This window comes from Copadichromis virginalis, linkage group LG11 (assembly GCF_057382275.1).
Source record: "Copadichromis virginalis isolate Kocher_CV1m ecotype Utaka linkage group LG11, C_Virginalis_male_GT1.1, whole genome shotgun sequence".
Lineage (NCBI taxonomy): Eukaryota > Metazoa > Chordata > Actinopteri > Cichliformes > Cichlidae > Copadichromis > Copadichromis virginalis.
Genome location: NC_140628.1, coordinates 27,333,543 through 27,472,557, shown reverse-complemented (window position 1 = coordinate 27,472,557; position 139,015 = coordinate 27,333,543). Strand labels below are relative to the sequence as shown.

General features: G+C 40.8%; 11 protein-coding genes across 15 annotated transcripts; 3 read left to right on the top strand and 8 right to left on the bottom strand.

Moving 5' to 3' along the window:
• Positions 1 to 31,323: 31,323 nt before the first annotated feature.
• LOC146698909 (uncharacterized) lies at positions 31,324 to 34,366 on the bottom strand. Its single transcript, XM_085471784.1, has 3 exons — positions 34,198 to 34,366; positions 33,486 to 33,946; positions 31,324 to 32,880 (listed from the first exon to the last, which is right to left on the bottom strand). Exons 2-3 carry the CDS (start codon positions 33,907 to 33,909, stop codon positions 31,496 to 31,498), a joined length of 1,809 nt encoding a protein of 602 aa, XP_085327910.1. The 5' UTR covers positions 33,910 to 33,946; positions 34,198 to 34,366; the 3' UTR covers positions 31,324 to 31,495.
• Positions 34,367 to 36,579: 2,213 nt separating this feature from the next.
• On the bottom strand, positions 36,580 to 61,781 carry megf8 (multiple EGF-like-domains 8). Its single transcript, XM_085471783.1, has 44 exons — positions 61,346 to 61,781; positions 60,468 to 60,657; positions 60,219 to 60,382; positions 59,904 to 60,113; positions 59,577 to 59,757; positions 59,221 to 59,309; positions 57,703 to 57,916; positions 57,421 to 57,604; positions 56,815 to 56,960; positions 56,627 to 56,731; positions 55,994 to 56,145; positions 55,757 to 55,858; positions 55,451 to 55,598; positions 54,899 to 55,062; positions 54,365 to 54,568; positions 53,897 to 54,094; positions 53,513 to 53,773; positions 53,292 to 53,410; positions 53,064 to 53,195; positions 47,288 to 47,401; positions 47,050 to 47,133; positions 46,699 to 46,938; positions 46,410 to 46,594; positions 46,055 to 46,268; positions 45,713 to 45,953; positions 45,496 to 45,628; positions 45,143 to 45,390; positions 44,722 to 44,832; positions 44,505 to 44,623; positions 43,489 to 43,714; positions 43,231 to 43,402; positions 42,899 to 43,062; positions 42,668 to 42,803; positions 42,354 to 42,585; positions 42,129 to 42,255; positions 41,828 to 42,038; positions 41,501 to 41,715; positions 40,271 to 40,466; positions 39,982 to 40,150; positions 39,703 to 39,895; positions 39,431 to 39,601; positions 39,189 to 39,319; positions 38,862 to 38,994; positions 36,580 to 38,733 (listed from the first exon to the last, which is right to left on the bottom strand). The coding sequence occupies exons 1-44, from the start codon at positions 61,367 to 61,369 to the stop codon at positions 37,243 to 37,245; spliced, it is 8,643 nt and encodes a 2,880-aa protein (XP_085327909.1). The 5' UTR covers positions 61,370 to 61,781; the 3' UTR covers positions 36,580 to 37,242.
• A 1,205-nt stretch (positions 61,782 to 62,986) lies between these two features.
• Positions 62,987 to 67,471, bottom strand: trim35-28 (tripartite motif containing 35-28). Its single transcript, XM_085471782.1, has 6 exons — positions 66,829 to 67,471; positions 65,909 to 66,004; positions 65,022 to 65,252; positions 64,892 to 64,914; positions 64,554 to 64,672; positions 62,987 to 64,018 (listed from the first exon to the last, which is right to left on the bottom strand). The coding sequence occupies exons 1-6, from the start codon at positions 67,240 to 67,242 to the stop codon at positions 63,447 to 63,449; spliced, it is 1,455 nt and encodes a 484-aa protein (XP_085327908.1). The 5' UTR covers positions 67,243 to 67,471; the 3' UTR covers positions 62,987 to 63,446.
• A 6,963-nt stretch (positions 67,472 to 74,434) lies between these two features.
• On the top strand, positions 74,435 to 82,243 carry LOC146698906 (C-X-C chemokine receptor type 3-like). Of its 2 annotated transcripts, XM_085471774.1 has the most exons (4): positions 74,435 to 74,739; positions 77,513 to 77,620; positions 80,583 to 80,969; positions 81,076 to 82,243. In XM_085471774.1, exons 2-4 carry the CDS (start codon positions 77,618 to 77,620, stop codon positions 81,808 to 81,810), a joined length of 1,125 nt encoding a protein of 374 aa, XP_085327900.1. In that variant the 5' UTR covers positions 74,435 to 74,739; positions 77,513 to 77,617; the 3' UTR covers positions 81,811 to 82,243. The 2 variants fall into 2 exon arrangements, with proteins under 2 accessions (XP_085327900.1, XP_085327901.1); XM_085471775.1 differs by lacking the exons at positions 74,435 to 74,739; positions 77,513 to 77,620 and adding an exon at positions 79,695 to 79,784.
• An 859-nt stretch (positions 82,244 to 83,102) lies between these two features.
• On the top strand, positions 83,103 to 85,833 carry LOC146698905 (C-X-C chemokine receptor type 3-like). Its single transcript, XM_085471776.1, has 3 exons — positions 83,103 to 83,184; positions 84,245 to 84,628; positions 84,720 to 85,833. The coding sequence occupies exons 2-3, from the start codon at positions 84,245 to 84,247 to the stop codon at positions 85,452 to 85,454; spliced, it is 1,119 nt and encodes a 372-aa protein (XP_085327902.1). The 5' UTR covers positions 83,103 to 83,184; the 3' UTR covers positions 85,455 to 85,833.
• Positions 85,834 to 89,638: 3,805 nt separating this feature from the next.
• On the top strand, positions 89,639 to 92,582 carry LOC146698904 (C-X-C chemokine receptor type 3-like). Its single transcript, XM_085471781.1, has 3 exons — positions 89,639 to 89,704; positions 90,669 to 91,055; positions 91,143 to 92,582. Exons 2-3 carry the CDS (start codon positions 90,669 to 90,671, stop codon positions 91,821 to 91,823), a joined length of 1,068 nt encoding a protein of 355 aa, XP_085327907.1. The 5' UTR covers positions 89,639 to 89,704; the 3' UTR covers positions 91,824 to 92,582.
• Positions 92,583 to 95,248: 2,666 nt separating this feature from the next.
• Positions 95,249 to 98,193, bottom strand: LOC146698903 (C-X-C chemokine receptor type 3-like). Of its 3 annotated transcripts, none has more exons than XM_085471778.1 (3): positions 98,135 to 98,193; positions 96,773 to 97,141; positions 95,249 to 96,442 (listed from the first exon to the last, which is right to left on the bottom strand). In XM_085471778.1, the coding sequence occupies exons 2-3, from the start codon at positions 97,130 to 97,132 to the stop codon at positions 95,696 to 95,698; spliced, it is 1,107 nt and encodes a 368-aa protein (XP_085327904.1). In that variant the 5' UTR covers positions 97,133 to 97,141; positions 98,135 to 98,193; the 3' UTR covers positions 95,249 to 95,695. The 3 variants fall into 3 exon arrangements, with proteins under 3 accessions (XP_085327904.1, XP_085327905.1, XP_085327903.1); XM_085471779.1 differs by having other exon boundaries at positions 98,029 to 98,187; XM_085471777.1 differs by lacking the exon at positions 98,135 to 98,193 and adding an exon at positions 97,664 to 98,022.
• A 3,903-nt stretch (positions 98,194 to 102,096) lies between these two features.
• Positions 102,097 to 105,872, bottom strand: LOC146698902 (C-X-C chemokine receptor type 3-like). 2 transcript variants are annotated; one of them, XM_085471773.1, is made up of 3 exons: positions 105,419 to 105,872; positions 104,398 to 104,832; positions 102,097 to 104,133 (listed from the first exon to the last, which is right to left on the bottom strand). In XM_085471773.1, exons 2-3 carry the CDS (start codon positions 104,827 to 104,829, stop codon positions 103,384 to 103,386), a joined length of 1,182 nt encoding a protein of 393 aa, XP_085327899.1. In that variant the 5' UTR covers positions 104,830 to 104,832; positions 105,419 to 105,872; the 3' UTR covers positions 102,097 to 103,383. The 2 variants fall into 2 exon arrangements, with proteins under 2 accessions (XP_085327899.1, XP_085327898.1); XM_085471772.1 differs by lacking the exon at positions 105,419 to 105,872 and having other exon boundaries at positions 104,398 to 104,902.
• Positions 105,873 to 113,489: 7,617 nt separating this feature from the next.
• LOC146698901 (C-X-C chemokine receptor type 3-like) lies at positions 113,490 to 116,752 on the bottom strand. Its single transcript, XM_085471771.1, has 3 exons — positions 116,628 to 116,752; positions 115,616 to 115,969; positions 113,490 to 115,271 (listed from the first exon to the last, which is right to left on the bottom strand). Exons 2-3 carry the CDS (start codon positions 115,964 to 115,966, stop codon positions 114,522 to 114,524), a joined length of 1,101 nt encoding a protein of 366 aa, XP_085327897.1. The 5' UTR covers positions 115,967 to 115,969; positions 116,628 to 116,752; the 3' UTR covers positions 113,490 to 114,521.
• A 3,917-nt stretch (positions 116,753 to 120,669) lies between these two features.
• On the bottom strand, positions 120,670 to 121,891 carry LOC146698900 (C-X-C chemokine receptor type 3-like). The gene is made up of 2 exons (XM_085472708.1): positions 121,718 to 121,891; positions 120,670 to 121,422 (listed from the first exon to the last, which is right to left on the bottom strand). The coding sequence occupies exons 1-2, from the start codon at positions 121,823 to 121,825 to the stop codon at positions 120,670 to 120,672; spliced, it is 861 nt and encodes a 286-aa protein (XP_085328834.1). The 5' UTR covers positions 121,826 to 121,891.
• A 6,173-nt stretch (positions 121,892 to 128,064) lies between these two features.
• cxcr3.2 (chemokine (C-X-C motif) receptor 3, tandem duplicate 2) lies at positions 128,065 to 130,044 on the bottom strand. The gene is made up of 2 exons (XM_085472707.1): positions 129,905 to 130,044; positions 128,065 to 129,722 (listed from the first exon to the last, which is right to left on the bottom strand). The coding sequence occupies exons 1-2, from the start codon at positions 129,926 to 129,928 to the stop codon at positions 128,640 to 128,642; spliced, it is 1,107 nt and encodes a 368-aa protein (XP_085328833.1). The 5' UTR covers positions 129,929 to 130,044; the 3' UTR covers positions 128,065 to 128,639.
• Positions 130,045 to 139,015: the final 8,971 nt, after the last annotated feature.

The window sequence follows — 139,015 nt, the reverse complement described above, 5'->3', positions numbered from 1 at the left end:
TCAGATTATTACCAGTAATCACGTCAGTATGTGAGTATAAACCTCTGAGGAATGTTTTCAGCACCTTGCTGTAAAGGGGGTCCAACTCAGTACCAACATTAGTACCTAGTAAAGTGTCCCATGAGTGTATATTGCACTACTTAATATTGAATGTGAAGAACTTTGCAAGACTCACAAACAAATATGATTTCTCAAACACCCCCAACAATCAATATTAAAGTATGAAATGTATCCTGTTACATGTTATCTTATCTGGTAGAGCACCAGCTGATAGTTTTAGGAGTTGATACTGCTTTTAAATCTTTGGATGGTTGAGGTGAAAAGAAAAAAATGATAGTGTCATTGTGTATAAACTTACTAAATTGCTGTGAAGGCAACACTTTGCTTTATATCACCGTCTGTTCAGCTGTAATGCTACACAGCTACATGTGCTGCAGCCTGGGCATGTTGTAAACAATGAAATCAGGAGCCTAAGTAGACAAATTATGGGATAAGACCATTTTTAAATAATTACTCCACGGGTTATTTTTCTGCATTATGTATGTGTAAGGAAAATGTTTGTATCTGTAAATAGCACTATCGCTATGTGTGTGATAATATTGTGTATTAATAAGGATTTAATACTGCCTGTTTCCTTCTGTACATGTTGTCATCTGCAGTGTTTAAATATACTAGGAGTGACACAATTTAACCAAAAGCAGCCTTTTAAGGTCTTCTGATGCTGATGATGTTTTGCGTAAAATAACAGTATTAGCACTACATGAAAATCCAAAGAATCACAAAGATTTTGCTCTTTTTTTCAGCAAAATCAGGCAAAATTCACCATTTGTGAATTTTTCCAATCTAAAATACAATTATAGCAATATTTTACATTACAGGACCTAAAGTTGGGCTTTGGATTTTTATCAACATGAAAAAGCAAAAATGCTAACCAGGCTGCTGCATTTCTTGATTCAAAAATTCAGTTTCAGACCTGTAAAATACAAATGCTGTTATACTTTCTGATACTCTATAAATCCTGTAGTTATTATAGTAATCTGTATTCACAGCACCACCTATGCACTGCAGAGAAATCACAGAGATTTCAATTTTAACCAGCTCAAGAAAACAGAAACCTATTTCAGAGCAGCTAAAAAGTTTATACCAGAAGGAGCTGTGCCTCATCCCTGGACAGGCTGACACAAGTTTCCCCACAAATACCTGCTGCGCTCCTGCAAAAGCAGCGTGGCGAAATATTCAACTCTAAAATAAATGTGTCTGTATTGGACGATTACCGGGCCACGCTTCCTGAGCCCCGCGCGTCACCTGCTCACCGTGGCATTGACACGTCAGTCTCCCGCAGCTAACGCAATGTGACAGTGTTGAGATTATAATATCTGGCCCGTATTACCGGGCATTAACGCCATTATCGCGCTCCGCCCGCTCAGGTGGGCCACTCCGGGACCAAAAGAGAGAGATCAGGAAATTGAGAGAAGGCGCTGTGGAGAAGGAGGGAGGGTAACGATGAGATAGATGAATTTGAGAAAATGGGAGAAGCAGTTTAGATTCAGTAAAGGCCTCTACAGTTGTGCAGAGGAGGTATAAACATCTGACAATCAAATGGGGAAGATGGGGCGTTTGTCTGATTTTATGGCATTTGTGCAGGATGCGTTTAAAGAGGAACTGTGGCTTATTGTGATACTGCCTGTGGCAAGTAAACCATTTACTGAATAATGATGATGAAATCTGCCATCCCCATCACCAGAGTACAAGTGTTTGGGAATGTGTGTGTGTTCGTCATGACTGAGGAGGGGCTGCCGTGTGGTATAATAACAAAGAAAAAGGGTAAGAGGGGGCAGCCCAATTGGATAAAGCTATTCTAATAATGAACAGCTGAACAAGCACCATCACTTCACATGATTTAATGTTTACACCATGCCACGCCTGGTTTCATATCGCTTTTCCAGGGCCTTCATTTGTTTCACCCAAAGAAAACACTTCTATTCCACAGCCTTGTTGTTTTAATTAGGGAAATTAATAAATAAGAATAAATTAATGTGGCCTCCTCGCCTCCTCCTGTACCCCCCAGAACAGTGGCAAGCACCATCCCTGCTCGCTCGCCTGCATGGGATGTATTTGCATGCCATAATTAACGCTTAATAAGTAAGTGATTCATTATGATTAGCGTGCGGATTCGCCGTAATGGCCCCTCTCTGTGCTAGCAATCAAACTCACTCTGTTTATCCACACATAAGCCCCCCTGATCCATCTCTGTCTGCTCTCCCCCCAATCTACATATCCGCCACTGTACTCCATTCTTCTGGTCCTGAAGCTGGGCCATTTATTGGGCTGCTGGTGGAGGTCTCTATCAATCTGAGTGTCATTAGGCAAGCTCAGAGGAGGAAGGGGCCCCACTGTCATCAGAAAGTGGGGGACTGTCAGCAGACAGGAGGATCACTCATTTTTGTGATGAGGTTTAGATGCGGAGGTCAAAGATTTGTTTATGTATGAAGGAATTAATATATTTACCAAGTGCGGCAATAAGTTGGTAGAAAGAAGACTTTGTGTGTCAAGGGATCACTCATCATCCCTCATCAAATCCACAACATAAACAAGAATGAGATTAATTCATTATGTTGTAATTTTAGGTGTGGGGTTTAATGGGGGAGCGCTCAAGGAGTGTGACTCTTGTAATGTGATGAAAACGAATTTATTTGAAGTCTCATGGGAGCAGTTTGTTTATCGTTTCGCATTCACGATGGAGGTGTTTAATACAACACTGATAGCTAAATTACATGAGCAATACTAGTGATGCCACTCTGGGCCTTTGTTAGTAAAGACATATGTATATATATGTATAGTGAAAGATCCATTTGCCATTGAGATCATTCTCACCTGAGTTCCCTTCCTAGTGCAACTCCAGGGAAAATGCAGAAAATATGAGGTAGAAGCAGCCGATGATAAAGATGTTCATAGCTTTTCCAAAAGGACCACAGTTAAAGGATCGTCAAATAAAAGGGCCACGATATGTTCAGATGGGGATAAAACTGCACACATGTGGACATGTTGGAAATAGCTTTTATGATGACTAAAAAGGGAGCAAAGTTAAAACCATGTAAGAGTCACAGCAAAAAGCTGTTGAGGTTATTGTATTTTCTTTAAAGACTAGCAAGTGCAGCATCACTGTTTGATGTCTGAAAGTAAATGGTAAGTGTACTAGTTCTTATACAGCGCTCTTCTACTCTACCTGTGCACTCAAAGAGCTAAAACATAGATAATATGGCAAATCAAAATTCATACTCCTTGGAATTTATAGAAATATAGCCTATAGTTCACCCAAAGCAAATATTTCAGCAGGGAGATTTCTCCCACATTTGCACTACATTAACAGGCATGTTTGCCCCGTCCTTCGGTGAAAAGAAGAGTTTTAACTGTTTCCACAAATTTTAACTCAGGCTTAACTTATTCTGTGCTTAAATAAACCTAAACCGCAGCAGTGTCCGTGGATTTATGTTGGGAAAAATGATCTGTAAAATTTCAGAAGGTGCTGACAATTCAGTTGTCACATGAGTAGGGATGGGTATCGAAAACCGGTTCTTGTTGAGAACCTGTTCTCACTGATTCAATTCCTTGGAGTTGTTTGCCATTTTTGCAAACGATTCCCTTATCGAGTCCAGTCGCCCCGAATGACATCACCACGTTGCAGAGCGTCATTTACCTGGCAGGAAACATGGCGGCTCAAAAGTTTGGTTATACTTGCAACAGGGCAACTTGCAAAGTAGATATTTCATTTAAGGGAGGAAACACTACGAATATGCAAAAGCATTTGCTCACAAAACACGCGATGACCTTAAATGAATGTCATGTTTTTAATTCCGCTCCGGACTCGTGAATCTCAACCCAGCAGCAGCGGTAACGTTTGCACGTCCTCTCCCGTTAATGCGGCAGGTAAATAATCAACTAACAGTGCATATTATGTTAGTGAGATCTGCCTTATTACAAAACCTGCCATTACTGTGCATTTAGGTGACCATGATGAGACAGACAGAGTCTGGCTCAGATGCTGGCAGTTCTCCCTGCAGTCTACCGGTAGCGTCTCCTTTCAGGCCAGGATAGACGAATGTCACCGAGCAGTGACTAAGTTTGTGGTAAAAGGCTTGAACCCATTTGCCACAGAAGATGCCCCCGATTTCACTTTGGTAAGTGAATGTGTTTAATTGTAGGCAGGGACATTACTGGATATTCTTGTGTAATTTCTACAGAATAATTTATGTTATACTTTGTTATTGCTACAGAAGAATATTTATTTTATTATTTTACATTTACAATTTTTTTCCCTGGGGACCCTGTGACACCCCATTGAAGAGCTGTAGGCTGATCTCTTAAGATCTCACTGTTGGGTTTGTAAGGCCATGTTACTCCTAAATTTCTATCTTGTTCAAAGAGAAGATATGAAACAAAGTTCTATGCTAATCGACCTTAGTGTTCTCCTTTTAAAAAAAAAATCGATAAGAGAATCGATAAAGAATCGAATCGTTAAACAGAATCGAAAATAGAATCGGAATCGTGAAAATCTTATCAATACCCATCCCTACACATGAGTTACAAAAGATAGATGCTATTTAATACCAAGGCTCTGCTGCAGTTTGGATGAGGTATCTAATAATAGAAGACCCCACACAGCCTTTTTAGACACCACACCACCTGGTGTGTATATGTACTGTACATACACACACTTACACACATACATGCCCTAACAACCTGAGCTTGTTGAGGATCTACCTGAAGATACACTCATTGGGCTTTCTCACCAACAACTGCACTTGACAGCAGCTTGCTTGAGCCATTTTGTACCCTTTGAGAAAGGTTTGCACTTTCCCCCAGCGCTCCCCCCACCACCACCACCACCATACCTCCTAGAATGTTCATTGCCCAGAAAATAATTTCTCTAGTCATTTTAGTGCCTTTGTGAGCGGCAATCAATTTCTCTTCTCTTCATGATGGTCCCGCGTGTGGGCACAGAAGTTTGACCTTCTCTAAAAGATCTATCAATTTATCCGTCCATCCTGCAACCTATCCATTAATGTTTTCATCTTTCCCTGTTCCCCCCCCCCCCCCCCCCCTTCTCTCTGGGTGCCGGCTGTTGGGTGGAAAAGTGGCTTTAAGCTCATGTGCTCATCAAGACACAAGGTGTGTGTTTGTGCAATTATACCACAGTCTTAGAGCTGGACCAAAATCAGCTGTTGGAGAAAATGAGGGTCATTTTGACAGAGGAGAATATGCACTTGAGACAAAGGGAAGGGAAGCCCATTTGGAACATGGTGATGATGGTGAACCCTGGGAGGGGACAGGGTCAGGCTAAGGCTAAATGACATATCACATTACCAGCTAGGGGTCACCCAATTTCTCCCAATCTAGTAGCAGCATTTCTGTGGCAACAGCTCTGTTCAAAACTAATGTCTCGTTTATATGTCTGTCTTTTAGTGTTCTTCTATTCTTCTGCCCATGAAATCATCTGATGTGCTATAAAAAAATAAAAGCAGAGCATCTTTGATCCGTAAAATGATTTATGAAAAAAAGTGTGAATATAATTGGTCTACTTTAGAGCAATTTTCTACTTTACTGTACATTTCTCTCACTAAAGACAAATCCTGCCAGTGTCAGAAATACTGAGGAAATTACCCAAAGATGGATGTAATCGATGATCACATTATGTTGTTTGAAAAGCAGCACCTTACTTTGTGTCCGTTCCACCGGGAGAGCGCTGATAACATAAGGAGCTTTTAAGATGCTCGAGGGTCATGAACCCAGGAAGTAAAACCAGACAACAACTGCTTCAAAGTCTCCTGCCTGGAACTTAAAGCCAGACAAGGCATTTTTGACAAATAAATAAATGGAAGTGCCCAAAAGTTTGTTTTCACCAAAGAAGTTTCCAAAGAGACAAAACTGTCCTAATTGTTAAAGTTTTTCCTTGTTTAAAGTAGAGATATGATCCTTTTAAAGATACAATTTCATCTGTGCATTTCCATTGAGCTGTAGGATAAATAAAACTTTTATTTTACAGAGCCTCCTCCTCTCTATGGGCCTATTCTGCTGCATCCTCTGCGTCTCACCCATCCCCCCCCCCCAACCCCCCCGATCCCATCCACCTACCCTGAACCTTTCCATTCTCATCTCTCTCCCTCACTCGTTTTTTCTTTCCCTCATTCACACTCCTCGCTCTGTCCCTTCCAATCTCTCTCCTCCCCTTGCCTCCCCCTCTCTCTAGCTCACAGGACAGTATTATATATTCCAGTCTCATGCTTTGCATGATTTGGGCAATAGATGAAGCCATATCCCTCTCTCCTCTTCGGGCTCTCCCCTCCCTCTCTCTCTCGCCTTGTTGTTTAATGTTTCAATTTGGAGGAAGCAAACATTCAATCAGACAGATTAACTGTTTAATGCATGTCATCAGTCAAACTGTCTACGAGAGGGGGGCCCCTCGGCCTGGCCTGCCTCCCCCCCCCCCAACTGCCGCTACGTCCTTCTCACTCCCCTGCTCTCCTCGCGCACACTGTCTACTCTCATATACACAGGCCCATCCAGGCTTGAGCCCAGACGCGGGGGCATCTGTGCGCACACACACATGCATGGACACAAGTACGAAAACACACAGATTTACTCCTGCATTTACACGCACAAGTTGGTAAACACAGACATATGCACGACACAATCGCATATGCACGGATGGACTCGCAGACATGCATGTATATATATATATGGAGACATACACATATGTATTCACGAAAAGCTCTCTCGCTGATATCAATATCAACTCTTTTTAAACAGAGCAGAAAATGTTTTGGGACATCTGCAAGCAAAATAAAAACGTGAGCGTGTGTGTTTCTGGGGTACATGGATTACACAAGACTTTCCATGTAATTCCAATGCCACGTCTACTGATGTGCTAAAGGACACATCCACTGATTCACTTACAATTGTGAGACTGCTTTACACAATTAAGTCTTGCTCTCTTAACACACAATACACATGCACACTCTTTCCTTCCTCTCTCTCTGACTCACTCACTCACTCACACACACACACACGCCACAGGCCAGTGGATAGGGAAATCAAAGTGACATGGAGGTAGAGCAAGGGGGAGCGAGAGATTAGAGGAAATGAAAAGAGTAAAGAGGAAAGAGGGGAAGAGGGAATGGGAGGCCGAGCGTGTTGCAGATGGAGTAGACTGTAAAACAGGGAGTGACGCCCACATAGTTTATGAACGATACTTTATGAATCTACGATGACAACCGCAAACCATGATTTGGGATACCTCATACCAGATACATGTCATTGTTTACCTCAGCGTACACCATGAATGTGTGTAGAATCAGTGTGAACAATAAATACTTATTACCAGCAATCATTATGTTTGCCTTTCACTTATTCTCAGTATTGGTTTCTTCTGTTTGGGTGTGTTTTACTTTGGTTTGTCCACCAATCACAACAGAATTTCCAAACGTTGACAAATATTTTACAGTTCTTATTCATTTTTTTCTGACTGACCTTGGACATTTGGATTGTTAGAATGTATTACTCCAAGATTTTTAGCTTAACCGAAATATATATGTTTAAATTCTTCAGATATACTTGAAGTTTAAATTACATTTAGCCAATATACCAGTACTGATTTATTTCCACGAGGCTACATCACAAAAATATATCATATTTAAGGTATTTTCATATTTAAGAAACACGAATAGGGGGGTGAGGGATTATGTGCGTCAGTGACTATGTGAAGCTAAGCTAACTGTAGTTTGTGTGAGCAAAAATACAGGCTAGCCAAAATGAATCCAATCATGTAACCAATCATTAATAAGCAATATAACAGCTGTTTGACTTGTAACAGTAATTTTAAAATAAATATTGACTAAATGCAGCTGTCTGCCCATAAACTGGCTAAGTTAATTGCCGTTTTAATTATTTTAAAAATGGTCGATGTCATATTTCTTCATTTTGTTTTTATGTGCCAGACATAATCTGCTGCAGGGTATGAAGATGTAGAGTTACAGTTTGCCACCAAAGTGTAACAGCCTTATAAGGTTGCTGACCAGCTGTTTCACACACAGCCTCACTCTGTCATTTTCTTCGCCATCGCTCTTTGTTTTACTCTCCCTCACATTCATTTTTATTTTATCTCCCGGTGCTGTGGAGCATCTCGTGTATCTCCCTCTCTCCCCGACTCTCTGACCACAGCGCAGAGGGTGGCCAAACCTGGTAAGTATTGACAGGGAGCTCCAGTGACACGGAGAGAGCCAGTCAATGCCCAGACACCCGGGGCAGGGGGTCAATGACAAAAGGTAGGCCGCCTGGAAAGAGGGAACACAGAAAGGAGAGAGAAAGCTGAGGGGATAGGAGGGGAAGAAGGTTCATAGATAGGGAGGCACAAGATATGCACTGAGATAATACAGCTGAAGAAAAAGACGTAAAAGGTGAAAGACAAAAGAAACAAATGGGAAGATGGCAGACAGAGGAAGAAAGAGAAACATGAAGTAGAGAAGGTGTCAAGACCAAACAAGACAATATTTAGTAATGGTTCAGACTGTAGTAAATGTGATTTGACTAATTTTATTGCCAAAAAGATTTGAGCAGGAGGTAACAAATGATGAAAATTTTATTTTGCCAGGTCTTTTCTTTAAATTCAAGGTGGCAATATGGAAGTTTGAATAGGAACTGAAGAGCAGGGATCAAGCAAGGCTGACATGAAGGTTCTTGAAGAGTCTGCATGGGACAGCGATGAGATAGGATGCTAGACTAGGATTAACAGACCTATACCAGCACGCACACATACAGTGTGTATTGACACAGAGAGAGAGAGTGTCAGCATGTATTGAACGGCGGGCGGTAAGTGAGCCCTCCTCTCCCGCCCATTCTCTCCTTCATGCTCCTTCTTTCTATCGGATATCAGTCCCTTCTCCTCTAATCATTTCCTTCCTTTTGGGCCTCTCTTCTTTCTAATGCAATTATCCCTCATTCATTCTTTCCTACCTCTTTCCCTCTCTTTATACGACTTCTATCCTTCTCCTCCAGGCGCTACTCAGATTCACTTTCTGAGATTTTCTTTTCTTTTCTTTTTTTAGTGTCTCTTTCCTCTTTTTCTTTGTCTCTCCAGTCATGTTCTGCTAACAACACCGTGTCTACCATTGTCAGTTGTACTTATTGTTCCTGGTTGTTTGCTCTTACCTGGCTCTCTTCTTTGTTTTGATCTTTAGTGATCAGTCTCCCGTATCCTCTGTGTGTGACAACAAGGTTCTCATTAATCAATATCACTCTCCAAATGTGTAACATTCTTCTCTGAGCCTCTGCAATCTGGCCAAGAAAAAAAAAAGAAAAAAAAAACATACATTACACTTGTGAACAAATGTAGAGGTGAGAAAAACAACCACCAATTTACTACTCAAGATTTAGCATTGAAAAGGTATGCTACTTTAGGATACATGACCATCTGCAGTGTCTGCTAGGTCTATATAAATATATTCATCGCATCCCTTTGTTGAATAAGTAATTATTTGATGCTATTTGTCCAGATTTTAAGTTGTTTCTGAAACGGGGAAATCATTTTGCAGTTTTGTTGACTGAAATGTTTTTTTTTTTTTCACAGATAGCCTGACTTTTCTGTTAGCTTCTGTTTCTTTGAAAACTCACAGATCAAAGCGTTAATTGCCAGACCTGTTTTTGGCTGAGGATACCTGCTAATTGGCATTGTACCTGCAATGATTGTTGCAGCATTTGTAATTGTGATTAAGTTATTTACAGGTTGTGTGTATTTAAAGTCTGTTTCATTATAAGTTTGCACTGTTTTATCAAAACCCTGTCATTTATAGGTTTAAAGAGAAATTAAAAAAAATCTATACAGTTTAAAACAAGAGCACTGTGTGGATTCTGTATGTGGTAATTTGAATTATTTAATTAAAAAAGCAGCAAATACAACAATGAAATCCATTCGCAGCACAGGAATGGAATAATGTGTTCTGTTGAATATACATTAATAGGCACTGCACGCTTCGACCTTAGGCTACAGACCTGTTAACACTTTCCACTCACTGTTAGTGTCTGTAGGTTACTTTGGTCTCAGGTGCCACTTCTGCAGGGCACAATCAACCCGAGTAGAAAAAAACTTGCCTCCTAAAGAGAGAACGAGCAAATTTTCCTGGATTAGCCCCAAATCCAGCAACAGAATGCAAAAGAGATGAGGGCACAAAGGCTTTATTGCTGTATGCTGAAACAAGCATGCTATTAGTCACCGTGCTGCTGACAGTACTCTCCGTATGTGAGTAAGCAGATCCGCAGAGCAGAAACATGGATCATATGTTTCTTGCATTGATGGACTGGATGTTGCAAATGAGGGGACTTCATCTGAAGTGTATTTACGCCCATGTGTAATATCGTTAGCAACCTAGGACTTGCTCTAACACCTGTTCTGTGTTTGCCTGGACCAGGCCAAACTGCCATTAACAGGTTAGTTGCTCACGACTGTATGCAGTCAACTACTCTGTAATATACTGCACTGTGCTTTCACCCTCTCTCCTCCTGCAGAGTTATTAGGCCGATGCTCTGTTCTGCAGCACTTCATTGCTCCTGTTAGGTTTATAACAAGACTGATAAGAATTCAAGGGGAGGGGTATTTCTCAACAAGCACATTGGCAGACAACCACCCTTTCCTCGCAAATTTGTGAGCCTCGCTTCCTGTATGCCTCGCGCCCGGCACTCTCCCGGAAACAGATGGTTCCCGGAATGTCCTCGAGCAGACTTCAGAGGAGCTGCGACTAGCCCCCGAGGCGCGTGAAGGAGGGAGGGAGCGCGATGTCTCTCAGACAAACTTAACTTCTCGTGTCTCTCTCTCTGTGTAGCTCTCCATCTTCCCGCTCCATTAGGATACTTAATAATAGTTCAATGTGATTATGTTGCCACGCAGTGAGCTCTTAAAGCAGATTCAGTTCACTGTTATCTTACTCACTTTACCTTATCATCTAACACCATTGTTGTTTAGACTACAAACAGTGATATGCAGAGCTGTAGTGGAAGCACCTACACAACATTTTCCCAACTCATAAAATCTGGGAAAAAGACAAACAGAGGTAGCTATATTATGTCTTAGACTGGGAATGATAAGCCACTCTGTCAGGTTAAGTTTACCAGTTTTTATTTCACCACTGCATCCCCGCTGATATGAACTGCAGCATGACAGATTTCAGCAGGAAGCATGTCTTGTTTCATGGGTCGCTGATATGACAAAGCTAGAGAAGCTTGGAGTTAAATGACGTGACCTCTTCAGGGTGAGATGTGGTTTCCGGTTACTTGGTTACAGATGGGTATTTATTGGTTGTTTCAGTCTAACCTTTTTTTTTTGTTATTAAAAAAAAAACCCTGGGAAGATAAACTGGCATTCTTAATCTGCGTCGAACTCAAGAAGTGGCTAAAAGAAGAAAAGAAGGCGAGAGTTTGAACTTGAAGAGTGTGCGCTGTGGTGGTTTCAGCACCTTGGACAGCAAACTTTATGTTCACGGTGGGGTCGGCAAATTCAGCACCGTGGACAGCGAAGCGAAAAACACCGATAAGTGCTGACCTTGGTGAGGTAATCACAGTACTGAAGTTGTGTCATTTATGGACAGAGGCGAACTAAATAGAGGAGAGCGACGATTGAATGATTGCGTGTCAGACAGAGTGATGCCACTGTAACAAGACAAATCGCAGTAAAACGAGAGAATTAAAAAACAAAATCTGTTAAAAAAAACAAACGAATCCAGGTATATTAAATATCATTTTAGATACATTTTCACTCAACAGACCATTTTACGACGTGGTAATTCCACTAAAGAGTTTCAGCACTTCGTCCACAACTGCCTGCAAATCACCAAACGCTTATGCTGCGAAATGCAGCATATTTCCGGACCCTTATTCAAAATCTTTGCAAAAGTAAAAGAAACATCAACAATTAAGGAACCCTGATCCATATAAGAGTACCAGCAAAGGGAAAGTACCCTCTCCAATTAGCCACCTATAATCCACAGCTCATCCCTGTCTTATGGCAGCCTTGTTTTACAACCAGTACTTTGATCCGAACTTTGAGGTACCTGACGATCAGGCCCTTTGTTACACAGCACGCCGGGGGTAATCTCACTGACCCGGCGCAACCTTGACCACCCACTCCCCCCAGCATTGTGCCTGGCTCATCGCCGCCCCGGACACACAAGCTTCCCAGGAGAGACAAAAGAGCCCGCTTGATCGTTTCATCAAATGCGTCCCCGCTTAAGCGCAAGTGCGCGCCGCCGACCTCCCACACGTCCCAGCAGCGGGGATTGGGGGGGGGGGGGGGGGGGGGGGGGGGTCGATGCAACATAGTCAATGATCCATAAACAGGAGCCAATAGGCGAGCGGGTAATGAGGGACTTTATATAACAATAAGAAGCTATATTTGGCTAAATATAAATATATAAATATAAAGACTAGTGTCACTGTAGACTCGCAGCTTATAAAACAAACAAAACAGGCGTACGAATGCATAAATAATAATAATAATAATAATAATAATAATAATAATAATAATAATAATAACAATTTCAGGACATATGCTTTTGCTCTAGCGATGGACAATAAAATGCACACAACACTTTAACTCAAACAGAGAGGAGAAAGAGAGGAGTGATGCACCTTTCACCCCCCCCCCTCTCCTCCTCTCCTCCGTCTCCCCTCTATCTCTCGTTTTCGCCCACCCCCCCCCCTCCACTCCCCTAACTCCCTCTCTCTTTCTCTCTGGAAAAAAAACGGCAAGGAGGCGCGACTCGCAGGGCCGCACATAGCTGATCAATATTCGATTTAGTTGCTAATTTAGGGCCTTTCTATAGCTGTCATCCCGTGATGTATGAGTCCTAACCCGAGGTCGCCGCGGAAAAGAAGAAGAAGAAAAAAAATAAGAAAAAAATCAAACACCAGTCAACTTTTCACTTAACAATAGAGGGACTTGAATATTATTTATGGGCGAAAGACCCACTTTATGGGTGAATTGCTCCTATCGCTGGTGGGATGATGAAGCGCCTTGTAAGTACATGCCACACAGGCTTTGACACCGGGGTAAACAGACATGCAGGCCGGGGAGAAACATGTAAACACGCGGGGAAGCGCGCCGCTTTTAAAACAGGCGCAAACAGGGAAATATTCATATCAGCAGACGTCAATATTTCAGTCTGGCGGAGTTCACGGCGCAATTTGAACGCACGCATTTGATTAATGGCGTTCGCGTGATAAAGAGATGCCTCCGCCCCGCACTCAGTCACCCGCATGCGTGTGCGCGTGCACGGCGCGTGGTTTCGCACGCGCACGCAGGCAAGTTTAGAATGACACAGAAGATATCCTCTTTGACACGCGGACTAATATTATATATTATGGGCCTAATTGTTTTTGCACATTGCTTTGCGCGCGCACGCAAGGACACCCATCACATCTGAATGCTGCTGCTTTATTTTGCCACTTAATGTCTTCCCGATCGATCACTGTACTAAGGATGTTATCAATAATTTGAAAGCTTGATTAACTTCAACGTTTCCATAACAATCCTACCACGTTTATTCTCTCTCTCGAATTTTTAATTAACGCTTGCTTAATTAGTTCGAGATCGTTTGAGAGTGAGATACTTTGTTTTGGGGGGGAGGGGGAGGAAATTAACATAAAAATCTCTGCTGATAAATTGATATATTATCAGGAAAGAAATGTTGTAGGAATTTCTAGGCGGAACGAGTCATAAACAGACATCCATCAAAACAAGACAGCTTGAGACAATGTATAATTCTTTGGCAGTATAATTTAATTATTTAATGACTATACCATTCTAATTTCTTCAAATAATGAGGTTGTATGTTCTTTCTGCCTGAATTACTCATAGACAAAGAGAACAATGCAGCATAAACAGGAAACTAACTTCCTCAGGTGACAAATTATTTTTAGGAAAAGCCAGCCAGTGGCTACATTCACGCTTCATGTGGTCCTGGCCTGCTACTCGCTTGAACCAGAATCTTCTCACTTAATTAAATAGTGAATTGCCAAACAAGGGTACAAACAAACAAAAAAATCTGTACAAATGCAGAGCTTTACCAAAAAAACAAAACAAAAAAAACCACCAGGCAGACAAGCAGACACTGAAATTGTTGACAGAAATTTCTGTATATCTGAGTGGCAATTGATCTTTAAATGCAAGCAGTAGGCTGGCATGTAAACCACTGAATGAATAAAAGGCATTTTAATTAGAGTGATTAGTTAAGGAATCAATGAGCTGGCACTAGCAGAGCTCAGAGGGAGACCTGGGATCAGCTAATGGAGCAGTAGAACTCCAAAGTAAGCTTTTACACCCCTGCTCTGACTACAAACTCCTTTTGTTATTGGCTCGTTTCTGCAAGCGTAACCTCCCAATCCAGAAAGCAAGGGATGTTTTAAAAAGCCACTCAAGTGCCAAATAAAACTTCCAATAAATATTAACAATAATGGATGAAGCTCTGGATGCATTTGGGTTCCCTTCTCCGGTGTGTTTGAGAAACAGAACCAGTGGCTGTTTCTGGCAGAGGAGCCACATATCATTTTTTACATAGTCTATACATAGCAGATCAAGTGTGTTTACCAATCTCTTTGCATATAAACTAGAATATGGAGAGTGGGAGTGTGCTTATTGGCTGTTGCCAGCTGCCATGCAGCCTCCTTGTTGTTTGGTGAAAGTGAGAGTGTGATTTCCCCAGACCCTGCTCCCCAGGGATGCCTGGCTCCCACTGCCATCTCCCCAGAACCCCACCGGTTAAACGGACAGGTCATTGATACACACAGGCGCACACACACCCCCTCTCTGCCTATCTTTCAATCTCCCTTCCCCTAGATAGGCCCCACTCCCACATAAAGGCCACATTTCCCTGGTCATTACTAGTGAGTCAAAGAGAATCTCTCACCTCACTGTATGCACAATAATCAGATCAAACCTGGGATTACCATCATTAGAAATATTGCAGGAGGCGAATCATAAGGAAAAGACTCTGTGAATAATAGCCAACACTGCCAATGAGAGTTGTAATTGTAAATCTGATTCTACCCCTAAACCACACGCTGTAATGAACACCCGGCATTTTTTAAATGACTCAAATTAAATTGATGCCGATTCACCAAGCATGAATGACAGCTCATATGAAGATGTGTGCTGGGAATGAGATATGATGGGGGATCTGAGAATGTGGGTGTGTGGATTTCGGTTGTGTGCGATAGCGCGTGCGGATAGTGGTGGCCCCTGAATGGGGTGTTTAACAGTGGTATTAATAATCTCCATGATCTATGAGCTCGTCTGATGTCAGTCAGCCATTAGAGAGACAGACTCTCTGTGTTCTCCACACCTCGTTTCCTCCCCCTCGCCCGTGTCCCCCACCCCCCCCCCCCCCCACCCCGAGATAATTGTGTGTTAATGGGGGAGAAGGGTGGGCGTGAGGGGGATTAGAGCCTGGGGAGGGAGGAATAGAAGGATTATCAGGGAGATGGGTCATTGTTAACAGACAAGATGATTAGGTGCAATGAGTGGCCCTTCCTGGTCACAGAAACAGTGGAAGAGTTGTTTGGCAATAATTAGAGGTCAAACTCTGCACCAGAACTGGAAAAAAATGACAAAGGTGAGTACAAGGCATATCTGAGGCTGTGATAATGAGGGAGTGAAAGGTAATAGTTTGCTTGTGTTCCTGTGAAATGGGGAAATCCAAAGCCAGGTGAGGTAGTCTAAAGCCATTTACAGGTCCTAATCTGGGTGGAATGAGCCGTGAGAGGAAGAAGGAACTAAAGTACACCGACTAACAGGTCTCCCCTGACCCTTCTCCAACTCCCGCTCTCCCAACTCTACTTTTCCTCTTCCTCTCTCCTTCCAAGCCTCCTTTCCACCAATAACATCTACAAAACAAAGTTGCCTGGCATTGACGGGACCCGAGAGGCTGTCAGCAGGAAAGAGAGGGACTCACCCCCAGCCAAGAGAAAGGGGTAAGAAAGGAAATGAGTGTGTGTGTGTGAGAGAGAGAGGGGGGAGAGATGGGAAAGGGGGATGAGGAGACTGAAGCGTTTCTAATTTAAATAAACCCTTTGGCAGACTGAAACTGGCAGCGAGCTTCCCCTTTGCTTGCAAGGAAAAGATGGAGAAGAAAGCAAAAAGGGAAAAAAGGGAGGGCAAAAGGAAAGGAGCGATAGATAGATGGATATTGAGATGTCTCTGTGCTGGTTTGCTTATCCGCATGGGATCGTTAGAGGCCAGAGGAGAGGAAAGGAGAGTGGAGGAATATATAGACTGAAGTGGAATAAGATAGGGAGCTAGAAGAAGCAGAGATAGGACACAAATAATGGGGAAAAACACTGACAAGATACACGGGTTAAGGGAGAGGAGAATAGGAAAGAGCGGTGAAAGTTAGGTAATAGAGGTGTGTGTGTGTGAATAGATGGAGGTACGATCCATCTGTTGGGAAGAGTTCATCCATCCTCCCCCTATTGAAGAAACAGTGAGAAACAAAGAGAATGAAAGAAAGTAAAACAGGGTTTCTCAGCAGTGGGTCCCATCAGTCTCATCTCATCAAAACTTGGCTGAAGTTTTTTGGATGGCTTCCAGCTCCAATCTACTCAAGGCGCCACACTCTTCTCCGTTACACTGTCTCCCCCTGTCTGTCCCTTTGGCTCGTCACAGCAGTGGCCTGCTTACTGGGCTATACGCTCCTAATCGGCTGCCACAGAGAGAGGAGCTGCAGCAATACAGGCTATAATCTAAAGTCTCACTTCTGAACAGCAGAGGATCCCCGTGTTAGTTTGTCTGCTGTTTGTTGTGTTGGACGAGAAATATGTGGCAATAGGAAAACTGCACAGGCAGTGGATGAGAAGGAGAAATGAAAGATCTGAAAAAACCAAAAAGCAGCAAATCAAGTGTTGGCAACATTTTCTGTTCTGATCTAAGGGGATAAGAAAAACACACTTATCCACAATACAGATTTTTCTTAAATAAAGAAAATGTGGTCGTTTTTTTTCTAATGCCCGACTTACTGTTTATAGTTTACCTTACATCATCTGAAGGTCATCTAGATCCCTTTTTTATTTCCCACCACATCACTTAACATAATGTTTGATTAAGGAGCATGCTCATATGCATATAGACTGGCTATTACAGGTATATTACTTGACATGAATGACTTGACATGAATGTTGACAATATATGACAAGATGCGATTACACAGTCCCTGGATTAAAGATGCAGTGTGTGTGTGTGTGTGTGTGTGTGTAGGCCCACAGGTAGGGGCAAAGTCTACAGGATAGATGGAAAGGAAGGAGAGAGAAAGAAGGGGAGAAAGACTCCCGACCCCCTCCTTCAAACATACACACCGAGAACTGGCTCCAGCTCCAGCTTCGCTGGAGTGGAGAACCATAAATCTTCATATAGCGGCTGTTTTGATTAATGCAGCCGAGTCGAGCTAGGGGGCTGGACCTATCCCATTACGGCCTAATGGAAGATGGAGCGGCGCTGTCTCCACCACTAGGCCCCTGTCATTTGTTCCACTTTGCAGTCCATTTGGCCGAGAGACTACAAGCCACTCCATCAAAAATATTTTCAGAGTTAATTTCCGCCCGCTTAATTCGCCTTGATTCGGATTGCGTATCGAATGGCAGGATCGATTTTCGCCTGGCGTCTAAATTAAATAAAAGAGAGGGGGGTATACTTTAAGTCTGCATTTTCTTTCTTTTCTCTTTTCCATTCCATTCTTCCACCTCTTTTCCAGCCATCCTTTACCGTCCGCCCGCTCATTCCTTTTTTACGATGCATCTCATTTCCTCTTTTCTCTTAGATTTTGATAGACCCGCGTTTGCGAAGCTGGTGGCGGCGTGGATCTGACTGTAGTTACAGATGAAGGTAGGATGAGTTAGGTTGGATGGATTTACAGGTTTTCCATTCATGGGAAATTCGTTTAAGAAAGAAAGAAAAAGGAACGAACAAAAGAAAGACTCAATGATGTCTCCACAATGTGTAGATCCTGAAGAAGATTAGGAAAACATGAAGTGAAGAAGAATTGGACAGGCCTGCATGAGAAAAGTGGGGTAAATTAGGGGCATCGGGGTATAGAGGGGGTGAAAAATAATAGGGGGGCAAAGTATCAAAAAAGAAATGAAAAGAGGCAAAAAGCACAGTGACAAATTGGTCGAGTGTGTCGTGAATTCCCTTTTAGATTTAAAGCCGCGTGTAGCCTATCGTCATATCTTTCCAGAGTAATTTATTTTCTCATTTCTCTCTCTCTCCCCTCACTACCCTTCTCCCTCTCTGTGTGAATTTATCTGGTAGTCACGTGGCCAGAGGAGGGGGGAAAAAGTCAATAAAAGTCTCTGGCGACAACTGTTTCCCCCCTTGGTCTCTCGTCTCCTTCTTGCATTATCTCTCTTGCTTTGCTTTCTATTTGTTTATTCACTGAAGGTGCTTTGCTCCTCCCTATTTCCTCATCCTTTGCCTGTGTTTCCTGTTTCGGATCCTCTCTCATATCATAGGACTACAAGCCTATACCTATTCCTCTCAAGAGAGGCCTATTGATTTTATTCTTCCACTAACAGCAAGCTCCACACTTTGAAATTACAAAATCAGGAAGCTGTAGAATCCATCTCTCGTATCCACCTCAGAAATATTTCGATAATCATCAGAAAGTTCTCAAAGGCTTACAGGTTGGAGACGAAGGCCGGTGAGTTTTGTCTCAGAGAAATGAATCCACTTTCAGATCCAACTTTAGATCAGCAAAGTAATTAATGTTGAACTAATTTGATTTTATTTTACACTGATAAATTTAGGAGTTCATTTATAGCCCTGAAAGGCAATCTATGGCCAGGCAAAGGGACCACAGTTACCAGTACTTTGATATATCGCAAAATAATTGTCATTCAGCTAAAACATCATCAATCCTTGATTAAAGATCCAAAATCATGTATAAACAGCATATTCATTCATTTATATTTATAGACAGATTTTTATGGTTTTTAAGTCATTTAAAAACTGTGACACAATTAAACTTCACTCACTTTATATTATCTTTAAAATGTGTTAAAGCTCAACTCTTATTAAAAGGTGTGTTTCTCTTTATAAAAGGTGCACTGGCAGATACATTTGTATGAGAATATTTTAAATTCAAATACCAACTTCAAAAAATCTGCTCCATATCAGTCTTGCTTCATAGTTATTGTGTTAAAATACATTTGATCTTTTGCTCAGACTCTTAATATAATATATTATTGACTATAACTGCCAAATACATGTATTAAAAGTCCAATATGTGGCTATGAAGGGAGTAAATCAGTCTATAACAGAAAATTAAATAATTGTAAAACATGCAGGTTCTATGTTATAATGATACACTGCTACATTAAGTTCAAACTAAAGCATTTATGCATGGAAACTACTGTAGGACAAGCTTAAGGCTCGTGCTACTGATGAGCTGAAAGGCTTGATAAGATGGAAAGGTCTCTGTACTCTGGATATCCTTGGGGGGTTTGCACTTCCACAGCAAACAGGACTGATGGCCGACCCACCCAATATGACTTGCTCACTCAGCCCCTCCAATATCGCTGTCTCTATTTCAGTCGCCACATCTGTTATTGTCTGATTCTTAAGAAAAAAGTGGCTGAGCAGAGGATAATGAAATCAAAGCCCAACACACACAGTCAACAAGCCCCAAGAAACACAATGTGTCAATATTAATCTCCCTGACAGAAAGTCGAAATATGGCATCTGTCACACATCATCTTCCCTCTCTCCTGTCTTTCTTTGGAGTGGAAAAAGATGGAAAGGAGGTGGTGCTGGTGAGAGTGAAGACGGGGAAGTTGTTGGAAATTGCAGACATGGACCGGAAAGGGCAAAGGACTATATGGGGTTTCCAAGAAATATTTTGTTTGAGGCATATAAAGTACTGGGAGTGCTTTATGCATGACTTACTGACAAAAATAAAACCTGGAGCATTGTTAGCCTTAAACTTTAAAAACATGAAATTTAGATATAGACAGCTAGTACATTCTCCTGACTGAGTCCTAACTGGAAATATACTCATAATATGGATGAAAAAAAAATCATTGTTTCCAGTGATGAAATATGACCTAATATCCAAACGCATACACAATGTTTGTCAACCCTTTAATATTTTCTATATTTCTGCAGAGATATGACCTAAAGCATCCTTAAAGTACAACAAACGAGAAAACCAGAATGTCAGTGATGTAGTGGCTCACCCTGCTCATGATCCATCACAATTCACAGGTTTGTAATTTGTGGACTACAGAAAGAAAGTTCTAAGTTTAGTTATCACTAGTTTGCTGAATTGTTCAAAATGATGAGAATTAAAATCCACTGAGAAGTGAAGGAGGCTCACAAACAGTCATTTCTGTAGCAGGAGTAGCAATTCTTGTGAAACTCCAAATGTGACTTTCCCCTTTAAGTGCAGTTTGGGTGAAGACCCAAACTATGTGAGAAGAAGTGAGTCCTGTGAATTGTAGAGATAATGGCAGATGGATACATTGTCATTACATAATCAAAATATCTGTGTGTGTGTGTGGGGGGGGGGGGGGGGGGGGTATATTTCAGTACCTTTGTGAAGCAATAAATGCATTTAAATATCTGTCAGTCAGCCCTGGATATAAGATAGCCTTTATGGTTGGTGTGCTCTCATGGACTGCTTATTTCAAATATTTTCAAAAGTCCAAATCTTTCAGCTAGATTACAGGCAGGACTTTGATTTTACATTTCCAAAGCATTATCTTCATTAAAAGCATTAAGGTAAAACACTGTCTTTCTACATGACCAACTTTATTCTTTTTAGTTAAAAGACATTTTCCATTAAAAGGTGCTGGCATATTTCACAATTCATTGCTCCACCATGATACTACAACCACCCCATTTCACAGATGAGCTATTTAAGGTATTTACCTTCCTCCCAACAGAATGTTTCTTATTGGTCTCATTCATTAACATAGTTAAAACAACCTTCCAATTTATTCCTGTGATATTTAGCAAGATGCAGATGGCCAATGATGTTCTTTGCTGCTCAGACTGACTTTATCTTTGAAGCTCATTGTTGTTTAGGGTTCTCCTGATGGGCCACCATAAGCATGATCAAATATGACAGAGGACTTCGGTGGCTTGAATTAGCCTTGTTCCTTTAGTTACCTCTAAAACTATTACACAAGGATCACATACTTCATCCACGCACAGATATGTGATACTGGCTTATTTCCCACATTAAATAAATCAAGACATTTATTTTTTTTCTCTTTAAAAAAAAGCAAACTAGGTACTCTTAATGTAATGTTAATACTTTTTTGAAAACCTAATAACTTCTTTTTTTTGGGGGGGGGGGGGGGGTATGTTTATGCAGGAATTAATACACTCACTGTGTAGTACAACTACATATTTAAGGTTAAAAAAAAAGGCTAAAAACACCAAGTCTGTGTGAGACGCAAGCTTTCTGACTGCAGGGCAGAAAAACTAATATTTCTGTTGTAACAAGATGCTTAAGGGCACCGATCACAACACAAGATCTCTTGGTGATGAGATATAAAATGTCCTCCTATATTTCATCAGTTTTCCCATGCTTGAGGTTTCTCCTCCCTTGCACATCCTTTCTTCCATCCTTTATTTATCCTTCAATCATCCAAGGCACTCTCTTCTTTTTCAGCCTGTTATCCCTTTCTCCCACTCACTTCTCCCAGAACACTTTCCTTTCTTTCATTCTCTCTCCATCTGCTTCCTATTCCTCCCACCTCTCCTCTTCCTCCCTCTGTCTTTCTGTCTTTTGGACACTTCTCTTGGTCCTTTCGGTATCCCTCCACCCTGCCTCTACACCCTCTTTTCCCCCTCTTTCCCCTGTGATGAATGAGTCTGTCTGCTGGGTGCAGTTCATATTTACTGAGCAGGGGAGCGCACACTGTCAGTCCCTCTTGCCCTCCACATCTCTATTCCTCCACTAAAGAGACAGAGAGAGCAAGAGGTTACAGTGGGATGAGAGGAGGAGGGAGGCCAATGCAAAGAGATCCACTTCAGCAGTCAGCACGATAGCAGCTGGCCTGGTGGGGACCACGTTAGTATGGACTAGCATAGTTTGTCAATGCTAGCATTTGGCGTCGGAGTGAGAGAGAAATCCCGCGTACCTCTCGACCAAGCTGTCAATGTGGTGATGGTAATAGGGAATAAACAGCGTCTTTCCATCCTTTTATGTGTAACTCAGCAGCCCACTCTCAGTTTTCTCTCCTTCCTTTGTGTGAGCCATGCTTTTAGGCAAAGTGGACTTGAGAGGGAGAGAAGTAAGAGCCGCTACCAGCAGCAGCTTACCAAAGGCCCACAAAATACCTGGTTTCATCTACGCCTACATGCAGCAGTGTGTTGCAGCGAGTCAAACTGTGTGTTTTGACCCGTGTGTTGACCCCTTCATGAATGAGAGGAATGGATGTGGGCCTACCAGAGCCCAAAGGGACAGGCCAAGAGCCGCCGCAAAGCCCTGCAGAGCCACCATCTCTTCCCACACACTGACCTCGGAGGCCAGCCAACACCAAAACCACTGTAGCCTGACGACATCAGTGACACGCAGCGCCAACGCGCGCAATGTGTTCCTCTGCCAAATTGACAAAAATATAGACAGTAAATACAAGGAAAATTGGATAGCTCAAATTACATCACAAAAAGAAAATCCTCTCAACTGGACTTTTATAAGATTCAATATGGGGTAATTTAATTCTCAGTCTGCAACCTAAAACACTACCAAGTGTCTGTCAAAGGTGGCTGATTGAAAATGTTTTTGGCCATTTGGCTTTCAGACGGGGAAACCTAAATAAATGTAAGGTTTTACGTTGTCAATTTGTTGATGATTTGCAGTAGATTCTTGGCCATTTTAGTGCTTCTATATCTTCCCTGATAAAATGTAATGTCACTGTAAACATTGAAATAATACAGCTGCATGTTCGAATCCAAGAAGGACAGTGAAAGAGAATGAAGGGAAAATAGAAGCAGGGGAGGAAAAGAGCAGAACGCTGAGAGGGGGGGAAGGAAAGCATCCTGCCATAATCATCTGAATATTAGGGAAAATTGGACATAGGAAAGGCGAAAATTGGATATGGGAAAGATTTCTGAAGAGCAGAGGAAAGCCTGAATGCATCAAATGTGAAAACAATGACGGATATCAAAACGGATGGAAACAAATGCGGGCCCCTGTGGATAAATCACTGCTGTAAAATCTCTTTTAGAGATCCTAAAAGCCATCTTCAGCTGACAAATGAGAAGGTCAGAGGTCTTTCACGGGGAGCACTGTAAGATGAAGCAGCACTGTTTATGATGAGGGAGGAGGTAAAATGTTACTTTACAATGGAACATAAAACATATTTTCTACATACAGTGCCAACCGCACGCTCACTCCATACGGTAGTTCAAACAAATCGCCTAAACTTCTGAGCAGGAGACATTTCCTGAGCTCACTCATTCCCCGAAGCATCCTTTCCACAGCTATCCATTTCCCCCTGGTGTCTCAAGAGAGGAACTACTGCCATTTCAAAAGGTGGTCTCTTTGGGGAGAAATCTTCAGCCAGCTCGCCCGGTCTAAGACTGGTGTAGGCCTCAAACTGTGACGCATCCAGCTGTCACTCAACTGGGGATAAGATACGCATAACACTGTATGGAAAGGGTAAAGAGTAACACCATTATTTATCAGGACCCATTCTCTCCCATCCTGTGTTTGTGTGCTCCATCGCTCCCCCCACCACTTTCTCATCCCTGGATCATATTTGTCCATCTGCCTGCCACGCCGATGGAACATTCCAAAAATGGCTGCTGTGCAATCTATCTCAATTTTCCAAATCTATTAACTTTCTTTGTGTGGCCTGCCTCTCCTCGAGCCCGATCTTTAAAAACCGTGGATGTTCAACAATTATGATAACTGCAACAGGGGGAATTAGAGAATCCACCCATTCATCTCTCTGCCCCTCCTCCACACAGACATGACGCGGCTAAATGAAAAATGGACACGCTTTAAGAAGTATTGATTCCAGCTTTAAACAAAGGTACAGTCAATATTATTTACTCCTAAATATATCTTTGTTATCTGTGCTGGAATCGTAGTTACTACTCTGTCCCTGTAATTGCGGACATAAAAATAATAGACCAATTCCCACTGAATTGACCGAGACAGGTTTGGTTGCGGCTCGTGTCCTAGTGATGCATATCCTGGGTGTAAATGAACGTGAACAAGGTTTTCCTCTGATGACTGCCTTACTAGAGGTAGATATACACACACATTTATATATAACAATCCAAATAGGAAATAAAGTGAAAAAGACACAAAGCAATGCATTTTACGCATCTGAAAGATATAAATGGAGCTTTTCTTTTCTATGCATTGTTTCAGAATATGTTTCCCTCTCACAGAGCTTTGTCATTTATTAAGTTTATCATTTATTTTTTTCCTACTAAACATTCCATTAGGCCCACTGGGTTTTTTTTTTTCTCATGTTCAAAATATACTTTTGTTTTGGGCTTTTAAATCAGATGTCTTGTGTGCCCTATAATAATCTAGCATTTCTAACTGGCAAAACAGGCCTTTATTATGCTAGTCTGTTAATCTTTTGCAGATATAATCATCATAATCAAATCCTTTGCATTCAGTGACTGTCTGAACTCGAGACCCATGGACAACATCAAGTTCTACATTTCCTACTGTGAGATGCTCAGCTGGGCCTTTAATGCAGTTACACCTTTAGGTCTGTCACCATCCGTGTGCCGTCTTACCACTGTGTCACCTCACACATAGAATAAATCCCACAGCCTGTCATGCACCTTGCAGTGATAAGGCATTTTCTCTGGTATTTTCATGCGAATATACTTTCAACTCCTGCACCTTTCTATCGTTTTTTGTAAACACACTCATGAGGTTTGTGTCACCAGGAACTATAGATATTACCTGTACAATGGGAGCAATGTAGTTACCACTATTCCCAATACCATGCTATACCTGGTGACAGCAACTCCTCAAAACAAACTGGGCATGTGTGATTTCCCAGAAACGACATGAAAACGAGAAACATTCTTCTTCTTGTTTCTTATAGCCTGTTGATCTGTTTTTACATACTGCTCAGCGCCTTTCTGGTTTCCTACACAACAAACATCAAATATCAGTGCTGGCATTTAGTCCTTTGGTATTTGCAAAAATAAAAACCCTCTTTCATTTCAGGAAACTGATTTTTTTCTCTTAGGTGTTTTTATTTTAGATGAAAGTTAAAACCTTGTGATGATGAAGTTATAAAGAACTGCTTGGAGACTGAACATTTTAATAATTCAGCTCTGCTTTTTATTGTAGTGCAACAATAGTGGCAGCATTAGGAGTTTTTTTCTCAATCTGGGTCTGAGAGGCCAGACAAATTACAGCATTCAAATCTTACTGTTCAGAAAATAATAACTTTGTGTTGACCAGCACAATACAACTACTCTGTTTGAAAAGGGATTTAGATGAGGAGTTGCATGAGTGTACATGGTTTACTTGTAATGAATGGTTTGAAAAGGTATCAAATGTGATTGTATGAGTTCTCCTGAACTTGATTGACTGTTTGCTACAGCAGGAACTATAACAAAAAATAAGCAGAAATGGCAAAACGAAAGCTGAATCTTGAAAACAACCCTGCTCTGATCTGAACAAATAAAAAAAAGATATTCCAATGAGAGTTCCAATTGTTTAAAGCTTAAAATACCTTATCATACATCTAGCTGAAAGACAAGGATCAGTAAAAGATTATGTATGAAGCAACTTACCAATGTTGCTTTCCACTGCCTCAGCTTGTGGTGTCACCTCATAGAGTCCAGTTAAGCATGCATCAGTATCTTCCTTAACAAATGCCTCCAAGCCTTTAAATTCCCAATACCCAAACTTTGTTAAAAGGTACGTTTCATGCATCTCGGTTTCTGCTGGCACCTCTTTGAATTGTTTACAGTTAACATTATTCCAGCCTGAGCTCTCTTGTTCACTCCTCAGCTCTCCTTTATATTTAGTACAGTGTGATTCTAGCTCATTTTGCAGACTTGACAAAGTTGTTATTAATGGTGTGTACTTCACTGCACTGTAAAGTATTCTTTTCAGTGCAAGATAATGTCTGTCATTCTCCCAAAGTGTGTAATGTTTTTTTAGAACTGCTTGGAGGCAATCCTGGTCAACATACCTCAGTTTTTGTGGGATTGAAAACTGTAGTTTTGGTTTTGGGTCAATAAATGATTTTGGGGAACAGAATCTCGCCAAAGATCTGCCTCATTTCCTGCAGTCTCCGGCTTATAATGGCAGTCTTGTATGTCTTTGAATTCTGCATGGTGTTTGCAATCTGACTGCAGATCTGTCTTAGCAAGCTTGGTCATCTTACCAGCTGCCTTCTCATCAGTGTAGACAAAAATAACTGCAGTGTACAGACATTTAATGTCATATATTAACCTAAAAAGGGATTTTATTATTATGTCATTACATTATTACAAAGAGTAGTACTGAGGTATATCATAAACAGGACCGACTCAAACTGAACTTCTGTGGCTTGTTACTTAATGCCTAAATCCCATGAGGTTTCAGTCTCTGAGGTTTTTGTTTGCTGAGATTATTTTCAGTGTTTCTACATCATCTGTGTAGTTCTGAAAGCAGAAGTGTGAACTAAAAACATATCAAATGAAAATATGTCACATCCCCTCGCTTCATTTTAAATACAAAGGGAAAGTTATTGATTATATGACAAACTGAAGAGGCCAATTTAAGCATATGATGCTCAACAGCACAGTCTTGGACATGTCTTGGAGGCAATCCTGGCCGGCATACCTTCTTTTCACAGCTGACAATCTGACATATCATAGCAGGAAAAGCACAGGTGTATTAACAGTGGTGCATGCCACTTAATGGGTAGCCGTGGTTTATGCATACTAGATTAAGGTCATTTTAAGGACCTAACGCAAATGCCTACTTCAAATGCCTGTACTGTGAAAAGGTCTTGAGCCATCCCTGATTTCTAGATAGTCTGCTTTCAAGGAGCCAGACTTTGTGAGTTTTTTAAAAGTGGCCTCGATTTATAGTTTTCCAGGCTTTCTACAGGTCCTTTAATGTTGGTCTTTGGATTTGATTGCTTTTTCACTCATTTTCAGTTGACTCCTTGCACCTGACCATTTTACGAGGCATGTCTTGTTTGTTAAGCCACTTAATGCTGACATATTCAAGCATATAATTGGGGCTCAACAAGGTAACCCTGGATTCTCCCTCTGCACTAGGCCAAGACTGGGGCCTTCCTACCTACCTTTTTCACTCACTATGTGCTTACACATCACTCTGCATGTAATCATTAGTCATTATTAATCTTGGGCTCTCTTCCATAGTGTGTATTTGGGCCTGTCTTTCTCCCCTAGCCCTCAACCAGTCGTGGCAAATGTCTGCCTTTCTCTGAGCCTGGTTCTGCTGAAGGTTTCTTCCTGTTAAAAGTGAGTTTTTCCCTCCCACTGTCACTACGTGCTTGCTCAAAGGGGGTCATTTGATTGTTGGGGTTGCAATATAAAGCCCCTTGATTGCTGTTGTGATTGACACTAAATAAAAAGAAAAAAGGGGGATGAACGAGTATTTTGTCTATGCATAACAGACAACCTAGCAAAGAACCAAAAAATGCCAAAGACAACACAGACTGGAAAAAAGTCGTGTTTTTTACATCAGCATGTTGATTCCCAAAGAGCTATTAGCCAACAACTTTAGGGGCTGGTCTACCTACATCAGATGAACACTTTCTATAAGTCATGCCCTTAATAGGTAAAGCTCCAGCAACACAGGACCTGAGAGATAAATCTGGCTATTCAATTGATCTGTTTTCTTGTCAGAAATGGTCTCAGTGGATGTGTAGCTGTCACAAAGCCATTCTTAAACAAGCATTTTCTCTGCTACACTGAAGAAAATGCTCCAGTATGCCAAATCACACTAGAACTGGACTGAAAATTAGGTGCAATAGGTCTTATGGAGTGGAGTTAATCCAGTTTAGAAAAATTATGGTTTAAATCATCTCAGGTCCAGAGAAAGTTGGGAGAAAAGTACAACAGCCATCTAATGTCTACAGCTATCTGCAATCCACAGTGGAGGCATCTATTACTTTACATGGACGTGTTTTCAGCTAACGTTAGCTTATAAAAGCCAGCTTGTCTATCTACCAATTTTGCAATACATAACACATTTGGTTATGAAAATATTTTTTTCTGGTTAATAATTTTTATATTTTGTTTGTATTTTAAATTAGATTATATGAATAGAAATGTGGATTAAAGGTATTAAATGCTACTTTTCTCAGCAATAAAACTGATAGACTTAACTTCACATAAAACTAAACCCACTTAACTGACCTACTGCGTCATTCACTATATTGCTTATTACTCCGGACTTGGTTTTTTGGTTTTCCTTGAACCTTTAATGATGGGTGCAGTACTTCGTACATACCTAAAATGAACTCGCATCTGGACACGGTATTCTTGAGCCTGGTTATTGAAGCTGGAATATCTCGGAAGGAGCGTCATTTCACTTGTAAGCTACACTGGCTTGTGTTATTGTTTTTTATTCAAACTCTACCTGCCGGAGCTCTCGGCTAAGCGGAAAAGGAAGCGGTCGTTTTAAATTCCCTCCAGCACCGCAGAGGCGTGGCGTTTATGTTGAACACTTGAAGGTTGGTGGAGAAAAGCACAAACTTACTTTAGTTTCACATTATATGAGAAGATTATAGAGATTAATGACAGAAAAAAAAAACATTATGACGCATAAACTTGCACATGAAAACCCTTAAATATGAATTATTTACTGAGCATTTTACTGATTGCTGTGGATCGGTCTTCCAGGCAGCTACGTTTGTGGTGGACAGATGCTATAAGATAAAAAGACAATATTAACCGAAAATAATATTATGTTATGCAATGTATTCCGGAGAAGTGCGGATTTTAATGCAGGGGTGGATTTGTGGTCTAACATTTATTCACCTGTTTTCACTTTAGTAAATAAAAATAACAAAAGTTCATCTGCACTAAATCCTGCCTCTGCCCCACTTAAAGTGCCTCTATAATGTACTTTAAAAACAGCGAGCACTGACCAAAGTGCTGAACATAAAATAAGAAAAAATATCAAAATAAATATAAATACTAAAAATAAAAATACAGTAAACAAATAGAACACTAACATCAAAAATAAAATCCAAATAAATTTAACATTTCTATACTGGGTTAAAAGACAAACTGAAAAGGTGGATCTTTGATCGCTTGAGGAGGCCTTTCTAATTTGTAATGGCAATGCGTTCCACAATTTGTCTTTTTTAGGGGCATATAAACCTGCGTATCATCTGCATATAAATGGAAAGCAATTTTTTGCCTTCTAAAAAAAAAGGGGAGAAAAGCAGAGGTCCAAGTATTGATCTCTGTGGTACCCCACATGAGACTAGAGCTGGGGAGGATCTAAAATCTGAAAGGCTGACACAAAATGTTCTCTCAGCCAGGTAAGACCTAAATCACTTCAGAGCAGTACCATGAATGCCTACACAGTGTACCAAGAATCATAGTAAAATATTGTGATCCACTGTGTCAAAGGCAACTGTTAAGTCTCGGAGAACCAAGATCACATGATCCCCTATTTGTAGCCAGGAGGACGTCGTTAACAACTGTAAGCAATGCAGATTTGGTGCTATGCAGAGATTTAAAACCAGACTGAAAAATCTCAAGGACATTATTTTCATTTAAAAAGGTTTTCAGCTGATTATATGTAATTTTCTCCAGAATTTTAGAGAAAAAGGAAGCTTGGAAATAGGCCTAAAATTTGATAAAACAGAGGGACTCAGGCTAGTTTTCTAAAGCAAAGGCTGAACTATAGCATGCTTCAAAATTTTAGGAAAAATACCAGATGAGAAACTGGTAATAACAATAACAAGAATGAATAGCCCAAGAGTAGAAACGACCTCTTTAAATAATTGAAGTAGAACAACATCAGTAGGGGAACCTGAGGGCTTCAGATGACTAACAACCTCATAGAATAAAGAGAAAGTTACAGGCTTAAACTGGTAGAAAACAGCACAGCAAGAAACAGGGACTGAAGGGTCAAGAGCAGGTGGTGTTTTCTGAGCCCTGGTGTTATTCACCTTTTCCACAAAGAAATTCAGAAATTTCTTACATACCTCAGAGGAAGCTTCAATACAGTCAGACTGAGGAACATTCAACTAAAACCAAAAAAAAAATGTCTTAAAAAACATTAGCACAACAAATTATTCTCAAAATTCTTTTAATTTTATTAAGATTGGTGGGACAAGTGGCTGCCCACACAACATTGCAGTATAAGGATAAAAGAAACTGTATTAAGGCATTAAAATGCAAGACTGATTTAATAATAATCCAACTGTACAGGAAGAATATCCAGAATTTTTGTATGTGTCCTACATGCACAATAAGTTTTCAAGAATATAATCATCTCCCAAAATAATTACACAATTCTGGCCAATTAATTAGCCAGCTACTAAAAAAAATAACAGTCTACACTCTTACTTCTACTTCTGCTTATTATTTTAAGGTGGTGAAGTAATTAGATTCCTTCTTTTTTCAGTGCAAAAAAACCAACCTAACATAACCCATTTACTGCCAAGTCGGGGGGGGAGGAGGAGGAGGCAAAAACACCAATCATAAGCTAATTCTGCATTTGTAAGATGATCTGTTCTGCATGTGTTAGGTTGATGCTAGATCTCACACGTGACTCAGTGTTAATGCATTCGTCACATAAACTGACTCAACTTCACTTTATTTACACACAAACATTCAGACAAACATGCAGCTTAAAGCGCTTCACACAGCAAAACCAAAACGACACAGAATGACATTAAAACCATTCACAACATTAATTATATAAATTATAGACAATAAAATATAATACTAAAAATAAATATATAAAAGCAATAAATACAGGGATACACCTTGCACTTCAAACTTTCATTGATGTATTACAGATAATTTAGTAATCAACAAGTGGAAGAACAAAAACAATCCATTAGCAGAATTTCATATGATTTGTTCAAGCTATCTTTATAGTGTTTTGCAAAAACAGATTATTGTTGCGACAGTGCCGTTAAAAGAAAAACTACTGGCAACCACCAGTTCTACCCAGCAGCCTCCTTGTAGATGGACCTATGCTATACATTTGAAAATACTAGATGATTTTCAGAAATGCTGACCTCTGACCTTTACATCGAGCTCACTGAGATTTGAACTTAGGTTTTTACACAAACTTGGTTCCCCAGCGTGACAACAGCCTTTTACTTTTGATGGGTAAAAAATGTCATGCATTACATTTACAGGTAAGAGTTTGCTTTAACACATTCATTTAAAAAAACCAAACAAAAACAGACTGGGTAGTGTACTTTTACTTGCAACTTAAAGTCAGCACTGTCCTATTTACAATCTTCTCTTTAAAGCTTAGCGGCATTTGGCAACGTGACCGGAAAGATGGTGAGAGCGGGCAAACCTGCGGAGGCATTTAGGGCAAGAATACGGCTTCTCGCCCGTGTGAGTTAACATGTGAGTTTTCAAATGGCCCGACAGGCGAAAGCTTTTCCCACATTCTTGACATGTGTAGGGGCGCAGGTTAGTGTGACTCCTCCTGTGCTTCCCCAGATCACCAGATGAAGTGTAACAGCGGTGGCACTCGGGACATTCAAAGGGCTTTTCCCCAGAGTGTATCCGTTTGTGTTTCACCAAGTCACCGGACTGTGTGAAACTCTTATCGCATTCAGTACATTTGTAGGGTCTCTCACCAGTGTGGGTGCGTTGGTGATTTCTTAAATGGGCAAGGCGAATGAACCTACTGCCGCAGACAGTGCAGTGGTAAGGCCTTTCACCAGTGTGTGTTCGTAAGTGTATTTTTAAAGCGCCAAGATCTCCGATCTTCAACCCGCAGTCTCCGCACTGATGAGCTTTCTCGTTGGTATGAAGTTTAGTGTGAACCCTCAGGTTTCTCTGAGTGTTAAAATTTTTCCCGCACACATTGCAGTGGAAGGGTCTTTCACTTGAATGTGTCCTCAGGTGTAGATCCAGGCTAGACTTCAATCCAAACTCCTTTCCACATTCCGAGCAGGAATATTCCTTCTTGCCAGAGTGTGTGGTTAAATGGCACTTAAGATGGTGGGACCTTAAAAAGGCTTTCTCACACACCTGACATTTGTAGGGCTTCTCCCCTGTGTGTATTTTCATGTGTTGTCGCCAGCCGCTGCGCTCTACAAACCTCCTGCCGCAATCCTTGCAGACAAACGGCCGGTCGCCTGTGTGGGTGCGCATGTGGTCTTCCAGGCTTTGAGGTGTGCGCACTTTCTTACCACATTCTGGACACTCCACACCAGTGTCCAGACAGATTGGTTTATCTTCAGGTTCCGTGCTATCTAGTTCATGACACAAATGAGGTCCTTGACCCCAGGTAGTTTTGAAACTCTTCCCACAATCAGCACAACTGAGATATCCTCCTCTAGTAACCACAGACATGTTGTGCCAGCGCTGACAGTGATTTTTTAGGTTCTTCAGGTACTGGAAGCTGCGAGCACAGGTTGGGCAAGGGTGAAGCCTGCGGGGAGGGGCAGAAGGGTGGACTTCACGTACGTGGACCCTGAGGTGTACTTTAGAGTTAAAGGTACTGCTGCATGCACCGCAGCTGTATTTGGGGATGAGATTTAGTGTGCGGCTTGAGAAGCACGTGTTGAGTTTCGCAAGGTACTGTTTCTGATGGACCCACTTAACATGCTTCTCCAGGAAGTCCAAGTCAGTAAAGGAGACAGTGCAGTGCGGACATGGAAAAAACTCAGATGACGACTCTACATAGGAGTGACAAAAAAATAGACAGGAGTCACATCAAGCAAAGGTAAGAATGTATGATTAGACTTTTCCTGTTACAGTAATAGGAAACTCTCTTGATTTATAATAAAGACATTTAAGCTGTGTCACCCAATTTGCACCCAATTTTTGTTTTTAAAGTTATTAAAGATGTATGCTGTAAGATAATTCCACTCTTGAAAAAGAGCAGTTCAAATAAATAATTTAAAGCCCTAAATTCATGCCCATGATGAGACTATGTAAACTTCTGACTATAACTATATATTCAGTGGCTGGATCTGGATTTTTTAATGTAATGTAGTTTTTGGTCAGAATCTTTCCATTTTCTTGTCTTGCTATTCCCTTCAATGAGGGTGTCTAGCTTAAGGATCACTAACAGTGCTCCTGTTATTTCTTAACTTTTTTTAAAACATATGTATTTAACCCTCAGCTGATTAAAAAAATGTAAATGCAGATACACCTCTAGAGCTTGCATTAATGTGTTTCTTATACATACTTTTCAAGCTAAAACTGGCTATTTGTAAAATTTGGAAAAGGTGAATAACAACTAAAAGCAAAAAGACCCAGACTTAAGGCCGGTCTCTACCTCTGCAAGCCTCCTCCTCTCCCTCTTCAAACCCCTCTCGGGCGCTGCTTGCATCCTCCACCTCTTCTTCACTCTCTCTCTCTTCTTTGACCCACGACTCCGGCTCCTCCTTGACAGCAGCTTCAGTGAATTCATAATGTGGTGGATGGTAGGAGTCAAACTCCTCCTTTATGTGTCCTTGTGAAATATAAGCATCTGTAATAGTGTCAGGCTTAGTGTCTTCTGTGCCTTCACTGTGCTCCTCGCTGATCTCCTGCGAATGTGGCTCCTCCTTTATCTGGATATTGAGGCCGTGCCCATTAGTGTATACTTCACTGAAGCCTTCCTCGCCATCACTCCCCTGCTCTAATTTATGCTCAGCTTTAATAGTGACCGCATCGCTTTGTGTCTCTTCTGTCTTTGCCTCCCCTTTTGTGGATTTCATCTTCACGTAATCACCATTAGGGTTTCGTCGTGGCGTGCTGTGGAGCAGAGGAAAACACCGTTATGTCGAATATCTCGATGGACACTTAGATTTAAAAAGGCAGTCCGAAAAACACAGGGAACAGAAGCAAGCGTCATCTAAATATTCCCTGACTCTGGTTATCTGATCTTTGTTAGCTCACATTAGCTAAGAAGCATTAGCCTAGCAATAGGCTAACGCCGTTTACTTTCCTACAGCTGTGCAACTGTCACCGTTTCGCTTATATTCCGCCACAAAGAAGAGACTCACAGTGTTAAATCGGGCGCTTAAGCCGCAGCAGCTTCTTCACATTTAAGCGACCATTTACTGGCAGCCTGCATCAGTTATAAATGGATAAAAACACAGGAAGAGCACCGCACACTTCCTCTGGTGCTGGCCAACCAGAGCACACCAGCCTTGTTTACCTTGAACCCGCTTTTAAAGTGACAGCTACAAAAAAACAAGCGTCACAACAAATCACGCCATCCTGCATCATAACTTATCTGTCATGCTATACGTGATGTAGATGGGTTAAGAAAGATAAAAAAGAAAAAGAAAAACTACAAAAAGAAAAATATCCTCAGTTTTAACAAATTCTCACTGGTCAATTCGTTAAGTTCACCTTGATAATACTGCGTTACAACCTCCTTTGTCCTAATTATTCATGGTATAGAATCAACAAAGTTTTGGGAACATTACATATTGACATGAGAGCATTACACAGTTGCTGTAGATTTGCCAGATACATATCCTTGATGGCAAGTGGTTATTTGATTTGCTGTTGCCTTGAATGCCAAAGCAGGGCCAGGGGAGGTAAAGATGCAGAGGCTTTGCAGGCCAGTCTCTGCAGGCACTAAAGTGTCTGGGCACTAGAGGACTCCAAAACCATAGAGCAATCAAGAACGACACAGATGCAGCAGAAAAGGTGCCAAGCAGCCTATGGATCAAGCGGACCAATCCATGGATGACAATTGCTACTTGGACAGTCAGTGCCTGGGTTGCACAGGTGAGGGTGTATGACGTTGAACGACCCGAAACACTCACTGAAACCAGATTGCATCACTGTTGATGTGTTGCATCAGAAAATGTATGCAAGAACTTGAAATACTTAGGCTTCTCAATTAGAAGCACATTAGTCTGTACCAGGTATAAATATGTTGTAGGGTTTTCCAGCTCTCCTCCAAAATATCATATTGGGCCAGGGGGGTAATTTCCAGGGGGGGGGGGGGGGGGGGGGGGGGGGGGGTGTTATGACCCCCCATAAAAAGACCCAACCAATATAACCCCCTAATAAAATTATGAATTATCTTGCATAAATAGGCTGTTTTCTTTACTCCTTTCAGGTTTTAACAGCAAATTAGTTGCATGTTTAATCATCTAGGAATTTACCCAGATTTATTTATTTAGACAGATCTTGACCCCCCAATGTTCAGCACAAAGTTACACCGATGTATTAGGCAGTACCTTCTGGGCAAGTCATTTGCAGTTTTGAACTCTTAACTGTCAGATTTAAAAATTTAAAATCACTGTAAATTACTTTTACCTCAACATTAAAATGTTACCATTACAGCACGCTTATTTTTACTAAAACTTCAGTTGTAAGCCATTGCTAGGTTTCTTGTGGTCAACGTGACAAGATTAATGTCTGAGCCACAAACACCAGAATTTTACAGCTTTTAAATATTAAAGTATTTTTACTTGTAACAGAAAAAAAAGCGCATAATCAGGTTCCACAGACTTTATTTCAGCTGACTCAAGACAGACTCCTCACACAATCCTCTGTACAACACTGTTCCCTTCTTTGAAAACGAAAATACAAACACAATAAAAGTTATGTACAAAAATAAAGCATGTTAAAAAAAATTACAGAGATACAAGACACAACAATTTTAATGCTCATTTGGGCATGGCTGCTATAAATAGTGACAGTATTCATATGAGCTTTATTTTGCTGAACTACCCAAAAAAAAAGGAAAAAAAAGAAAAGAAAAACAAAACGCCAGTAGCACCATTCTGAGTTCGTCCACGACAATGTTTGCCATCCGAGCATGGATGACACCCCGCTCTTGTGTTTCACATGAATTTTAAAGCCCCATGGCTCTGTGCAGTGCAAAAAAGTAAATCAAAATACTCCCGTTAACACAAACCAGTGAACATGTAATTCAATTAAAATAATGCTGCAAAACCTTTACAAACCTCTCACCAGGAGAACTTTCTAATGTAACACTTTCCACTGTTAATGAAATGTAACTGTTCATACTGTATTTATTTATTTTTAGTTAGACCATAGTTTGATTGGTGCATACAATCACCTAAGAAGGCAAGCTGCCATAAAAAAGGCAGCTTAATGAACCATCTCAACACCGACACACATTTAATGTGAACAAAAAATAATCATAAAAAAGGACAATTTCTTCATTTTAATGGACGAGTTCTGTTAAGTTAGTGTAGTGTCGTGAGTGCAAAAACGATACTGAAAACATTATCCTTCACAACTTCTCAATTCAAAACAACTCATGAAAGAAAACTCTAAATGTCACTTTAACATCTTCCAGGAGCTGCACCAAACACATTTCCATTAACACAAGTATTCAGTGTAAGCCATCTGACACACAGACAAGGCAAGAAGTGAAGGCAGACGAGCAAAGAGCAGGTGAATGCATATGCGGAAACATACTGAGTCTGTTTAACATAAACGTGTAGCTTAGAAGCCTGCCATATACTTAGCTACAATTAATAAATCATTCATATCGACTATGATATAAAAACCATCTCACAAGTAACTCAGACTTTTTTCCTGCGCTGACAATCAAAATGTTGCACATTATGCCGAAATCAAGTCTTTTGTTCTCAATGGCAATTCTGATTGTCACTTTTTGGGGGAGGGGGGTATAAAGCACATGTTGGTTCAAAGCAAGCACATGGTTTTACACCTCTGTTGGTCAATGAGAATAATTTTAACAAGAGTCCAGCTTCAGTCTTCAGTCGCATAATCTGTCGAGTGCACTCATACCTCTTTAGTGATCACAGACACGATGTGACGCATTTTGCTGATACGTATAGCAGTTGTAGTGTATTCTAGAGACAGCTGGCTTGGTCATGTGAAGCACTGAAATACAGTAAAGCAACACATAATAGAATAAAAGACACTTTAAATTCATTATACAGTATATGTACATCTCTTCAAAATGCTCAAGTTGCTCTTACTTCTGGATATTGTCATTGCCTTGTGGCTGTTTCTTTCAAAATTAATTTATTATATACCAAACCCTTTAAAGACTTATTCTATCTCTCATAAAAATGTTACTTGTTTCTCTACATAGCCATAGTGGTCAGGTGCTGATGCCCCAGCAGCCCCTTGCGGCCTGCACCCGCTCCTGGATGCCCGCCTCCATTGCCGTGGCCACAGTATTCCTGCAGGTTCTGTCGCAAAGTAACCAGTGCGGAGCCCAGACAGGCGCGGTTCGGAGCCAAGACACCCCCCGGCAGCTGGAAGAGGACTGTAGCCACTCCAGCCATACCATCATCTGTGGGCTCCAGGGTAATGGGCCCCACCTTGAAGGAGGAATAGGAAAAGCCCATAAGCTGAGAGAGGAAAGGGTCAGGACGGCAAAAGTGCTGGTAAGCGCTGTATGTGGATGGGTGGTGATGATGTGAGGCTGGGTTGCCAGCTGTGGTACTGGCATAATGATGGGTGTTCAAGTAGTGCAGTGGTAAATGCTGGCCGCTGTTGCCTCCTCCACCCAAGGTGAGGTGATGGTGGTGATGGGCTGTGGGTCCGGAGGATGGGTCATGTTTATAGGAGACAGGTCCTGCTCTGCCCCTCTGGCCAACCACCACTCCACTTAACTTGCTTGTGCGGGCATGAGCAAGCGACACAGTGCTGCCCCCTACCCCTCCACCAGATGAAGGCAAGTAGATGAGCTGAGGCTCCTCCGGCTCAAGGTATATAGTGAGCTTAGCAAAAGGCCTTGATGCCATCTTTGTCATCTCCTGAATGTGGCGACGCTGCTCCCGACGGAAGTCCAGGAACTGCTTAACCTTCCACAGGAGGACGCAGACAGACAGGAAGAGGAAAAAGCAGGAGAAGAAGACAGAGAAGAAGACAAAAAGGTCAATGTGGGCTTGGTCCTGTCGCAGAAACAGCAGGCCCTGGGACTCTCCTTGTCTCTCTTCAGTTCCAACACCTCTCAGAGCGATGTAAAAGCGACTAGATTTCAAGGAGTGCACCTCATGGGGGAAGGTGATCACCACACGATCTCGAACACCACGGACAATCAGCACCGTCTGGGGTTTCCACACGGTGATATAGGTGATGAGTCCTTCAGCACGTTCCTCTCTAATTTCCCTTTCCGCTCCTGGAGGTTTTGCTTGCAGGCTTTGGGAAAGCACAGAACCTGCAAAGTTGGATGAGGTGTTGGCAAACACCTTTATAGGGGATGGAGGTGAATCCTTTTCTGTCCCGGCAGTTTTCCCTGGAACTACAGATTCCTCCTCGATCTTGATGGTGTGAATCCCTGTGTATCGATCTACGTCCACAATGAAGGTGTCATGAGAGTTGGACACGTACACCTCCACCTCACCAAAAGTGACATCAATGGTGACCCGAATGTCCACATTGGTGAACTTTGGCTGGGCAGCAAAGAATACAGTGCGCCCCTTGGGCAGGTTGCGAATGGTGGGATCATGAAAGCAGTTGGTCTGCGATGTGGGGTCAAAGCAGCACTCTGTGTCCACATTAAACTGACGGTAGCACTGACGCCCATTCACTGGTGTACCATTGAAAGAATCCTTGCACTTTGCACACTAAATGAAAGAGTAAAACACAGAATTTAAGCATGTTTCATTCACTGACAAAAAAAAGAAGAAAAATGTGGATTTCAACAAGTCAAAACTGTAAAAAGTGGAAACTGTGAACTCCAGCATGCACATACCTGTTGTCTGTAGCAATCTTTGCGATCACTCTGGGGGCTGCTGAGGCAGGAGGAGGTCTCTGTGTTGTTTTGGCAGGGGCAGCCTGTGCCATCGTGTTCATTGCATGTGTCTGCGTGGCCATTACACTGACACCTGTGATGAAGAGGAGAAATTAACATTCACTACAACTGTGCATGTATAAGCATTTCTCTTAATAGTAAAAGACACATCTGCTGATTATAACTGACAGACCAGGTACTGAGTAATCAAAATCACACATTAAAACTTTATATAATAAATTTATATAATAACACTCCAGTGACAGCTCAGCAGCAGATTTTACTCACTTCTCACACTTCCCCTGCAGCAGGAAGTAGCCACTAAGGCAGCTCTCACACCGATCCCCTACGCTGTTGTTCTGACAATTTACACATACAGCATTCTCCTCTGTTGGACCCTCAGACACCCAGGACTGAATCTAATAGGAGGACAAAAAGTGACAGAACTTTAAAACTAAAGTGGTTTGTGTTTGTTTTTTTAATATAAATATATTCACATACACAAACCCTCACGGATTTCAGTTACTTACGCTGTTAGGGTCAAGAGGATATAATTGTAGAGTTTCCTGTGCCTTCTTAAGTTCATCCCGGGATAGACACACAGCGCTGTTTCCCTTGCAAAATTCCCGACATGGATGGCAAGTGCCACCCCCCTTGGCAGAGCCCACAAACAGAGGCTTACACTTCTCACAATGTTTACCCTAGATTTGGGGCATAGAGGAAACAAAGTGGATTACTGAATATGAAAAAAAAAACAAAAAACGTTTAAGGCACGTGAATGTAGATTATTATAAGCACTTACCATGGTGTTATTGTGACACTCCAAACAAACATCTGGTTTGTTAACACCAGCACAGTTGCTGTGTTTGTTGCAGCTGCACTGAGAGGAGCAGTTATCCCCTACAAAGCCAAAGTGACACTGGCAAACTCCAGGGGATGTGCATGTCCCATTCACACAGCCTTGTGCACACACTGGCTCACACTGACCAGAAATACTGCACAGAAGGACGCAAAAAGCGGAGATTTCAGTGAACTTCTTCAGTCACTACACAATAAAGTTCAAACTATCCTCTTATATTACCTGCTAAGTATGTAACCCTGTTTGCAGGTGCAGTGGTATCCTTGTGGCAGATCGTGGCAGTCCTGAGTGCTGTTACAGTTGTGATGACCGTTGGCGCATTCATCCTCCTCTGGACAATGGAGAAAAGACCAGCTGCTGTTTGTCAAAGGGCAGACACCCTCACTCACACCTGTGGAGGGGGGGGAGAGAGAAAGACACAGAGGTATGCTGATAAATAACAAAACAATCCACTCATAACATGCCAAGATGCTCAGCTTCTTCAAAACCATAAATTTAACATTGTTCTCACCATCAAGTCCTCCCTGTAGGCAGCGTCCAGCTCCATTGCCCCCGCGAGAAGAACACCAACCACACTGAGGCCTAGCAATGCACTGGGAGCACTGAGTGAGCTGGGAGCACTGGGGAGAGCAGGAGTCTCCCCTAGAAAGCAGTCGACCGCACTGGCCTGCCTCACACCGGAGGGGCAGAAAAGATCGGCTCATGCACTACAGGAAGGGGAAAAAGATTTGCTCAGTTAAATTAAAAAGAAAATAAATTAACTTAAAGTCCAACATTCCAATCAGGGGTGGGTGATACGGCCTCAAAGTTATGTCACAATATTTTCAGAAAACATATGTTTTAATGATAACACTACAACATAAAAAATATAGGAACATTTTAAAGATGGTTGCGCACAGCAACATTTATAAGTGTAAGTAAATGAACTGCATTTTCTATCCTTCCTTCCAATGAGCTACTATCACTGATGCTAACCTTAGCAATCTACTAAAACAAGGTGCCAGAGGTAGCAGCAACATAGTACAATAGTAGTGACACAGCACCACATCCAGTGAGAGTAAAGTAAAACCTAAGCACAAAAATGTAGCTTAGCTACTGTTAAATAATGCATTATCAGAGCTAATTTCAACTGCTCCCTCACTTACAAGGAGTCGCCACAGTGGCTCATCATGTTTGATCTGGTAGATTTTTTTTACATTAGACACGCTTCCTGATGCAACCATAAAACTATCCACCCAGAATTGGGATAGAGATCTGCTACTTGTTAGGAGAACATGTAAACCACTACTTTGTTACATGAGAAACTGAAAAATGTTTTCTACCTGGGATATCATTTCTTGAGTAAAGTCTTAACCAGCTGGTCAAAGCCCCTTTCACCACAATCTGTATTGCATCATATCTTTAGCCAAATAAAAGACAACTACATCCACTGTTTGGTCTTTCTGTCATGTGCAACCTGCGAGTGAAATTAGCGAGTGCTACGGCGACACTGGGTAGAGCGGGTCTTTCACACATTGACAGCACAACACCGATCGCTAATATTGCCCCCTTCACATCCTGTTTGCACTTGTTAGTGGGTTTTTTGGCTTCAACTGGTCGTTTCCACCTTCAGTTGGAACTATTTTCTTGCATATTGAGCTTTGTTAGAGGTTGTTGAAGTAGCTCTTTTTTAAGTTATTCTTTAATTGCATTGCTATAGCTGTGATATTGTGACATGATCATATGATGATGACAATCTTACCCGCTGCAGGGCCATGCTCCACACACAGTGCTGCCAGCCCCCATCAGAGCCATTGGAGCTCAGACAAAGGCTGCAGTTATGGAGACTGTGGCATGGCGGAGGGCACGGCAGAGGAGGGGATGACTCCACCTGCATGGGTGAGACGTTGAGCAGAGCGTAGCTGAAACATGTCCAGTCATAAGTGGGATTCACACTCAAGATGCGCCTCGTTTCGCCTGGAGAAGGGGAAAAAAGAAGAGAAGGGGGTCGACATTTCTTATTGGAAAATATTTATTAATCATAAAATTCATTTTCTGTAACACCAACACATCATCTGAACCTGGGTACCTGTGCGTTTGAACTGGCGAGTCCACATGCATTTTCCAGAAGCTGTACACTTGGGGCAGTCAGAAGCCTCACAGCTAGTCTCAGTGCAGTTGCTGGACAGGAAGATCTCTCTCTGGTTGATTCGACAGTCATGTACAGCTGTGCAGCTGAGAGAGCTGCTGATACAAGCCCCCTCTGGACAATTTGTGCACCACTTACACTGTAAAACAGGCTGGGAATTTATTAAGAAAAGACTTTAGTTCACAGTAACGGTCTCTCTTTGAGTGATTAACTGTGTTTGAGAAGGGGCATTACATGTTACCTGGGATTGACTGGAAAATGTTTTAGGGTGTCGTGCAAGGCATTCACTGCATGTCTTGAGTCTGCGACATTGGTCTGGCTCACGAGGGGTTGGAGAACAGGGAGACTGTCCAGTGAAGCATCCCATTCTGATGGAGAACAAGGAACAGAAGTGAATGTCATATGCATTTTATTTCATAGCTGCACATAACTTCAAGCTCAGAATTGCTGTCAAACAACGTGTTACCTCTCAGCAGTGTCAGAAGAAGCACAGCTCCCTCTACACCATATGCAGCTGCCTGTGGTGGTGTTGCAAGCCTCTGGTGTGGGAAGAAGGGCGCAGGGGTCAGAGGGCACAGACAGGGTTAGGAGTCTGCCAAGGGTGACGCCATTGAAGCCTCCTGACAGGAAGAGACGACCGCCCCAGCTCGTCATAGCAAGGGACACCGAACCATTAACTGGATCTCCAACAGCTGACACTAAAACAAAAACACGAGAAGAGATTAGCCTATGATGTTTTATGATTTACAAATTAACCTGCAGCTAGAAATGTATAGTTACCTGGTTGTATCCAGGTGTTACAGTTGATCTGGTACAGAGAGACAGAGTTACTGTAGTCTTCTGCTTCTGTCCTGCCGCCCACAATCACCATAGTGTCTTTAATCAGTGCAGCCGCATGGAAGAAACGGGACAGGGGCTACACAGGAGAGAGATGACACAGCAGGAATCCAGAAGTTATCTTTCTAAAGTGGATGGATGGATGTCAACTGCTTGGATTTTCCAACTTCTTACCTTAATACCCTGAGAGGTGGCCAGCAAAGACCAGGTGAGGTTGGGGTAATACAGGCTGTAGAGCTCAGCAGATGGCTCTACACTTTCCACGTGAAAGCGGTAGCCTCCAAAGACATAGATGGCATCAGTCTGTTCATGGTAGACTGCCGTGTGGCCATACAAACCTGATTCAAGAACAAAGCAAGTAAAATAGGTTTATGTGCAATGAAAAGAGTGTTTAGAGCTATATTTGTCTCTTTAAAAAAAAAATTTTTTCACAATGTGATTCTGTATTGTTATAACAATAAGCGGTGCATCAGTGAGTTATTGACATTATGAAAGGCTTCAAAAACCTGTAGGTGGTGTGCCAGTGTGGGGGGCAATGGTCCAGTTTCCAGACTGAGGGTTGAACTCAAGTAAATGGTGATTGAAACCATTTTCAGGAGAGTAACCGCCAATCAACAGCACAGAGCAGTCTCGCCGTACAGTTAAAGTGTGACCTGCCACTGGAGGAAGCACTGTGCTCTGTCAGCAGAAGAAAATTCATTAGTTAAAGAAAGAAAAAAGATTTTTCACATATTCTTTATTTCCATATCAAGTCAGATACCAACCTTGTGCTCTCTCCAGACTAAACTGCTGAGATTGAGAGTCCAGGTATCCATGGAAACGCCATCTTGTGTGACCCCACCTACTACCAACATAAAGTTATGATTGGCTCCAGCGCCAGACTCATGACTCAGCATTGCAGAGGCGTGATGGTAGCGAGGGTTTGGCATCGACCCTTCTTCCACAGAGCTTGTCAACATTTGTGTCCAACGACGTTCCAACACAGAATATCTAAACCAACCAGAAGGAATTATTACACACATACAGAGGCAACACTGCACTACGTGACTGTGAGATTACCTAACCAACTTGTTGCTGGATGCCTACGCCAAGCTATGTGCAAAAGGGTTATGTAAGTTTTATTGTTCCTATGCTACAGTCTCAGAATATTATTATTATTATGCCAATAAAGGTGATTGTGATAGATTAAAATGTTGAAGATTATATTTCAAAATGTTTAAGATGCTGCTGCAAAGAAAGCAATGCATTTCAAGATTCAACATTCGTGTTACCAATTCCATAAAACCAAAATCAAAATGTAACTTATTCGGAGTTACAAGTTGAACAAAGGTTTGTCCCAAATATGAACAAACTCCTTCAAGGAGTTAAACACATGACACTTTCACAGTAATAAGACAGAAGGTTTTCAGTAGTTTTCACAAATGGATGGGCTTGTTGCCTGAAATGGCATTTTTCTACTCTGAGCACTCCAAATGTATTTCTACTACCATACCCATTCACCCATTCAAACACACATGCATTTGAGTGCATATAACCTAGCATTCATACACACTCACTCTGATAGATTCATCAAGTGCAACTTGGGCTTCAGTATTTTACCCAAAGATACTTTGACATGAAGACTAGAGTAGCCAGGTATCAAACCTCTCACCTTCCAATAGACAACCTACTTTAGCTCCTGAGTCACATGTGCCCCAACCTGAAACATGAATACTACTGAAAATTGATTCTTACAAGCTCTTTGTCTAAGCATTTATAGACTGTTGTTGCACTTTCTTACCTATAGACATTTCCCAGAATTCCTTCTGTCAGAGAAAGCCCTCCATACATCCAGAGGTTGCCCTGTGGTCCAGACACCAGAGAGTGTCCCATCCTGTGGAGGAACCTGTGGGCCTGGTTCTGTTGGGGGGAAAGCACAATGTTTATTTGTGTGTGCTGCATTGTGTCAGCCATGCACACTTCAGTATTGTTCTCGTTTGTTTTTCTTTGGTCCTTACCACAGTCATCTGTGTGTCCAGTAAGGTTTCCCACACCAAGCTGTTGAAGTCTCGAGGAATAGAGCAGTCTGACCCAACCCAGCTCTCTGAGCACACGCACACTCCCAGAGACTAAGACAAACAGAGTTATGCTGGTTAATGTTCTGTGTTTTATTTTATAATTTTTTTAAAACTGACTTCCTAAACAAAAAAAAACTCAAAAACCAACCAACCAAACAAACAAAAGAAAGTTAACAAAAAAAACAAAAACACGAAAATTATCAAGTACACAACTAGAAATATGTTTTTATGAGCGTTACAAATAAAATAAAAATAAAAATGTCACAGTATATTTAATTAAGTTTTACTTTTGAAAAAAGAGACACTTGGAAATTTAAGAAAAGCAAACTTAAAAAAAAAAAAAAAAGTTCACAGCTCTTACTATATTACAAGTTCCTCTTCCTTCTGCTATTCCACAATCCTGTGGGCACACTAGCCGGTCACAATGTGGTCCCCCATATCCCTGAGGGCACTGGCAGAGCCCACCCTGGCACTGGGCTCCACCTGGACATACAGATCCATCTTCATCCTCATCAGAGCTCTGCTGACACCGTCGTACCCAGAAAGATGCATTGAAGCCTTGAGGTCTGTCTGAAGTGACGTTGGCTTCAAAGTAGACTGAGATCACACCTGGAGGTAGAAGAGACGATTATACGATGCTGAGTGATTGTGTATATGTAAACTGGTTTTGTAGTCTAAACTGTGTATTTATTAATCAATGAGTTAAGGATAAACCTGAAGTGGCCTCCACTGTGATAGGCTGAGTCCTCGTGGTGCCACAAAATGCTCCAATTAGATTGTGATCAGAATGTACGACTCCGTTACCCAGAAAACGAGGCAGGCCATCGAACACATAGACATACGAACTCTGAAAAATAAAGCATCCTGAATGTCATGAACACAGTTTCAGGTACAGTGAGCTGTTAAGTAATTTGTGTTTATTTGAACTCACTTTACAATGGGTATGAGAGTCTGGGTGTAGTGTGAGAGCTACTGGGGGACAAAACTGTCTGGGCAGACAGGGTGCCAAGTTTTCAGTCACAGAGAGGACCCACAGGCAATGAGAAAGTCCACCTTTCCCCTCTGTGCCACTCCGCCACCCCAAAGAAGAGGACAGGGGAATGGTGGTGGAGGAAGTGGAGGACAGCAGGACAGAGCGGCCCTGGCACTGGCGGTAACATGTTCCATTGTTCCTAGATGGTACAGGATAGCATAGACAAGTCACGATCACAGAATACACTGAAAATCATTCAAGGAAATTATTCCTACTCAGCAAAATAGTGAAGATCTTTACCTGGGATCTCCATAGTAGCCAGGCAGACAGGACTCGCAGTGTGGTCCCTGAGTGTTGTGGGTGCAGTAACACTGGCCTGTCTGGTTGTGACAGTATCCCTGGAGAGAGTCGCCGTGTCCGTTACACTCACAGGGAACACAGCCGCTGCCACCAGCCAGGGCTGAGCCAAAGCTACCTGGACGGCAGTGCTCACAGTGAGGCCCTGTAGTCCAGTCTGAAAGTGAAGCAAGTGAATGTTAACCAATAAACAACACGACAGCCTTTATCTATCAAACACCAAAATGCCTCCCACAGTTTCAGTTTTATGAATAGTGACTGAAATCAAATCACTATAATCCCTTTATCAAAATCTGACCTTGGCATTCATCACAGATCCCTGGAGCAGTAATACAGGTGGAGTGGAAGTTGCAGCCACAGTCAACATCACATTCTACGCCACTCAGAACCAGAGTAGCGGGATCAGATGTCCAGCCCAGGGCGCATTCACACTCAAACCGTGGGCTGCCGCTACACTGGCCCTCACGACACTCATTGTAACAGCTGTGGGACGAAGGAAGATAACTCAATGAGCAAGACGAATAAAAAGATTTTATTAAGAGATTTAAAGAAGGAATTCGTGGATTACTGTATTTTAATGCACTTACGTTTGGTTGCAGTGCAGTGTGCCATCCCCTGTGAATCCTCTCTCACAATGGCACTCATATGAAGTGGGAGTGTTGATGCAGGTAGCAGAGGGGTGACAGTTGTGGAGGCCCAGCCTGCATTCCTCTACATCAGGACATGTGGGATAGGCCCAGATTGCATCTTGCTCTTCATCACTCAAATGCTCCAACTCCATCTCCATTTCTAAGGGGCGAGGTGGGGCTGAAGTTTGGGGTTCAGGGCTAGAGAAGCAAGAAAGACAAATGTAAACTTGGACTGATATACTACACACACATCTGGCTATCAGTTTGTTCAGGATATATGTACAAGAAACATGATGAGAGATATCTCACTTTGCAGCCCGAGCTTCAGCCACAGCCACACTACAGTTATACACTGATGGATCATCCATTCCTGCCCAGTCTCCCCTCAAGCATCTGAAAAGAAGGGCAGAAAATACGAAATACACACAGAAATCACAATGAGTGTTAACTTATCAGCAACCTGATACTATAAAGATTGAATTTGCCTTATATGCAGTTCTGGGAATCTGTATACTTTTTTGTGTTGTTATGGGTTTGCTGTACTTACTTTCCAATTGTGGGATTATTGTAGTCACCACACCAGCCACACTGAAAAGTCTTCAGGCACTCTGTACATGTGTTTAAAGCTGAACACTGCTTACACTGGGGAACTGAGTGAACACTGACAAGCAAAAAAATAATATTTTATTATTGATTGCCATTAAAGGGTCAATTCAACTGTCTGGCAAAATCTAAATGTGTTGTTTCTTGTGTTTTTGCTCATCTAATGCGAGTATATTACTGCATGTGAAAGCATTTGGAAAGTTAAGAAAAAAAATTCTCTCTTCAGGGCTGACGCTTCAGTACCTTCCACTTTTAATCAAATACTGGCAACTGCTTTTGATACCAAATCCAAAATCCTTGTTTTAAATTGAGTTTACATGAATACAGCCTCTCCGTGAATCGCTACCTTATCGTGGTGGAGGGGTTTGTGTGTCCCAGGGATCCCAGGGGCTATGTTGACTGGGGGCTTTTGCCCCCTGGTAGGGTCTCCCATGGCAAATTGGCCCTGGGTGAGGGACCAGACAAAGAGCGATTCAGAAGACCCTTATGAAGAGAACATCGAGGGAACAGTTTACCCTGCCCGGGATAGGGTTACCGGGGCCCCGCCCTGGAGCCAGGCCCGGGGAGGGTGCCCGAGGGCGAGCGTCTGGGCCTTAGTCCATGGGGCCCGGCCGGGCACAGCCCGAAGAGGAGACATGGGCCCATCCTCCCGCAGGCGCCATAGGGGTCGGGTGCATTGTGTGCCGGATGGCGGCCAGGAGCGGAGGCCCTGGCGGACTGATCCCCGGCTACCAAGACTGGTAATAGGGACATGGAATGTCACCTCTCTGGTGGGGAAGGAGCCTGAGTTAGTGCGTGAGGTTGAGAGGTACCGGCTAGATATAGTCGGGCTCACCTCTTGGGCTCTGGAACCAGTCTCCTGGAGATGGGCTGGACTCTGTCTCAGTCTGGAGTTGCCCCTGGTGAGACGCGGCGGGGTGCTGGAAGGTGCTCCACCTGGAGTCTCTGTTGTCCTGCTGGGAGACTTCAATGCTCACGTGGGTAACGACAGAGAGACCTGGAGGGGTGTGATTGGGAGGAACGGCCTCCCTGATCTGAACCTGAGCGGTGTTTTGTTATTGGACTTCTGTGCAAATCACAGTTTGGCCATAACGAACACCTTGTTCGAACATAAGAGTGTCCATAAGTGCACGTGGCACCAGGACGCTCTAGGCCGTAGGCCGTTGTAATCGTATCACCAGACCTGCGACCATATGTTTTGGACACTCGGGTAAAGAGAGGGGCTGAGCTGTCAACTGATCACCACCTGGTGGTGAGTTGGATCATGTGGCGGGGGAGGATGCTGGACAGACCCGGTGCACCTAAACGCGTAGTGAGGGTGTGCTGGGAACGTCTAGCAGAGGCCCCAGTCCGCGAGATCTTCAACGCACACCTCCGGCAGAGCTTCAACAGCATTCCGAGGGAGACTGGGGACATTGAGTCCGAATGGACCATGTTCAGCGTCTCCATTGCTGAAACTGCTGCACTGAGCTGCGGCCGCAAGGTGGTTGGTGCCTGCCGTGGTGGTAATCCCCGAACCAAATGGTGGACACCAGAGGTGAAGGGAGCCACCAGGCTGAAGAAGGAGTCCTATCGGGCTTGGTTAGCCTGTGGGACTCCGGAGGCAGCCGACAGCTATCGACAAGCCAAGCGGAATGTGGCTCGGGCAGTGGCTGAAGCAAAAACTCGGGTGTGGGAGGAGCTCGGAGAGGCCATGGAAAAAGACTTTCGGACTGCCTCGAAGAGATTCTGGCAAACTGTCAGGTGTCTCAGGAGGGGAAAGCGGTGCTCTACCTGCACTGTGTATAGTGCTGGCGGAGCGCTGCTGATGTCGACTGAGAAAATTGTCAGGCGGTGGAAGGAATACTTCGAGGACCTCTTTAATCCCACTGACACGTCTTCCGAGGAGGAAGCAGAGTCTGGGGATGAGGGGAATGACCTGCCAATTTCCAGGGGCGAGGTCAGTGAGGCAGTTAAACAACTCCTTGGTGGCAGAGCCCCTGGTGTTGATGAGGTCCTCCCCGAGTTCCTGAAGGCTCTGGACGTTGTAGGGCTGTCCTGGTTGACACGCCTCTACAATGTTGCGTGGAGATCAGGGCCGTACCCCTGGACTGGCAGACCGGGGTGGTGGTCCCCATCTTTAAGAAGGGAGACCGGAGGGTGTGTTCCAACTACAGGGGGATCACACTCCTCAGCCTCCCTGGGAAAGTCTATGCCAGGGTGCTGGAAAGGAGAGTTCGTCCGCTAGTCGAACCTCGGATACAGGAGGAACAATGCGGTTTTCGTCCTGGTCGCGGAACACAGGACCAGCTCTTTATCCTCTCAAGGATACTTGAGGGTGCATGGGAGTTTGCCAAACCAGTCTACATGCGTTTTGTGGACTTGGAGAAGGCATTCGACCGTGTCCCCCTGGGTGTCCTGTGGGAGGTGTTGCGGGAGTATGGGGTGTCTGGCCCATTGCTAAGGGCCATTCGATCCCTATACAACTGTTGCAAGAGCTTGGTTTGCATTGCCGGCAATAAGTCGGACTCGTTCCCGGTGGGTGATGGGCTCTGCCGGGGCTGCCCTTTGTCACCGGTTCTGTTCATAATTTTTATGGACAGGATTTCTAGGCGCAGCCAAGTGGCGGAGGGCTTTCACTTTGGTGGCCTCAGAATCTCATCTCTGCTTTTTGCGGATGATGTGGTTCTGTTGACTTCATCGAGTGAGGGCCTCCAGCTCGCACTGGAACGGTTCGCAGCCGAGTGTGAAGCAGCGGGAATGAGGATCAGCACCTCCAAATCTGAGGCCATGGTTCTCAGCCGGAAAAGGGTGGAGTGCCCACTCCGGGTCGGGGATGAGTTCCTGCCCCAAGTGGATGAGTTCAAATATCTCGGGGTCTTGTTCGCGAGTGATGGGAGAAGGGAACCGGAGATCGACAGACAGATTGGGGCTGCGGCTGCAGTGATGCGGACGCTGCACCGGTCCGTCGTGGTGAAGAGGGAGCTGAGTGTAAAAGCGAAGCTCTCAATTTACCGGTCGATCTACGTCCCTACCCTATGGCCATGAGCTGTGGGTAGTGACCGAAAGAACGAGATTGCGGATACAAGCGGCAGAAATGAGCTTCCTCCGAAGGGTGGCTGGCCTCTCCCTTAGAGATAGGGTGAGAAGTTCGGCCACCCGGGAGGGGCTCAGAGTAGAGCCGCTGCTGCTCCACATCGAAAGGAGCCAGCTGAGGTGGTTCAGGCATCTGACAAGGATACCTCCTGGGCGCCTCCTGCGTGAGGTGTTCCGGGCATGTCCCACCGGGAGGAGGCCCCGGGGCAGACCCAGGACACGCTGGAGAGATTATATCTCTCGGCTGGCCTGGGAAAGCCTTGGTGTTCCCTCGGATAAGCTGGAGGAGGTAGCTGGGGAGAGGGAGGTCTGGGCCTCTTTGCTTAGGCTGCTGCCCCCGCGACCCAGCCTCGGATAAAGCGGATGAAGATGGATGGATGGATGGATGGATGGATGAATACAGTGACCAAATGAAAGGGTGCTTGCTGCTATTAGCAGAAATTACACTCACAGCTGATTATGAGGTGAAAGTTGCAATTTAAATTGAAGTGGAGTTGTTAGTCTGTGTTGACCTGGCCATGCAAGGGAAATACTACTACTACTAATAGTAGTACTACAAATCATAATAATAAGGCTCAGAAAAAGCAATATGAACTTATTTTCCATTAGACATAGTAAGAAGTAAATTATAAATAAAACAGGTACAAGCAGGAGCCCTGGCCAGCAGTAGTCTTAGGTAGGGCTGGGCCATATTATACCGTTCACGGCAATACCGGTATAATGTTAGGCAACGATAGGAAAATGAAATATCGCGATAGAATGAGTAAAACGCGAATGCGCAGTTTCTTTGTTTTCATACGCACATGGCCGATTGTTGAGTGAAACAGATGAACCAGAATTGGCTTGTAAAAATGGTGCAACTTCAGTGATGTGGAACTGCTTTGGTGTTTGTCCCTCAGATACACGACAAAGCACATTTTTTTGCAGAACATGCAAGCGGCTGTCGTTATTGTCGTATTTGTCGGACTAAGATGCTCTTAAATCTGGGAGTAATCTGGGTCCTAAACCCCCCTCTTCAGGTCAAACGAACACTGCAGCATCACTGAGAGTTAAAAACTGTCTAAATTCTTTCATCTTTAATAAAACGATCAGCATTGCTGCTTTACCAGGTGTAACTATGAAGTTTAACTTCCAGGCATCCATGAAAACAAAAGTTATTACATTTAACGGAGTTAGAAGTTAGCAGGAAGCTAGCGGAATTTAGCTCGCTAGTTTCGCTAGTTACCTAAGCATGATATTGCATGTTCTGACTGAGAGATTTCTGAAAAAAATCAAACGTACAGCTCTGCTATCACTTCCAACATAAATGAAGACAGGAAACTAAACAGCAGTGACGTTTGTAGGGTTACTGAAGTTGGGCTAGCTGGTATATAATGATGTGCTACGTGATCGCTAGCGACACAGCTATGTTAGCATAACATAAACAGTGAAGCTGGAGGACGAACACTAACACTTTTCCACTTATAAAAGTTAACGTGAAGGTTCCTCATGGTTAGAGACAAATGCAATCGCATGGCAGGATGCTGTAAACGGACCAAACTTCAGTCAGGAGAACAACTGAGATAATCCATCCACAATACGAGGTTAGCCATTAATATACTGCAACAACATGGGAATAGAGCAGCTGCCAGAGAATTCAACATTAATGAATCAATGGTACAGAAGTGGAGGAAGCAAGAAGAATGAGTTTAATAAAGTTTGATTTCCTGACTGCTTTGTTTCGCTTAATGTGCCTTATAATCCTGTGCACCTTATGGTCCGAAAAATACGTACTGCACACTGCAGTTTAATGTTGCAAAGCACCTCTTTTTAACTTCAGTGGATATTATACATGGTTATGCTCAGGATATGTCAGCCCATTTCTACTGGAAATGCCTTTTGGTTAAACTTTCAGCAAGGAATTTGCATTTGCACTGTTAAATTTTTATAAAGCTTTAATGTACATAAAAACCAGCTTCTTGTTTAAGTGAAAATAAATGGAAGGTTGTCTTTTTGCGCTAGTAATGTTGTGGAGTTGTATTTTGTCTCGCATCAATTATATCGTCAGTTATATCGTTATCGCAAATTTTCAAATATATATCGTGATAAATATTTTTGGCCATATCGCCCTGCTCTAGTCTTAGGGATGAGCAGAAGAACAAAACTTGAATTTTTAGAGGCAGTCAAACACATTTCATCATTTCACAGGATAAAAATACAGTTGGAACAGTCTTGAAATGTCAGAGCCAATTATGTAATGTCAGTCCAACTGTACAGTTGCTAACACCCAGAAAAAGGCAAGGAAACCTTTGGACAAATAAAGAGATGAGAGCGCGTAACCAGGGAAACCGCTTAAATGCTGATGACTATGGGTTTTTAATTTTTGCTATATAACTTTGCACTGTCCACTTTCTGCTGGGACTAATAACGGTTATCTTATCTTACAAAATATTTAATATGATGACTTTACTGACTTACTTACTCTTAGGTATTCATGAGTCATTTGATTATGTTAAGCATGACTTTACATTTAAAATGTAAAAAAGAAAATGATTATAGTCATTACAGCATTATAGACATGATGACTATATTATTATAGTATTTATAATGATTATAAATAAAACAAAAGAAAAAACAAAAATATCTTAACAATGTTCTCATCTTACCTGTCATACCAATCCCTACACTCTCCATAGGGGTACTTTGTGAGGTAGGCAGCAAAATAGAAGCAGGCTTGAGCAGATTCACACCACGCACACTGGCTGGAGTTGGAAAGGCATTCACCACATGTCTTTCTCCTGTAAAAGAAAGTGAAAGTAGAGTAGAAAAGATGAGCTGGAGATGTTTGTATGACCGAAAATAATATGTAAAATGAATATTATTTTTCAACTCACTGGTTGCACACTTTAGGACACCCCCTTGGATCACGTATGGATCCATCTACTCTTCCTCGCCGACTGCACTGGTAGTCGCCTTTCTTGCTGGAGTTTATCTGCCACTCACAATAAGGGTCCTACAATCAAAGTTAGCACAGCATGAGTCAAGAATACAGTTATGGTATACAAGTCAGAATAATGACAGATAATGTCAGTTTTTATGTGCATCTGTGTTATACCTGAGTACAAGCAGAGCAGTCTCTGTATTCTTCACACATGGTGCAGTGCTGGGGTGCTAACAGCAGATGGAGCTGACCTTCCATCTTCCCTTCACTGTTCAGCCCCTCAGGGCAGGGTTCGAGGTCTGGGCTGTCACGCAGCAGACAGCGGGACAAAGACGGGCACCAGCCACAAGACTGGTCTGACAGGCAGGCCAGACAGGACATGTACCCTGAGCAGGAACCTGAGCGGTACGGCTCCGAGAATAGGAAGGAGATCTCCTAGAAGGAGATATCACAAGATATAAAGGAAAGGGTATTAACACTATGCTTTTGTTTCATGATCTAAGAAAAATCACAAAGGAATTTTGCATAAGTTAGTTTTGCTGTTGAAGTTAAACTCACACTTCCTCCAGGCAACGTTCTGTTCCAGATCAAGGCCATCTCACTTGTTTGTCCTGAGCCCGAGTTGTTCAGGTAGCCCTCCGCCTGAACAAGGTAATGGTTTCCCCGAGTGAGGTTAGAGAAAAGTCGACTCCCATCTGGTCGAGTCAGGAGCTTCAGCTCCTTTTCCTGCTGAGCTGCCCAGTGACCCACCACCTCCTGATCAGCAAATGGGTTCACAATGCACAAAATATGGACATGAAGAAAATATGGATAAAACAATAGTGTTTCATAACAATATTGAGCCCTGGGGACAAGGATATTGGCTTTCGCCGACAATTCTTAAGCATTCCAACAGTTCCAATGTTTGGCCATATGAAATTGAAATTATTTTAATTTATTATCAAATCTACTACAAATAATCCTCTAAAGAATTATGCTGTAAAGAAAGAGACAAAGAAATTCCAGCTGACATGCACTTCTCCTCACCATCTGGCTGGAGTTGGGTCCTGTTGCCATTCGAGCCTCAAAGTGAAGCCTCTGGATGCGAGCCCACATGGAGACCGTCTCTGTAGGAGGGGGTGCAGGTGGAGGCCCGCCCCACAATGGGTGGACAAACCCCCTAAACTGTAAGGCTACGTCCATTTCTGTGGTGGGGCCAAGCATGATGGTGGCGCTGCGGAGGATGGTTACCTAATGTGAGGGGTGAGGAGGATGGAGGACAGTGGAGGATGATGGAAGTGGAAACACATCAACAGAGGCACTATTCTCTACTAACTGCTCCACAAAGTTTCACAAACGACTTGAACAAAAATATCCTTTCTACCCAAAGCAAACAGAGAAAAAGAAAAAGAGACATGACGAGGTTAAAAAGCATAAAGCACAAAGAAAAACTAACAAAAATAGAATCATTATATCCAAGCTCGAATGCAATATTGGTGGCAGGAAGGAGGAGTAAGTATAAGCAGAGAGGGAAGTAGTTACAGGCTCAACTGGTAAAGTCAAAACATTTGGACTCCGTACCTGGTCAGGCTGGGAGTCGTTGCGGGGGTGCTGGAAGGTGAGCAGGTGCAGTCCCGGGACATAGTTCTCGGTGCGACAGGAGTGGAGGGAGGTTAGGAAAAGGGTACGCTCCCCCCACCAGCCGTACGCCCCTGAGATCTGGTCCACACGGCACGCACTTCGCTCTGTGAGACCGAGAGGGAAAGGTCAGCACATGCACAAAAAAACCCCTAAAATACCCCCACACATCGGGCCTCTTAAATCTCATATTACAGCAGCTTTCTACTGTGCACTACTGTACTGAAATGAATGTAATTGGTAAGTCTTGTTTGACGTGTGTTCTGAAGGAGTAAAATGACCTCACTGCACCAGAAGTATGTGACTAGACAGGCGAGTCAAACTGTGGTTTGAGGAACCTGTCCAGTCTCAGCTGGGTATAGCCAAGTCACTGTACTTCACCTCTGAAACACACCAAACATGAGTCAATTACGTCCCTCCCATGTCAACTCCCAACATCATTTTCCAGTCTTGACCCTTTTCGTCTGCCCTCATTCCTCCCTCCCTGGGACTCACCTGACACTGGTAGGCAGGACTCATTCTGAACACACCAGCCAAATTCACCAGGGGCACGGGCCAGAGAAGCTGGAGTGCCACTGAACACCAGACAGGACTGGCAGTCAGACAGGAAGCGAGCAAGGCCCAAGCAACCAGTACTTCCACACTGCGACCAGAAAACAGAATTTGCACTTTAGCTATACCTAAACAAACAGTCTGAAAAGGAAAGGATTAGATTTCTGAAAATGTAGAAATGGATCCCCCCCCCAAAAAAAACCACAGGCATTGTTACAATTTAAACAAAAAGTCTGAGAGAAGCGTTACCGGGTTAGTGGGCTGGTACTCTCGACAGCGGCCTTCACACCAGCTGCACTCTGGGTTCTTCAGGCACATATTTTCATCTACTGCCTCAGCACAAACAGCATCCTGATGATGAAACAAATAAACACAACAATTTCATTACCATTAGATGCTCTTAGTCAACATAATTTTCAACCACTGAGATTCTTCCAGCCACAGACAGTCTTCCAAATACTATTGGTTTACAGCGCTTTCACTCACCCTGTCACCTTGGTCACTACTGACAAAAAGGGGAACTTTGTAAGCCACAAGGTCTCCACGCGCAATGCCACTGTAACCTCCAGCAACCAGCAACACTCGTCCCTCCATCACTGCAGCAACATGTGAGTAACGCCCCCTCACAGCATCACCACCTTGGAAAAATATGACAGCTCTGTGACCACTTCACATGCAGAGGTAACAATCACTAAGATGGATGGTGTTTAAAATGGACCTTAAATAAAAAAACAAATGTAAAACAACAAGAAAAAACTGCATGTGCCTTCGCATTTCAGAGTTCTGGCATAAGGCTACCCACTCAGGAAAAAACTGAAGATGGTGAAAATAAAAAAAGTTGAAGTAAAAATAAACTTGTGCATTTGTGCAACCTGCTCAGATCTCAAACAGATTTTAGCCCCAAATCTTCTGATTGTCCCTTAGGTTTGTACAAATATACTCACAGTGGAGCATAAAGACATTTAGTGCTTATTTCATCTACATATACAAAGTGGACTTTATTTGGCTGTCTAATCACAACCATTTCAAGACCAAATAAAATATAATGTGCTAGAAAAATAAATCAAACACGTAAGGTGCAATCTAGAAGTCGGCTGTTTTGTTCACTTTCATACTCACTGAGTTTCTCCTTTGCTGAGACCCACTGGTGACAACCCAGATGGTAGAAAAAGATTTCCTCATCATAGCACTTTTCCTCATGGAAATGAATGTGCACATTTCCTCCTGCAAGACAAACAAACAGAGATAAATATAAACATGGCTGGACTGATTATGAAAAAAACTCTGCTAATTATCTCAGGACTCACCGTAGACAACCATGTAGTTTCCAATGACAGTGGCTGAATGGAAAGCTCGCTCTCTTGGGCCAGTTGCTGCGAAACGCGAACGGAAGGATGTCCAAAATCGTCGATCCACATGGAACACGTCTGTTTTGTTCACCCTGACACTAAACCTAAGAAACATATACAGTATGTATATTTCTATTGTCTATAAAGATGCCGTTTTTTAAAAGTCCCCACTTCCTGGAGTTTTCTGAAGCACTTAACTAACTTTGTGTAGCAAGTTATCACAAAAGAATTAAATCTTGGGATAAAATATATCTTATTATGTTGGGATCCACTGGTGAGATATTGGTCCAATACTGACTTAAAAAGCTCAAGTGGACATCGATGACAATGAGCCTGTCTAGGGAACAGATTGTGTGTTGCTTACACAAAATGTCAGCAAAAGTCAGTGATGCTAGTGCATCACTAGCAGGAGGGATTGATAAAATAACATAGACTAAACTAATAGTATAATTAATAAACTTAGGAAATCAATGTTTAAGTGAGTGTGATGTGGTCTTATACATAAAAGACAGATTCCCACTCTCCTCTCAACCTCTACCTTCTAATGTATGAGAAGGTACACACCTGGCAGTGGTAGGCCTGTGCCCTCCATAGACAAGTAATGTCCTGGAAGGGCCGTGGAAGACCATGGAGTGCCCAGCAGTGGCAGGTGGCTTCCCACCTGTGGGCTGAACCGTCTCCCACCGTCCAGAGCCATGCAGGCCGAACCGATACAGAGTCGAGGAAAACATATCCTCCTCAGTACGACCTGGGAAACAAATTTGGGTTTGTTCGTTTCTTAGTGGATTAAAAATGCTGATATAAAAAAAGACAAAGTGCAACGTGACAGTATACATGCGAACCCACCTCCAAACACATAGAGATAACTGTCTACTATAGCCGCAGCGTGATTAGCCAGTTTAGGAGCACCACGTGAAGTGGAAAAGCCAAGCTGTTGCCAGTCATCATTGAGAGGCCGGTACATCCACACATCATTGGCCAGGGAGCCGTTGGCTAGCTCTCCTCCAAAGACAACCATTTTACCCATATACTCTACTGCTGTGTGGGAATGACGAGCCACCTGACAGAGTAGGAGAGCCAAAGAGAGCACGAAGGAAAGGAATACGATTGAGATGTTAAACCAAAAAATGAGAATGCTAGAATTCCCATCGACTATGTTTACATGTGCAAACAAATAGGATATATTAAAAAAAAGTGAGTGAGCAGAGTATACACTGCAATAAACTGATTTCTATAAAAACTAAAAATGCACATTTGTCATAAACAGGTTCGATAAATTAAAAAATAAATTCTTAAACAGTTACAACATTATTTACAAAAAAATAAGCAAATATTCTTGACTTTATCGATTTACCTTGTTTTTAACAAGCAATCAGTAGAATGTAATACTCTATCACCACAAAGTGGCATTAAATAAATATGGTCAATCAGCACTGAACAACAAAAATAAATAAATAAATAAATACATAAATAAATAAATAAATGAAAGCAAGAAAGGCATGTTAAAAGTTTTGATATCCACAAGTATGCAAGGATCTACTTAAATTCAAGTGATGGAAATTTTAACACTAGATGGTGACCTTAAGGATCTGTGCAGATGTCTGCATGTCTGCCAGTCTTTTGCCACTGGATGACTGCATCACAGAGCACTAGCTACCATGTGCCCTTCAGCCACACTTCAAATAAGTGTAAGAGGTGCTAACTGTCAGAAACTGGTTAAACAGCTGTGCCATGTTGAGATTAGGTCGTACGTTTGGACAGTAACCAGAGAGAAGCATAAAATAAAATGTTTAAAAAGTGTGAATAATGGACTGCATTAACTGAGTTGTTGGAGTGAAAAAATTGAGCATTTGTATTAAAATTTTACAAATGATATTAAACAGCTGTAGAGACCAACTTTGTGAGACTGGTATAGTCCTGCATTAGCTAGTAATATGTTTCTGTTTTTTAAGATTTTGCATTTAGGCTATTGCAATAAATGGCCATAAGTAAATGGTTAAACTAGTATAAGTTATAAGTAATAGTAATAGGTTTTGGCTTTAATCCTTCTCTATAGTTTTAATATTGTCTTTTAAAGTTATTTTAAAAAGAAATCCTGATTCCAGAGTTGTTCCTGAGTTCCTGGTTGTCAGAGGATAAGTTGGGGCCTGACAAGTCATTGAGAGAAAATCTTGGAATGGATATCTTTGAATCCATTCTCCTGATTAAGGAAACTACATTTCTTGCCTACATGACATTTTGAGGATCAATTTATTGTAAAGTGCTGACAGTAACTTGGACACTTGTTTGCATAGAGAATGACAAAGCAAATGCAATAGCAGAAGGAAAGAAAAACAGCACATGTTTGAGTGTATGTTCACTTACAGGTGAATGACCATAAGACCTGCTTTCCCATTGGTTGGATGTAAAATTGTATTTGATCAAGTCACCAAGAGCTCTGTTCAGATCAAATCCTGCAAAGAAGATAAGCAAAATATAATTCAAACAAGCCAATAATGAGATATGAGACTGATGACTCAGACATTGACATTCAGCTCTAACAAAGACATCAACATCACTGATGGTTAATATGTAACACAGCAACAAATTGTGTTGAGTTATGATTATTAACATATACCAAAGAATCAAAGTCAAAAACCTTGCCGTTGTCTTGTGTGTTAAAAATGTTTTTCTAAGCAGAAAAATTGTATCAGTGGAATTTAACTGTGTGTTGCTCTTACCGCCAAACAGGTACATGGCTCCTGTGGAGGAGAGGTACACGCCTGCAGAACCTGTCCTGGGAGGTGTGTAGGGGTTTTCTTCACTCACACGCCACCACTTCCCTGCACCGCTGTCATTATAGAGACCAAGCTGGCAGTTTTGACCCACGAAGCCTGGCTTACACAGACAACGCTCTCCTTTCTGAAAAATGAATGAAAGCAAATATGAAAAGTTTCATCACGGCACACAAATGAATAACCTAATCAGGTTGAGAAACGCGTTACTGTGCGACTATAGTATATATTTTTTATGTGTGTTCATTTAATCGTCCCTATTCCTACTCTTACCTTGTCACACTGGCCGTTCACAGAACAAGCTTGAGTGCACAGAGGGGTTGTACATGAGGGCCCACCCCAACCCTGATGACAATGGCACTTTGATGTAGAGGAATCACAACGACCATGACCGCCACACGCTCCAGGGCACAAAGAGAAGGTGTAAGTTGCATTGAAACCCAGGAGGTTGTAATTAGCGTCACTGAAGAGGTGAAGCAGCATCTGGAACACAGTTTAAGAGTGAACACAAATTAAGTTAGAATTCAATGCTAATGAAGTTTCAAGAATCATCCTGGCCTTTCAGCTGTGGTATCTTTTCTTGGTTACCTTGCCAGACTTTGCTTCAACGGGCTGGGGCAACGTGTGGCCACTCAGACTGGCTAGCAGGGGGCTTTGGTAGGAGTCCCCATCATACACAAAAAGGTAGTCATAAGTGCACTCTGTGTTCATGAAGGTGAAATTCAAGACAATGCGGTGACTGTTGTTGGGAGCTGGAAAATATGAAGAATTCGATAAATATCACTTTGAATAATCACAGAAAACAACAAAAATAATGACAAAAAACATTTTATCCACCTTTGATGAGCCACTCGCAATTCCCATTGACAGAGTAGTTTCCTGCTCCATCTGTCACATAGCCAGGTGGTCCCCTCAAAACCTGCCTGTGGCCCTTGCAGTCCCCTGCCTGGCACAAAGGCGACTTGGCCAACAGGAGAACCACCAGTATGAAGGAGACAGGGAGGGGGGAGGCCATCACTGGCACTGCCTGAAAGATGGAAAGGGAAAGAGCAAGGTGGGAATCGGTTGGTGTTGGTGTCCTAATAACAAACCTTGAACATTTTCAGCACATATGAAGACCAATCTCTTAAGGTTCGTTTATCGACTACATATAACAACTGAACGATCCGATCTGGATACAAGGGAACGCCTTATGGACATCAAAGTCCCCCTAGTTGTTCTCAGGTCTCGCTGTTCAGTCTTATGCCACTGAAAGGGTCCAATTTAAAGCGCTATGAGTCATATGTCAACTGCAATGCCATTAACCCTGCAGCAACAACCAATCAGGCTTAATGATCAGATTACAAGGATTACTACAAATTGCCAGACTCAAGAAAAGCTATTGCAAAAATTCTTATGCTGATGTTGCTAACGTGTACAGGGAAGTAGCTCGTAAACATTACGACTCCAGAAATCATACCACACAAACGTCAAGGTGAAACGACGATAATCCACATCTGCAGTGTTACATTAGAATAGCACACAACACAGTTTAACTTTTATTATCTGGGTTTCTTACAAAAAACTAGCCAAAGGATGAACCTACGACAATTAGCAGCAAGGGTCTCTGCAGGCTATCACAACAAAGCTAACGAAAGGGTAGCTAAGCTAAGGTAGCAAACGGAATACAGTTAATCTGAGCTCATCAGTTGGTCTGGATACAAAATAACACTTACCATTTCCCGTCTCTTTGTTCGCATGGTGGTTTACATTTTCGGCAGGCCTTTAAACGTCAGTTACTGCACGAGCTAACTAGTGAGGGCTGCAAACTGACAGCTGGCTATCCAGTCGATATTAAATTGGATTCACTGCAGAGGAGAGCGCTACAGCATTCTGCTCTGCTAGCCTGTCCGCTAGCTAGTGGTAGCGGCTCGGCCAAATCCAGATGCGCAATCGTTGGTTGCTGCAGACCCTAAAAGAATCAGTCATTCTTGAGAGTAATTCTTCATTATGTAATAACAAAATGATGGTACACCTCGGGGAACTGCTTGCAGCTATCAGCGACACGTTTTAAAAGCATCGACGCTACTCCTGCGGACCATGTTGTGGTGAGAAGCCAGTGTTTTGGTGCTTTTTGGCAGGCGAGCAATAACCAACGGTGACCAACACAAAGACCCATCCCACTACTGCCACCCAGCGGAGACAATCAAGATTTACACTTGGATCTTGTGTAAGCCATAAACGGAGGGTTTATGAAATATTTTGTTCATTATTTATATCACTTATTTGTGGATAAAGTGAATGCCTTTAGAGGTTCAGCAGCGGATCATCTATTTGCATTCTTATGTTCTTGCTTTTTGTTTGTTTGGGTATCTGTAAGCACTTATTGATTTTCTGCAAATTAACAAGTTAAAGTATTATTTTCACCACTGCTGAACTCATCTGCTCCCTGCCGAATAAAGTTCCCCATACTGTTTGCAAACGTTTTGAAAAGAACTCAACACACATTTAATTTGAAACAGTTTTTAATTGAAGACCGACACACAAGTGTTAATGTTTAGAGGTTACACACACTGTAGTAGCATATTTTATATCACAAAGTGTTGCTAAGCATGAACTTAGTATAGTGAATGACAGCCAGCATAGCAGTCTAACTATCCCAACAATCAGCAGTTTCATTTTGCATTTTAATCCAAAACATCAGCATTACCAAAAACATTTGAAGCGCATTTAAGTGTATATTTCAAGAAATATTCCTATTACTCACAGAAATCAAATGAATCAAAGGCTAACAACAACTACAATATCATCCCCTAAAACCCAGAAGCAAGTGACTTTATAACAGTGAAGTTTCAAACTTAATCACCATCATCGCCTTTATTTCATTGAAGGGTTAAAAAAAATAAAGCTCTCAGTCCAATCCTTTGTTTTTGTCATGTGTTTTGTTTCTGTTTGGCCACATTAACTACGCTCAAAACACGAGGGTAGGGAGGTGCAGAGGGCCAGACAACTGTTGTGCAAAACAAACAGTGAAGGCAGTGAAGTAAAGGCAACTCCATGAACTCATAAACAAATCAATACGGCCTGAAATCTTCCATCAATGCAATGCAAGGTGAAAACAAAGAAAAAAGAAAGAAACAACAAAATACACCTATGAGTAGAGACGAGACAGAAAGCGTGAGTGTCTGTGTGTGGACCACAGGCTGATATTTCATCGCTCTGATATAAATAACCACATCCTTACTGTGGTTGTAAATCACAGCCTGAACGGCAGCCCGCATTAAGCTGTAATATCACCACCTATGTTGGTGGTGTCATATGTCACAGTCACTGTTAATTATTTATGAGACTATCATATCAGTAATATTAACACAGCAAGATCATGGCGATCATCTTCGATACAACATAGCGTGACATCCCAAATTCAGTTTACTTTTTCCTCCTTTGGTCGGTCACTAGCAAGGTGCCAAAAGATCAGTGGATTCGGTTTCCCTCAGCAAAGGCACTACGGCACAAAGTGTCATCCTTTGATCACTTCTTGGTTTCTGTCTTCTGCACGCCGTCAACACATTTCATCTTGACTGTCTTTTGCAGGCTGGTTTGCATGTTTTAAAGTTTAGGCATTTCACTCTAAATTGTGTTTCTGACATTGTGTTTTATCACACGCTTCGAACATTATGTCAGTGTCATTATTTTCATCTTTATACTTAAACTGATGTTTCATCTACTGGCAGATTTAATCTTTTAAACTTTTATTTGATGTTCTCGTTGCCCCTGATCGACTGATAAAGGCTTGTCGAGTTTCTCTTGCTTTTAAAAGTTTTTCATCATTGATTTTCAATCTTGCATCTTCACGTCAACCTTATCTTGGGTTGTTGACATGTGTATAGCTATTTTTCCTGGAACCAGAGCCATGGGCGAGCTATGGAGGCCGGGACCAAAAATAGGAAATATCGCACCTGAAAAATTGTGTGTAAGTGTGACCAGGTGCTTCCCTAACCCTCCATCCCAAAATGACACCTCTCCCTTTTCTATATTAAGCTTGACTCGAATCTTTTCAGGTCGCTGCTGAAGCTGCAGCTCTTCACGCTTAGTCGTCATTACATTATACACCCCTTTGCTCAGTCCTAAGGCCCACACACCGCGGTTTGTTGCAACTGTAAACTTCTTTTTACGCTGCAATGACTCTCTGCACACTCCCACTATCCACTTGGGGTTGTCACCTACAAAGACATCCCATTTGTGTTTCCCGGAGGTGTAAGCTTCAGCACCTAGGACAAAGACGCAGGGATCAAAGCGCTGTGGGTTATCAGGGACAGTCAGCCGCTCTGAGCTTTCCTTCACACTGACCAGGTCTGAACTCAAAGACAGCCAAGGCGAGGCTGTGTTCGGGTTCAACAGCACTGGATCTGCACACACAGGGTGAGAAAAGCCACAATGGGGGTCAAATTTCTGGTGAAGAGATATGCTAAATGTACTAAATGTAGGAAAGTCATGTACAATCTCCATGTACTGTTCTAGAGCTCAAGACTACAAACATCCACTATTAAGTGCTGGCAGGAAAAGACTAACTAGTATTAAAATGTACTGATTCCAAGGTTCAGTGGCATTTCTTTCTGTCTGAAATAAATAAACAGACTAGTTATTTTTGTATTCGGTCCTGAAATACTGTAGTATAGCCATCCTCAAGCTCAAGCTTAGTTTTCATGGAGGATCTGGATCACTGTCAAATGATAACAAATACATGATGAACAGCTCAGTCCATACAACACTGGTTTTCAGGCAATGACTGAAGTGCAATACTGATCTACATTCACAATTCTTATAATAAAGTTTAGCCTATCAGATGCACTCTAGTGCACGTGTGTCTTCTAAAATTTGTGTATATTTCGGGCAATAAAGGCAGTTCCACTGTTCCAAAATCCCACCGTGTAACGTACTCACAATATTTCACATGAGACTGCATTTTCTTCCATACGTTGAAGCCCAGACCACCAACGTGTTTGGCCACGTTCAAAAGGGATCCGTAGGGAATGCGAGGCTCTGAACGAGACCAGTGAGCTCTAGACAAGAGACGGCAATGTGGAAAGTTAATGAGAGACAGTTGTAACTTAGCAAAAGACAGCAGAGAGCTAAATAAAAGAAAAAACTGTAATGTGACGATTGTGCAAATATTTATCAAAAACATCATTGTAATGAATTTTTTAGATGTATTTAATCTATAACAGAGATTGTTTTTGCAAAGATTATTTCTGATTACAGCGAGTTTTGCAGGGACTTACTGTCTTTTTAAATTCTGGAAATTCTGAAACAAAAAAAGTGACCGAAATCAGTTTGATTCAAGTCATGTAAAGCGCTCGTGAGACACAAAACGACATTGTGATAACAGACTTTTTTTTTTGTTTTTTTTACCCGGAGGAGTGGTAGATCCTCATTGCCCATCTCCTTCTTAATTGTATCAATGAGCTCCTTCATAGCGACAACATCCTTTTCTGTGCTTTCAATCTGTTTCTGTATGCCAGCGATCTTCTCCCCCTCCTCATCAGACAGAGCTTTAAGACGCATCGCTTCTTCTGCGGTGAGCACGTCGTGAAGCCTCTGAAACTCTGCTTTGATCTGCTTTTCTGCTTCTTCAGCCTGATACTGTATTAAGACAGAGCAGATTTGTACTGTACATTTGTGCTGTATGCCAGAAAAATATTAACGTGAAGCAGTGAAATTAATACCCCATAACCTATGGACAGAAATATGCTTTAAAAGCGTTGCAAATATGAACGATATGATCCACAAGCGTACAATTGTGTACAGTGATTTGTGTGTAACTTTTGTTTCATGTCACAGACTGAAATGGAGACATCTGGGCTTTCTCTCTGTATTTGTCTTTTTTTAATGTATTACCTTTTTTTTTAAATGAAAAAGTCTTTTCTTGTTCTCAATAGACAGAACCGTGCACGTGTGGTCAAATTGCTTTGTATTAGTGCGTGGATTGAAGCATGTGTTTGTGAGTCCACAGAAGTTACACATGAATCACTGTACACAATTGTGTATCTTACTTTTTGCCTGTGGATAACATTGTACGTATTTGCGATGTTTCTGAGTCATATTTCTCTCTAATTTATTTAATCTGCACCGGATCAGTTTAACATAAGGGGGCAAAGTACTTTACAGATCGCCCCAGGAAGCCACGCTTTAGAAACTGAAGATGTTTGAATTCAAAATAACAGTCCTGCTGCTATTAATAACCAGCTTAATCACTATTCATGTAATAAGAACACCGTGAGACATGTCAGTCACCTTACCTTGATATAGGTCACTGCGTTTTTGAGATTGCGAGATGTTTTCTTGTACGAGTCCACTTTCTTTTCAAAAATGTGGACTCTCTCGCTCAGCTCCTTCTGCAAAAAAGCACAAAATGTTTTAGGCCAGTGACAAGGGTTACACACACAACACAAATATACAAATGTTAGACAGATGACAGGATATCAAATTGTAAATGGTCTGGTACTTATAGGAGATACTTATATAGTGCCTTCTATTTAATATGAGCATTCAAAGTTCTTCCTACTATGTCTATCCATCTATCAGTATCTTGCTCAAGGATACTTCAACAGACTGTAGGATCTGGGGATTGACCCTTTCTGCTACCAGAGCCACTGCTGCCCAAAAGATTGTGCTTTAAAACAATTGTTGTAGGGGGATAGAGTTACCAGAGAGCTGTTACCAAAAAAGGGTGACAACGTTTATTGCAGGCCAAGATATTCACAAGCATTCACTGTGGTGCTTCAGGTGGTTGTACAGACTGCAATAACAATCCTGTGAACAATTTTCTGTCTTTGATGGCAGATAACGGGCATCTGATATACTTCTTGATTATCTCCTTTTACAGAAGATCCAAAATTGCCACCGTTGCTGCTGATGACATTATATCAGAGCCTACATAGCTGATAGAAAGGACATTAACGCTAACTAAAAACGCATTTGTAATTTGAATCCACATTCAGTTTTTCTTTTTTAGTCTGGCACTGGCCTTAAACCACGTTTGGTAAACTTACTGTTAACACCTTTACATAACATATTACTAAATGAGCAGCTGCAACTACAGTTTGTCAGCTTTTAAGAAATCTCAAACAAACCAGTTCCTGCTGGTGGAAACAGGATTGCATAGCACTTTTTTTCTTTCTCAAGAAGAATCTGACAAACTGGTTAGGGGAACTCTTACCTTGCACATGGGCGCCCCATCGCTCAGTGTGTACAGCCTGTGGGTGCTGTGCAGAGTGACGCATTCCACGCACACCGGCTCCTCGTCCTTCTCGCAGTACAGCTCCAGGGGTTTCAGGTGCAGGTTGCAGACTGCGTCACTGGGCTGAATGGTTTTCGGTCGTTTGTTCGTCTGTTTAAGGAAGGACTCGCAGGTGCTATTGAGCGCACGATTGGCGATGGCCTTGTCTTTCTCACACTCCTCCCTGCAGACGGGACACTTTTTGCTGTACTTAAAATTTTCCTCCAGACACTGCCGACAGAAGCTGTGGGTGCAGGGCAGCAGCATCGGGTCCCGGAATATGCCCTGGCATACAGGGCAGGTCAGCTCCTGCTGGAGAGGTAAAGGCTCATCCTCTTCCATGTTGTCAGACATGGCTTCACAGGCCCGCTTCAATTTGCTTTCGCTTTCAAAAACAGCGAAAATCGACAAATAAAGGCAGACAGACACGTATCCACCCGCCTCCGTGGGTTAGGCGAAATCAACTGGCGAAATGTTGGTTAGATTAGAACAGAAAGCAAAAAATAACGAAGATTTACTATCATTGCGTTGACAAAGTTCAACAACTTCTTCCCGCAACTCCTTTTCCGTGTTTGTGATACAGGAAGCAGATCTACTCACTGTTTTTTGAAGCACTGCCCTCTAGTGGTCCTGGAGGGAACAATAAATATCTGGTGGGGAGCAGGATGAGCTGATCCCAACAAACCCAATATAGGACAAAGAGTTTGTTTGTGGGAAAATGAGGGACACGCTTCTAGTGCTGAAAAGGATGTGAAGAAATTTATTTTTTCTGAAATTTGACATTCAAAAATTCCATAATAGAATAGAATAGAATAGAATGCCTTTATTGTCACTATACAGTTGTACAATGAGATATAGAGCATCTCCTACTCAGACTAAACATGCTGGGGGGGGGGGGGGGGGGATACAGTTCTGCAGCATTATGTACATATGGACAGTATTAACATAGGGAAAAAACCATATATATATATAATGTACAATATACAGGTAATATGTAAGTAATATGTAATAAATAGTGTTTTGTATATACAGTTGAGTTGTTGCACGTAGAATTGGTATTGCACAGTGGTGGTCCATATAGAGGAAGTGGGAAGTGGGGGGCTGTGTTATCTGTGCATGTGTGAGTTCAGGGTGGTTATCGCTTTGGGGAAGAAACTGTTTTTGAGTTTGTGGGTTTTTGTGTTGATGCACCTGTAGCGCTTCCCTGAGGGAAGCAGGCTGAACATGTTGAAGCCAGGGTGGGAGCTGTCCTTGATAATGTTTGCTGCTTTGGTGAGGCAGCGGGAGGAATAAATGTCCATCAGGGAGGGGAGAGGGCAGCCGATGATCGTTTGTGCTGTCTTGACCACACTCTGAAGCCTCACTCTATCTGCTTTGGTGCAGCTGCCGTAACATACCGTGATGCAGTAGGTTAGCAGGCTCTCATTGAATGAGCGGTAGAAGGTCAGCAGCAGGTTGGAGTTCAGCTTGTACTTCCTGAGGACTCTCAGGAAGTGCAGCCGCTGTTGAGCCTTCTTGATGACCATTGAGATGTTTCCTGTCCAGGAGATGTCAGCAGAGATGAGGACACCAAGGAACCGGAAAGTGTGGACCCTCTCCACACACTCCCCGTTGATGTAGAGGGGGGCCAAGTCAGTGCTGTGTCTCCTGAAGTCAACAATGAGCTCTTTGGTTTTCTTAGTGTTCAGTGCCAGGTTGTTTTTTGAACACCATGCTGCCAGCTTCAGGACTTCCTCTCTGTACTCTGCCTTGTCTCCCTTCGAGATGAGTCCGACTACCGTGGTGTCATCAGCAAACTTGATGATGAGAGTGTTGTTGTGGGTCGAACTGCAGTCGTGGGTGTAGAGAGAACACAAGAGGGGGCTCAGCACACAGCCCTGTGGGGAGCCGGTGCTCAGTGTGCGAGTGGAGGAGAGATGAGGGCCGAGTCTTACAGTCTGGGGCCGGTTTGTGAGGAAATCCTTTATCCAGGCACATGTGAGAGGAGGGAGGCCAAGAGTGACCAGTTTGGTGATGAGGATGTCCGGGATGATTGTATTAAAGGCTGAGCTGTAGTCCACAAAGAGCATTCGGACGTAGCTTTGCCGCTGCTCTACTGTAGGTGACTCAGCACAGCGTGGAGGGCTGTGGCGATGGCGTCTTCTGTGGATCTGTTTGCACGGTATGCAAACTGGTGGGGGTTGAATTCTGGGGGGAGGTAATCCTTGATGTGCTGAAGGACTAGTCTCTCAAAGCATTTCATGATTACCGGTGTGAGGGCCACAGGGCGGTAATCATTCAGGCTGGAGATGGGAGACTTCTTCGGCACTGGGATGATTGTGGCTGATTTTAGACAGGATGGGATGGCTGCCTGATCCAGTGAGAGGTTGAAGAGTCTGGTGAAGATGAGGGTGAGCTGGTGTGCGCATGCTCTTAGTACCTTGCTAGGTACTCCATCTGCACCGGCCGCCTTCCTGGGGTTCACTTTTAGGAGCACACGTCTGACATCGTGCTCCGTTACAGTGAGTGGAGCGGTGCAGGAACCAGGTGAGGATGAGGATGGGAGCAGGGCTGAAGCAGATGAGTGTTGCTGTTGTGGTGTTTCAAAGCGGGCGAAGAAGCTGTTTATTTCCTCTGCCAGCTGCCCATTCGGGTTTTCTGTTTTCGCAGTGCTGCCTCTGTGGTTGATGATGTCTTGCATTCCCTGCCACACCTCTCGTGTGTTGTTGCTGGACAGGTGGGACTCGATGTTCCTTTTGTGGTCTGAAACAGACCAGCGATTAAAGGAACATGAGGCTTCTTCTTTTCCTTCGATCATAGTTTTACTTTCATGCATTCTCCATTTTGTCCCAGTAACATTTATATGAGCTCCTTACTGTTATTTCAGTTCAGGTTTCAGAGATGGTGCCATCCATCCATCTGCTAGCACATTTCTTTCAGAGCGACAGCTTTCTCATGACACTGACAGATAGGTGTCACCACAGGGGAAAACCCTGTGCCAGGTACTGTCAGCAAGTTTCACCCACTGGATGTTTGCAATTCTTGTGGCTGTCTTTCTTTCTCTTTGTGGTTATTTTTTTTAAAAGCCTATTCCAAAGAAATCTGCACAACCTTTGAAATCTGCAGTGACAAACATTTTTCCACTTTGCTGCAGCGTGGAAACTAAATAACACTTTAGCCTGCAGGAGACCCACACTGAAACGTTTTGGTGCTTTTGCAGGCAGATTTTAGAAAACTATCTTCCCTTACGGTGGGTGTTGATTTTCAAAAATTAAAGGTAATCAAAATGTAGAACATTTTTTCAGTATGGGGAGAGCAAAGGACAAAAATGTGTTGCGGTCCCATATAAAACAGAAAGTGTTTTCACCCCAGTGAAAGGAGAAATGAAACCTATGAACTACGGCATAGATTTATAAAAAGGCATGCCCACTATGCATTTCCCAAATGAATGACAGTTTTTGTACATTTAGGCCGCTTGAGGCTGTCACAATGAATAAATATTATTTGAGATGGTTTTATTACTTTTTGTGTTTCCTTTACTTTTGCCTCATATTTTGATGTACATCATGGAGTACCAACACGTCTCCCTGGAAGCTCAGATAACACAGCAGCTGTCATTGTGCAGTAGAAATAACTTAAGGTGACTTAACCAATTCTTAAACCAGGCAAGCATAATCTATGAAGATACATAACTGCAGCACACAAGCACATTGTTTTTGTATATTTTCTCTTTATTTTTACTTGCCAGTGAAGAATCTAAAACATTTTCCTGTTTGCTGCTTAGAGTTTATAAAAGAGCTGGAGCAGGATTTTGCACTTAATCTGGTTTCCTCTGTTTATCTTAGTTTATTAAACAGTCTTTGCGTTATTTGGAACATCAATCCTTTAGTCACTGATGCAATCATACAGTAGATTTGTTTTACAAAACACTGTTCTGAGAGATGATAGCGGGGTATCCAACAGATGGCACTGCAGCACTACTGCGTGACGTACTCTGAGTGGTGATTGTTAAAGAGTGGTTCCCCAAAGGTGTGCCCCTTGAAATGTGGCTTCAACCATAAATTGTCGTTGCAACTGACCATAAACCTTTCTTTCTTCAGCTGGTCCCCTTAGGGGTTGCTACATCCATGAATCTTCTCTGTGGTCTTCCTCTTTTCCTCCTGCCTGGCAGCTCCATATTTAAGATAATTTTCCCAATATATCCACTATTCCTCCTCTGCACAAGTTCAAATCATCTCAGTCTTGCTTTTCTTACTTTGTCTCCAAAATGCTTAAATGGAGCTGTCAACTCCAGCTCTGCCTCCTTTCTGTTTTATGTGTGCCATCATCTCCAAACCATCACCAACATCTTGTAAACTTTCCCTTTAACTGCAGTTGCATTTACCATTAGTGCACATCAAAGGCCCTCACTGGTGTCGATGAGGAAAACAAAAATCTGCGAGGGTGGTGGTGGTGGTGGGGGACTGCTTTTGTTTTAAAGCAAAACACAAGCAGCCAACACAATCTACTAACTACAGAGTTTTTAGCTTGGCCATAGTTTCAGCCTAAATGCCTCCACTGTGGGGAGAAGTTGGCTGACATGGTGCCAAGCAAGCTGAAAAGGAAACCTAACCCATCCTTTCTGAGAGAAACTTGGCTTCTCAAAGGAAAGGCTTGAGCTGAACAAAAGCTTTCACTTTATCTGATTTTTACTACATTTCCATCATGGTGAAATGAATATTCCTGCATTATCCACTGGAAATTTGAATAAAAATAACAAGGAGAGTTTTTCAATGAAAACATCTTTGACTTTTATTAATGTGTGTTTTCTCTCTTTGTCAGTAAATGAATTAAACTCAGCCTTTAACATCTGTTTGCGACAAAGAGACCGTTACCAGAAATGTAGAAAATTTGATGATGGAGTGATGATGATGGTGTTGCTTTAAGAAAAGTGTTTACAGTTAAGAGAAGAACTGATGACACTGTTCTTCTGTGGGTAAGATATGTTTTTTTGTTTTTGGCAGGTGTGAATAATCCAGTTTAACCTTTAGTGTGTTTTTGCCTCAAAATACTTGAAAACCACTGAGCACGGTAAAGTTACCAAACTCAGAGACACTGTGAATTCTGCAACAACAAGTAAAAGAAAACAAATAAAAGAGAAAAATTCCTTTTAGAAGGACAGTGACAGCGTGTGGAAAATGTGTGGTTTGGTTTGTATGTGTGTCTTTTGAACAATCTTGGTAACGTTTTAAAAAGGAACCAAAACAGTGAAGCTCCCAGTAGCAACAATTCAGTGCAAGTTTGGTATTTTGGACAACAAACTGTAAAGAGGCTTCAGAAAGTCCTCATTTAACCAACCAACAAACAAACATGCATTTGCTGTGAAACTAATGCTCTTTTTCTGACAACCTCAACATTAAAAAATACTTTTTACTGTTAATAAAGCTGTGAACAGATGGCAGAACCCGAATGCAGTGGAAAATTACATTATTTTACAAAAGCATAACCAAATCACTGTGTCTGGACTGGACTCCATCTAGAGTTGACCATTTGGCTAAAATGGGAAATAAAGCAAGAAGGGCCTGAGTCAGGGAGGTGATCAAGAGCCCAACGCATCGCTGTAATAGAGGTTCAGTATTTCTCTGCTTCCTCTGGCAATCAGCTACTTGGAGACCGTGGTGAGGGTTTGACTTAAATGTAAAGTGAGCGCATAAGGAAAAAATCCCCTGGACTAGCACCATCCTCGAGCCTTAGCACTGTAGTATGGCAGCGCTTCTCGGCAGAGGCACAGGGAGGCTGCCCAGAACTAAAGAAAAGATGAATGTAGTCCCACACAGAGGTACTCAAAGAAAACCTTTCCCACAGTGCATGTGATCTGAGAATAGGGCAATGGTTTAGCTTTCAGCATTTTAATGACCCAAAGCAAAAGATATTACTGAAGTAACCTCAGGAACTTGGTTCAGATAAGGTTTCCACCCCCCAGAGTATCTGTGAAGAGTCCAGTTCACACATTTCTGACAGGGCTCGAGAGCATGCACCACACTGAGTGGGGATAAACTGCACAAATCTACGTGTGCATTTCTGAGATATGCGAATTTAAAGGTCTTAAGTTTTTATTAAGTGAGCAATTTCATATTTTGACTTTTAATCAATTCTATAAAAAACACAAAAAATATTCTCATTGTTATTTATGGTTCATGAATTTTAGGCCATTTATGCAAGTCATTTGAGACATTTAGAAACTGTAAGACAAGTTATGCAGAAAGTGAAAGAGTCCGAGCACTTTCTGATGCAACTTCAGAAAGTGTTTTGTTTGCTGTATGTTATATTAAGCCACTGTAACCAGGGGCTACTGGGCTTAGTCATACAGACTTTATTAATACCCCAATGCATACTGTGATGGAAAATTTTACGATTCTCTTTTTCCCTGTGTAAAGCTGAACCTACTCAGTGAGAAGCTCCCTACAGTCTTATTCTTTCTCAGCGTGATCTTTCAGATATACCACATGTTGAGCTGTAAAGTATCTTTTGCACACTGACTTTATACTGTGATCATGGCAGATAGACACATAATCTAGACTTACGATACCTCTTTGTATAGCATGCATAATCCTGTCATGTATGCATGACAGGATTATGCATGCTGTGCTGTTGGCTGATCCCTTTGCAAAGTAAATTCAAACTCAAACTGACTGTTTGAGGTTTATTTCAGATTTCCATAACAAGCTTCAGCATTGACGCCTTGGTTGATTGAATGAGGGGTGTGAGATGGACAGAGACAGATCATACTGGAGTAATCTATTTTTTTTAGCTTTACCTTCCATAGTTGAGACACAAAAAGGCCAAACAGTGTAGACCCTAGATGTATTCCCATTGTGTATCCAGAAATGTTGTTCTCAGAGGTCAGATATGTGAAATAAATTGTGATAATTCTTTGGGGAAAAGACAACAAACAAACAAAACCCCCGCACAAAAACTGATTGCCCGCTTTTGGTCTAGAGATTTGTCATCACAAGGCTGAGTAAATTCAGTGCTCAGGGAACAAAGAGTACTTTCTCAATGGGAAAGTAAATTGAGGACAAGGGTTTTCCGAACGTTTAAGTCTGTTGTGACTGTTTTGCCTGGTTGTAGCGAAAGACAGTTTGGATTTGAGGTGACATTGATAGAAATTAATGTGCCAGATAGATACAATTAAGCATTTGTGAGCATGGGGATAGGTCTGGTAAAGAAAATCCCACTGAAGACTGAAGAGGTGGATGCTGTTTATATGAGGGGAAAATATGGTGATGGTGCTATAAGTGTTACGTATGTTTGGGTAAAAAACTTTGGGGCTCCACAGAGAGGAACACTCAGCATGAGCTAATTTATTTGGAAGGAAAAAAATAGATCATAGAATAAAGAAGAAAAGAAACTGAAAAGACATTACATCTGTGGAAATATGAAGCAGAATGCTGGAACAGAGGGAAAGGAGAAGCTCAAGAGAAAAGTCTTGACTCATCACTTGCAAAAGGTCCTAGCAAATTTCCTACATAAACATCAAGATTGTGATTGAGGCGATGATGAGATCGGGGCAGGGCATTGAGAGAGGGCATACAGGGAGGCCATAGCAGCCATGTAATGCAAGACACCATCTCGTTCACACTGAGAATACCATCAGAACCCAGCAGAAGAAGAAAAAAGGAGAAAATGGACAAAGTGCTCCACCTGATGATCCAAACCCTGTACCGATCAGTTCAAGCTACAGCCTCTTTGCCAGAACTCCAGAGGATGAGGATGATATGACCTGTTTCAAGTGCTATCAGAAGGAATGCCTCAACCGGGACAGCATTGCCACAAGAAATGACAACGAGAGACGTGCAACTATTCTGACTCATCTGATACCTGAAGTTGACGGTACCACGCCTTTGGCACATGCACATGATAGTATACCAGCCTGAGCTCACACTTGAGTAACTCCTTCACAAGTTAGTGGCAACTAAGTTCACCCTATCAGTGTGTGGGAGTAAGTTGAGAGAGAACATTTTACTTTATCACTTGATGAACTGGAGAAAATCTAACTTTTAAACAGGCAATTTTACTGTCTGTCTGTTTTTAAACAACTTTTTTAGACTGTTATCTAAAGTGTTGTTTGTCATTTTTGAAAGCCCTCAGAGTAGTTAAACCTGAAGGGTTTGAGCCTAAATCTCACAGTGTCAGTCCTGATTGGCTGGTATTAATAAAAACTCTCATAATTTGAAAAGACCAAAAGTAGTTTCCAACTTTTAGCGCTGACTGAATATGTGGTGAAATAATAGGAACTGGGAATGCACACTATATAGACAGCAAGGTTTTTAACATGAATTAAAACTAGATGTGAAATATTTAGTTTTTTCAGTCAATTAAGGAAAAAACATGAAAAATAGATTCTGAGGGGAAAAATTATAACTCCTGAAATGATTTTGTTTGTTTGGAAAACTAAAATAAACCAAAAAATAAAGAGAAAAACTTCTTACTTTTAGCACTCCCCAGTTTGGTAATATTTGATATCACATTCTGCCTCATGAGGCTTTGATGCACATGCTTATTGAGACTTTAGAAATCTGTTGTGGCCGTGAAGCAGCCACACAGCTTAATGCACCAAATCTGATCCTTATGTGCTGCTCTCAAAGCACGGCAGTGACAGATGAGAGGATTTTGGCCCTTTTGGTCAAATATAGAACAAACATCACTGCAAACACTGCAATTTTATAAAATCCTGCCAATCTGCTGCCTGCTGCTCGGGAAGAGGAAAACAGCTCAACCTGACCTTTCAGCGCCTTGTATTTCCTGCCTGGGATGCCCCAGAGCTGAGCGTGCAGCTTGCACATAGAACACCTCCTCCCACTATTCACTGTGAAAATGATACTTTGAGACATTGCAAAACTTTGTCTTCCGTGTAATCCCAAGTTCACAGACAGGTGAAGGATGCCTTCCTCAATTAGGCTGAAGCCTGACTATCAGTAAGAGCAGACAGCAAGAGTAATGTGCTGTGCTCTACCAAACACCAGGTTATGGAGGAGTTCCTCAACTTAGCTTTGTTACTCTGCTCACAATAGAGCAGTAAAGTGTGATGGACTGATTTTCCTGTGTGCACCATGGAAGAACTAAGTGATTAATGCTCAGAAGAGGCTTATCTGTCACACCAAACCAGTTTTAACTGTTTGGTCATTACAACTCTTTTTGTCTGTTGTCTAGTACTGTGTCTTAGACTGATGGTACTAAGGTTTAATGATTGTTCCCTGACAGCCAGCCCAGATGGTTCATATGATCATGGACAATCACGTAGGGTGTATGGCACTGATTTGATGGTAACTGTAATGTTGGGCGTTTTTAAGGGTGCAGCTTTAAAACCACACATTTAGCAATGAGATTCATTAATAATTCACTTCTGAATACATCATGACTGTGACAGGGTGGTGGATTTTGCACGCTTCCATCTGCAAAATAAACTGTACATATTTGTTGTGACATCAGCACTGTTGTTGAGCTCTGTTTTACTTAACTACAGCTGAAAGGGTGAATATATTTTTTTAAACTGAATGTCACACAGGAAATCCACAGAGGTGCTGTGAGTTCCTTCTGTTTACAAGTTGAACCTGCACAAGTGACATTTTTTTGTTGTTGTTGCTGTTTGTTTTGCCATCACTCAGGGATTTAAAATCAAGTACTGTTTTAATAGTTTATTCTGGGTGCATTATATAATGGTAGCAGTTTCGCAAAAACAAAACAAAGTAGCATTCACACCTATGACGAATTATATCCGAGGAAGTCTTTTCATCGTTAAATGTAAGTTGTATAGAGTGCGAGTGTGTACCTAAGCCTGTCCCCTTACCAATGAAGTGTCGAAACAAGCACGCTATCAAATAGATTTCCCAATATGAACTATGTCTTTCCTTCCCGACCCTTCTGTCAATCATAGATAGTCATGCATTACAACGGAAACCTTTTTCAGCAAGTGGCACAGGTTAGTGGCACACTAACCTACAATGTGGTCAAATTAACCGCCTAAGCAAAAGGAAGAGGTGGTTCAAGTTGAAGCCATTCTGCAAATGTTCAAACAGTTGCTAAAGAAAAATCTTGCCAAGAGGCTTATTCATCTTCTGTGAATCTTATCTTACATCCAATCACACCATCAACATCACACGAAGCCGATGGTATTACATCAGTGAGCAGATGTGATTGAACCTGTAAACTGGAACTGTGATTCCTATGTGCTATAGGAAATGATTCACTACTGCTAAAACTTAGCAATACAAAAACGATTTTAGGAATTAAAACTGCCAGTTTTCTTCTCTCAGTTCCTCAAACTGCCCAAAACAACATCTCAATGGTTTCACTGTAGCTTAAAAAAAACAAACCTCAGTTTAGAAGCACAGATTTTATGGTGAACAAACAAGTTTTAATTAGTTTCTTAGAGACAAAAAAGTAGTATTCGTGTGTTTATATTATATATTTTTGTTTGTATCAGAATGTTGTCATGTTATGTTAGATTTGAATGACTTGTGTTTAAATCCCACTGTTTCCAGCGTGCTGCATCCCACTGCAGAATGAACCAAAAAGCCAGACATGCATGCTGCTTTGTAAAATGTATAATCTGGGTCACAACAGAACTGTTTTCTAGCTGTGCTTTTCTCTCTTTCTCTGACAGGTACCTACATTTCCATTTGCCTCTAAGATGAATTGCATAAGAGCTGCACAACCAGCCGAGGAAAGGTGTGAAAAACAACAGGAACACGATCTGAAGCTTTTGTAAATGGTAAGGGGAAACAGACATTTGAAACCAAGTTCTGTCACAGGTGTCATCTTTGCATGTTTGGTGGCTGCGTACAAAGCATGAGCAATACAGTGAAAAAAAAAAGGTGTGAGAAATATCTTGAGGTTTTGGGGGAAGGTAACTAAATCTTTGAAATGCTGATCTTGAAAATGATATAAAGTGAGATTTAACACTGATATGAGTGTCATAAAACGCTATCTTTTTTTTTTGGTTTGTTAAGACATGCCAGGAGCTTATCTATCAACATGTAGCTGTTCATTCATAATTTCAGTTTGTTTTTTTCATTCATTTTGACGAGACTGTGTAGTCCAGGAGCTTTATATGAATGGTGTGAATTGCTGCTGTGTCTCTGGGCATGCATTCTGCACCAATATTCTTCACTACTACTGTTCTAATAAAACCAGAGTGTGATTTGTTTGTGTAAACAGACATGTAAGACAAAAAGATGCACAGCATGACTACACTATTATTTCACTGCACGTTCAGTCAGTTTTATGTTCTCTGCATAGAGTCTGCTTTTGAAAAATATGATAGTAACATAAATTAGACCTATAAAAGGGTGCTGTAGGGCAGTGGTTAGCACTGTCACCTCACTGCACGAAGGTTTCTGGTTTGAACATCAGTGGTCTCCAAAGGCATTTCTATGTGTGCATATCTTCCGTTGCCACTTTAGAGAACTTTTTCTTTTCTAAATTAGAAATAAGTGTGAATGTGTCGCCCTGACATGAGTAACAAGAAGAGTGCATTTACAACAATATTTGTGTTGTAATTTCTTGCTGTGAAAACTGTTTTAAAATTTGGATTTCATGTATGTTGTTTATTTTATATGCATTTCTTGTCCTTATTGCAGTTTTTCTTGATTGCTTGAGCACATTTTAGAATTGTTTTTAAGTTTTCAGGCCTGAAGCAAACAAATGCAACAAAACACTGGTGCACAATTCAGTTAAAGCAATACAGAAACGTATATTTGATCAACTTTTATGACACTGTCTTTCAATTTTGTGGCAAAACTAAATGGATGTATGCAAAGTCCATTACTTGTGTGCTATGACATTGTCATCTAATCTAAATTTGCAGTTTATAAATTTAACATATTCCAGAGAGCGTTTTACAGCTTTCAACTGATGTGTGAGGACATGTGCACATGCATGAATAATACATAACAAGTTAAACACTGCAAAATATACAAATAAGACAATCAGACACTACTCACTGAAATAAATCTGGTCAAACTGCATGATGATGGTTGATCTTTGGTGGTGACAGAGAGCTTAAGCTCATGTCTACCCCCCCAAAAAAAGCTTAAAAAAAAGAACCCCATCAACATTTGTGATCAGTGGCCAGAAACAATGTGCCCGAGCTTGTCCAGGATCAGAGCATATTTGCATGTAATATATGTCAAATACATATGACAAATTCAGCACTCAACACAATGCATTTCTTTTAAATCGTGTGTTTCTCTTAAATGGCAACAAATTCTGAAACACAACTTCCAAACCAAATGAAACTGATGAGTGTTTTCATTTTTAGTCTCTGATTTCACAGAAACGTTCACGGAAAGTGCGACTACGTTACTCACACAGTGACCCCGAAAGTGTTTTTACGTATTCATATCTCCACATTGGTGTAAAGGCCCTTTACTACTACTTTAACATAAACAGAAGGGCGACAAGGAGAAAGAAAATTTTACAATTTTTTTGAGAATTTATAAATATGTTAAGTTGTTTCTATTGTAGGCTTGTTTCAGACATCTGAAACACATAGTTTAACATTTTAAGTTTGTTAATTGTTTTTTTTTAAATTAAAGGATAAAACTTTATTCTTAGCGTCTCGGAAAAAAGAGGAAATAAAAAATAAAACTTTTTAAAAGTAAGACGTTTCTTAAAACTGTCTTAGCAATTATTTCATTAAATTTCTGTAAATCATCAGACTTCTTATTTACAGCTTATGAGAGTTTTCATACTGTCATAACGTACCCTGTGCGGTGGAGGAGGGTTTTTTTTTTTTGGTTTGTGTGCCTGAGCCTTTGTCTTATGTCAGCTTCCTTTGTAGTAGCTTTAGATGCTTTTATCGGGACTGCTAGAGGTAGAGCTCTTTTTCGCAGGGCAGATTTATGTGATCTACAATATCAGAGACTCCTAGTTTGGTATGTTTTTTATTTTATGCTGTTTTCAATCAGGCTATACTAGTTAAATTTCATGCATTTGTCATTCCTTGTTGTAAAATTTCAGTTGTGCTTACATAAGAGTACACACATTACATTGAACATTTAAACTGCACTCTCCCCTCTCTGCACAAATGCATGCAGTTAAGTATGTAATTAAGAAATAATTAAAATCGGTTTGTATTGAAAACAATGGAAACGATGAATTCTGCATAAAAATTCAATTTGCGTATAATTGAATTTTGATGTTTGCATTGCTTTCATTGTGCTCATTTGTTTTTCTGTTTGTACGCACACCTTTAGCTCACAGTGACAGACCACAGCATATTAAACTCTGATGTGGTGTGAAGTGTTATAGTTTGCTATTATATTTTTGTCACTGAGTAAGTTTCCAGGTTTTGTAAAGATGAGATGTGATAGAGCTCTTTTGAATCCTTTACTTTTATGTTTATTGATATAATAAATTCCATTTATTAAAAAAAAATATCACAAAACTTGTATATATGTATGTATGTTCATGTGGTGTTACTCTGTCCTTACAGTTATGACATTATTTACAAAACACGGTGTTTTTTACCTGCTTATAATGTGATCATCAAGAATATCTAAATGACCAAACTAAATGCTAGATAGATAGATAGATAGATAGATAGATAGATAGATAGATAGATAGATAGATAGATAGATAGATAGATAGATAGATGATAGATAGCACCACCATGTGGTAGAAAACATTTGTGCTGAAACCAAATTAACGGCCTTTTCTCTGTCTGTCCACAGATGATGGAAGATGAAAAGATTACAGTGACAGGGGAGGACCTTGACTGGTCTGATTTCTATGAAAACTATAACTATTCAGACTCGAATGGCTCTTATGAAGGGGGTGATATTTGCGACCTGACTGAGAATGTGAATTTTGAAGCTGTGTTCATACCAGTTCTGTACTCTGTGGTGTTTGTTGTTGGTCTACTTGGGAACGGATTGCTGTTGGGAATACTGGCTCGGAGTAGGAAGACCTGGAGCGTAACAGATACCTTCATCCTCCATCTGGGAGTGGCAGATATCCTGATGCTGGTGACGCTGCCCATCTGGGCAGTACAGTATGCCCAAAGTGATGGATGGACTTTTGGTACTCCCCTGTGCAAGATCGCTGGAAGTGTTTTTACAGTAAGTATTGTGCTGAAGTAAAGATGCAGTGAAAAAATCTGTACTTTCAATTAATTTAGCAGAGGTTTCAAAATATGTCTTGCTCATCTCTCATTGATTTCTTTAGATTAATTTCTACAGTGGGATCCTTCTCCTGGCCTGCATCAGTCTGGACCGCTACCTGTCCATCGTCCATGCTACACAGATGTACTCAAGGAAGAAGCCTTGGGTTGTTCAGGCCAGCTGCCTGATGGTGTGGTGCTTTTCCCTGCTTCTCTCTATCATTGACTGGATCTTTTTAGAAGATGTGTTTGATGATAGACGAGGCAGAAGAGAGTGTGTTCCCAATTATTACAAATTTGGTGAGGAGGCTGTATATAATTGGAGGTTGGCATCACGCATGATTTATCTCATAGTGGGCTTTGTACTTCCTTCTGGTGTAATGATTTTCTGCTACTCCTGCATCCTGGATCAGCTGAGGTATGGAGCCCAGAGCCATCAAAAGCAGAGAGCTTTTAAAGTTATTGTGGCTGTGGTGGTGGTTTTCTTTATCTGCTGGACCCCGTACAACTTCACACTCTTAGTGGAAACTATTCATTTTGATAACAAAACAGAAACTTGTTCAGGCACAACATCTCTGGAGAAAATTAAGACAGTGACCACCTGTGTGGGTTTCATCCACTGCTGCCTCAATCCCATCCTGTATGCTTTTGTGGGTGTGAAGTTCCGCCGTCAGCTCATGAGCATCCTCAGGTCTCTGGGCTGCAAAGTGGCAAGTGCAAAAATCCAGTCTTTTGTCAGCAACAGGAGAAGCTCCATGTGGTCCGAGTCTGCTGAAACTTCCCACTCGCTTGCTATCTGAGAAAGACAAAAACAACAAATCTGACTGACCTAAACAAACATGGAGACAAATACATGAACATCAGCACATACAACTTGTGTTTGTATATTTTTTGTGTTACATTACCTGAAATCAGCACTGGTTGTTTGCTACAGTTCTTAGTGCACCAGTAGTTGAATGTGACAGGACAGAAATAACTCACACCTGCATTTGTTGGCAGTGTATGAGATTTCCTTTCTCTGTTTTCTGGGCAGTATTGTAATAGAAATAAGTTATGACAGCACGAGAATTATTAATGTAAAGAGCTACTATTTTATCTTAAAATGTTTTAAACATGTATTTTATGCTACATTTATTTTGCATATTGATTTATATTTTATGTGTAAAATGTTCAAATGTACAATAAATCTTTATTATCATAATAAAGTCTGTTTTTAAGATTATACCTACAGGACCAACAGACCTATTAAAGGAATCTTTGATGCTTATTCATTGAAATAAATACTTATTCTTACAGCTTTGGAAGGAGTTTTGGGAACATATATCAAAATTACAAGACAGTTCATCAGACAGTGTGTACAGTCCTTTGATGAGGTGTACTGGTCTCCAAGTTCCAGTTTCTATTTGAGGCCTGGTGACTAATTTGATGAATTTTTCTTTATCTGACAGAGAAATTGCATGAAAGTTAATTTTCTTTTATCTTTGTACTTAAAACAACAACCTAAAATATGAATAAAAAAGGACACATATTATTCACATACAGATTACACATATCAACTAAAATCAAAACCTGTTTTAAATGTCAAAAGAATCTGAAACAAAACTTAAAACCAAATGAAACTGATGTGCGTTTTCAGGTTTAGTCTCTGATTTGACAGAAACATTTGCAGAAAGTGTAACCACCTTACTTACAGACTTACCCCGTAAACGTTCTTATCATATGCAAATCTTCATGTTGGTGAAAAGGTCTAACATAAACAGAGGGGCAACAATTACAGATTGAGATTATTTTATAGATATGTAAAAATAAATGTAACATTTTAAATAAGGGATCAAATTTATTCTCACTGTCTTGAAAAAAGAAGAAAGAGGAAATAGAATAAAAATGAATAGTGAGATTATCTTCACCAAAATGTTTTATCAGGTCACCTTTGGTGATGGTGTCTCTAAGATTGTGTAAAACTATCAAAAGTCCTGATGCAATTTTACGAATGTTTTTACGTGTAATGTGCTCTGCAAGGTGGGGGAGGGTTTTTTTTTGGCTTTTGTCTTAGTCTGTCTTATGTCAGCTTCCTCTTCAGTGGTAATACATGCTTTTATCGGTGCTGCTGGAGGTAGAGGTGTTTTTCACTGAGCATATTTCTCTGATCTAAAATATCAACAACTTCTACTTTGGTATGTTTTCATTTCACGCCTATCTTTTAAAAAAATTATTTAGTGTTTTATCATTGTATATTAGTTAGTTCTGATTCCTCGTGCAGTTCAATATTATAGCATGTTTGTCCTCCTTTCTTTACACACATCACATTATGGATTAAATTGCACTTTCTCATCTCTGGACAAATAAATGTGATTAACTATTTACAAAACGATCACAAATTGACTTTTGAGGATGAACACTTGCTTTACTCTGTATTATTTGCTTCTTTTTTTCCCAGTTTGTAGGCACACCTTTAGTTCACAGTAATAGACCACGGCGTGTTAAAATGCGCTGTGGTTCGAAGCCTGATAGTTTGCGAGAATATATATATATACCTTTTTATCATTCAAGAGGTTGTTGAGATTTTCTCAAAGATGAGGGTGTAATGGATGTGATATGACTCTTTGGATCCTTTATTTTAACAAAAGTACGATTAATTCATGATATAGCATTAAGTCACAGAGAATTAAAATTCAGATTAATGTTTAGAGCCTTGTGGCTCTTAATTTCTCGCAAACTGAATTTACACGTGCTACCTCTTGGATGTGCACATTAATTTCTCTTCCCCAAATTTTGCGACTAAATAAAAAAAATAGAAAAAAAAAGAATGTAAAACAAATTAAAGAGACAAAAAAACAAACAATGTTGACGGAAAAGTTAAAAGTGTGTGTTCATAATTTCTTTTTGGTTTTGAGATGGGATTTATGTTTAGGCTTATCTGCACACTTAGTTCCTTGCTTTAAGTTGATTCTTGGCGATTTCACTACATTATTGCAGGGTCTTTACCTTACAACGTAAAGTGCCTTAAGGGAACTGTTGTTGTGAATTTGGTGCTATATAAATAAAAATGCACTGAAAATTTATTGGAATTGATTAAACTAAATACAGAAAATTACAAAAATTATTTTTACTTTTAGTTTGTGTAACCAAAAATAAAACAAACAAAAACACTGGTAGTTGGATGGCACCCCCATCTGGTAGAAAAAAATATGACAAGTCAAACGATGAAACAAAATTTTCTCTGTCTGTCCACAGATGATGGAAGGTGGAAAGATTTCACTGTCAGCGGAGTACTGGCAGGATTTGTGTGACAACACCTCAGTCTGTAACAGCTCTTATGATGGCATTTATGAGGATGAAATTAATGACCTGACTGAGAATGTGAATTTTGAAGCTGTGTTCATACCAGTTCTGTACTCTGTGGTGTTTGTTGTTGGCCTACTTGGGAATGGATTGTTGTTGGGAATACTGGCTCAGAGTAGGAAGACCTGGAGTGTGACAGATATATTCATCCTTCATCTGGGAGTGGCAGATATTCTGATGCTGGTGACGCTGCCCATCTGGGCAGTACAGTATGCCCAAAGTGATGGATGGACATTTGGTACTCCCTTGTGCATGATCAGTCGAAGTGTCTTTATGGTAAGTATTGTGCTGAAGTAAAGATGCATTGAAAATATCTGTACTTTCAATTATTTAGCAGAGGTGTCTTGTCCCTCATTGATTTCTTTAGATTAACTTCTACAGTGGGATCCTTCTCCTGGCCTGCATCAGTCTGGACCGCTACCTGTCCATCGTCCATGCTACACAGATGTACTCAAGGAAGAAGCCTTGGGTTGCCCAGGCCAGCTGCCTGATGATGTGGTTCTTTTCACTGCTTCTCTCCATTATTGACTGGATTTTTTTAGAAGAAATGTTTGATGATAGACGAGGCAGAAGAGAGTGTGTTCATAACTATCGTAAATTTGATGCAAACGCAGAAGACTCTTGGAGGTTGGCATCACGCATGATTTATCTCATAGTGGGCTTTGTGCTTCCTTCTGGTGTCATGATTTTCTGCTACTCCCGCATCCTGGATCAGCTGAGGTGTGGTGCCCAGAGCCTTCAAAAGCAGAGAGCTTTTAAAGTTATTGTGGCTGTGGTGGTGGTTTTCTTTATCTGCTGGGCACCGTACAACTTCACACTCTTAGTGGAAACAATTCATTTTGACAACAACACAGAAACTTATTCAGGCAAAACATCTCTGGAGAAAGCAAAGACAGTGACCACCTGTATGGGTATCATTCACTGCTGCCTCAATCCCATCCTGTATGCTTTTGTGGGTGTGAAGTTCCGCCGTCAGCTCATGAGCATCCTCAGGTCTCTGGGCTGCAAAGTGGCAAGTGCAAAAATCCAGTCTTTTGTCAGCAACAGGAGAAGCTCCATGTGGTCCGAGTCTGCCGACACTTCCCACTCCCTTGCTATCTGAGAAAGACAAAACCAGGGAAATACATAAACATCAGAATGTACAGTGTGCTTTTGTATATTGTTGTGTTAGATAACATGCAGGCAGTGTTTTTGTTGTTGTTGTTGTTGTTGTTGTTGTTATTTTCCATAGCTGAACATGAATTAATAATATTAATAATAATATTTCTTTTTTCTAATTGCCGGGCAGTATTGTAATAGAAATAAGTAATGAGAACATGAGAATTAATAGAGTAAAGAGATTAATACCTATTCAACAGCTTGTATTTTATACTTTTTTCTTTGTATCTTGATTTATGTTCTGTACAAAATGACGATTATATATTTTTTAAGTATGATAAAGTCTCTTTCCAATATAACAATTCCCACAGGACCTGCAGGAATATTAATGGAATTTGGGTGATTATTCAGTGAAATGTAATTAATTGATGTTAAAACTATGCAGGAAACTTTGGAAATGTGTCAAAAACCGTTCATCAAGCAATTGGGACCTTCCTTTGATTAGTCTGGTCTCATCTGGAATCTGGCATAAAAATGAGTTTTCTTTTGACTTTGTGCTGAAAACTACAAAAACCTGAAATATGAATAGAACGGGTTATTACAAATATTATTGACATACAGATAACACAGACTAAAAACAAAAAAAACAAAACCTGTTAAAGTCAAAGTCAAATTTATTCATATAGCATCTTTCATACAACCTCACCAGGTTTGGTTCTAGATCTGAGACCTAGGAGCCCCACAGACTTCAAGTAGATCAGCAATATATTTAGGTCCAAGACCCTCAATGCTTTATAAACCGTTAACAGTATTTTACAATCAATCCCTTTACACACAGGAAGCCAGTACAATGATTTTAAAATTAGTTGTAATATGATCAGTTTTTCCTGGTGTTGGTCAGAAATGTAGCAACAGCATTTTGGATGTACATTAAATTAAAACCAATAAAAACAACAATTACAATAATTTAGCTTACTAAAAATAAATGCATGAATAAGCATTTATTATCTTTTTTTGCCACAAGACTCTTAATTCTAATTCTAATATTTTAAGATGGAAGAGGATTGCATAATGGTGTTTATATGACTATTCAAATTCAAATCAGCATTCATAACTATGCTAAACAATTTTAAATCGTTCTGTTGTATTGAATTTTGTTGACTTTCATTTTTGGGACCAAAAGTGATTACTTCTGTTTTTCAGCATTAAGCTGAAGAAAATTATGGCTCATCCATTCATTTATTTGGTGAACACATTTACCCAGTAACTGCAATGTATTAGAATTATAAAGATAGCACTAAAATATACTAATTTTTAAACTAATGTTTATGCAAAAACGAAATAATAATTCTGAAGGACAACTTACCACTAAATTAAACTGATGATTGTTTTCAGGTTTAGTTTCTGATTTCAGAGAAAAGTTCACAGAAAGTAAACCTTACCTAAGTAAGGTAAACCTTACACTTATTCAGTAAAGGTTTTTATCATATCCATTCTTTTTTTTTTTTTTTGCCTGTCCCGTTTGGTTCTTTTGCCATCAGAATTATTGTCTAAAGGCAAAGAAAGATGTCCAACGGATTTACTTTACCAAATGGACCATCCCAGCCTTGGCGTATTGGTCTTTTTGATTGACCTTTTATTGTTTATTTTATTTTCACTTCCTAAATACAGAACAGACTTGACAGGGGAGAAAAAAAGGGAGAAAGAAAGAGGGAAAGAAAAACAGCAGAGAAGAGGAATGTGACAAAGGGCAAAAAACAAAAACCAACAAAACAAATAGACAAAAAATACATACCGGTATATCAATCACCTGGATCACCTGTTGAGAAAGAAAAAAGAGAAAACAAGCAAAAAAAAAGAGAGCAATATTATAAACAACATTATCGGAAGGATCTATGTGAATATAACAGTAAATACTAAATATTAAATATTATTGTGCAGCACGTAGGATCGACAGCGCACAGTGTGCTTTGAGGTAGGAGCCAAAAAGGGTGTAGTTTGTGTGTGTGAGCACCCGTGTGTACACCTGTGAGCATGAGCGCGCTTGTATTTAAAAGATTCCTTCATGTAATGCTAGAGGGTGTGGGGAGCCACAGCCCCGTCCTCCAGGGCATGAAGCAGGTATGGAGGAGATCCAGGCTCCAGACATCCAGAGGCCCCTTGAACACAAGCGACCAAGGAAGACCAACAGAGGGGCAGCGGCGCCACTATCCCGGAAAGAGCTTGAGGGGAGCCCCAGATGAGGGGTCACTCAGCAGCCGCGGAGCAGAAGCCGGGGGGGTTGCTGTGACGTGCCCATGTGCCAGAGTGACCGAGCCCCAGGCCGAGGGCACCCCACCCCCGAAGGGGCCCGAGTGAGCCCCATGCTCCAGGCAAGCAGCCACCAGGAGTGAGCCGGTGCGTACCTGGACACCCATCCCCGGACACAAAGAACCACCAATGTCTGAGGGCGTCTGCCACTGGCAGGGGAAGTAGTGGGGGGAGATAGGCCTCCATACCATGGAGGGCCTGAGATGTCCCTAGAGAGGTGGTGTCTGATACCTGACCTGACATATAGACACAAACAAACAGGCACCCACAGATACAAACATCCATTCCCACCCTCATGCTCTCATATGCAATTACTCATATACATATTTTCACACTAGTGTAAATACATTCCATGAAGCTTTCTTGAGCTAATCTGAAGGCCACATGAAGTTTGTAGGTCTATATTGATTGACTCTGCAGAAGGTTCACGAACCCATACCCAAGCGCAGAGCCCGCTTTGTGATTTTAGGTGGGTTACCTCTTTGTGTTGCAGCGGCTGCTGTTCTCAATCACTTCCACTTTGTTATAATACCACTGACAACTGACTGTGGAATATTTAATAGTGAGGAAATTTCACAACTTGACTTGTTGCACAGGTGGCATCCTATCACAATACCACACTGATGTCCACTGACCTCCTGAGAGCGAGCCATTCTTTCACAAATACTTGTAGAAGCAGTCTGCAGGCCTAGCTGCCTGATTTATACACCTATGGCCGTGGAAGCTACCAGACAGCTGAATTCAATAAATTAGATGGGTGAGAGAATACTTTTGGCAATATAGTGTCTCTGAAAAAGACAATAAAACAAATCCTGACTGAGCTTACAAACTAACGTAGATGAACATGAAGGCACCCCCCGCCCCCCCCATACAACATGCTTTATTATTGTAGAGAGCTACTATTTCTCCTTAAAAAGGTTTTATACAACATGTGTTTTATAATATATTTTTTTGCACATTGATTTATGTTTTATATGTGTTCAAATACAGAATCATTATTCCAAATAACACAAACAAGTCAGTTTTTATAGTTTTTTATACAGTACACCCACAGGATCAAAAGGCCAGTTAAAGAAATCTTACTGACTTAATGATCGTTAAAGTCATACAAGGGCAGCTATCAAAACCAAAAGAGAGTTTAGAAAAAAACCCCCATCAAACGGTTGCTAAATTCTTTTGATTGGGACAACTAGTTTCTAGGTTTCAGTTTCAATTTGACACCAGTTGACTTTCTTTATTTGACAGAGAAAAAGCAAAAAAGAAAAGCAAAAAAAGGGGAAAAAAAATCTAAATAAAATAATTTATTCAAATGTTAATAACATATTGATAACACTTATAGACTAAAACTCTAAGTCTTTTAATTCCTAAAAAAGTCTGAAACATAACTTCAAAATGAATCTGATGAGTGTTTTTAGGTTTTGTGCCTGATTTCACAGAAATGTGTACATAGACAGTGGAACCACCACTTACACACTGATCCTATAAGATTTTATATCATATATTCACATTAATAACAAAAATGTAAAGGCAACAATGAGGAAATCTTACAGCTTTACAGCAAATTTGTAAATGGGTTCAGTTATGTCTGCTGTAGTTAGTTCCAGACATCTTAAAAGCACAATTTAAATATATGAAGTGCAGTTGTAAGCTACATTTTCAGCATCTTAAAAAAAAGAATAAATACAAAATAAAACATACAAATAAAATTTAAAAGTATTGTTATTATTTTTTACAAAAATACTTTTTTCAAAACAAAGTTAATAATTTTATATAAAAACATCAAATGCTAGCTCATAATGTGCCTAGTAAGGTGGAGGAGTTTGTTTTGGTTTTGTTTTTGTGTGAGCTTCCTCTTTAACCGATTTAGATGCTTTTATCGGCACTGCTGGAGGTAGAGCTCTGGACACATTTTTATTATCTACGATATTAGAGACTTCTACTTTGGTATGTTTTTATTTTATGCCTTTATTATTGAATTATTGAATTATTTATCATTCTATACTGGCTATTTCTAATTTTTCACGAGTATGTCATTATTCTTAAATTTTGGTCAACATCCTATTATGCATTTTAACTACATTGACCACTCTCTGTTTACATTAATTAATTATGCGTTTAAGAATTTACTAAATGATCACAAATTGAATTGATTTGATGCAGAGGGGTGTATGTTTTTCTTTACAGGATTGTTTTTCTGTTTGTATACACACCTTCAGTTCTCAGTGACAAACTACAGCATATTAAACTGTGATGTGACGTGACGAGTGATATTTTCCTTATATTTTGTTTTAAACATTCAGTACGTTTATGACATTATGTTTACGACTAATGTCTAGAGCCACCTGACTCTTAATTTCTTGCAAAATGTGAATTTACATGCTTCCTCTTGGTTGGTGTATATCAGTTTCTCTTCCCTAAATTGTACCAGCATAAATAAAAGAAGAAGAAGATACAAAACAGTTAAAAGAAATTAAGAAATTAAAAAATAAACCAATAGTATGACTAAAATGGTTGACACTGTCTTTTGTTGATTGGTACAAGTAATTCAGTTAATAAAAATAAATAAATAAATAAACCGTACAAAGCAAAGCTTTATGTATCCAGTTTCTGTGTTTGTTTTTTTTTTACCCTGTCCTCACTGTTAAAATATTATCTATTTAAAAAAAACCCAATGTGTTCTTTACCTGGATAATATTAGTAGTGTTTCCAACTACTTTAACTGGAAGGCACGGAATATCTAATGCAGCAGCTTTTTTAAAGGCATGCATTAAAAAAACAAACAAACAAACAAAAAACTAAATACAGAAAACAAAAAATACAGAAAACATGATCGACCATGTGGTTGAAAATCACATCATAAGTCAGAGTCTAAGTGAAAATTTGCATCCTTTTCTCTGTCTGTCCACAGATGATGGAAGATGAAAAGATTACAGTGACAGGGGAGGACCTTGACTGGTCTGATTTCTATGAGAACTATAACTATTCAGACTCGAATGGCTCTTATGAAGAGGGTGATATTTGCAGCCTGACTGAGACTGTGAATTTTGAAGCTGTGTTCATACCAGTTCTGTACTCTGTGGTGTTCGTTGTTGGTCTGCTTGGGAACGGATTGCTGTTGAGGATACTGGCTCGGAGTAGGAAGACCTGGAGTGCGACAGATATATTCATCTTCCATCTGGGAGTGGCAGATATCCTGATGCTGGTGACGCTGCCCATCTGGGCAGTACAGTATGCCAAAAGTGATGGATGGACATTTGGTACTCCCCTGTGCAAGATCAGTGGAAGTGTTTTTACAGTAAGTATTGTGCTGAAGTAAAGATGCAGTGAAAAAATCTGTACTTTCAATTAATTTAGCAGAAGTGTCTTTCATTGATTTCTTTAGATTAATTTCTACAGTGGGATCCTTCTCCTGGCCTGCATCAGTCTGGACCGCTACCTGTCCATCGTCCATGCTACACAGATGTACTCAAGGAAGAAGCCTTGGGTTGTTCAGGCCAGCTGCCTGATGGTGTGGTGCTTTTCCCTGCTTCTCTCTATCATTGACTGGATCTTTTTAGAAGATGTGTTTGATGATAGACGAGGCAGAAGAGAGTGTGTTCCCAATTATTACAAATTTGGTGAGGAGGCTGTATATAATTGGAGGTTGGCATCACGCATGATTTACCTCATAGTTGGCTTTGCACTTCCTTCAGCCATCATGATGTTCTGCTACTCCTGCATTTTGCATCAGCTGAGGTGTGGTGCCCAGAGCCATCAAAAGCAGAGAGCTTTTAAAGTTATTGTGGCTGTGGTGGTGGTTTTCTTTATCTGCTGGACCCCGTACAACATCACGCTCTTAGTGGAAACGTTTAATTTTGATATCAGTAATGAAACTTGTTCAGACACAACATCCCTGGAGAAAATTAAGACAGTGACCACCTGTGTGGGTTTCATTCACTGCTGCCTCAATCCCATCCTGTATGCTTTTGTGAGTGAGAAGTTCCGGCGTCGGCTCCTGAGCAGGGAAACAGTGTTCATGTCAGACTTAAATGTTTCATCAAATCATCAAACAAATCATAGGTGAATTGTTCCCCCTGACTGTGCTTCCTCTAAAGAACAGTCAGCCAGATTAAGGAGCTCCTCTAAGTATTTCTTCCACAGTCTGGCTATGTCCTCAGTTGAAGGCAGCAGCACCCCACCTTCATTAAATACAGTGTAAGTAGAGCACCGCTTTCCCCTACACCTTTTCTCATGGTCATGCTCACCCCATGATAATAGATGGAGCTCCAAAATGAGGGCCACTGATTGATTCCTTCTTTCTTTCTTTAGGAGCCAGAACTCTCCCTGTCCAAAATTACTGTCAAGTTCATCCTCATGATGAATTTATATAAGCTTCCAATCACAACTGTAGTCTCTGATACAAAGTGTAAAGTTTTAGTTGATGTTACAGAGAATTCTGACTGACTGAAAGCAGTTCTTTAAATAGGAAGGACCCACTGGTGTTATGCGGGGGCCCAGTCGTTTTAAGCTGGGTTTGTTCCTGTTTATATAGGCTGCTTTTGAAAATATCAGGATTTACACCCAGGAATATATATTCTCTTGGAATACTTCTGGAAAGCACCATTAGATGAGGATTTTACTCTCAGGTTTAAAGGCTAAATTCACTTTTACAGACAAATATTTTTTTTATTTGCGCAAAAAATGTTTAAAGTAATGAAATTTTGTTTTAAAAATTTCACATAGTAGACAAAGCAAAAGTCAACCCAATGAATATTCAGCCACCACATCTTTCAAAATTCAAATTTACTACACACACTTTATTTACATTACTTCAAAATGGCATTTTAAAACCAACCTACAAAATTACTGTAAACAATATGGATATTTACTACATTTTGAAATATATGGAATTAATTAACAAGAAAGCAAATCTGTAGTGGATTTAAAGAGATATATTAGACATGCAGAGAAATTCTTTCCAGTCCACACCGCAAGAAAGATGAGGTGTGAGGCTTAAATTACAGGCATTGACACTGGTACTTTTGCTGACTTGACTCTGTGTGGCTCTCCTATACACGTATAATTAATGTATGCATAGGTCTATAATTACTTCCCAGAATTACTTCAGCTTTTTTTGTGTGTGGGATTGCATAATTTCTGTGGCCTATAATGCATGCAGTTTGGAAATGTTGTCTATCGCTGGTGATTTTAAAACCATAATGAAGGCCACCATTACTCTTACTGTTATACAACGTTCTATTATTTTAATGTTTTTATGTTAAACAAACTGTTTTTCTGAGCTGTATAAAAAAACTTAACAGTTTGGAAAATTCTAAATCTGAGGTGTGTTAGAACATGTTTCTAAAAAGCAATTTTAGACATAAAACACACATTTTTAACAAGACTTCAAAGCAAAAGTAAAATAAAAATGTAAAATGAACACTTAAATGATTGAACATGTTTGTTGGTGAGTTTATAGGTAGTTAAATCAAAAATTCTACTCCTCAGTAAAAGCTTTTGGCTCTTTTTTGAGGAAGTTTATTTCCCAGAGTTTATATTTGTGGTAATAACAATTTTGTTGGTAAATAAATAAAAAGTAAAACCAGAGAAATACCTGTTACAATTGCTGACAAAATAAACGTGTAAAAAACATTTTTTAAAAGAACAAAAAAAATGAATAAATTATTGTTTTGGTTAGTTTATTGGTTGTCAGTATAGATGCTGCTCTACAATCTTATTGAGCTGAAGGGAACTTTCCTGTTTACAACATACCATAACTCTACTTATTATAACGACTCCCAATATTTAATGTTTACAGTATAGAGTTCAGTGCAGGAGAGGAGCCTGCAAAGATAAAAAAGCTGCATTATTACATGCATTATTTGCTTATTTCTACCTGCTTTAAGCATTATCTAAACAAAAAAAGCAGCTTTCAAATCACGTTATGAAACCACTGTGTGACTTGTTTGTCTTCTGCTCATGAAGTCTTTACTCAGTACATGTCGACTGACGTGACAGAAGACAGCACAACATTTTGGTCTATTTCTTCCCTCTTTTTTTCTGTATATATAAAATTTTTATAATGGCCTGTGTAAACCGAGCAGAAGTTAAGTTCACGACCGATTTTGGCAAACAGATGAAGAATGGATGTAAGAATGATAGAGAAAATTTTAAACTCACATCCAGCAGTTTTTGTAAAAACAGCTTACATGCTTTTAACTGGAAACTGAAACCATAAAAATGAAAGGTAGACGCACTGGCTCGGTGACAGAGATCTTACGTAACAGATGGAAACAATGAGATATAATATGACATGTGACTCACTTCTCCAAAACAAATGACATCCACATGATCGACATTCAGAAAAACATGTGGACAATGACATGACTGCTTTTGTTTTCATAATTACGTGAAAGGCAAATATCTGACAATAGCAGGCTGATGACAGCAGTACTTAGATCATCCCAACCACAGTCAGGATGTCTACACTATAAACATTTCAGTAAAGCAACAGAGAGTAAGGTGGATTAAAGACACTGTCTGCAAACACAGCCAAACAGGGTCAACTAGCCCTGGATTTGTGTTAATCATTTAGTATTTTTGCTAAATGTGCTTACATTTGATCAAGTTGTATACAAAGACTTTCTCTTTGCTCATACCAGATTTGTTACTCATTAAACAAAAGACCTGATTAGCTGGTTTTCTCTATCTTAGTTGCCAGATAAGCTGAAGCAGGAAATAATGCTTGAGGTGCAGCTGAAAACTGTAAACCACATCTTAAACACGAAGACTGTTTCTGCTGCTTTCGACAGCCACCATTTCTTTTATTGCATCATGCGCTCTTACAGACTCTCTGGAGTCACAAAACACTAAACAGAGGAAGGAGTGCGTCGAAACGAGGAAACTGAATATTTTCAAGTGTGAAATTACTGCACAGCGAGTTTTCAGAAGAACACTCAGTACCGAAAGTACATTTATTTCTGAACATAGTTACATTTCTCAAGATTGTTAGGATTTGAAACCAGGCAAGCATGGCAGGTCACGACGTGCTGAGCAGTGTGAAAGCATAAAACCACAGGCTTTTGTGTGTGTGTGCAGCACAACACAGACTATTGTCATCACAATAAGTTTTTATCTTCTCTAACGTGCGTTCTTCTCCCACATACTGGTCTGCTGGTTTTCTGTCAGCTGGCTCTGTTCACAAAGCCTCACACAGTTCTTCCTACTAAACACAGACACGTCTTCAGATGACTGTAAATAGAAAGCTACGAAAAGGGTGCAGCACCCCTCCTCCACCGCGCTCTGTCACCTGACTGATGACATCACCACTTTTTTCTTTTCTTCCTGTGTCACATTTGTACATTCCCAGAAACAATGATTTTTTAAGTTAAGTAAACTGGCTTGAGGGGAAATTCCTTAACTGCAAAGCAATCACACGCTGACATGTCATTACGCAATCTCGGGATTTACTGCTTCAAGACAAGTCAAAGAGAGCACAAGAAAGAAAGCTTAAACACTGAATTGTTTTAATGGTGTTAAAGTTATAAACTGTTTGGGACTGTTTAACATACGATGTCAATAACACTGCCAAAGGTAACAACTTGCATTACACTGAATTTCAAAGATTATGATATTAGCTTTTCGAAAACTGTGTTGAAAACTGTTAATTGGCAACACAAATGTTTTACTAATCATAAAAAACTAAATACCTTTATTTTAAATAATTCAAAAATAAAATACAGACATCCGTTTTAACCCTTTTGGGTGAGCATATGTCACCATGATGCATGTGTGGAATGTGAGAGTCATTTTTATATATAAAAATCTGCTTGTCAGTTACGCAGAAACAAGTCCTCCACCCCATCAACTCATGACATGAAACTGAATTCACTTCGTCTCAGGAGTGTAAAGTTGCTCATCTCACACTTGAGTCGCAAGAGAGTATGTTCATCTTCACTAAGCTAACGGATTCTCTGCATCCGTCATCTGTTCCAGCTCTTGCTGTTGATCCTGACCGTGGTCAGGCTGCTGTCTCTGGTCTACACCAAGATCCCAGAGTGAGCCTTTTGGTTCAGTTTTACTACATCTCAGCATGGCCAGTAAGTGTTGCCTGAAGTTTCCACACAGGCCGAGATACAGCAGAGGCCTCAGGCTGGCGTGAAGGCAGCCTAACGCAGAGGTGCCCATAAGAAGTATTTTTAGTGAACCTTCAGAGCTTTTATGTAAATCATCAGGATGTTTCTGAAGTCTGTTCTGGACAGTGTCCAAAAAAAATATGAAGTTGTACGGCATCCAACACACACAGAATACGACCACCAGAGGCAGGATGACGGTGACATTTCTCTGGATTCGGGCCCCATTAGAGCTGCACTGCCGCCATAGCATATGTGAGAAGATCATCAGCATGAATGCAGGTAGCACCAAGCCAAATATGTGGTGGAACAGGCGTGACCACAACTGCCAGTCAGTTCCAGATTGAGGGTAGATGTGAACACATGTTTTCTCTTCTGTGGAGTCCTTTTTAGTCCCTGGGGAAATCCAGTCAGGTACGGTGAGGATGACAGAGATAAGCCAGACTGACAGGCAGCTGATGTGAACAAAGAAGGGCTTCTCGTGGGAATACAACTGGATGCCATGGATGGCAGAGAGGTAGTTTTGAAGACTGATGCAAAACAGCAGAAAGATTCCACAGTAGTAGTTGAGCTAGAAGAAGACAGGGAGAACTTTTAGCGTAAGACACAAACCTCTAACTTCTATAAAAATTACACTTCATTTCTTCCCTTTCACATCTGTCCTACTCTAAACTGCTGTTCTAAGCTTGTTCTCTTCCTTAAAAATGTTAAATACTCAGTGGATGTCACTGTCATCCTGTTGAGTACAATGACTCTGTTCTGCACGTTCTGCCAAGAAACTAAATTCAGCAGAAAAATGATGGAGTACAGCAAAACAAAAAAAACTTTCTCACAGCTTCACTGAAAATGTCTTGCTTTTATTTTCAGTCTCTATCTGATCCATACAACATCTAGTCCTTACCTTGAAAACGACTCCAAAGATCTGGCTGAAAATGCCCAAGGACCAGTCACAAGGCTGACTTGTCTGTGCAGCCCAGAAGGGCAGCATTAACAGGAGGAGGATGTCCGCGATACTCAGGTGGAGAATAAAGGTGTCCGATATGCTCCACAGTCTCCTCTTTTGAACCAGAACTGTCAGGAGAATAATATTTCCCAGGATTCCAACAACAAACACTATGGAGTACAGAGCAGGGACCCACACTGCCTCACTGCCTCTTTTCACAAAAGACTCATCCCCTGGATACTCATACTCATAGTCCTCCTCAGGAAATGTGTCATTCTCTTTAAATATTCCATCGAGATCCACATCTATATCACCCATGTTCGTGAACTGTGAAGACAAAAATGTTGAAACACTGAGACCAGACAAAAATGCTGCAGTGCCTCAGAAGCTCTATGTCAGAATAGATTCCTCTCTTTCTTTCTCTCTGGGTAAAAGTCATGTTAGTTCCCTGAAATTTCCCGTTGGTAAACCCAGCTTATAGTAAATGCACAAACACACAACAACTCACATGTTGTGATGTAGCAATTGTGGGGCTGACAAACGGAAAGTACAGTTCTCCTTAGTCACACACACACACACACACACACACACACACACACACACACACACACACACATTTTAATCTATAAAACTGCCTCCCAGCTTTGCTTTTTACCGTTGTTAAAATAAAGCTTCTACAAAACCAGAAGAGTCAAGAGTTAAGGATAGGGAACGCTAAGTTTGCGCACACAGTTATTGCAAACAGAAAGTAGACAGAATTATCAGTAACTTTCATGGCTGCCAGTAAAATGTTCATATGTTAAAATACATATTGTAGGAGGGCTGATATATGCAAATAAATGTACGTACTTCACATAAAGAGCTTCGGCTGTAGAGTTTGAGCAGCTTTCTGCGCGCTGTAGGTCGATGTTACTAAAAACAGGACCCGCACATAGCCTACCGCTTCAACCTCGGGTCACTCAGTTTTATAGGGTGACTACCGGTCGGGTGTTTTTGGAGGGAGCACAGACGAACTCCCGCAGCTGTCCGACGCCTGTCAAGTACAACTGAAAAAGGCGCGATAGCGTTCTTTACAGCTACCAAACACAGTTAAATTATAGAACCATGAAACTGTAATTACAGAACAATACGCTGAAAGTAGATCCACAAACATAAGCGCTCCGGCGAGCAGACGTAACTTAGAAGGAGACGGTGAAAAAAAAAGCTGAGCTCACCACAGTAGTTCGCTTATCGGAGACACGCCCCGCACACAAACTGCTACCTTTAAACGTGTCACGCACATAAAGGAATTATAAACATTTTAATTTTTACTCCACTGACTTGTTTTGGTTCATCACACGTCACCTCGCTCGCAAATTGCCACTTCAGTCAAATAATACAATACGCGAAAATACAATATTTTATTTTTCAAAATAAAATACTGCATAATAATTACACTACAGCGGATACGACTGAAAATCCAAAAGAAAGAGAATTTAAGAAAAAGACTAGGCTCTGTGGTTTTGCGGCGCTCAGACAGACACCTTCCAGTGGCGACACTGGCTAATTCTCTGTGACCTCCGTGTTTAATGTGGAAAAACAGGTGGTTTGTTTTGAAGGTGGCCCCCAACTCACTTCCGTGTCTCGCCTTTAGACGTCTGGCTTGATTCAGGCTTCTGAAAAGAAGGAAACAAAACAGACAAAGCATCGCATAAATAGCTGCTAAACTAGAGGGAGCTGTTGAGATTGTGAGATGGGTTGGCCGGCTGGAGTTACCTAACTCCACTCATAAAGTGATGATGTTGCTATTTAAACAAACCTAAGAGTGTAGCAGATAATTAGAATGAAGTAGAGAGCTAAATATCAAAATGATGCCAATCTAACTTTAATTGTGAAAGAGACACTAATGTAAGTTTCATATTAGTTATTTTAATTAAACTGATTTTTAACATGACCTGCTCAAAAGTCGTTTACCGCAGTCTGTGGCCAAGACGAATGCAGCTGTTGTTTGTTGGTGCAGGTGTCAGAATATTTATAACATGCAATACTTTGAAAAAGTTTCAAGCCGTCCTTCGTTTTTAATTTTTTTTCTGGAAAAATAGGAAATAAGTCAATGTGTAAACATGCTTATATACGACAGAGGATTAGGGCCACTGGGGGAAAAAAAGAACTCTGACTTTAATCTCGTCAGAATTCTGAGATTAAAGTCAGAATTCTGAGAAAAAAGTCAGAATTCTGAGATTAAAGTCAGAATTCTTTTTTTCCCCCCAGTGGCCCTAATCCTCTTCCGTACTTATACAACGTGTAAGGTTAAAAACAAAAAGTTTAGATGTCTGCCGTTTAACCCAAATCCAGCAGAGGGCGCTCCATTGCAATCAAACGATGCGTGATGACGTGCATGTGGCGTTCCATACATGTAAGTACGTATGTAGTATCATGGTCTTTACAGGATTTATATCTGACTTTGCTATTTTGACACAAAGGTCTGTTTTTTTTTCTAAAAGAAAGGTCCTAAACAGGAATCCCAGCTTAACTGTAAATATTAAGTTTAACTCAATGCAGCACTCAGTGTGTTTCATCTCAGTTGTTCAATGTGTGGTCCTTTGTCTTCTTAACTTTATAGTGGCTTCTGAGAATAAATTATGCTCACATTTATTATCCTCTGAAACCCAGAATTTAATTTTTGTCCTCTGTTGGGGACATTTATATGATTTATGAGTCCTGCTGCACTGTCAATGTGATATCTAGGGCTTTCAATTAACAACACATTTGTGGGGGTTGAGCTAACAGACTACATAGACTTTCTTTTCAAAAGGATGGGAATTGCAGCATGCACATTTTATGTCCAGATGGGAAACAGATACCTTGTTTTGCTGATATTATGATTCTATTGCCAAAACTCAAATTGTTTCAATTTGAAACTCTTAGTGGTTATGTGTAGGATTTCAGAAATGTACCACCATTTCCAACCTATATGTCCTCACTTCAGAAAGCAGAGGGCAGGGTGAAGCAGATTTTACTTGAAAGTGTGGAAGGGAAGTCAGACTCACTGCTGTCATGAGGTAGAGGAAGGCAAGACAGAACAGGAAGGTGAAAGCTCAGAGGAAGACATATAAGCTTTTAAGGTGCCTTAGCATGAACAATGTGCTGCCACCCATACCATCCATAATAACAAGTATTAATTGTACGGCTCACATGCACGCATACGCAGGCACGTGCGCGCGCGCGCACACACACACACACACACACACACGCTTTCTTTATCCTTTTTGATTAATAGGATATATGATAAAAATGCTTTGAATTGTGAGCCTCCCGTCTTTGTCAGTTAACTTTCAACAACACTTAAACCGGATTGACTCCCTGCACAGGTCAGTGCGTATATGCCAGTTGAGAAACCAAATTTCACAACTTCAGAGCCCTAGCTTGTACACCACTTCTTACCCACAATGGACTTTGGAGGCCATCATGTTCCCTCTTTTCAGGCTCAAAAGCTGGTACGTCCTCGTCTGAGCCTTTACTTTCTTACTGTAATGTTTGACCCTCCTCCACCTCGTTTGTATGACTACACTTTCACCATTCTAAGTAAAAGAGTAAGGAAATCCCCTCAAAAATAATTTGAGGTGTAAGAAAATGACATAATTCTGTAATCAAGCCAGACCTGATGTCAGCTACAAGGTACAGAAGATTTAAAAAAAATAACAACCTCTTCTGAGGTTTCTCTTTCCATCATCATACCCAGAACATCTCAGCTCCAAACTTTGTGTCAGGGAGTTTTTTTTACACTATATATGGTATTTTCCCACACTCTTATTTCCTAAAGGGCCATAACAGCAAGTGTATCTGCGTATTTGATATGGCTGTTTTTTGTTTTTGTTTTTAAACTTGTTTGTTTTGTTTAAATGCCAAATACCCTGATGCACTTGTCCCATCGTGTCTAGGCATGGGACAGTACCAACCTGGGGCTCTTTTGCACGCATGCAATTTTCTAAAATAAAAAATTCACCAAGAAAAACAAAGAGCTTTACTTTGTTTCCAGCTAAAAGAACACAGTTTTATCAGGCTGGTTGTGGACCCTGAAAAGAAATACACATTACACATTGAACATTATGTATCCTTTTCCTTTTATTTCACAATTATTATTATTTGATACATTTTGGTATATAGAAAATAATTAACATCAAAGCATATCTGCAGAAGATATAAGAGATATATTAGAGACACAGAAAGAATCTTGACAGTGCATTCTGAAGGAAATGGTGGCAGGTGTGATGCTAAAAGTAGAGCCACTTTGCAGCGTGCAAACACAGCTACGACAGCTACCTTCCCTGACTTATAGCTTCTCTGAGGTTATCTTAAACAAGAATGTAGGGTTGTAAAACACAAAGCACATAACAGCGTTTCCACTTACTTTAAGTGACATAATAATAATAATAATAATAATGCATGTAATTTGAAAATGCCATTATTGATCTAAAAGGTGTTTTGGTTGTATGTTAGTGAGTTTCTGAATCTTAATTTGCTGAGCTGTAAAAAACAAAACAAACAAACAAACAAACAAAAAAAAACCCAAACAAACAAAAGACTTAACACTTTAAAAAAATATAAAATCTTAGAAATGTGCACTGTAATATATGGAAGCCCGTTTCCGCCACTAAAAAAAAAAAAAAAGCTAGTATCCATAACTCGAAATTTCGAGTTATTTTCTCGAAATTTCGAGTTATTTTCTCGAAATTTCGAGTTATTTTCTCGAAATTTCGAGATAATAACTCGAAATTTCGAGTTACTTTTCTCAAAATTTCGAGTTAGCTCTGCCAATCAAAAATATACGTGAATGAGGTCGCTTTCTTGTTACACGGAAGCATATGGCGCAGGACCGCGCACTCAAAAACGGATCCCAACAAATTAAAGTATGTTTGCTGATAGTAACACCATGTGATTCAGCTAATAACACAGGGATTTCATCATTTGTGAAGCCAGGCTGAAAACACTCAGCAATCTGTGCATTCACGACTGGATGTAATACCGGTAGCTTAGCTGTAGCATTTGTAGCTGAGGGCTTCAGCTTCCGGGTAACATGGAAATGACGTCATTCACGTAGATTACTGATTGGCAGCGCGAACTCGAAATTTCGAGTTGCTTTTCTCAAAATTTTGAGTTAATATGTTGAAATTTCGAGAAAATAACTCGAAATTTCGAGAAAATAACTCGAAATTTCGAGAAAATAACTCGAAATTTTGAGTTATGGATCCTTTTTTTTTTTTTTTAGTGGCGGAAACGGGCTTCCATAGTAATATGTGCAAAATTAGAAAAAATGTTTTAGACATAAGCACACATTTTGAGCAAAAATCTGCTATGTAAACAAAAGAAAAGTAAACATTTTAAATGCAAACTTATTTTATTGCTAGTCAGGTTAAAGACTATTCCACTATAATTCTTTTTAAAATATTTGTGAATCAGTTTTAAGCATAAGACACATTTAGAGCAGGATTAAAATCTGCCAACAAAAACAAACAACACTACATGCTGTTGTCATCCGGTCTCCTGTCTGGACATTCCCAGTACTCATGCTACAACAGTGAAATCAAGATGTAAAAATACTGGCGACTATCAGTGCTGCCCCTCAGGCTCCATGACAGGAGGACCAACACAAAGACGGACAACAAACAGAAACAATCTGAGGACTTAAATACACCAGATTAGGAGAGGATGGACAACAGGTGGAAAGACATCAGGAACAAATCTGACAAAACAAGGGAAGCCAAACTGAACATAACACACATGAGATAAGGTACTGTCAAAATAAAACAACAAGTGACACTCACATAGAGACCCAGGCAAGAACATGTAAGCAAAGGGAGACGAAACTCAGAGACACGACTAGGGAGACACAGAACGAGGGTGAGAGAGTGAGGGACAGAGAGGGTGAGGGAAACCAGACACACACACAGATGCCCACATGCCTGTGGAAACGGGCAAATAAACAAGACAAGACAGACTCCACTGGGTGGCAAAATGACGCAGGAGATACTGAGGAGGACACGCAGAGGCAATACCAAGGCAAACAGGACCCGAAAGGAAAAAAAAAAAAAATCAATAGACATCAGGGCTTCAAACTGAACATAAGAATAGCAATAACTCTATAAAGAAAGAACAAGACCAAACACTGCAAAAACACATTCTACAAAATACGTCATGGACCTAAATAAACTCAAAGCTGTGGGTCAATGAACCAGTACCATGACAGTAACATCATCATGATCACATCTGAGCTTTCTCACGAAAGAGTATGTTTCTCTGTTCATCTTCCCTAAACGGACTGGTTCTCTACACCCATCATCTGTTTCAGCTCGTCGTCTTCATCATACAGATACTTACAGATATCTACTTTTAACCCTTTTGGGTGAGCATATGTCACTATGATGCATGTGTGGAATGTGAGAGTCATTTTTATATATAAACATCTGTTTGTCAGTTACACAGAATAACATCCTCCAGCCCTTGAACTCATGACATGAAACTGAATTCACTTCCTCTCAGGAGTGTAAAGTTGTTCTACTTACATCTGAGTCAAAATCTGTTCATCTTCACTAAGCTAACAGATTCTCTACAGCCATCATCCGTTCCAGCTCTTCCTGTTGATCCTGACCGTGATCAGGCTGCTGTCTCTGGCCTACACCAAGATCCCAGAGTGAGCCTTTTGGTTCAGTTTTACTACATCTCAGCATGGCCAGTAAGTGTTGCCTGAAGTTTCCACACAGGCCGAGATACAGCAGAGGCCTCAGGCTGGCGTGAAGGCAGCCTAACGCAGAGGTGACCGTGAGAAGGGTTTTTAGTGAACTTTCAGAACCTTCCTGTGAATCATTAGGAGGATCCCGAAGTCTGTTCTGGAGAGTGTCTAAAACAAGTATGAAGTTGTACGGCATCCAACACAGACAGAATACGACCACCAGAGACAGGATGACGGTGACATTTCTCGGGATTGGGAGGCCATTACAGCTGCACTGCCGCCGTAGCATATGTGAGCAAAAGATCATCAACATGAGTCCAGGTAGCACCAAGCCAAATATGTGGTGGAGCAGGCGTGACCACAACTGCCAGTCAGTTCCAGATTGAGGGTAGATATTAACACAAGTATTAACTTCTGTGTAATTATTTTTACCCACCAGGAAAATCCAGTCAGGTGCAGTGAGGAGGACAGAGATAAGCCAGACTGACAGGCAGCTGATGTGAACTAACCAGTGCCTCCCGTGGGAATATAACTGGATGCCATGGATGGCAGAGAGGTAGTTTTGAAGACTGATGCAAACCAGCAGAAAGATCCCACAATAGTAGTTGAGCTAGAAGAAGACAGGGAGAACTTTTAGTGTAAGACACAAACCTCTAACATCTATAAAAATTACACTTCATTTCTTCCCTTTCACATCTGTCCTACTCTAAACTGCTGTTCTAAGCTTGTTCTCTTCCATATAAATTTTAAATACTCAGTGGATGTCACTGTCATCCTGTTGAGTACAATGACTCTGTTCAGCTTTCTCACAGCTTCACTGAAAATGTCTTGTTTTCACTTTCAGTCTCTGTTCCACACAACATCTGGTCCTTACCTTGAAAACGACCCCAAAGACCCGGCTGAAAATCCCCCAAAACGAGTCACAAAGCTCAGTTGTCTGTGCAGCCCAGAAGGGCAGCATTAACAGGAGGAGGATGTCCATAAAACTCAGGTGGAGAATAAAGGTGTCCGATATGCTCCACTGTCTCCTTTTTTGAACCAGAACTCTCAGGAGAATAATATTTCCCAGGATTCCAACAAAAAACACTACAGCATACAGAGCAGGGACCCACACTGCCTCACTGCCTCTTTCCACAGGAACATTATCCACTGTGCTGTTAAACACTGTAAACACTGTAGTGTTATTCACTGTATTTGCTGCATCGTAATCATAATCATAATCACGGGTGTTGTTCTGGCCATATTCCAAATAGTCATCAGACTTTAAGATTCCGTCGGTTTCCACATGCAGCTGTGCCATGTCCATATACTGTGGAGACATAAACAGGACAGAAGAAAATACATCAGTGCCACCCACACTGCCTCACTGCCTCTTTTCACAAAAGGCTCATCTGATAGTGATAGTTAATGTTAGGGTCATAGTCAATTCCACTGTTCACATCCAGACCATCTGTACTCATATTCGTGTTCTGTTGAACCAAAACAAAAAGTCAAAACACAGAGAGAAGATAAAAGCGCTGCAGTGCCTCAAAAGCTGTATGTCAGAATAGATTCCTCTGTCTCTCGTTCTGTGTGATGTACAGTACTCAGTTGTCGCTCCCCCCCTTTCTCTCTCTCTCTCTGTCTCACACACACACACACACACACACACACTTAAAATCTACAAGAAAGTCTCGCAGCTTTGTTATTAAGTGATGTTGAAATGGACAGTCAGGAGTTAAAGATTAGGAACGTTTTTGCAAGCTGATACAAAAAGAAACTGAAAGGGACATGCCTGATAATTATCAGCAGCTTCAATTGCTACAAGAAAATGTGCGTAACGTTAAAACACTTCACAAAAGTCAAAATATATTCATATTGCATGAGGGCTAATCTATGCAAACAAATGCACTTACGTCACATAAAGAGCTTCAGCTGCAGAGTTTGGGAAGCTTTTTCAGGTGAAGAGATACATTATTTCTCTGAAATCTCTTAAGAAGCTGCGTTTGCGCTCAAAATTTAGGAATCATAAACCTGTAATACAGAAAACTCGCACGTGCTGAGTACTCAATCTATAAAAAACAAGGGTCATGGTAAACGAGACGATAAGAAAAGCTGAGCTCAGCAAAGAATCTTCACTCACAATCATGCAGACGATGCGGACTCGTACCTTAAAGCCTCTCATGCACAGAAAGGACTTATAAACACCTTAACTTCTATTCCACTGGGATATTGTGGTTCATCACGCCTCACCTCGTTGTTTTTCACGATAAAATATTGCATTATAACAATTTAACTGCAACAGATAGGCCTACGACTAAAAATCTCAAAGAAAGATGCGTTTTCAAAAAGACGAGGCTCTGCGGTTTAGTAGCGCTCATACAGACGCGTTACACTGGCTCAGCCTCTGTGACATCCGGCTTTAATAAGAAAAAACAGGTGGTTTGTTTCGAAAAACCACGTAACGTCACTTCCGTGTTACTAGTTTATATGCCTGGCTTGATCCACTAGATTTCAGCAAACAAAGATAATCGAATAAAGAGCTACTAAACTAGAGGGAGCTGTTGATATTGTGATATTGTGAGATGGGGTGGGCAGTTGGGAGATCTAACTAGACACAAGAAATCATAAATAAGAAAAGTCCTAAGGAAACACTGGCTCAAAGACATCTGTTAATAAAGTAATTATCATAAATCAGTTATCATTTGATTTATTTGGGCACTTATCTTGAAGTATTATTTAAATTCAACCTTAAATAATGGCCATCGACAAAAAAAAGCATGTTAGGGACCCCTTAAAAAGTCTGCAGACTTTGTCCTTTGAACTTCTCTTATAGATTTCATTTCAGGAATTATTAGGTAGTCATTATAATGTCTCTGGAACTTTTTGATGTACTTCAAAGTATTTTTATTTAGTTTAAAACACTTTTAAGTCAGATATTTTAGACCTGACAACTGTCATGATATGCGTGAAGTTGTTGTTTAAGGTGCAGTTCATGTGGAAGCCACAGGAGGGTGGTGTTGAGCGCATAATAAAAAGTGATGGCAAAACCTAAAAGACTGTCATGTCTGCTCCCTGAAGCAATATCGTAACAGCAACTACATGCAGATTTTTTTAAAATAAATATTTTCCATACAAATTACGATGTTATTAAACGGAATAAACCAGGTCTTTTTAAACCTTTCTGGATTGTTACTTCTTCTATTAACTGCTCTTTGGAGTTTGAATAATTTCTTTCATGAACTATGTGAGGCAGAAAGACGTTACAGATTCCCCTATTTGCTGATTCATGCATGGTTACCTCCAAGTCTGTGTTTTCACATTTAGCAATCATTGTATTGTTTTTGACAGTTACGATTTTTTTTTTTTTATCTTGACAGTTAATCCTTCGTTTCACTTGACAGGATGCTTCAAGTAAGCGTGCAGCTGTGTTGCAGTGGCTTAGTCATGAGTCACTCTTGACTAAAAGGTTTCTCTTTCCATCATTATACCCACACCGTCTCAGCGCCAAACTGCTCAAAACCAATTAGTTGCCCTAACTTAGTCATCTTAAGTAAGTTTTACTCAAATTTTTTGAGGCAACGAGTTTGCATAGTTTTTTAAGTTCTGGGAACTAATGAAATTTTACAGTGTATGTGTCAGTGAAATTTTCTATAATATAGACGGTACTTTCACACACTGTCTTATTTCCTTAAGGGTCATCACGACAAGTGCATCTGCATATTTGATATGGCAGTTTTGTTTGGTTTATTTATTTTATTAAAATTCTAAATGCACTTCCTGATGCTCCTGTCCCATACAGGCTGGGGACAGACAAAAAACTGGAAATCTTTTGTAAATTGGTAACCACTACAGTATGGCGACACATGCAGTTATCTATAATAAAGAATCCAACAACACCTGGGATTTATTGTCACACCTGCAAGTGAGCTCAGTTTTCAGCTTAAACAATGTTTTTTTATTTGCACAGACAGACAGATGTTTTTTTGATCCCACACGGGAATTTGCTGTGTTACAGCAACATGATAAAAAGTAAAAAATAGTACAGTCTACAATTCACAAGAAATAAACAACACAGTTATAGAAAAGTGCCTCTTGGTAACAGGCTTATACTGTGAGATAGAGTAGGAATTAATACATTTACAACAGAGATAAAAACCAAAGAACAGTAAAAATTAAGTTAGTAAAAAACAGTGAAGGTAAGACTGACAGAGTGTAAGAGAGAAGTGCAAATTTCATTAATAAAAAATATTTATACAGTAAATATAAGAAGAACAGCTGAATGAAAGTAAAATATAAAATATGTTTGGGCTTTTGTGCCTGGCAGGTGTGATCACATGTCACAGAACGAAGAGCTTCATAGAGAACGGTAGGAGTGATTTCCTGTAGAGTTCTTTATGGCAGCGAGGTTGAATCAGTCTGAGGGGGAAGGAGCTCTGCTGCCTCAGAAGTGAGGAGTGGAGCTGTTGTGATGGGCTGTCCATGATGGAGGGCAGTTTGTTCAGTGACCTCGTGTCCCTCACTCCAAACACCTCCAATTTCAGACCAATGATGACTGCGGCCTTGCAGATTAGTTTCTTGATCCTGATGGCATCTCTGTCACCGATGCTGCCCCTCCCCCCAAGTAGACAACAGCAAAATAGATGCCATTCACTAACAACACCTTACTGCTTCTTCCTACATTTTATTAGTGAAATGAATAATTGTGTTTTTCTGTCAATGACATTTTATGGTAAATGACCTTGTCATCTGCATACTGTACTGTGTGAGGGTTTCCTGGAGTAAACTTGCAGGGTAGCAATAGGAAACATGTCATTGGAACAATTTTTACAGTAAGTATTGTGCTGGAGTGAAGATGCTTTGAAAGTGCCTGGATCTGTACCTGTATCATTTAGCAGAGGGCGCGTTTATTTCTTGGTACATTTAGATCAGTTTCTATTATGAGTTTCCTGGTTTGAAACAGTCCTGACTGCTACCTGTCGATCATCCACACTAGATGTATTTCCTTTTTTTTTTTTTGGCCTGTCCCGTTTGGCTCTTTTGCCATCAGAATTGTTGTCTAAAGGCAAAGAAAGATGCCCAACGGATTTACTTTACCAAACTGACCATCCCAGCCTTGCCGTAATGGTCCATTTGATTCACCTTTTATTGTTTATTTTATTTTCACTTACTGAATACGGGACAGACTTGACTGGGGGAAAGAAGGGGAGAAAGAAAGAGGGAAAGAGAAACAGCTGAGAAGAGGGACGGGGGAGAAGGGCAAAAGACAAAAACCAACAGAACAGGCAGAGAAAAAAAAATGCATATATCGATCACCTGGATCACCTGCTGAGAAAGAAAAAAGAAAGCAAGCAGAAGAGAACAAGAGTAATAGAATAAACAACATCACAATGATATATGGGAATATGACAGTAAATACTAAATGTTAAACATTATTGTGCAGCACATAAGATCAACAGAACACAGTGTGCTTTGAGGTAGGAGCCAAAAAGGGTGTAGTTTGTAGGTGTGATCACCCGTGTGTACACCTGTGAGCATGGACGCGCTTGTTTTTTGTTTTTTAAAAGGTTCCTTCATGTAATAATCTGCTAGAGGGTGTGGGGGGGCCACAGCCCCGTCCTCCAGGGCGTGAAGCAGGTGTGGAGGAGATCAAAACTCCAGACATCCAGAGGCCCCCAGAACACAAGAGACCAAGGAAGACCAACAGAGGGGCAGCTGCGCCACTGTCCCGGAAAGAGCTGAGGAGAGTCCCAGATGAGGGCTCACTCAGCAGCCGCGGAGCAGAAGCCAGGGGGAGTTGCAGTGACGCGCCCGTGAGCTCCGCCGGCAGCCAGCTGCGCCTGAGTGACCGAGCCCCAGGCCGAGAGGCCGGGGGCACCCCACCTCCGAAGTGGCCCGAGCGAGCCCCAGGCTCCAGGCCCCGATAAGCGGCCGCCAAGGAGTGAGCCGGTGTGTACCTGGACGCCCATCCCCGGACACAAAGAACCACCAACGCACCGATGTCTGAGGGGGTCCGCCACTGGCAGGGGAAGTGGTGGTAGGGGGACATAGGCCTCCAAACCTTGGAGGGCCTGAGATGTCCCCAGAGAGGTGGCGCCTGACACCCAACCTGACATATAGACACAGACATACAGGCACACACAGATACAAACATCCATTCCCACCCTCATGCTCTCATATGCACTTACTCCACACTCAACCAACGTGGAGACAGACATAAAGAGACGTTGTACACACGATCACACTCCCCAAGCGTACTCTACAAACCGGGTCTAGGTGCCCCCGCCCCTGGAGGGGGGAACTTCACCCAGACCCAGGTGGTGTTTCCCTTTTCCCTGCGGTGGGGGGAGGCAGACCGCCCCGACTCCGCAGCAGCAGGAAGGCTCCACACTCCAGACCGCAGTCGGACGGCCAACTCCTCCTCCTAGTCCTAGCCCCCCTGCTCCAGCAGGTCGCAGAGAATGGGGGTGAGAGAAGACTCCAAACCTCCCTCCACCCGCTCATTGTAATGTTGATGCATATGTGTTCTAAGGTGCATTTAAAACCCAGGAGGGCTTGGAGCTACCTGCCAGAGAGCAGCAGGTAAGCGCATAGTCCCTCCTGCTAGCCCTCAATGTCTACGTGTATTTAAAATTGAGAGGTGGGCAACGATGCCAGGGGTGGGGTGTACACCCTGATGGTACTTTGGACTCCGTGTATCGTGCCCACCCCCAAGATCCTATATGTATGTGTAATGAGAGTGTGAGTAATGTGAATGTCTAAGTTGTGGGATAAAATTGAGGCAGAGGCAGCCAGAAGGGGACAGAGGGGGGGGGGGGGGGGTAGCCTCCTCTGCACCCTGGTGACATACCCCTACTCCAAGGCCCTGCATGTGTGGGTGGTTGTGGTGGAGCGGGAAGAGGGAGGCAGCTGGAGATGGGGAGGGAAGGAAGGGAGGGGCAAGTGACCCCTCCCTGGGGCCAGCTCCCCCGCTGACCCCAGTAGGCACCCCCATACTCCGCGACCCGCCAGGGAAAGGGGGCCCAGGCCCATCCAGACCGGGCCCAGTGCAGCAGCGCCGCCCGGCCCCACAGAGCCCGGGACAGTCCACCCAACCCCACCACAGAGAAAACTGCACCCACCCCACCATCCACTCATCTTCCAGACTACATAAGACAATAAACACCCAGGCTGAGATCTTCCTCCACCTCTCCTGTATCTCCCCCTCCTGCAGAGGGAGCTCCTGAGGAGAGGAAAGCTCCTGCAAGATGTGACAATCTCCCCCACCAGTTGAAGAGCCCCCCAGGTGGCTCGACGCACCGGCGGCACCCTGCTCCAGGGCTGGGCCCCCATGCACCCACCCGCCCACAACCCCGGCAACACACCAACCAGGACCCAAGCCCCCGAGGCCCGGTCCGGGTCCCAGCCCAGAGACTAGATGTATTTCCAAAGAAGCCTTGGGTCATTCAGGCCAGTCGATGCTTCTTCTTTTCTCTGACTGGATTTTTTAGAAGATGTGTTGGATGAAAGACGAGGTAGAGAAGAGTGTGTTCACAGCTATCCCAAGTTTGGCCAACAGGCAGTAGATTCTTGGACGCTTGAATCACATTGATTTATGAAATAGTGGTCTAAATGCTTTCTTCGGCCATCATGATCTTCTGTTACTCCTGCAGCATGGATCAGCTGTGGCGTGGTGCCCAGGGATTTAAAAAGCAGAAAGCTTTTAAGATTATTATGGCAGGCATTGTGGTTTTCTTCCTCTGTTGGAAGCTGTACAATATCACACGCTGAAAACATTTCATTTTGACACAAGCAACAAAGCTTGTTCAGTCACAGCATCTGATTCTGTATGCCTTCGTGGGTGTGGAATTCCGGTATCGGCTCCTGAGCATTCCCAGGTCTCTGTGTTCTGGTCAATCTGACCCCCCATCCCCTTCCTTGATGTCAAACAAATCTTATCAAGTCTACAAAACGGACATGAATGGACACGAAGCCAAAAACATCAGCACATCCATTGTATGTTTGTATATTTTTTGTGTTATATAACCTGAAAGAAGAAGTGGCTACTTTGTTTTCTGTATGTTACACTGCATTTATTAGCAGTGTAACATAAACCTAGCACAATCAAGTCTGTTTGCAGCATTAAAGTACACCCACACAGCCAACAGACTAATTAAAGGAATCTTTGGTGATCATTCTATGAAATTGGACTCACTTGCTGATAAAACCATTGCGTTGGAAACAGCTATCAAAACAGTGCACAACAGTTGAAAAAAAACACAGAACAGTTGGTAAATTCCTCTGTGTACTCCATGATTCAGGTCCCGTTTGAAGCCTCTAGTTTGTTTGATTTACTTTATTTGGAGGAATGACGGCAGATGAATTAGCTTTCATTCACCTTTTTGTTGAAAACAACCTAAAACTTACAAAAAATAACTTGATAATACACATATATGTAAGACATCGAACCTAAAACTCAAACCTGTAAAAATATGTACAAACAAACATAATTAAAAACATATAACAAAATCCAGAGTAGAAACTGATGAAGAAAAGTACAAATTGGGGTTTGCTGTAATTCTAAGTGACTGAAAGCAATCCTTTGAATGTCTCCAAATAACACAAGTGGAGGTGTACATCTCCACTTGTGTTATTTAGGTGAGTTCAGTTAAGGTCTGTTCATTTTTAGACATCCTTTTAAAAATAACAGGATTTCCAGGGGATGTCGATCCCACCCTGGACTATACCCTTTATAGTCATCAGGTGAGGATTTTACTTACAATACTAAAGGCTAAATTCATTTTCATAGACAAAATGCTTATTTTTCATATAATTAAATTTTGTCTTAAAAAAAACTCTTCATACAGTCAGCATCGTAAAAGTGAAAACATCTTTCAAAATTCAAATTTACTATGCGCAGTTCATTTTAACATGTCTCCATTGTGCTTCAAAAATGCTTTATTTAAAACAAACTACGACAAAATAACTATGGATAAAAAAGCAATATGGATATTTGCTACATTTTGGTATATATGGAAACAACAACAAAACAAATCTGCAGAAGATATATTAGAGGTATATAAGTCATGCAGAGAGATTTTTTTTTACAGTGCATACTGCAAGAAAGTAAATGACGTGTGGTGAAATTATGGCCACTTTTTCCTCTGTCACTAGTTTATACAAATGAAGCTTATGTGCAAGTTCAATAACGAAGATCTGTATTCACTCATCCTGGGTCAAAGTATTCACCAAGTAGCTGAATTCTGTATTTTAACCATGATCAGTTTTTTCTCCTTAGCTCTCAGCGTAGTAAATAAGCACATATGCACAGTTCTATTTTATTAATCTCCCAGAGATTTTTAGGGTTTTTTATGAATATGAAAATTGAAAAACACAGGCTGCAGGGCTGAAAGCTGTAAAAGCTTTTCTATTTAATTTGTGGCATAATAACAAATGCATGTATTCTGGAAATGCTGTGTATTGCTGGTGATAATGAAGACCACCATTAGGGCTGTAGTAATAAAGCTTATGTGTAAATTCAATACAGAAGATCTGTAATCACACACTTGCCTGCTTTCCTGGGTGTGTCTACTGCTTTTCCACACTGCTAATCTCACAAGTGACATCATTATTCTAGTCCAATCATCTTCGCACTCGCCTTCTTTGAGCCAATCAGCCTCTGCTTCGGTTTAAATCTGTCCACTCCATCATTCTCCCTTTCAGACTCTCTTTTATGCAACTCACCTCCTCCCCAGCTACACCTCAGACACCTTAGCCAGAGCTCTACTCAACCCTCAGTTTTCATCTTCACCACCTCCACCAGTGTCTAGACTCTGAGGGGATCCTGTTAAAAACTCAATCACTGGGATTTGGTTCTGCCATGATGAGTCATTGGACTCTAATCACCAAATACATTATTTTCTCCATCTCAATAAATCATGCTTAATCCTTACAAGTGATCTCTCCTTATTGAAAAAGCATTGATGCTGATCTAAAAAGTGTTTATGGTGCATGTTAGTGATTTTTTAATTGTTAAATTCTGATGAGCTGTATTAACAAATTTAGCAGTTTGAAAAAAGTGAAAAACGTTTGTTGACACATCTGTAACATCATAAAAACAATGCAGTTTTAAATATAAAACACACATCTTGTACAAGCTTCAGCAAAAACAAAAAAAAATCTGATAAAAATGTAAAATTAACATTTAAATGAGTAAATATGGTTTTAAATGCTAAGTTTACTTTTAGTTAAAAGGCTGTTCCAAAGTATTTGTGTGTGTTTGGGTGCAAAAAAACAATGTAAATAAATAATGTTGCTGAATAAAAAGTAATTGACATCTTCACCGTTTCAAGCAGAGTCAAAACAGAGCACAGGGATGGGCAACTCCAGGCTTCGAGGGGCTGGTGTCCTGCAGGTTTAAGATGTGTCCTTGATCCAACACAGCTGATTTAAATGGCTAAATTCTCCACAGGCCTGGTAATGAACTAATCATTAATTTCAGGTGTGTTGACCCTGGATGATATCTAAAACCTGCAGGACACCGGCCCTCGACGCCTGGAGTTGCCCACCAATGACATAAAAAGAAACATGAAACTATGTTTATGGCAATAAAGTTACAAAAAGTGTTTATGTGTTGTTTAATGTAAGAAGTCAGTAATACTATCACAGATAACAGTTTGCAGTATATCAACTTTCAATGATTACAGCGTTAGCTTAATGATAAATGTGTTAAAATCAGTTCACTAACAGCACAGATATTTCACTATTGATTAAAAAAAACCTATATATTTTTATTTAAAATAATAAGAAAGAGCTACATTTTGTGCTTTTGGATTAGTATGAGTCACCATGATGGATCTCCAAAACCTTAGCATTATAGTGAAATGTGAAAGTAGTTTTTGTAGATAAATATCTACTTGTCAGTTACACAGAATAAAGTCCTCCATGCGTTGACATGAGATTGAATTCATATCCTCTCAGGAGTGAAACAACATGCTGCTCACATCTGAGTCAGAAGAGAGCATATTTCTCTTTTCATCTTCAATAAGCTAACGGATTCTCTACAACCGTCACCTGTTTCAGCTCTTGCTGTTGATCCTGACCGTGGTCAGGCTGCTGTCTCTGGCCTACACCAAGATCCCAGAGTGAGCCTTTTGGTTCAGTTTTACTACATCTCAGCATGGCCAGTAAGTGTTGCCTGAAGTTTCCACACAGGCCGAGATACAGCAGAGGCCTCAGGCTGGCGTGAAGGCAGCCTAACGCAGAGGTGACCGTGAGAAGGGTTTTTAGTGAACTTTCAGAACTTTCATGTGAATTGCTAGGATGTTTCTGAAGTCTGTTCTGGAGAGTGTCCAAAACAAGTATGAAGTTATACGGCATCCAACACAGACAGAATACGACCACCAGAGACAGGATGACGGTGACATTTCTCTGGATTCGGGCCCCATTAGAGCTGCACTGCCGCCATAGCATATGTGAGAAGATCATCAGCATGAATGCAGGTACCACCAAGCCAAATATGTGGTGGAGCAGGCGTGACCACAACTGCCAGTCAGTTCCAGATTGAGGGTAGATATTAACACAAGTATTATCTTCTGTGTAATTATTTTTACCCACCAGGAAAATCCAGTCAGGTGCAGTGAGGAGGACAGAGATAAGCCAGACTAACAGGCAGCTGATGTGAACTAACCAGTGCCTCCCGTGGGAAAATAAATGGATTCCACGGATGGATGACAGATAGTTTTGAAGACTGATGCAAACCAGCAGAAGGACCCCACAGTAGTAGTTGAGCTAGAAGAAGACAGGGAGAACTTTTAGTGTAAGACACAAACCTCTAACATCTATAAAAATTACACTCGACTTCTTCACTTTCACTTCTGTCCTACTCTAAACCTCTGTATCTAATCTTGTTCTCATCTTAAACATGTTTTAAGTACTCAGAGGATGTCACGTGTCATCCTGTTGAGTATAATGATTCTGTTCTGCATGTTCTGCCAAGAATCTGCAAAAGAGCTGGAAATGACAGAGTGCAGCCAAATATAATCCAAGCCAAAACAACTTTCTCACAGCTTCACAGAAAATGTATTACTTTCACTTTCAGTCTCTATCTGTTCCACACAACATCTGGTCCTTACCTTGAAAACGACCCCAAAGACCCAGCTGAAAATCCCCCAAAACCAGTCACAAAGCTCAGTTGTCTGTGCAGCCCAGAAGGGCAGCATTAACAGGAGGAGGATGTCCGCGATACTCAGGTGGAGAATAAAGGTGTCCGATATGCTCCACAGTCTCCTCTTTTGAACCAGAACTGTCAGGAGAATAATATTTCCCAGGATTCCAACAAAAAACACTATGGAGTACAGAGCAGGGACCCACACTGCCTCACTGCCTCTTTTCACAAAAGACTCATCCCCTGGATAGTCATAGGTGATGTTAGGGTCATAGTCAATTCCACTGTACACACCCAGATCATCTGTACTCATATTCATGTTCTGTTGAACCAAAACAAAAAGTTAAAACACATGTGTTGAAACACAGAGAGAAGACAAAAGTGCTGCAGTGCCTCAGAAGCTCTATGTCAGAATAGATTCCTTTCTCTTTCTTTCTCTCTGGGTAAAAGTGAAGTCAGTTCCCTGACATTTCCCTTTGGGAAGCCCAGATGAGCCTTTATAACACATACACAAACACATCACAACTCATATGGTGTGATGTAGCAATCGTGGAGTGGACATAAAAGGAAAGTACAGTACTCCGTTTCCCTTTGGTAAGCCCAGCTTATAGTGAATGCAAAACATACAACAACTCACATGTTGTGATTTAGCAATTGTGCGGCTGACATAGACAGAAAGTACAGTTCTCCTTAGTCACTCACTCTCTCACACACTCTCTCTCTCTCTCTCTCTCTCTCTCTCACACACACACACACACACACACACACACACATTTTTAATCTATAAAACTGCCTCCCAGCTTTCCTTTTTACCGTTGTTAAAATAAAGCTTCTACAAAACCAGCTAAGCTTGCGCACACAGTTATTGCAAACAGAAAGTAGACAGAATTATCAGTAACTTCTATGGCTGCCAGTAAAATGTTCATAATGTTAAAAGACATATTGTAGGAGGGCTGATATATGCAAACAAATGCACTTACTTCACATAAAGAGCTTCAGCTGCAGAGTTTGAGAAGCTTTCTGCGCGTATGATACTAAAAGCAGGACCTCAGTATGTCCTACCGCTTCAACTCCAAGTAAACCAGTGTTAAAGGATCAGTACTGGTCGGATGTTTCTCGCTTTGCCTGGGTTGACGTAGAATGCAGGGCAAAAAAACCGTCAAAACCGCACATAAAGAGCTTCTAACACTAGAGGGAGCTGTTGACAACATGACTTTGTGAGATGGGATGCAGGGCAAGGGCACAGTCGTTTTAACAGCCACTTGACTTCACCCGTTCCAGGAATTGAATTTTAATCAAGATTGTCAAATTTGGATTAATTGAATTTAAAAAAAAAATGCATTCCTTTGAAAAAAGTTTCAAAGACAAACTTTGATCGATACAAAGAGAAATATGTTGCAAAATGCGAGAACTAAGAGATAAGAACATTTCAAAAAACACAATTCTGTTGCTCCCTGGCAGCAAAATATACGAAATGAGATGTGGTTGAAGACTTTTCCACAACACTATATGTCACACAAAGCTACAGTAAAACAACAAAATACATTACATGATGGATATCCGTTGCGGATTTTCTCCCATATCACGTATCATTTGTCTAGCTGTTTGATGTACCAATATGATAAATATATGTTACAGGTGGCTGTAGATATTCACTGTTGTTTCTCTCTCCAGACCTTCTATGGAATTATATTTATCCCAAAACAAATAAACCAAGCAAATAATTTCATTTCACGGGTGCAATTAAATTCCTTGCGTGTAAATTTAACGTTTAGTACTCAGCAGCCACGTGCAGAAAGAAGCCATTGCGCACGGGAGACTGTCTGATTTGCATGCGCTACGCCAGTTTTATGCTTTCGCATAGCTCTCTGCGAGAAATCCTGCTTTCGCGAAAAAACAACTTTTGACTGTGTGGACGCGAAGCCCAAAGGAGGACGGGGTCCTAATGTGATTGGTCACTTTAATGGCCACTTCAGGGTACTGCGGAAACTGAGTTACACGTGAGGAATTAAATTGCGGCCGAGAACAGAAATAATTTCACTGGCGTAAAAAAAAAAAAAATCATGACAAATATAATTCCATGGATAATATTCATTTGATTTAGATTTTTTTAGGCCTTCTCTTGTACACTTTCTTCAGGCTTTTTAGGGACACACCGAGACCAGAGCAATATTTTTAATTATAATCAGAAATTCTGTGTCCAATATTACAATACACCCACAGGACCAAAAGTATTAAATTAAATTACTTTACTTGATGCGCAAAGAGCTTTAGAAACAAGCCATTTAAAACATCTTACAGCCGGTAAATTTCGTTGATGAGGTCTACTGGTCTCCAGGTTTCAGTTGCAACTTGAAGCCTGTCTACTGGTTTGCTCAATTTTCTTCTTTTGACAGAAAAATTAGTCTTTAATTATCTTTGCAGTGAAAAAAATTCTTAGATTTGAAAAAAGAGAGCCTTATTATTACATGCATAAAGATAAAACATAAAGCCTAAAACTCAAACCTGGCAAAGAATGTAAACAAACATAATTAAAAACATCTATACAACAACATCAACAGCACAAACATTTAAGAACAAAAAGTAAAAACAAGGAAAGCAGAACAAATGGTGACTAAGCAGTGGTATAAAAAAGCATTCATATCCCCGTTATGCTGTTACTGCTTAATAAAATCCTTGCCTTCAGGAGTTTTGTAATCAATGAAAAGAGTGTAGGAACTTTAATCTCACTTTAAATACAGGTGTTCTGTGAAGGTCTCAGAGATTTGTTGGTGATCATCAGTGAATAAAAAGCATCATGAAGATTAAGGGATGCACCAGACAGGACGGGGATGAAGTTATGAAAAAGTTTAAAGCAGGGATAGGTTATAGAAACATTTCCCAAACTCTGAACATCTCACAAAGCAATGTTTAATGCCTCATCTGAAAATGGAAAGAGTGTGGCACAACTGCAAACTACCAAGGCATGCTCATCCACCTAAACTGACAGGCTTGACATGCCTACTTGCAAAATGCTGTGTGGTGGAAAACTAACACTGCACCCCATCCCCACCATCAAACATGGTGGTGGCAGCCACATGATGTTCAACCTGTTCAAGGCTGCAAAAGGATTATGACTCAAACAGGGGTCCAGATGTAATTATTATTGTGAATCTCTGGTGAGACTAGAAAATTGCCGTTAACAGAGGCTCTCCATGCAGTCTGACCGAACTGAAGCTATTTTGGAAAAAAGGAATGAGCAAAAAATATAGTCTGTAGAGACATACCTGAAAAGACTTGCAGCTGTAAAGGTGGTTTGATAAAGTATTGATTCAGGGGACTGAATACAAATACATGCCACGTGTTTCAAATTTGTAAAAAATGTTTAACACCATGTATCATTTTACTCCCACTTCATAATTTTGCACCACTTTATGTTGGTCTATTAGATAAAATCTGAATAAAATACATTTTGGTTTGTGATTGTAATGTGAGAAAATGTGGAAAAGTTCAAAGAGTATGAATACTTTTTCAAGACACTGTAACTTTCAGGCTTGATTATTGTTTGGCCAACTGATCAGTATGAGAGTAAGATAAGATAAGATAACCTTTATTAGTCCCACGTGTGGGAAATTTGTTTTGCTACAGCAGAAAGTGGACAGTACAAAGTTAGAGTAGAGTACAGAGTAAGTAACAGTTTCCTAGTGACTGGTACAAAATTGAATGTTTTAATGTTGTAATGCTTTCTGTTACACAGAACTGTGACTGAATAAAAGCAGTCCTTTAAATAAGACTGGTATACAACTCCATCTGTTTTATTCGGGGACTCAAGTGTATTACACCGAGTTTGTATCCATGCTGCTTTTGGAAATAGCAGGATTTCCAGACGATGTGGATCCCAAAGCACTCTTAAATGAGGATTTTTACTTTCAATTTTAAGAGATAAATACATTTTTGCTAATTAATGAAATAATTAAATTCATTGCAGTTTTTTCCTCACAAAATTTCTTAAAGAGTTTTTTTTTAAAACTATCCACAAAGCACTACATCTTTTAAAATTGAAATTTACAATCTACAGAGATTTACACAGTTCATTTAGCATGTTCAAACACTTCTTAAAATTGCCACATTTAAAACCAACTCTTAAAAAAATTCAACTATATGGATAATTGGTGGAAAATAATGTACATAGTTTGGAAATACTGTATATTGTTGATGAGGGAATAATAAATGGCACTTTTGCTGATGTAAAAGTTTTAGCTGTATAAAGAACATGTGGAACATTATAAAAAAATGTTTTAGACATAAACACACATTTTAAGCAAAAATCTTAAAAGCAAAAATAAAATTAAAATAACAAATTAACAATTAAATAAGTCAAAATGTTCCTTTATGGTGATTTTACTTTCAGTCTGAAGGCTACTCCGCAGCACTGACTAAAGGAAAGGAGCTGGAGATGTTCCTATTTTCATTCGAGTGAACAAGACTAGAAATGAGTACATCAGAGGGATGGCCCAGGTTCAACAGTTTGTAGACAAAGTTAGAGAGACATGGCTGACATGCTTTGGACATATGCAGAGGAGAGATTGGAGATATAGTGGACAAAGGATGCTGAATGTGGAGATGCCAATCAGGAGCAATCCACAGAAGAGATTTACGGATATAGTGAAAAAGACGATGAAGAGGGTTGGTGTGACAGTGATGGATGCTGAGGATAGGTGAAAATGAAAGCAGATAATCTGCTCTGGCGACCCAGCTGAAAGGAAAAGTAAAAGAAGATGAAAACATAGATAGGGTGAGTATGTGTTACATCGATTATGTTGATTAGAGGTAACCATTTGGGAGAGGCGTCTATTTAAATTCAGTTTGAATTATTGTTATTCTTGGTCAAAGGAATAAAAAATACAAAGAAAAACAGTTTCAATGGTTTTTCTTGGTGTGGCCATTAAAGTGTTAATTCATTAATTGTCAATCCATAGTCAGGAGTGTAACAATATTTTGCTCACATCTGAGTCACAAGAGGGTATTTATGTCTGTTCATCTTCAACAAGCTAACAGATTCTCTACAGCCATCATCCGTTCCAGCTCTTCCTGTTGATCCTGACCGTGATCAGGCTGCTGTCTCTGGTCTACACCAAGATCCCAGAGTGAGCCTTTTGGTTCAGTTTTACTACATCTCAGCATGGCCAGTAAGTGTTGCCTGAAGTTTCCACACAGGCCGAGATACAGCAGAGGCCTCAGGCTGGCGTGAAGGCAGCCTAACGCAGAGGTGACCATGAGAAAGGTTTTTAATAAACTTTCAGAACCTTCCTGTGAATCGTTAGCAGGATCCCGAAGTCTGTTCTGGAGAGTGTCCAAAACAAGTATGAAGTTGTACGGCATCCAACACAGACAGAATACGACCACCAGAGACAGGATGATGGTGACATTTCTCGGGATTGGGAGGCCATTACAGCTGCACTGCCGCCGTAGCATATGTGAGCAAAAGATCATCAACATGAGTCCAGGTAGCACCAAGCCAAATATGTGGTGGAGCAGGCGTGACCACAACTGCCAGTCAGTTCCAGATTGAGGGTAGATATTAACACAAGTATTAACTTCTGTGTAATTATTTTTACCCACCAGGAAAATCCAGTCAGGTGCAGTGAGGAGGACAGAGATAAGCCAGACTAACAGGCAGCTGATGTGAACTAACCAGTGCCTCCCATGGGAATATAACTGGATGTCACGGATGACAGAGAGGTAGTTTTGAAGACTGATGCAAACCAGCAGAAAGATCCCACAGTAGTAGTTGAGCTAGAAGAAGACAGGGAGAACTTTTAGTGTAAGACACAAACCTCTAACATCTATAAAAATTACACTTCATTTCTTCCCTTCACTTCTGTCCTACTCTAAACTGCTGTTCTAAGCGTGTTCTCTTTGAAAATGTTAAATACTCACTGTCTATTGAGTACAATGACTCTGTTCATACTCAGTGGATGTCACTATCATACTGTTGAATACAATGACTCTGTTCAGCTTTCTCACAGCTTCACTGAAAATGTCTTGTTTTCACTTTCAGTCTCTGTTTCACATAACATCTGGTTTTTACCTTGAAAACAACCCCAAACATATGGCTGAAAGTGCCAAAGAACCAGTCACAAAGCTGAGTTGTCTGTGCAGCCCAGAAGGGCAGCATTAACAGGAGGAGGATGTCCATAAAACTCAGATGGAGAATAAAGGTGTCCGATAGGCTCCACTGTCTCCTTTTTTGAACCAGAACTCTCAGGAGAATAATATTTCCCAGGATTCCAACAAAAAACACTACAGCATACAGAGCAGGGACCCACACTGCCTCACTGCCTCTTTCCACAGGAACATTATCCACTGTGCTGTTAAACACTGTAAACACTGTAGTGTTATTCACTGTATTTGCTGCATCGTAATCATAATCACGGGTGTTGTTCCTGCCATATTCCAAATAGTCATCCGACTCCTTTAAGATTCCGCCAGTATCCACATGCAGCTGTGCCATGTCCATATACTGTGGAGACAAAAACAGAACAAACAAAAATACATCAGTGCCTCAGAAGCTGTATATGAGAAAGTGAAGCCAGTTCGCTGAAATCTCCCCATAGGAAACCCCTAACACAGACACACCCCATTTGCAGATTGGTAGCTTAAAGCCCCTCAGGCACAGAAAGAGTTATAACCACTTTAACTTCTTCTCAAAATTGCCACTTCATTGCCAATTATTAATATTTGTTATTTGTCATTCATGTAATTCATTATTTTATGTCAGAAATTGCCATAGTGACACAAAATTCTGGAATTTCTAACAAGGTCCAAAACAGAAAGTGAAGCTTTATTTTATTTTAGTTTCAGCTCTCCATTGTGTTATCCTTTGTTTTCTTTATGTAATATGCAGTTGTTTGGCAGCAGGACTAGAGCAGAGCATGGGAGACAGAAGTAAAACCAACCAAGTACTGAGGAAATCCGAGAGCTTAAAAACACATGAAATAAAAAAGGAGAGAGGAATTAGCCTGGGAAAACACAGGAAATCTTAAATAAGACTACTCTTAACTAAGGACAAAGAAAAACAAACTCGAAACACTGGGTCAAAGACCAAGGACCATGGCACTACATCAATGTTTTAGATAAAAATAATGCAGTTATTAAACACAAGATTAACCCGGTGTTTCCAAAACTTTCTGTTCATTATTTCCCAGCTGTGTGTTTTTACATTTTAGCAATCAGTGGTTTTTGGCAATTACTCTTCCATTAAGCTTGACAGGGAGCCTCAAGCAAACATAGAAACTTGCAACTCCCTTGTTATCTGAGGATGGCTGTAATAAATAGCATGTAAATGGACATGAAGAGAAAAACATTAACATCCACACATACAAAGTATGCTTGTATTAGAGATAATCTGCAAGAAGCACCGTTTATTTTGTTGTTTTCTGTACTTCCTAGTGCATCAGTAGTTGAACGTGATAGGACAAAAATAATTTTGTCTATTTCGGGCTCACACCTGCATTTGTTGGCAGGTTATAATATTTCTGATTTCTGGAAAGTGTTGTAATAGAGGTAAGATGACATGAGTTGGCAGAAAAATGATTTGTCATCATCTTTGTGGTGAAAATAATGTTAAATTTACCAAGAAAAGAAAACACAAGCATAAAACACAAACCTTTGACAATATCTACAGATGAACATAATGAAAAACATAACTCAAAATCCATAGTAGAAATTGATGAAGTAAAACAAAGGAGGAGGTGGGGGCTGCAGAAGAATTTTTAATGTTCAAGTTAAGTAGTTAACTTGAACAGCAGTTAAAAACTTCATGCTTCAGGTGCTTTTACAGAGAATTCTGACTGACTGAAAGCCGTTCCTTGAGTAGGAATGCTATATTCATCCAGTTATGTGTCGAACCAGGTTAACTAAGTTAAGTTTGTTCCCGTTTAGACATCCAGGCTGTTTTTGAAAACAAAAAACCAAACAAAACCAAAACAGGTTTTCTCCCACACGAGGCTATAGCCTTGATTTTATAATACTTTCAAAAGGACCCCTAGACGAGGATTTTACTTTCAATCTTAAAGACTAAATTAATTTTTATAGATAAAATATTGTGCTATCCCCTCGTCTTCCTATGAGTGTCTTAATGCTCAGAGGATGTTGCTATCGTCCCATTAAATACAATGACCCTGTTCTGCATGTTCAGCCAAGGATCTGGATTCAACCGGAAATACTGGAGCACAGTCAAACTTAATCTTAATCAAACTTAACTTAAAGTCAAAAACAACTTCACTGCTTCACTGAAAAGATCTTGCTGCAACAGCTTCAACTAAAAACACTAAAGATAATCTGAAAAAAGAGAGGGCTCTATACAGGCTCAGTCTCTGAGACCTATGTCTTTATTGTTAACCCACTTCAGTGTTGCTTCTTTCTAACAACCTGTACCTGGCAAACTGAGGGGCACAAAACTGACAAAGCACTACAATAAGAGCCGCTAACACTAGAGGGAGCTGTTGATATTGTAAAATTGTGAGATGGGGAGGCGGGTCAGGACTGACAAACCTAAAACTGAAGCAGAATCCTGACTCCACTCAATCCCTTTTCAAGTGGGGTGCAAGATGCTGTTTAAGTAAACCTAATTACATTAAGTTCACAGTCAAAGACCAATGTAGGAGCTGAAGTAAAGGTAAACAGCGATAAATTGAATCCTGTGCAGACATGTCAATGTAAATACAGCATACAAGGCAAAAACAGAGTTTGTACAATTCTAGTGAGTTTCAAAGTGAGAAACAAACAAACAAACAAGCAAGGAAAACATGGAAAGCAGAAGAAATGGTGAGTAAGCAGCTTCTTAAAAAACTATTTATACCCCCTTTATTCCGATATCCCTTAATAAAATCCAGTGCTACCAATTGCCTTCAGAAGTCATGTAATTAGTAAATAAGAGTCCACTTGTGTGAACTTTAATGTCAGCTTAAGTACAGCTGCTCTTTGAAGCCCTCAGAGGTTTGTTAGAGATCACTGGTGAACAAACAGCATCGTGAAGATCAAGGAAAGCACCAGACAGGACAGAGATGAAGTTGTGGAAAAGTTTAAAACAGAGTTAGGTTATGGAAACATATCCCAAATTTTACTGAGTACTGTTTTATTAATCTGAAGAAGAGTGTGACACATCTCCAAACCTGCCGACACATGGTTGTCAACCTAATTTGGCAGCCAGGAGGGCGAAGAGAACAAGTCAAGAAGCATGGTGACTGTGGAGGAGCTGCAGAGATCCACCTGAGCAGTGGGAGAATCTGTTCACAGGACAATTATTCATGGCGGGAGCACTCTGTTCATGCACTCTACAAATCTGGCTTTTATGGAAGAGTGGCATGAAAAAAGACACTGTAGAAAAGAGCGGAGGTCCACACAAAGATAGATGTCAGTGACATGGAAAGAGGACATGGACCTAACATACTAAAACAAGAAATTAAGAAATATAAATACCAAACTCAGAGTCAGCAGAAAACAACATAGTCAGGAAGTCATTGGTACAGAATTTAATGTTACAGTTACAGAGATTTCTGACTGAAAGTGATCGTTTGAATAGGAATGCTACATGTCTCCATCTGTCTTATGTGGTAACCCAAGTGTATTAAGTTGGATTTGTTAATATGTAAACATCCAGACTGCTTTTGAAAATAACAGGATTTCCTGAGGATGTTGATCCTACCCATGGCTACACCCTTTTTCCTAGAAAACTTCTTAAAAAAAACACCCTTAGATTTTTCTTGCTACAAAATTCTTATAATTAATTTTTTTTAAAAACTCTTCACACACTCAGCATAGGCAAAGTGAACGCAAAGTACAGTAAAGCACACCACCGCTGGACTCTAGAGCAGTGGGGATGTCTTTTCTGGAATCATAAATCACGCTTCTCCACCTGGCAATCCAATGGATGTATTTGGCGGTTGCCAGGACAGTGGTACTTGTCTGATTGTGTTGTGCCAAGTGTAAAGTTAGGTAAAGGGAGGATTATGGTGTGGAGCTGTTTTTCAGGGCTCAGCCACTTAAGTCGAGTGAAAGGAAATCTTAATAATTCAGCATCCAAAGACATTTTGACAATTTCCTGCTCCCAACCTTCTGGGAATAATTTGGAGATGGCCCCTTCCTGTTCCAACATGACTGCACACCAGTGGGCAAACTAAGGTCCACAAAGGGGGAGGACAGTGGATGTATTAGACAAACAATGGTGAATATGGAGCTGTCAGGCAGGAGGAAAAGAGAAATGTGGGGTTCATAGATGTAGTGAGAAGGACATGCAGAGGCCTGGTGTGACGGAGGAGGATGCAGAGGACAGGGTGAGCTGGAGGGAAATGTTCTGCTGTGGTGACTACTAAAGGCAGCATCTGAAAGAGGAATGCTAAAATGCAGATATCCACGGATAACACGTTAACCAGAATTAATTCATATAAGGCGCACCAGATTATAAGGTGCGCTGTCATTTTCGAGAAAATTAAAGGATTTTAAGTGCGCCTTATAATCCAAGAAATACAATAATTGCCTGTAAAATATAAACGTAAAAATGTAACTTCTGCAGTGCCAACAGGGCTCAGCAATTGATTTTCCCCAAGTGTTACATAACTGCTGTGCAAGGCCACACGAATAAACTTATAAAGGATAAACTTAATAATGCGCAGAACAGAGTTCAGCTTACTCAAGCAGCTCTTCATAGCAGCCCCATTTTCTCATGTAGCCCCATGGGACATTAATTGCTCATCCCTACAACCATATGCAATTTTTATAATTTTGACATCACATTGTGTGTCCTATGACACAAGTGAGTTCTTGATAAACCCAACAGAATGTGTTGATGATGGCACTGTGAGGCAGGATTAGGTAGAATATAGGCATTCATAATCTATAAAACAGTCTCACAGGTTTTCTATTTATTCTTTGTGAAGTAATTATCAAAGGTTCTATAAAATCAGAAGTGTTCAGGGCAGTCTCCATAAGACTCTATAATCACCACTGTTTATATTATTGAATCTCCAGGCAAATTATTTTAATCTACACTGTCTTTTAATCAGATTCCACCAGAGGGCAATCCTCTTACATGTAATCAGACTTTACATGTGTTTTTTCTATTGTATTATTTTACATTAGACATTGTCTGACATGTCTGACATCTATTGTAAACATACAGTTAAACTTAATGTAGCACTCATGTGTTGTGTTTCATTTCAGTTGATCAATGTAATGTAATATGAGCCCACCTGTCTTCGTAGAAACAAGCAGGTCTCACAACTCAGCTCTTATTTTTTAAGTATTTAAATTAACTTCAAATAATAGACATAAAGACAGTATACTAAATACCACTATAAAGTTTGCTGACTTTGAAATGTGTAATTCTCAAGTAGATTCTAATGTTTTTGTTTTTTTGTCCAATTTTTATTTACTTCAAAGTATTTTCATTGCAGTAAGCTACTTTAAGGTCAGATCTGTCCACATTTAAACCTCAACTACATGAATACTTTTGACATAAATAGGTTTTTTAATTAATGATGTTATCAAACATAATGAGCTTCCAAACCTTTTGGTACTTTTGCTTCTTATAAAAACAAATGTTGGGTCTAATAACGGCTCTTTGGATTTCGCTCATGAAATATCAAAGTTGATGTCTTAGTTACAGTTTCTATATTTGTTGACTTATGCACGGTTACCTCTAAGTGCATTTTTACATTTAGCAACCAGTGAGGTTTATGAAGGTTAAGGTTCTAATCTTGACAGATAATCTTGCGTTAAACTTGACAGTGTGCCTCAAGTAAATGTTGCAAGTGCAGCTGTGTTGCAATGGCTTAGAGCTAATGAGTCACTCATTTGTGAAAATTCTTTCTGTCGTCAAACTCGGACCACCTGGCTCCAAACTGTGTGCCACTGAAGTTCCCTGTAAAACAGATCTGACTTTCAGCTGCTCCCTTATTTCTGAAAGATTCATCACAAAAAGTGGGTCTGCATATGTGATATGGCAGAGTTTTTTTTATGGCAAATAACCTTCCTGATGCACTACCATTTATCTGGGCACATACTGAGCAGGTTTTGCATGTCAGGCAAATGTGTGAACCACTTCACCATGGTGCCACATGCAGTTTTCTATAATAAAAAAATAAACAAGAAAAACAGAGAGCTGTCTTCCTGGAACTTTGCACCTGGAAGTGAGCTATGTCAACCTTCAGGTTTCCAGCCAAGAGTGCGTTCTTGCATAAAACAAAGTTTATTAGCTTTGTGGTATTTTCAGTATTTTCATGTTAGAGTATAGAGGTTAAATCCATTTAGTGTTTTCCTCAGTGAGATTAATAATTGTGCTCTTTTTTTTTTCTTTTTTTTTTTAGCAATGACATTCCTGGCAAAATGTAAACCTGTAGGGAGGCAATGAAAAAATACATAAAAGACAACTGAATAATCATTTTCTTTAAAACATTTAATACAAAAATATTCAGTATCGGTCAAAATAAAGGTTGCGTTTCAATGATACATAGAAAATTTAAGAAGCACTATAGCCATTTCATCTTTTGCAACACAAAACATTTTAAAGGACACAAATAGGATGATTGATTTATACATGTTACAACATAAATTATAACATATACAGATTTAAAATCTTTTAAAAATTTACAATCTACTGGGAATAAATACATGAGATCTGACTCTGAGTACTTACGTAAACGTTACCCAATACTGCTGATCAAGCTTTTTAGAAATGTGGAAATCAAAAATTTTCACAGTAAGTTAGCAAGAAATATTTTGTGACAACATCAGCATTTTGCAATCGTTTTACTCCATGGCTCGTGTCACACACAAAAGAAATCAAAAGAATACAAACTGCACACTTCCAAAAAAGCACCAATAACATGTAGCAAATATTTTTGAGAACATTTTATTTCAGTTTTCACCTCACTTTACTATACAAGCTTCACACCCCAAACCACAAAAATATATTTTCATCTTCCTTTCTCTTTATGTATCTCTGACTAAAATCACACCATGACAGAATACGAGGTGTTTTCACTCTCTGCAGAACTGAACGATCCCGTGGCTTTTCTAAGCCTTCGCTCTCGCCACCCTTCCATTGCCAGCCAGCTCCTCTGTCCCAGTAGCCCCTTACACATTCTGACTAGCTCCCGCCTGAATTTCACTCCTACAAAGCCGTACAGCAGAGGATTGAGGGCACAGTGTGACAGCCCCAGACTTTCAGTGATCAGAGTTCCAACGTCAAGCACATAGCCAAGCTCACAGGATGCACTTAACACACCCAGCCTTAGCAGACTATCTGCCAGCTGGAAGCAGGTGTATGGAGCCCAACAGATTACAAATACAGACACTAAGGAGATGATGAGGCGGAGAGACTTGCGCTTTTGGCGGCGAGAGGCATTGCACAGAGACCTGAAGATCCGGATGTAGCAGTAGAGCATAACTAGGAGGGGAACCCCAAAGCCCAGCACTACACTGACAAACTTCAGCCCCACCTGCCACTGTAAAGTGTTTTCAGTGAACCACACCTGGCACACGGGCCCCCTCTGCTGACCGACAAGGTCTATCATCACCACTTGTTTAAAGTAAATGTCAATTCCACTCAAGCCCAGACAGACTGCCCAGATGATGGCACATGCAAACTGAGCATGGCATGTGCTTCGTTTCCAACTTGAGCTGATGGCATGAACGATTGCCAGGTATCTGTCAAAGCTGATGCAGGCCAGGAAGAGGATGCCACTGTACCGGTTTAGGGAGAAGAGAGCACCAGAGATCTTACAAACAGCCAGGCCGAACATCCAGTGGTGAGCCCATTGCACTGCAAACAGGGGCAGAGTGAAGGCCAGAAGAAGGTCTGAAATGGCCAGGTGAAGGAGGAAGGTGTCTGTTAAGGAAAAGGCACAAGCTCCACTACTCTGAGAGATTCTGTAGCGTCTGATCACACACAGCACCAGCACGTTGCCAACAACTGCTAAGACGAACACCAGGCTGTATACTACAGGGGAGTACTTTTCTGCAAAACCATAGATGTCTTCCTCTAAGCACGGGGCTGCAACAGCTTCTGTCGTATTTCCATAATAATCATAGTCCTGTGAGAAGACAGAGATACAGAACTCATCAATGTCTTTCAATGTCTGGGTAATTAAAAAAAAAAAAGACTTGCTTTTGGATAAGGTTCAGGTAACACTTTGTGTTTCCTAATGAACAATTATGCATAACAACTAAATAACTAATTTAAATTAATAACTAAATTTTAAAAATATCCACTCACCCAGATATTGTCTGTGGTTGACATGGCTGAATCTGGGATTGGACGGCGAGCCAGCAGAAGACCTAAAACCTTCCAAGGGAGATGAGAGTACTGTTCTCATAAACACGTTTGCCAAACATCCCTTTTCACATCTTGCCTTAGCCAGATGACAGAGGATCAGAAAGAAGAAGTAAGAATTTCAGGAACTGATTGTTTTTTTTTTTCAGTTTTAGACAGATGAAAACATAGCTAAAGTGGGAATTGATGACTGTTTCAGGAAATTTTTTACACATATTTTTAATCTGTGTCTCCACCTAGTTGTAAGCGTCAGCCAGACAGACAGAGCATGACTACTGTGCGGAAAAATGAAAAATATTCCATTGCAAGAAAACTTAGAAGAAAATGCATCCTCTTTGAAAACACAAATTGATTACACATCATAAAGTAAAAAACTGTAAGTTGTCAGGTTTTAAAAAGCAGAAAGTTGTTTTTGCAAAGAAATCCTCCACAACTAAGGAGAAGTGAAAGTGCTTTGTTGGCACAAATTTTACACTCGCCACTGCTGCAAGTTCAACTTGCTTTGACATATCAAGCATTTCACTCAACCTACAATGTAGGAACTTGTTTGTTTGTTTCTTCAGGAGTATTTTTTTTCCTGTTTTTGTCAATTTATAGAATGTGAAAATATAAAACAGTTTAGAGCTCAGCAGGACTGCATTACAAGATTTATTAAGTGATTTCAAACATTGGTGACTTTGGATTTCGCTCATGAAATATCAGAGTTGATGTCTTAGTTACAGTTTCTATATTTGTTGACTTATGCATGGTTACCTCTAAGTGCATTTTTACATTTAGCAACCAGTGAGGTTTATGAAGGTTAAGGTTCTTATCTTGACAGATAATCTTGCGTTAAACTTGACAGTGTGCCTCAAGTAAATGTTGCAAGTGCAGCTGTGTTGCAATGGCTTAGAGCTAATGAGTCACTCATTTGTGAAAATTCTTTCTGTCGTCAAACTCGGACCACCTGGCTCCAAACTGTGTGCCACTGAAGTTCCCTGTAAAACAGATCTGACTTTCAGCTGCTCCCTTATTTCTGAAAGATTCATCACAAAAAGTGGGTCTGCATATGTGATATTTGATATGGCAGAGGTTTTTTTTTATGGCAAATAACCTTCCTGATGCACTACCATTTATCTAGGCACATACTGAGCAGGTTTTGCATGTCAGGCAAATGGTAAATGGCCTGCATTTGTATAGCGCTTTTTCAAGTCCTTAAGGACCCCAAAGCGCTTTACACTACATTCAGTCATTCACCCATTCACACACTGGTGATGGCAAGCTACATTGTAGCCACAGCTGCCCTGGGGCGCATTGACAGAGGCGAGGCTGCCGGACACTGGCGCCACCGGGCCCTCTGACCACCACCAGTATGTGTGAACCACTTCACCATGGTGCCACATGCAGTTTTCTATAATAAAAAAATAAGCAAGAAAAACAGAGAGCTGTCTTCCTGGAACTTTGCACCTGGAAGTGAGCTATGTCAACCTTCAGGTTTTCAGCCAAGAGTGCGTTCTTGCATAAAACAAAGTTTATTAGCTTTGTGGTATTTTCAGTATTTTCATGCTAGATTATAGAGGTTAAATCCATTTAGTGTTTTCCTCAGTGAGATTAATAATTGTGGTCTTTTTTTTTTCTTTTATTTTAGCAATGACATTCCTGGCAAAATGTAAACCTGTAGGGAGGCAATGAAAAAATACATAAAAGATTTCTGGGGGGGAAAAAAAAAAACATCCCTCACTGAAAACAAAAGATCTCTCTATAAACATGCATTACATATTACTCAAGGGCGGCGTACTGCAGGTTTTAGATATCACCCTGGATCAACACACCTGAATCAAATGATTAGTTCATTACCAGAAGTCTGGAGAACTTCAAGACATGTTGAAGTAATTTAGCCATTACAATCAGCTGTGTTGGATCAAGGACACATCTGAAACCTGCAGGACACTGGCCATTAAGGCCTCGAGTTCCCCCACCCCTGGTTTAAAGGATGACAACAGGATATAAGCTGTGTGCAGAAGCAATGTTAGAGGTACTTCAAAGGCTCTCGGAAGTGAATTAAAAGTAAATGCTAAAACTGTTTTACTAAATTAGTGTACTAAATACTAAAAGATTTTAAATTTTAAATTGAGGTAAGATGAAAAATTTTTAAAAAGCGTGTTAGCAAGCAGTGGGCGACTTAATTAAAGTCACTCAGTTAAAACTACTAAAGCTGGATTAACTGAGTGAGCCATGTCAACTCACTAAAATATTATATATATATATATGTATAAATAGAGCAAACAAGACTTACCTTCTGAACTTTTATAAAAACAGGATACAAGCTGATGAAGGCTGGTGAAAGAGATACTGAAGGCTTTATGATTGTGCAGGCTTTAAAGAAGACAGGATATGACATTATTTGCGTTTATCTTTGTGGTTAAATTAAACATAGGTTTAAGAGGATGACATCAGAATATATCGTTTGCTTGAAATGTGGTAGATAGGATTTCCTGCAGACGATGTCTCTATGCAGACTTTAAAAAACTTTAAAAGTTTATGAGGTTTGGGCACCAATGACACCAAAAGACAGTCAGTCCACAAGTTTGAAACTAAGGTGAACACATAAAAAAAAGGTATGTTTAAGCAGTAGATAATTGCATAGTGAGGTTCAAGAACATTCAAATGCAAATTGAAAAATTCAGTTAAAAAATGAGTCATAAACTAGACAGAGGCTGGATAGTCTGAGTGAGCCATATCCCCTCACGGTACAAGTGTTATTTTTGAAAAGCAGTTCGTTTGAGAGGAACTGAATACTGTTGTGGTTACATCTGTCTCAACCGAAGGTCTCCTGGAAAATTAAGCTATTGTGTAACATCATACATGTTTTTGTGTCTTCTGACAGCCCCTCAAACACTATGCTCCCATGTTTAAATTCAGACTTTTTCTTATGTTACCCAATGTGAACAAAAACTCAACCCTAGTGTTTTATTAATGTGACATTTTACACTTGCATTTTGTAGCTTTATTGAAATAAAAAAGTTGCAGCATGAGTCAGTTATCGGCACATTTATTTATTGGTGGATGCAAGTGTTCAGAACACAGATAGCTTTTGGAAAGAAAGGGTGTCACAATCTAGAGGTGCATGTTTTAGACGAAGAATAAGTCCCTAACTGGAAAGAGAGCAGTCCCCTGATGATGTTTTGTGGTCTGAGGTGGCAATGTTCTCTAGGGTTGACAGATAGCAACCGCTGGTTTTTTCTCCACCAGTGCTTGCAGCACCATTTTTTTCTGCCACAGAGCAGCATGCCTACCACACTGATGTGAATTATGTTATAACAGCAGAAAGTGGAGTCTCACTGAGGAACTCACAAGCTCTCCACAGTCAATACAAAATGACGCTTGGTTTGAGTCAAGCTTTTCCTGTATTTCAGTATCAACTCTTTAGTCCTAAAGGTATTCTAAGCTACTATGTTCACTGAACACCACACTGATGGGCAGTGGCGGTCTTAGCCTGTTTGGTGCCCTGGAACACCCCCTCTGGCACCCGCCCACCCCGCCCCCCGCACCCTCCACCCCGCCCCACCCCACACCCCTCAATCACACATTCAATATATTAAAGATTGTACAATAACATATTTTACTGTTATTGGAACAAATCAATAACTGACGATGACTAATGCACCTTAATATTGTGCTGAACACAATCCAAAAGATTCAGTAAGCTACATCAGTGTCTACTGTTTACTATAGCCAAGTGGCTAACAAACGTAAACAGACATTTTCACTATCCCTACTAATTAATGTTATCTTGTCGTATCTCTGTTGTGGTCAGTGCTATCTTCTATGCTGTTGCATGCTGGGACAGCAGGTTGAGGGTCACAGATGCCCACAGACTAAATAAACTGATCCACAAGGCCAGTAATGTTGTGGGGATGGAGCTGGACTCTGTCAGGGTGGTGTCTGAGAGGCAGATGTTGTCCAAGATAAGGACAATCATGAATAATACCTCCCACCCACTCCATGAAGTACTGGCTAGTTACAGGAGCACGTTCAGTGAGAGACTGAGATTACCAAATGCACCACTGAATGACACAGGAAATCATTCCTGCCCGTGGCCATCTCCCTGTACAACTCCTCCATCTAATACACTGTAAATGCTGCAATAGTTACACCCTTTTTACACACGCTCTTTTTTACTCTGGAATATTCTTGTCAATTTTGTTGATATTTATTTATAATCACCTCTGTTAATTCTTGATATTTATAACTGAGTGATCTGTATATATTAGTGCTATTTCCCAAATGTGTAAAATCTGTAACACAATGTATTGTTTGGAGTTTAGTCTGTTACTGTTACTATTTTTAGAATTTCTTCTTGGACCAACTGTAACCCACATAATTTCCATAGGGATTAATAAAGTATTCTGATTCTGATTGTTTCAGGACACATGACCTGCCATTATCCAATGACACATCTGCTTACCTGTATCTTTTGCTCGTTTCTCCTCCTCTTCTTTTCTCTTTTTTCCTAAACTGAGCACCTGATGGCTTTGAACTTTTCTTGTCCACCTTCCATTGGTTTTAATTTTGCACTCCAGTATGAACATCCACCCCCCAACCCGAGGATCACCACAACATAACCTAATAGACCTACACCTTAGTTCACAGATATGCTTTGTCTAGGGTTTATTTCTGGGATTTCGCACAACCCAGGAGTCAGACCAGGAATACAAAATGGGCTTGGATTTCCACATTATGAATGAAATGTGCTCTATTTGGAAGCAGCCGCCCCCTCCCCTATCGACACTTTGTGTGCCAGACTTTAAATCATCAAACTGTAAATTATAAATTGTTATTGATCCCTTTACTGCTAGTCCTAAAGTATATATATATATTTTACTCTTTTTATATTTATTGTTTTTTTACTTGCACTGTTGTAACTGGAGCCTCGTCGTCTCGTCTTTCTGTATACTGTACTGCATGTAGTGGAGATGACAATAAAGTTTACTTTGATTTCAGCACAGCAGCAAACGGGCGCACCGAGGGCTCTCACGTTCACTTTATAGAATTTCGAAAAAAAAAAACCAAAAAAACCTTTTTCAAACAAATTATAAGACTGTATCATAATGTCTGGTGTTTCGTGTTTGTTGGTTTGTTTTTATTTTGTTATATTCTGCGAGCTGGTTATTAGATGCTGCTCCAGGCAGTGAATCCTCCGCCGCCCCGCCCTCTCCTCCATGTGCCGCAAGCAGCAGGCGCACGTCGCAAACGGAGGGCGCCTTTACTCCCAGCAAATGGGCGGCAGAAAACCGACCGGTGCCTATGCCATCTCCAAAATGCACTGGCTGATGTCTGGCAGCATGAGTACGAGCAACTTTTTTTTTATTGGAGATGCCCGTGATGCTGCTCCCACCACGATGCCACCCTGGGCAACCGCCCATGTCGCCCCTATCAAAAACCGCTACTGCTGATGGGCACATCTCATCTCTGTATGCTGACTTACCTTCACCTGATATTAGCTCAACAACAATTGCATCATCAGCAGATTAAACAATGATGTTGGATGAGTGGACAGCTGTACAGTCACTGGTGTGCGCTATGTAAAGAAGCAACCTCAAAGAGATTCAGTGTTCAGTGTAATGGATGAGGATGTATGGGGAAAAATTTGATGTGATGAGAGGGGTTTGACAAAAACCTCTTGGTCCAAGTGCAGATCAATGACTTTACAAAGTGCTAAAAATAAACTTGTCAGTGATGAAGAGACAATATTGTTTCAGTATTTCCACATTGAATCATCAAGTCAACTAATGTATTCAGTTCAATTTAATGTATGTATATAGTGCAAAATTACAAAAACAGTTGCCTTAAGGCACTTTATATTGTAAGATAGCAAAGACCGTATGATAATACAGGGAAACCCCCAAGAATTTGATGGCCCCATATGAGCAAGCACTTACACATGGTGGGAAGGAAAAATGTCCTTTTAATGGAAAGAAACAACTGGCAGAACCAAGCTCATGGAGGGGCAACCACTTACCTCGACTGGCTGGGAGGGAGAAGGGGAAAAACAGGCCAAAGACAGAGTGTAGAAGAGAGCCTGAGATTAATAACAGCTAATAATTAAATGCAGAGTGGTGTATGAATGAGGTCATTAAGGTAAGATGGGCCCCGATTATTCAAGACCTTGTATGTGAGGAGACAGAGTTTAAATTTGATTCTGGATTTAACAGGGAGCCAATGAAGAGAAGATAATATAGGAAAAATACACTCTCTCTTTCTATTTGCTGAATTTTGGATAAACTCAAGACTTTTCAGTAAGTTTTTAGGACAGCCTGATAATAATGATATCCAATAGTCCAGCCAGAAAGTAATTCTCAACTAACTCATTTTTTAGCATCACGATCAGACGTTTCTAATTTGAAAGATATTGCACAAAAGGAGAGGGAAGCAGTCCTACATATTTGTTCAATATGCGCATTGAAGGACACATTCTCACCAAGAACAGTTGCAAGATTCCTCACAGTAATACAGGAGACTAAGGCACTGTATCCAGAGAAAGCGTCTGGTTAGAGACCATATTTCTAGGATTTTTAGGGCTGAGTACAATATGCTCAGTTTTACCTGAATTTAGAAGCAGAAAGTTAGAAGTCATTCAGGTAGTTATGTGTTTAAGATATTCATTCAGTTTAACTAACTGGTGTGTGTTATCTAGCTTCAGAGCTAGATAAAGCTGGGGATCATCTGCATAGCAGTGAAAATGTATGCTATGCCTTCTAATGATAGCATATACAAAGTAAACAGAACTGGTCCTAGCATAAAATCTGTTGGAGTCTAGATAAAATTCAAACCACTGCATAGCAGTGCCTTAAATACCTAATGCTTGCCCCAATGTCTCTAATAAAATATTGTGGTCAACAATGAATGATGCACTGAAGTATAGCCTCTGACAGCAAAAGGATGATGTTACTGTCAGGTGCCATAAGAAGATCATTTTTAACCAGGGGGGATTCTAGGATCAGAGCTTTGGGGGTGTGGAGCACCCAGAGAGCTGCCCAGCCAGACAAGATAAACTTTACTCGTCACGATGAGACTTCTTCCCTGTCTCTGTCAGTCCCTGCATCCTTTAATGTCTCCAGTTATCCCAGGTTCTCTCTGACTGTCTCCTTGGTGCATTTATACCTCTGTTCCTCCCTGTCCTCGTCATCTGTTGTCTTCATCTCCGTTATCAGTCATCATAATTTTACCATCTCTGTGCAAGTCTGCAAATTTCTTTATTAAATCATAAGATTCTTAAATTCATCAAGTCTCTCTGTGCCTGGGTCCTCATCACAAAACATGACTGTTTTGTACATTTTAACACAATTTAATCCCCACATTTGTGAAAAAGGAAAACACTTTTTTGAAAAGTCTGTAACAAAACCATCAAATCTGATAAAGGTTATTTAAATGCTGCAAAAGAAGAATGGATTGGAATAAAAAAAAAATTACATAGCCTAACCTTAATTACTGGGGAAGAAAAATGAATGATGTTCATAGTGAGCAAGAAGTAAACTGAGTGGACAGAGATTCACTTTTAATGTGTATGTATAATATATTACAGATACACAAAAATACACTCCAAAAATAGAAGAGTCCTTGAAATGTACTGTGGCGGAGGTGTGGTCCCGGGCGCGGCTGCAGGGGAGGAGTGGTGCAGTGAGCTCAAAGGGGCGGTGCTGGAGACGCAGGTGAGAACAGCTGATGGCGTTTGGACTGATGATGGTTTCCTTCCCCTTTTATAGTGAGACGGGAGAGGAGCAGAGGGAGAGCTGGAAATCAGCTGAGACCGGAGCTGTCAGACTGTGGACGGTCATAACAAATGAAAACTAGAAATAAACGTGCCATCTGGCGACAAACAACTGTGTGTGTGTGTACGTGTGTGAAGTGCATTTCACATGTACAAATGTACAAAATATTAATAAAAAAAACCAAACTTAAATCTTAAAAATGGAGGCAACTTTGCCTATGGTACAATGTATACTATGTATGAAACGATCTTTACTGCATCTCCAAAAGTCGATTCTGTTCATCTGGACATAACGTTTTGTGGAAGAAAGGTTTTGTCACTCACCCAAGTGACTTCTTTAGTCTTAGCTGACTGCAAGTTTCCCCAATCTTATAGTACATTTGCATAATGAATTGCAAATTTATAAGATTGGGGAAACCTGCAGTCAGCTGTCCATTTTCTTACCTGGTTCTTCCTGACCATTCTCCTCACGTTCCCCTCTTTCCTCTCTCCCTCTTTGGACTGACAATCATTCACAAATAGATTGTATTCAATTAGATGAAAAAATTACATTAATATGAAAAAAGCCCTCTCTCAGTGTACTTTCAACTAAAAGGAAAATAACCAAACCACATGTACCACTAATAAAAGATATAAATATTGAAACATTGATCTACGGACAATTTTAAGTTTTAGATTTTAAATAGGCTATAGAAATTTCAATGGGAGCAACAGGACTGTCAAATGTCACTGATTTTACTACAGAGTAGGACGGATTGTAGGGTAGCAAACATCGTCGGAAAACACGTTTTCAAAACTGCAGGTTACCTGGTGTAATGTTTTTCAGCTAAAAAGAAACATGTTCTGACTCCTACCTAACTATATAAAGATTAACTGAAGGTTAAATGCAGCTAAATTGTCCTGTTTTGAGGCAGGCACTTACACCTCCGCCTCTGTAACCTTCCCTAACACTATTTTTGTACTTTGCCAAGTTATGAAACCTGACAGAAACTCTTCAAATCAGCCATTTAGCATTACCATTAAACCACTCTTTCAAGAATTATTGAGATAAAAGGAAGGTTGGAGATAAGTAGCCAAGAAAGCTGGTCAAGTGATGGCTTTTTAAGTAGTGGTTTAATTACTGCCAGATTGAAGGCCTGTGGTATAGAGTTGATTAACAGAGATAAGTTAGTCATATTTAAAACTGAATGTAATGCACTATACATTTGAACTGATGATTTGTTACCTTTTTTTAACTGAAAAAGCCATAAATAACAACAAAAGTGGTATTTGAACGGCCTAGAAGTCAGAAATACTTTGCTAAA

Excerpts from the sequence above, each read along its gene's own strand:
- LOC146698909 (XM_085471784.1), bottom strand. The coding sequence starts at position 33,909 with ATGAAATCCACAAAAGGGGAGGCAAAGACAGAAGAGACACAAAGCGAT. Across the intron at positions 32,881-33,485 it reads AGAGGAGGAGGCTTGCAGAG|AGTCGTCATCTGAGTTTTTT; the intron begins GTAGAGACCGGC and ends ACTCCTATGTAG.
- megf8 (XM_085471783.1), bottom strand. The coding sequence starts at position 61,369 with ATGCGAACAAAGAGACGGGAAATG. Across the intron at positions 43,063-43,230 it reads CACTGGCACACCACCTACAG|GTTTGTATGGCCACACGGCA; the intron begins GTTTTTGAAGCC and ends TTCTTGAATCAG. Across the intron at positions 39,602-39,702 it reads AGTGTCACAATAACACCATG|GGTAAACATTGTGAGAAGTG; the intron begins GTAAGTGCTTAT and ends CCCCAAATCTAG.
- trim35-28 (XM_085471782.1), bottom strand. The coding sequence starts at position 67,242 with ATGTCTGACAACATGGAAGAGGATGAGCCTTTACCTCTCCAGCAGGAG. Across the intron at positions 65,253-65,908 it reads ACGCAGTGACCTATATCAAG|TATCAGGCTGAAGAAGCAGA; the intron begins GTAAGGTGACTG and ends GTCTTAATACAG. Across the intron at positions 64,673-64,891 it reads TTCCAGAATTTAAAAAGACA|AGCTCACTGGTCTCGTTCAG; the intron begins GTAAGTCCCTGC and ends TCTCTTGTCTAG.
- LOC146698906 (XM_085471774.1), top strand. Across the intron at positions 80,970-81,075 it reads TCGCTGGAAGTGTTTTTACA|ATTAATTTCTACAGTGGGAT; the intron begins GTAAGTATTGTG and ends TGATTTCTTTAG.
- LOC146698905 (XM_085471776.1), top strand. The coding sequence starts at position 84,245 with ATGATGGAAGGTGGAAAGATTTCACTGTCAGCGGAGTACTGGCAGGAT. Across the intron at positions 84,629-84,719 it reads TCAGTCGAAGTGTCTTTATG|ATTAACTTCTACAGTGGGAT; the intron begins GTAAGTATTGTG and ends TGATTTCTTTAG.
- LOC146698904 (XM_085471781.1), top strand. The coding sequence starts at position 90,669 with ATGATGGAAGATGAAAAGATTACAGTGACAGGGGAGGACCTTGACTGG. Across the intron at positions 91,056-91,142 it reads TCAGTGGAAGTGTTTTTACA|ATTAATTTCTACAGTGGGAT; the intron begins GTAAGTATTGTG and ends TGATTTCTTTAG.
- LOC146698903 (XM_085471778.1), bottom strand. The coding sequence starts at position 97,132 with ATGGGTGATATAGATGTGGATCTCGATGGAATATTTAAAGAGAATGAC. Across the intron at positions 96,443-96,772 it reads TCTTTGGAGTCGTTTTCAAG|CTCAACTACTACTGTGGAAT; the intron begins GTAAGGACTAGA and ends GTCTTCTTCTAG.
- LOC146698902 (XM_085471772.1), bottom strand. The coding sequence starts at position 104,844 with ATGTCTCCACAGTATATGGACATGGCACAGCTGCATGTGGAAACCGAC. Across the intron at positions 104,134-104,397 it reads TCTTTGGGGTCGTTTTCAAG|CTCAACTACTATTGTGGGAT; the intron begins GTAAGGACCAGA and ends GTCTTCTTCTAG.
- LOC146698901 (XM_085471771.1), bottom strand. The coding sequence starts at position 115,966 with ATGAATATGAGTACAGATGATCTGGGTGTGTACAGTGGAATTGACTAT. Across the intron at positions 115,272-115,615 it reads TCTTTGGGGTCGTTTTCAAG|CTCAACTACTACTGTGGGGT; the intron begins GTAAGGACCAGA and ends GTCTTCTTCTAG.
- LOC146698900 (XM_085472708.1), bottom strand. The coding sequence starts at position 121,825 with ATGGACATCCTCCTCCTGTTAATGCTGCCCTTCTGGGCTGCACAGACA. Across the intron at positions 121,423-121,717 it reads TGTTTGGGGTTGTTTTCAAG|CTCAACTACTACTGTGGGAT; the intron begins GTAAAAACCAGA and ends GTCTTCTTCTAG.
- cxcr3.2 (XM_085472707.1), bottom strand. The coding sequence starts at position 129,928 with ATGTCAACCACAGACAATATCTGG. Across the intron at positions 129,723-129,904 it reads CAACCACAGACAATATCTGG|GACTATGATTATTATGGAAA; the intron begins GTGAGTGGATAT and ends GTCTTCTCACAG.